Source organism: Anastrepha obliqua, chromosome 2 (assembly GCF_027943255.1).
Source record: "Anastrepha obliqua isolate idAnaObli1 chromosome 2, idAnaObli1_1.0, whole genome shotgun sequence".
NCBI classification, from domain to species: domain Eukaryota; kingdom Metazoa; phylum Arthropoda; class Insecta; order Diptera; family Tephritidae; genus Anastrepha; species Anastrepha obliqua.
The window spans coordinates 106,278,279-106,404,203 of NC_072893.1; the positions used below are offsets into that span (position 1 = coordinate 106,278,279).

Consider the following 125,925-nt stretch of genomic DNA (forward strand, 5'->3'; position numbering starts at 1 on the left):
CATGAAAAATAGTTGTCAGGTGAGAAAGCCAAGATAGAATGAATTGAATAGTTCTGGGTTAAAAAATTTACCTACAAAATTATGTAATATATTCATGAATATTTAGATAATTTGTATCTATAAAAATATTACAACGTTTAGATATATTCATGAAAATGAAGATACATTTTACACTTATGTTGATTTAACTAAAGTCCACGAAATTATTATTATTTTTTTTTTAAGAAAAAAAAAACCAATTCAGAATATTTATAGCTAAAACTGCTAGCTAATTTCCACACGAGGGTTATTTCAAAAGTCCGTGCAACGTCAGAGAGATGGCACTACTGGCGCGTATTGAGGTTATATTTAGTTAGTTTCTTTTGGAAGAACACCCAAGTTTCAGACAGAAATGCCTTAGCAGTTGTGGTCGCAACTTTCAGCGGGTTTCAACTTGTTTCTAATCCCCCCTATTCTACAGGCGTCGCTGCCTCGCATCCCTCAGACTACTATTTCTTCCCCCATTTGAAGAAATGGCTGGCAGAAAAAAATGTCTTCAAACGAAGAGGTAATGCAGAAACGAATGGCTATTTTTCTGAACGTATCAACAAACTAGAACAGCGTTGGATGAAGTGTATAAGCCTAGAAGGAGATTATGTCGAAAAATTAAGAGGGTTTACCCCAAACAATTAACACGTTGGCTGCCACGTCGCACGTTTTCATGCGACATCTAAATGTTACCCTGAGGCCACGTCGCACATTTGCGTGCGACACCTAAATGTTACCCTGAGGCCACGTCACACATTTTTGTACATTTTAATATGGAATTTTACATAAAATTTGGATTCTCTGGCCTTTGGTGAACATTTTGGTGTATTTCCCATGGCCGTTGTGTATTCTTAATGGTATTTTTTTGGATAATAAAAAAGTTGTAAATTAAAATTTGTCTTTTTATTAATTCTTTTAAAAATTAATTCATTTATGTACAAAACAAATATAAAAATATATATGTATGTAAATTCAAATGGAAATCAGTAGAAAAACAATAAACTTAAAATTAAAAATTCAATTTTTTAATGGAGATCAGTGCAAAAATTAATTTTTCTGGTGGGAATATTTAGGAAAACATTCTACACATAGTTGCGGTTTATTGGGCAGTAGGTGGTGGTCCTTTTCAAGCTTTTTCTGGCTGTTATCAGCAGATTTTTTTGACATGGCATAACACAATACACAAGTACGCCTTATTGTTTTTCCGTTGTCGTCCTTTCTTTTTTTCTATAAAATGTTTTCCTTTTGTTATGGGTTCTGGAGACATGAAGTCCAACAAAGCATTTGAAGTCTCCTGCCGGAACTTGGTTATTGAAATTTGTTTGTTTGTAGCCTTTTTATATATTATAAAGGCATTTACGACAGACATTCCTAGTAACAGTTCAAAAGCCACTTTGCGGTACCACTTAACACCTCTTCTGAGAGTGGTGGCGTAGGCGATCATTTGATCGGATATATCAACACCTAATTTGGCTTTGTTGTAATCAATAACAGCCAGAGGTTTTTCAAAAGCTCGTTGCCTTCGCTTCCTGGTGGAAAACTAAGTAAAATAAACCAAAAATATCAAATACAAATCAAAAACTACAAAAAATTACTGTCGCACATTTTCGTGCGACGTGGCCCCACAACATGTTTTATGATCTCCCAGGCCATGTCGCACGAAAATGTGCGACACAAAAAAAACAAGTATAACTGCAAAACTAGCGGCCAAAATAAAGTCGCGAGTAGTCAAAACTTATTTTTAGGCACTAAGAAACAAAAAAGAACATAAATAAGTTGTTGGCCTCAGATGACCAAAATTGTTAAATGACACTGCTACTGAACGATCAAAATTCTAAAAAGGCTTTGGCAGCCAACGTGTTAAGTAGTTTTTATTTTATTTTTAATTTTAATTTAATATATAAATTAATATTAATTTAATAAAACTAGCTTTTTTAACTAATATTTTTATATAAGTATATCCACCAGAATAGCCGAAGAAAAATATGTATTACAATAGTATTTCACTAAATGGTCAAAAAAATAATTACACACCTCTTTTAAAGAATTTTTTTTTTTTTTTTGTTTTTAATATTTACCAAAAATTATAGTATAAAAAAATTATTACATAATAACTATATATTTTTTTATTATTTTTGGCATGACTTGCAGGGTAAATTATCATACATTCTGTGTGGAATACAAGAAGAAAAGTGAACTATTTTTAGAGGGACCCTGAGAACACCCAAAATCAAAAACAGTTATACCCTGTGTTATAGTAAAAGAAGTGAACTATGATATTTTTATAATGACCCCGAAAACCCCCAAGCTTAAAAAAGTTGTACAATGTGTTATAACAAAAAGAAAGTGAACCATTTTTATAGGGATACTTCCGAAATTAGAAAAAAAATTAAGAATTAAAGAAAAAAAATTATCTAATTTTTTTTTATTATTTTAGGCTAGTTTTTGGGCACTTGTGAAGAGCAATTAAAAGCGGAATATCGAACCTTAAATATTGTATACCAAATTTTCAGAAGATAAATTAAAAGCGGAGATAAAATAATATCGATATGTAAGCATTTTATACCAAATTTACAGAAAAAATTATTTTTCCCATGTGAATTCAATGGTAATTTTTAAAGTATGACGGTACGGGTATTATTACACTGTGTGACAAAAAAAAAAAAATTAAATATACTTTTATGGAGACCTAGCACAACTTATGGCTATAGAAAAACTAAACAAAATGGTATAGGAGAAATTTCCAATACAACCCCAAAATCTCATTTTATGGCCATAAAACCGTTTTTCAGTAGGTTGATGTGAATAATCACTCCTAACTTCGCCAATTTCTATCCGATTTCGAATTTGTTTTTTTTGTTGGAATGAACAAAAACAAGCCTTTTTGACAGTGTGTCGACAATTTTTCTGAAATGACAACTGACGAGACTGTAGACGGAAGTATTTGGATTTTTTTTATTTTTTCTCTATTTTTTCAACTTTGACATAATTTTTACGATATTATCCGTTATTGAGGATTTTTTTTAGTACACTACTGTTATAGTAAATTTAATTTTGCGTCGAATGAGCTATATTTGAGTGTAATTGAATTAAAATTAATAGAATTGTGTGAGTTTTAAGATTTTTTTGTTTTTACTAATCACATCAACCTACTGAAAAACGGTTTTATGGCCATAAAACGAGATTTTGGGGGTGTATTGGAAATTTCTCCTATACCATTTTTCTTAGTTTTACTATACCTACAAGTTGTACTAAGTCTCCATAAAAGTATAAAATCACTGTCGCACAGTGTTATTAATTAAATTAAATATAAAGAAACATAAAAAAATGCGTGTCTCATTTTTTGGTCATAGAACAAATGTTGGCAGTTGCATCAAGAAAACATATATTCGAGACAATACAAATAAGTTTAAGGTATTATAGAAAACTACCTTTTCATACGAATTTTCAGTTAAAAAAGTTTTTTTTTTTTGGTACATGCGGAAAGAAAATAATCCACTTGCTAATAAAACATACTTATGAGGCCTCAAAGAGTTCCTTATGCTGATTAGACGGTACAAAATTGGAAAGCTGCCATCGCTTACAAATGTTTTTCTATATCTCAGTTGAGATTTTACTCAATAATCGAATTGCATACCTTTGAAACGAAAACGCTTTAAATAATCGAAGGCTCAGATTCAGCAGCTTCGCTTGCTGGGTCATGTCATCGGAATATATTCGATACGATTACTATGCGTGTGAAAAAACCAAATAAATAAATGAAAATTAGTTTTCTTATTTCAAATGTACATATTTTGCCAACAGTTATTATATTTTAAATGGAATTATATCGTCTTTTCAAGCGCGGTTTTTCAGAAAGAATCGGAGTTTTCAGTTGTAGTTTTCACTTTCACGCAGAAAATTTCATTGTAATAAAATCAGTGTAAAAACTCTTAGAGTGGCTTATTTTATGTATTTTTTTGTATGACTTTCATCAACGAATGTGTTATTTTTTGCTATGTAAGCGATTCCATTTCAGGTGATCGAAGTATTTTGGGTATTCTCGTACATTTTTCTGAATGTTGGCTTATTTGGAGTTATAGGAAATAAGTAAATTGAATAGACTTAATAGTTTTGAGTTTTATTCTAAGTTGAAAATTTTCGTACAGAGCATTTTTATTTTCGGTTCTTCGTAATCTATATATATAAAAATGAGATGATGTTCGTTTGTACGCATTTTTTTGGGCCGATACGAGGCCAATTTTATTCGTTCTTTTTTCATATTATAGGGATCCACTAGGGGAAGGTTTTTAGCAAAAAAAAATTTCTTTCAAATATTTTCTTCATATAAAAAAAGAAAAAATCAAAATATTGTACAAAACAAAACTTGCTCGATTGTTAGATTAAAGTAAGTTTCGAATCGACATTCATTTTATGTGTACAACTTTTTTTGAATTTTTTGTATTTGTATTGTGATACAGAAATGTATTGTATACAGAAATTTCAAATGATTCGAATGAAATTTTTTTTTTTTTTGTATTTCTTCCATAAAATATTACACCTGTCGTTAGACAATAAGTAATTTGATTTACAAAAAGATGGAATGAGAGTGGTATTGAAGGGCCAATGCCACCAAGCTCATTTAGAAGAAATATATACATATTATTTAAAAACAAGTGGTTAACAAACAATGACATATACGATTAGTTGACAATTGATTACAAGGATTTTGCAAGATCTGTTGGTGTTTGACGGTTAAGTCGACTTTGGGTAGATTTTTCTTTATTTGGTAGTCTTCTCATCATAGGATTTGTATGCGTTAATAGTCTATTTATGTGTCTTCTGCTAGCGCTTTGTATTGTTTCATCAATAGTATCGATGTCAAGGTCGCGATGAATATCTGCGTTAGGTATGTACCAAGGTGCATTAGTTAAGGTCTTAAGTATTTATGAAAATAATGTTTCAATTCAATTGAGCAATGCTTTCTTTGACCAATTCTATATGGAAATGAATGCTTTTGCAAACGATGTTTTCGGCTATGAACAAATGTTGGAATCGAATGAAAAAGGAAAGAAACGCGAAATGATAAAAAAAATTCTTGGAAAATTTAAAATGAATGGTGCTTCATTGGAAAAATTCAAAGGTAATAAGAACATACACAAGATGAAGTTAGAATTCGAATTTTTAGATTTATTTTGTTTATTTCTCATTTTTTCAGAAGTACACCACACAACAACTCATTCCAACTCTGATTTTGAAATCCTGTTGGAATTGGTGATCGATAATTTTGTCACTATAATGGTCAATGGAAATTTGCGTGTATCAGACCCTGCATATTATTTACCATATCAACTTTTTATGGAACATATGGACCAAATGAACACAAAAAAATAATTTAGTTTTGTTTTGATTTTTTGCAACATTTTGGTTTTCAGTTAATACAATAGAAACAATACTGTTTTTTCGTGAACACAAAATTCTAAATTTATTACGTTGTTTGTTTAGAATTTTTTTAGAAAAAAAGTAAATTTTTTGGTTATGAGGAAATTTGTTTATTGTTGCTATTTGTGAAAGCGTAGATATTTGTAAGTATTTGACTATAATCCTAAAAGTTAATGGAATACCACTATGATACATAGAAAACATTTTTTCAAAGGGGTGTTTTTCGAAAATTATAAAAAAAATTGTTTTCAAAAATTTTGAAGGAATAAAGTAAAATAAAAAAATTTCGAAAGCATGAAATTTTTTCAAAACCAAATTTTCCTCAAAAAGATAAAAGAAATTTCTTCGAAGAGGTGTTTTTCTAAAATTACAAAAAAAAAAATTCAAAAATTTTAAACAAGTAAAATAAAATAAAACTTTTTCAAGGGTATGAAATTTTTTCAAAACAATATTTTCTGAAAACCAAACAAAATTTAAAAAAAAATGGTGTTTTCAAAGCATTTCATATTCCACTATTAATAGAGAATACATTTTTTCGAGGGGGTGTTTTTCAAAGCGGAAAAAAATCTTTTTTAACAAATCAATTTAAACTTTTACAAAAGTATGAAATTTTTTCGAGAACAAAATTTTCTCAGAAACGTTAAATTAAAAAAAATAGTTTTTTCAAAATATTTAATTTTCAGCAATTAACTGAGAAGAAATTTGTTAGAGCGAAGTGTTTTTCAAAACTTCAAAAAACACTTTTTAACCAAAAACAATAAACCTTTTTTCAAAAACAACAGGAATGATTACATTGCCTAACAATTTCTGCACTTTTGCACAGTCTAAAGAGGCATTGATACAGAGTGTATTTCCAAACATAGTTCAACATTACAAAAACCATGATTGGCTCAGCGAAAGAGCAATTTTAGCTGGGAAAAATAAGGACGTCAATGATATAAATGCAGCTATTTTGGATCAAATACCTGGTGACATAGTTGCGTATAAGTCAATGGACACTATTACTGATCAAGATGAGGTCGTAAATTATCCAACTGAATTCTTAAACTCACTCGATTTGCCAGGCTTACCACCTCATAATTTACGATTAAAAATTGGAGCACCGATTATTATGCTGCGCAATAGTAATGTGCCCCGACTTTGCAACGGTACCAGACTCGCTGTGAAGAAGCTAATGGGTAACGTTATCGAAGCAACAATTTTGAAAGGGAAGTACAAAGGAGAAGACGTTTTGATACCCTGAATTCCACTGATTCCGGCGGATTTACCATTCGATTTCAAACGTTTGCAGTTCCCTATTCGCCTTGCCTTCGCTATGAGAATTAATAAGGCGCAAGGACAGTCTCTACAAATGTGCGGTATTAATTTAGAATACCCAATTTTTTCTCATGGACAATTGTATGTAGCTTGCTCACGAGTAGGCAAACCATCGTCATTATTCATTTACGCGAAAGATGGAAAAACCAAAAACGTTGTCTACCAAAAAGTGTTACAATAAAGTTCGAATGAAATTCTATCAAAGAATTTGCTTTGTTTCGTATTAATTTTATTCTCTTTCAGCAAATCATTGAATTTATCGTCTAGCGAAGCGGGCGAGGGTACGCTAGTTTTTTATAAAACAGCCTTCACCGTTCATACCAGCCAAAAGAAAGATTTTCATTCAAATAAAACAAAATTTGACATTTTCATACAAACATTTTGTTTTAATATACAGGGTCCGGCACTCGAAATGTAACCAACTTCAGACCGCGCAGCTGTCTATTAGTTGGCTAAATGACAGTCCAGAGTATTGTTTACAAGCGCGCGGAAGCATTTTGCCGATAGTAAACGCGAAAAAAGAAAATCAGTAATGGATTTCAAACGTAATAGTGTGATTGCTTAGCTGGAAAACCGCAACCAGCGATTGTTCGTGAGCTCGAGCACCTTAAAATAAATGAAGTGTTTGTTTATCGCGTCACGTGAAATTGTTCAAAAAGTGAAGAAGCGACTTCAAGGAAAACCCCGGCGAATTGTCTATCAAATGGCGAAAGAACTAAAAATATCTAATCGTAGCATCCGCCGCATACTGAAAAATGATCTCGAAGTCAAGCCTTACAAGATCCAAGATCCAAAAGGCGCATGATCTCACACCAAAGCAGCAACAAGTCAAATTTGAGAGAGCGAAGGAGTTGCTTAGCTTGGCCGAAAGCGATCAATTTCCGAATATTGTGTTTTCTGACGAGAAAATTTTTCAAATTGAACAATTCGTAAACTCCCAAAACGATATGGTTTATTTGACCCCACCGTTCATACGAGAATTTGAGTCATCGATTGGCCACCAGGAAGCAGCACCCGCAGGTAATCGTTTGGGCCGCTGTAACCGCAGATGGGCGCTCTCCAATCGTTTTCAGCGAGCCTGGCGTCAAGGTAAAGTATTCTGGAAGTTGCTTTGAAGTCGTGGGTAGACGAACATTTTGGTGGCAGACCACGGACGTGTCAACAGGACTCCGCACCGTCTCACAAAGCGGGCCAAAATACCTGCAAGTCACATTCGGGCAGCTTGTGATTCGTTTCTGGACTGTCTCAAGGCCATAGTCAAGGCAAACGGTTGTCATATCGAGCAAAAGTAAATGGATTCTTAATTTCGAATTATTTTCACAAATTTTTTACTTTGAATTGAATAAAAATAATTTTTCACACTAAATCTATGGCCTTTTTTAATTGGTTACACTTCGAGTGGCGGACCCTGTACTTCCCCCTAGAAACTAAAAAACAAAACATATTTATAAAAATATTAAAAATAACCGAAGATATTTTACTTAAACAATGCATGCCAAAATTTTCAACATTGAAAAAATTTCAAAACTATAAAATTTTGTTCAGAAGTTTTTCAGTTTACTTCTTTCTTATAATATTTAAGTCTACAAATAAAACAATTTTCACAAATATGTACGACAATGACCAAAATATAATATAATACTGGGATCGCTGAAAATTTATCACAAAGGTGTATAAAAGCATTGCAAAACAATTATTGTTACTGACTCCTACTTTGAATCAATTTTGTTTGAGTTTAAGGTAGCAGTCTAGTAACTTATTTTGAAAATTTCGAATTTCGGTTTTTTACATATTTTGAAAGTGCGATATATTGGTAATATACTGTACAAATTTTAGACCGAAATTCGAAATATTGACGAAATTATAGCACATACATGAGGGCGGCTCGTACTTGCGCGCGCTAAGCTGCTAAAACTTTAAACGCGTTTTTCTCAAAACAACGTTTTTCCGGATGGCCGTCGTGAAAACAAATTTTCTATCTAACAGATTGAGCTGAAATTTAGATATGTTTTTCTACACATCAATAGTTCTGGCGTGTAGTAGATTTCATTTATTTCGTCCCTAACTTTCCATTTTTTAGTCCGATTTCCACTTAAAAAAAAGGCAATTTTCTTACGAAGTCCGCGATTTTGTTATTTTTTGTCACCCGCCAGAACGGCAAGCACACTGATTAATAAGCAATTTGTTTTTTCTGTTTCAGATGACCACAAGTGACGAAATCACGCCGGCCAGCCACTGTACCTCTTTTTTTGCCGCTTGCTGCAGTGTACAAAAATAGTATCAAAACATTAAAAAAAATAAAAAAAAATTTTTGTACACCTTCTGATATATTACCTTTAATAACATATGAGAAAAAATCAAACCGATTGAATTTTATTTTCCCTTCCAAAAAATGTCCCAAACATGGCGTCAAAAAACGTGTAAGTTACCAGACTACTACCTTAAAGAACTTCCAATTTAGTTTGGGATGCAGTTCGCTAATTAACTCCAACCAATCAGCCAAAAGAATTAAGCTCGTTTTCCAAGGAATTTCTGTCTGAATTTTCTTTTACGTGTAATTTCGATTTTCGCTAATTTCTATTCTGTGTCAAATTAATGTAACCTTAACTATAATCATTAGACTTTCTCTGTTTACTTTCAACACCTGCACTCTTTCACTTCTTTGGCACCAGTATACATTCTTTTAATTTTTCGCTTCTGTAGGCATTATTACAAATACAACTATAATATTCAATCTTTTAGTTTCAACAACGATTATCTTTGGTTTTAAATTGAGATCCAATAAAACGTTACATATGTATCTTTGTATATTCACCTAAGCCTGCTACAAACTGCTTTTATAGCTCCTTTAGTTAGTTTCCTACTTTGACGAGGCTTCTAAATACATAACCACTTATATAACCACATACTTATGCATGTATGTGTATAAGCACGCGCCTTTACATTGTACTAGTGAATGTAAACATATTCGCATGCATATCGCACATGTATGTGCGTAAGCTTGAGTTTCTTATGACTTGGGTTCCTGACTGCGCCAGCAGCAGAAAACATTATATCCTAATTATAGATTTGTTTGCGTACCCGTGCCACCGCCTCCACCAGTTGTGGCTGCTGTTCCGGCACCGACGCCGACGCCGACACCGACACCGCCGCTACCACCACTGACCCCACCACAGTCCCTGGTACTTAGCACGCCCACTGTATTGACTGACAGGCCCAACCCACCATGCTGTATTGGCAGTCCAGCGCCGCCAGTTAGTAGATCGTGCTCGGTTTTGGCCTGTCGCAGCCAATTGCGCAAATCTCTGGTACGCTCCACCAGACTGGTGGTATAGTTGACGGCACGTGGGCTTTGCGAAACAATGGTATTTGCTGCAAGTACAGCACCACCCATGGAATTCTGCATACGTCCAGTGGCTAGTTGGCGATACGTTTCCAAGCGATCGGCCAAAGTTGGTATGGATTGGGGCGCATGCATAACCGTGCCAACGGTCTGAGGGTGCGCATGTGGTGTTGTAGGTGTGCTGACACCAGCCGAGAGCATGTGCGACCAATTTAAATCAGAGGGCGAGATCATAGGAATACCTAGAAATAAATTCATTTAACATTGCATTGTAATAGCGCATATCAAAACGGTTCACTTGCATTACCTCCATGCTGCTGACTTTTTCCCAATATGTCAAGTATTTCCCGTATCTCCGCATTGAGAATTTCTAGATTTTGTATGCACTCGGTTGATTCCTGGTGATAGGTTTCTTTGCGCTTGTGCAAATTATGTGTGTCGCCGCCACTCGCAAAATCAGTGCTGCTAAAGCCGGAACTTGAATGCGATGAGAGATCACTTAGCGTCGCATCATCCTTCTGCTCTACACCCAACAAGTCCATAGTGGGCTTTTCCTTCTCGTAAATTCTCAAAAGGCTCTGCTCTAAGTGACGCAAACGTATTACCTTCTCGCCCAGTAGCGCGCGTGTGCGATGCAAATTTACTTCCATTTCAGTCAATTCTTTTTCCTCTTGTATGACCTGGTCTAGTGAGTGACGCGTTGTTGAAGCCTTATGGCGTTGCTTGATCTCACGTTGACGTGCGCGGAAGTTGGTGCGTTGTGTGCGTAACGATTCTTTGGCACGTCGCACACTATCACGCTCCAAGTGTATGCGATGTTTGAAGAACTCAAGCTCTGAACTATTACCAGCACCGGCACGATCGTTGGATATATCTGAGAATGGATAGCGCAAATGGTATGTGGTGTCGAGTGTATTGTCTGGAAATTGATCTTCTAAATCTTCTAACTTCTGCAGTTGGTGACGCAAATTCTCAACTGGTGTGCATGGTCGGTCGGTCTTGTAATTGTCCGAGTTCAAACGTGAAGTTGAGGCAGACTTCATGCGGGAGAATACCTTTTTGCGTTGCCCATTGCCACGTCCATTATTATTATTTTCTTGATTACATTGGAAAGCAGCCTCTGAGTCGGAGTTTCCGTTGTCGCTCAAAACTGGAGCGGGCAAATATCGTCCCTTACTGTAGTTATTAGATATGGTCGTGTCTGACTGGCTAATCGAAGTAGTTGTATCATCTTGCACCTGCAAGTGCTTTATATACTTAGAAGCAATGCCCGGCTTACGTACCATCGGCATATGTGTGCGGTCATTTGAGCGGTCGCGCCCAGTGAGGCCATGTTCCTTGTTGTTGGTCAAAGGTGTTAAATGAGTTTTAGGTGGCACTGGTGGCTTTGGGCCCTTACCTCCTAACACTGAATGAGGTATTGCACCAACACTGGTACCACCATGCTCTTGACAAGAAGTTGACAATGAAAGTGAACGATTCTCGCTGTTGCCGATCGATGGTTTATTCGATATGGACCTTTCAGTCTCTGAGCCCGTTGTAGTAGTATTCGTATGCAGGCTTTGTTGGTGCAACGCTTGCGCTTCTCGTCGCCGATTGCGTCGCTCCAAGGACAGTTTGACATCTGTTTTCAAACGTACATACTTCTCTTTCAAACAACGATACTTATCTTCCAGTAAGCGCTTCTCACAACGTACCTTCTCATACAATCTATCTTCGCCTGTTTCGCGCATGCGCTGCCGTTCCAACTCTAGTTCGTGCGCTAGTTTATCCCGCATCTCTGAATGTTTGCGCGCATGTTCTTTTTTGATGATTTCTTCTTCACTTTTCAGATCTCGTTCGAGATCCTGCAAGATTTCAGTATGATTCTTCTGCAGTGTGGCCATGTGCGCCTTGTGCTCATCTACTACTACTTTACGTTTCGTGTTCAATTCTTCCTCCAATTGAGTGCGATATTCACTCAAGCGCATATGAAATGTTGTCTCCATTTCTTGTCGATGTGCGCCCAATCGTGAATCGTACTCTTGGCGTATGCTCTTCAGTTTTTGCTCGTGGTCGAGTTTGATCGCATCTATTTCGCCTTGAAGTTCATACTCCAAACGCTCACGTTCTTCCTGCAGTAATACTTCTTTTTGCTTTTCCGCCTTTTGGCGAAGAATTTCGTACTCCTTGTCATTTTCCTGCTCGATTCGTGCGCGGCTGCAAGATTCTCGTTCAGTTTTGTCAGCATCTTTTTTCAGAAATCCAACAAGCTTCGAAGCCACCTTCAATGTACGCAAAGCAGATTTCTCTTGAATAGACTTGGTCTCAACTTTCTCAGTCTCAAGATTATTTTTCGGTGCATTTTCCTCCGATTCAAATGGATTAACTGCAGGTATGATCGAATTCACGGAATCCTGTTCGGATTTATTAATAATAAAGCTACGCACCGAACTGCCCTTTGACTCAGAGTCGGTGTCCTCGTACAGCGGTTTAATGGTTGTGGAACTGTCTTTTAGCTTTTCAAGGTAACTCACCACAGATGCGGGTTGAGGTATGCTACCAGATTCAGTGCTTTGTGAGCGTACCAACTCAGAGAGTTTAGCGCGATCTCGTTCTGGCAGGTCCATTGAAAGGCTTTGTGCCTTCAGCATTTGTATGGTTTGCGCCTTTGGTACCGCTATAACTTGTATATCCTTCACATGTTTCTCATCATTGATCAAGAATGGATTAAGACTACGCAATGGTACTCCACCTTCAGCGCCTAGTGCACCGTATCCCACACAGCCATCAACTTCGTCATCATCATCGTCATCCTCTTCATCCCACGGATCATCGTCTTCCGCTTCATCGTCGTCCGAACCTACTGATACTTCTGGACTTTGGGTAATCTTTCGCGAACTGCTCGGTTCTTCTTCTGGTGAACCGCGCATTTTTGTTTCTTCCAAATTGAAACGTACACTCTTTTTGTCTTCCAAACCACCATTTTCTGGATCCTCCTTCTCGAATCTTCGACGCATATCTGTTAAACTTGAATCGCGCAATATGCCCTTCACACCCGGTGGTGTACCGGCCATACCTTCAACAACGATATTACTCGAGTTCGTATTCATGAGCATTGCTGCCGTGGCTTGATTCAGACCTGCTTCCATCTGCTTCCGTGACTTTAGAAACATCGCACCAGTACCCGATAACACAAAAGCACGTTTATCTGCAGCACCAGCCGCTCCCACATCTGGTGTTTCACTCTTATTTGCAGCTGCCAACTTTGAGGAGAAACTCTCGCCACCGAATTTCATAGCTAGTGAGATTTGTGGATTTGTTTTGGATACTTCAAAGCGTGAACCTTTTACCGGCTGGAAAGTCAATCCGAAATTTTTACTTCTGGATTCCAAAAAACGACTAACACCACCACTAAATCCGCTAGTACTTGTGCTATTAGAAGTCGAACCTGAATTACTCGATAATCCTAGACCCATAATGTTAGAAACATTACTGGCAATACCACCACCACCAATCGTGCCACCGACAGCACTATTGGCAGACCGTACGGTGCAATTCGTATTGACATTGCTCACCGGCGAAGACATTTCATTTGTATTGTTTGTGTTGTCACATTCATCATTGCCTTGTAGGCTGCGTATACCTGAGTCCAGCTGCGACGCATCGTCGGAATTGTCTATCACGGGTGTGGCCGCTATCGCTGCGTGCTTTTGCCGCGCCTGTTCAACCATCTCACGGTACACCACATCAAGCGGATGGTCCCATTGCGATTGCTTTGTTTTTGTATTGTAGTAATAGTGCCCACATTTCTCCTCGGAATAGCTGAAAGAGAAATTGTCGTAATTGCAAATTGTGTTTTCATTATAAATATGGAAACATACATACATACATATATACGAGTATATATAATATAAGCGTGCGCTAGGTAATAAATGTAAGGGATTATCGGCAAGTAAGTGTGAAGGAAATGTTATGAAGAGAATTTATATTTTTATTTGAGGTTATAAATATTTGAAGCTGCCATTAAAATTTGTGATTGTGAATTCTTGTACGATCTTTGAGTTGAGTTTGATTGTACAGACAGGTGAGATATATGGGAGCCATACTAGATTCTGGGCTGAATCGTGAAAATGAATATCGAAAAAGATATAAAAAACTGTGTGAGCTTCACCTTTTACTACTGCAAGCCACTTTTTAGGAAGGCATGGGCTCCTGAAGTAAAAATAATCTTCAAATAGATTCCAATAGGGTGGAATAGAACAACTTGTGTATGAGGAATTAATTAAGTTCTTTCTTTTATACATATATATACTAGCGTACCCTCGCCCACTTCGCTAGGCGATAAATTCAATGATTTGCTGAAAGAGAATAAAATTAATACGTAACAAAGCCAATTCTTTGATACAATTTCATTCGAACTTTATTGTAACACTTTTTGGTAAACAACGTTTTTGGTTTTTCCGTCTTTCGCGTAAATGAATAATGACGATGGTTTGCCTACTCGTGAGCAAGCTGCATACAATTGTCCATGAGAAAAAATTGGGTTACCTAAATTAATGCCGCACATTTGTAGAGACTGCCCTAGCGCCTATTAATTGTCATAGCGAAGGCAAGGTGAATAGAAAACGTTTGAAATCGAATGGTAAATCCGTTGGAATCAGTGGAATTCTGGGTATCAAAACGTCTTCTCCTTCTTTGTACTTCCCTTTCAAAGTCTGGTACCGTTGCAAAGTCGTGGCACATTAATGTTGCGCAGCATAATAATCGGTGCTCCAATTTTTAATCGTAAATTATGAGGTGGTAGGCCTGGCAAATCAAGTGAGTTTAAGAATTCAGTTGCATAATTTACGACATCATCTTGATCAGTAATAGTGTCCATTGACTTACTTATATGCAACTATGTCACCAGGTATTTGATCCAAAATAGCTGCATTTATATCATTGACGTCCTTATTTTTCCCAGCAAAAATTGCTCTTTCGCTGAGCGAATCATGGTTTTTGTAATGTTGAACTATGTTTGGAAATACACTCTGTATCAATGCCTCTTTAGACTGTGCAAAAGTGCAGAAATTGTTAGGCAATGTAATCATTCCTGTTGGATCGACAGACATTTGGCCATTTCCGATTTTCAGTAATTGTTGTGAAAATTCAGCTGCTGACGGATCGTTCTGTAGTCGAACACGTACGTTTGTAGCAAGTGTAAGCGTGTTTACATGTCTCCATAAATACGATGATTTTAAGCATGCATTGATTTCATCTGCAGCCGTAGATTTTGGGATCACAGGTAATGTTTGCCTGAAATCTCCAGCCAATAAAATCATGGCACCTACAAAGACTGTTTGGCTTCCTCGTAGATCTTTCAAAGTTCTATCAAGTGCTTCCAATGGTTTCTTGTGTGCCACAGTACACTCGTCCCATACGATGAGCTTACATACTTTAAGAACTTTTGCCATTCCAGATGTTTTCGAAATATTACATGTTGGTGTTTCATTTACCTGCATATTCAAAGGCAACTTTAATGCAAAATGTGCTGTGCGACCGCATTCCAGTAATATAGCCGCAATTCCGGAAGAAGCGAGTGCCAATGCAACGTTATTATCTGATCGAATTGTTGCTAATATCAATGAAATCAAAAAGGTCTTTCCTGTTCACCCCGCAGCATCCAAGAAAAACAATCCACCAGTTCCATGGCTAACATTATTCATGATTGTATCATAAACATGTTGCTGTTGTTGTGTTTAGTTCATTACAATCATAATGGTATTCACGCTCCAGTTCTCAATTGAGAACTTCGGATTGTGTTTTCGTTTCGTGATGAACAATTTCCGTCTTTGACTCGTTGTTCGTTGAATTTTCGTCTGAAACAACAATCACACTGTCCTCATTGATCTGAATTCCCATGTCTTCAAACACGCTCATATCGTTGGAGTTATCTGAATTTTGTGTATTCATGTGTTCATCCTCTTCGGTAAATAAATCCACAACTTTATTTAAATCTGCCATTCCGAAAATGTAATGTTATTTTTTTCAATTCGTATCAATCCGAGAACAATGTATTCTATTGTAATCTTATCGATGTGAATACTCGAAGAAAACTGTCAACACAAAAGGCCTATAGATTTATCAGGTCTACTTGAAACTGCAAAAACAAAAAAAAATTTTCTGCCACATCACATGGGGAAAAGTATAAAGTGGTGTGCTCTGGTGTGCGGTATTCGTAAACAAACCGTTTGAACATTTCCTTTGTTCTTACAAAATGTATATCTCGTTTGACGTAAACCCAAAAACAACTTCTGTCAAATTCTCTGAGAGTCGAATAACTGTTTCTTGTCTGGCAAACTTTGGTAAATCTATTATCCTTGGTCAACACACTTGTTGCTCTTACAAATGAACTGCACACAAAACACAAATCAGTAGTTCGGCGTTGGTGTATGTGTACTGAAGCATTTCTCTTCACAAAGAGCGTACAAACCTCTGTGTTTATGTTTACTCTCCGCCGAAAAAAATTTGCAACTTAGCAACACGACACAAATCGTTTCACAATAACGAAAAATTCGTATATTTATTCAAACAAAGTTGTACACATAAAATGAATGTTAATTCGAAACTTAGTCTATGAATCGAGCAAGTGGATCCCTATAATATGAAAAAAGAACGAATAAAATTGGCCTCGTATCGGCCCAAAAAAATGCGTACAAACGAACATCATTTCATTTTTATATATATAGATATTGTATACACTTATATACAACGGCAGTCACTGATAATACGGCCTGAAACCAAATTCCTTTTTCCGGAACTTGATATATGAACCTGCAATAAGCTCTTATATAGCGGCAACTTCAAATTGGAGCGGCGAATCGGTTTCAAGAGTTGGATAAGATTTTTGTTCAGGCTCCCTGGCAGTTTGTATCTCCTTTCATCGGGCCGATTCTGCAATGCAGTACTTTATTGAATAATGAATGCAAACTGCTTTTGGTATACTTAATTTAGGTGTTCTTGGTAACCGAAATATCGTCAAAAACGACTTTGTCCAAGATGTTGCAGGAGAGGGGTTCTTGAAGCCTCAAGCAATGAAACAACAAATGCTTTTAATTCCTGATTCGTCATCAAATGGGTCAGAGCCAAACTCACTTGGCTAGGTACCGCCTACAGTGATTACAGCGGAATCTACAGGGATGAAAACAAAAAGGTGAAAGAAAGCAAAGAATGATTCTGGGGGCATTTCGAGAACGATTCTCGACAATACCTGCATACCTAATGTCTCCACAAAATTTTCAGTGATATCAAATACGTTAGTTGGGAGTGTACTAGGAACAAGTTTCCTTAAATTGCTCCTTCAGACTTTCAGACGGGTGTAGCGTCTTCCAAGCTGAGATCTACGCTATAGAAAAAGCAGCAAAAACGATAAGATTGTTGGACTTACCTCCAGCAAGCCTTACCATTTTTGTTGATTGTCAAACGGCGATGAAGACACTGGCCTCAACGAGCACCAATTCAAGACTTTGTTAAAGAACGCAGGAGGTCGCTCTCAGTTACCCAACAACACAACAACTCACTTTGTTGGGATCCCGACCACTCTGGAGTGAAGGGAAATGAAATAACGGATGAATGTGCAAGGAAAGGGTCTGAGCTAGACTTTCAGCGGGAGGTAGAGGACATAAACATTTCTCCAAGCGAATTATACACTGCAATTGACTTAAGTGTAATCGCAGAAATCAATAGAAGATGGTCTCGGACTACTAAGTGCCGGGTCTGCAAAGCGCTTCGACCAAAGCTGAATCTTACGAGGACCATACGTCTGTTTGGATTCAACAGATCAACTACCAACGTCTCACAGGTGTTATAACGGGTCACTGCGCTATTGGCACCCTAGCCAGTAGATAAGGTGTACCCCACAATGACTTCTGCATGAGTGTTGGAGATGAATAAGGAATTGAGTCGGTGCAACACCTCCTCTCTGAATGTCCTGCACTTCAAAGAAGCCGTGCCAAATATCTTGGCGATTATTTCTTTAAAGACCTGGGAAACTTACAAAATGTCGCACTAGTTACCAATGGACTAGTTACCTTCTTATAAAGATCGAAATGGTTTAAGCAACTTTGTTAGGGGATGGAAATCAAAAGCAAGTATCACAATAGGCCTTAAGGCCACCGAGTGTCTTGCCTTCAACAAACAACCTGGCTATCTTAACCTAACTACGTTAGTTGGTTTTAACACAGTCATCCGAAAACTATGACTGTAAATAGTAATTAGTTGTTACTTATGCTTACTTAGATTAAAAAATTTGCAAAAAATTATCGATGTGCAGTGTAAATCTATGCGCGTATCTTAAAAGGGCCGTACAAAGTCTTCTATGTCCCCTCTGCTACTTTGGGGTAGAAGGCGCGTAGGTGCCCGTCTGAAATGATTCCGAATCTAAAAGGAAACGTGGATTTTAGATGATATTAAAGACTTTCTTGAAATTAGCATTCCACAGTTAGACTAAACCTTTTTCCCGAAATTCTAACTAATTTTGAACGGAAACTCATTCATCTTTTTGAAATTAAAGCAACCATCAAGGATGATAGATTTACAAAAATGCTCTTTAGCTATGGTGAAAAAGAAGATTGTGAGGGAAACTTCGGCTGTCGCGGCACTTGGGAGACTCGCCAGCCGAAATCTGCACGATCATTTCACACATATTCTCACACTCACACACTCGTCCAATCAGTCGTCGTTCAGATGGCAATGAAGTGTCATTGGTTGATTTTCTTCGTATATCAGCAACACAATCTCAATTTTGTTGTAAATACATCCCAAGTGACGTCAGCCTATCAGCTGAGTCTGTCAAATTCGCTCAAAGCCTGTTAAAGAGCACACCTCTAAAATTGTTTACTATAAGCAACCATTGCCCGATTACCTATACACATTACTATAAAATATATCATCCAGATAGCGTAGTATGCACAGTGAAGCATGAAGAGGACGTTGAACTTTCTCGGATTATTGACTGGCCAAATTGACTCGATCTAATAAATAAATAATTAATGGCGCGTACACTTCTGTTAGGTGTTTGGCCGAGCTCCTCCTCCTATTTGTGGTGTGCGTCTTGATGTTGTTCCACAAATGGAGGGACCTACAGTTTCAAGCCGACTCCGAACGACAGATATTTTTATGAGGAGCTTTTTCATGGCAGAAATACACTCGGAGGTTTGCCATTGCCTGCCGAGGGGCGACCGCTATTAGAAAAATGTTTTTCTTAATTTTTTTTGTTTCACCAACGACCTCTCTGTGAATTCCGAATGGTAATCACGCACCAACCCATTCGGCTACGACGGCCGGCCCTGACTCAATCTAGAGATTGAAAAACCCGCTCGTGATTATAGAACAACCAGGGCTTTCACAGAGTGGAAAATATGGCGTGGATTCTAAAGTTGTGACATCAGTAGCTATTCTAATGGCTTGCTACAAACGCAATTTCGGTGAGCGTTAGATAAAGGGTGTTTTTTTAGAGGTTAGGTTTTCAAGTTGGCACTACTTTTTTCGTAGATGGTCCTTTTGACAGCTGTCACGTGATTTATGCTCAGTTTGGTTTGCCATTTCATAATGAATAGACTTACACCTGAACAACGTTTGCAAATCGTGCAAATTTATTACGAAAATAATGGTTCGGTTCGCGCGACGCATCACAAGAAAATTTTGTTCAGCGATGAAGCTCACTTTTGGTTGAATGGGTATGTCAATAAGCAAAATTGTCGCATTTGGAGTGAACATAATCCACAAGCCATTGCTGAGACGCCGTTACATCCTCAAAAAGTCACTGTTTGGTGTGCTCTATGGGCAGAGGGAATCATTGGTCCATATTTCTTTAAAAATGAAGCCGGCCATAATGTTACAGTCAATGGAGAGCGCTATAGAGCCATTATTAATGACTTTTTCGTGCCTGAATTGGACGATGTTGATGTGGACGACCTTTGGTTCCAACAAGACGGCGCTACATGCCATACAGCCAACGCAACAATCGATTTATTGAAGGAAACTTTTGGTGAGCGCATTATCTCGCGCCGTGGACCTGTGGCGTGGCCTCCAAGATCGTGCGATATAACACCGCTGGACTATTTCTTGTGGGGCTATGTGAAGTCGCTTGTCTACGCAGATAAGCCCGAGACGATTGACGTCTTGGAAGAGAATATTCGGCGCGTTATTGCTGACATACGGCCCCAATTGCTGCAAAAAGTGGTCGAAAATTGGGCCTCTCGACTGGAATTTATTCGAGCCAGCCGCGGCGGCCACTTGCCCGAAATCATTTTTGAAACTTAATTGCAAACCCTTATCTTTATAATAAAGCTAAATTCTTGGCCATAACATTAAATTATATATGTTTTATTTCATCTTGAAAACCTAACCTCTAAAAAAAACACCCTTTAGTTTTGATTACTGACTTGTGAGTCATTACTTCGATTCCGTTGATACAATTTTGTAAACATATTTATGCAAATCTTTTAAGCACAAACTCTTCTATCATCTGAACTGATTTTTTGAAAAGCATATTTTTAAAAACTAATTTTATTGATAAGAAACTCGATTTTAAGAGATATTTTCGCATCGGTCCTACTCACGTAAATCTTCATATTTTTCGGAAATATTTCGGCGTATTTTTATGATTCCCATGAAAAAACGGCTACTTTTTGTGAGGCATCCTAATACACATACAGGGTGGCTGATGAAAGCCGCTACCAAAAAAAAATTGAATAACTTTTTTTCTTTTTAAGTTATCTGTTCCATTTTTGTTTTAATTTGCAGATTGATCTTTAAAATTTATTAAAATGGATAACTGGGACACGCAAACAAGAATTTGGATAGTCCGCCGCTATCACGCACTGGAGTCCGTAGTTTTGGTACAGAGAGAGTACAGGCGGATGTTTGGCGGCGATCCCCCGAGCAGATGGACCATAATGAGACTGGTGAATAATTTTGCTGAGCAAGGAACAGACGCAAGAAGGCCTTATCATCGAAACCCACCAGTTCGGATGGAGGAAACGATCGCTGCTGTAGCTGCAGCTATACAAAGCAATCCAAGGGTTTCAACAAGAAGCTTATCTGCTCAACTTGGTGTCAGCCGACAGTCTTTGCAAACAATAATGCACAAAGATTTAGACTTATTTCCCTACAAAATTCAAATGGTTAACAAACTGAATGCAGCAGACTTGCCGATTCGCTTGGAATTTCGCCAGAAGATCCTGCAAATGGTGGAAGAAGACCAAAACATGTGAAACTGCCTTTTCATGTCTGATGAGGCCCATTTCGATTTAAACGGCAATGTGAACAAACAAAATTGTCGAATATGGAGTACTTCTAACCCACAGATACTCCACGAGACGGAATTGCATCCTCTTCGCGTGACAGTGTGGTGTGCGGTTTCTTCACGCTGTATTGTCGGGCCTTATTTTTTTTGAAGAAAATGGTCACACCGTTACGGTTACTGGAGACCGTTATTTGAAAATGCTGAAAGAATTTTTCTATCCAGAACTACGCCGAAAGAGAACTCCTTTCAACTCGGTGTGGTTTCAACAAGATGGGGCAACGTCTCACATAGCCCAGACTGTTATGACAGAGTTGCGACGAAAATTTCCCAATAAACTGATTTCAAGAAACTCCGAATTTCGTTGGCCCCCCAGGTCGCCTGACCTTACTGCACCTGACTTTTTCTTGTGGGGTTTATGTAAACAAGAAGTTTATAAAACAAAGCCAACAAATTTGGATGAACTAAAACAATCCATTCGGGCAACAATTGCGGCTATTCCTGTCGCAACTCTCAAAGCAGCAATGAACAACTTTTTACTAAGATGCCGCACTTGTGTCAACGAGCATGGGGGGCATTTAAATTCAATTATTTTTAAAACTAGTTAAGCTACATTTAATAAAATTTAATGACCTTCAACTTGAAAAAAAAAATAAATGAATTCCATACACTAAAAAAAAAGTTATTTGAGTTTCTTAATGTAGCAAAATTCATCAGCCAGCCTGTATTTAGAAATAAACTTCCACTTTTTACTTAGCAACGAAATATTCAATAAATATCAATGGCATTTTACTAACGCCTTGCGCGTAGATATTTTTTGACTCGTTGCTAGAAAACTGATATTTTGAAGCTGCCCATGCGTATACTCCGAAGTCTGCAAGTATATTTATTTTTGGTAAGCCATAGTAAATTTCAAAAAATATGTATATATGTATGTATATTTTACTCAGAGAGGGGTATTTAAATATCTACAATATTAGGCAATTTAAAAAGTTATAACTGGAAGCCAAACCCTATGGCAGCTTTGCTTATTAGAAGCTCATTTTCTATTACACTCGTTCCACATTTCCTTGTATTTATTTTGCTTATGTACTTATCAATATAAATGTGTATGTAAATATGTATGTACATATGTGTACTTAATTTCCATACTGTGTGCGCATACAAACGTACCATATTTTCCAATCCGTTGGCAATGCTTGCATCAACCCCTCTTTGGCTAAATAAAGCAAATGCGGCTCTTTAACTGGATCAATGCCAACCATCAAAGCATAATCTTGAATTTCTAGAATAAAAAAGAAAAACGTATTGTCATTTTGAAAGGTTTGTGAGTAATGCGACTAAGAGATAATTGCGATGAGAGATAATCTTAAAAAATAGGGCACTATAAATACGGTGTATAAGCTTAAATCCGCTGTTTTTTAGTAAAAAAAAAAACCCTTTTTTTTTATAGAAAGCAAAAAAATAATTTATTCAAAGTATTTGCCCTCGCTAGCTATACATTTTTCCCATCTCTCGGGCAATTTGTGTATACCACGCCAAAAGAATTCTTCATCTTTCGAGGCGAACCACTCGTCAGTCAAGCCATTTCCGGACGTCTTCGTACGAATCGAAGTGCTGTTCGGCGAGCGCGTGACCCATCGATGAAAACAGATGTTAGTCCGAAGGGGCCAGGTCTGGTGAATAAGCGGGATGAGGTAGCACCTCCCAATTGATTGTCTCCAAGTAGTTTTGGACCATTCTTGACGTGTGCGATGGGGCGTTGTCGTGGAGGAAAATCAGCTTCTCATGTCTTTGTTCATAACGAGGCCTTTTTTCACGCAAAGCACGGCGCAATTTGATGAGTTGTTGGTGGTAGCGATGAGAATTAACAGTTTCACCAGGTTTCAACAGCTCATAGTAAACGACACCCTGCTGATCCCACCAAACGCACAGCATCGTCTTGCGTCCAAAGCGATTAGGTCTTGATGAAGAAGTTGATGGTTGGCCGGGATCGACCCATGATTTTTTTCGTTTAGGATTCTCAAAGTATATCCACTTTTCATCGCTAGTCACCACAAGATGCAGGAACGACTTTCTTTTATGCCTAGCCAGCAAGATTTCGCATATGTTTTGGCGTCGCTCCATCTGTCTATCGTTCAATTCAATTTAATTCATCCATTTTCCGACTTTTTGGACCTTTCCCATGGCACGTAAACACATGGAAATGGCTGGTTGAGTGACACCTAACTGCTCGGCAAGCATTTTTGGCGATTGGGTATTGTCCTCATCCAAAAGAGCCTGCAATTCATGGTCCTCAACTTTTCTGGGCCGATTTTCACACTTCTTGTCACTCAAGTCTTTGAACCGACGAAACCAGTCTCTGCAAGTTGTTTCTGATAATGCACTGTCACCATAGGCCTCCATAAGCATTCGAAGCGATTCGGCAGCCGATTTCTTCAAATTAAAGCAAAAAAGTAGAGCTTCCCGCATATGCTCTTTTTTGGCACAAAATTAGACATGATTACGCAAGGAAAAAAGTATGTTGCTGTATGAAATCACTGATGATGTGCAGTGATTGATGTAAACAGGTGTCGAACCCATGCAAAAAAAAATATGGCATTTCTATGGTAACTTGATATGCTCACTAACGCCATCTACGAGCAATCAGCGGATTTAAGCTTATACACCTGTACAATCACAATATTCGCGATCCTCCTATCCACAAGCAAAGAGTGAAATAGGATATTGTAAGACGTGTACGAGGTGTTTTCGAAAAGTAAGGTAAATTTTCAAAATTCCCGGGCTACGTACATTCGACTTTCGATTATTATTTTTCGATATTTATTTTATGTTGGTACCCTCATCTCGAAGATATGTTCTCGATTTTAGCAATATTGCATGTTTAGTTTGTTTGTGAGAGGCATAAATAAGAAAGTGTTCGGCGATTTTCTGCTATCAATGACGACGCTCGCTCTGGACGCTCCAGCACATCCACAACCGATGAAAATGTTGAGAAAGTGAAGAAAATTAGAGCAGTTGCTGAGGATGTCGGCATATCGGTTGGCTCATGCCATGCAATCTTTTCGGAAATTTTAGGAATGAAGCGTGTGGCAGCGAAATTCGTTCCAAAATTGCTGAATTTTGACCAAAAACAACGTCGCATGAGCACCGCTCAGGAATTGTTGAATGACGTCAACGATGATCCAGATATGCTTAAAAGGGTCATAAGTGGTGACGAATCATGGGCATGTGGTTATGTATCGAAACCAAAGCCGCATCGTCCCATTGAAAGAGTCCAGGAAAGCCAAGACCAAAAAAAGCACTCCAAATTCGATAAAATGCCAAAGTTTTGCTCACTAATTTCTTCGATTACCGTGGCGTAGTACATCAGGAGTTCTTACTACAAAGTCGTTCGGTAAATAAGGAAGTTATGTTCCGCTTGCGCGAAGCACTACGAAAAAAACGCCCGAAATTGTGAAAAAAATGCATGGCTTTTGCAACACGATAATGCACTTGCTCACTTATCTTTGCTTGTGAGAGATTATTTGGCCAAAAACAACAACGTTATCATGCCTCAGCCACCGTATTGCCCAAGATTGAAGAGACCCATGAGAGGACGAGTTGGCGTTTTATGACGATTGAGCAGTATCATGCGATACTCGGAGATAATGTCTGCATTTTCACTGACAGCCATTGGACCATCACAAGGACGAACACAAAGCAGTCGAGAGCCTCTATGGCGACCATGAAATGCTACGCATTTCTTAACAAAATGGCAGAGCCATTTCGCCTAAATATTATAATGGTGTGTGTACATCACCTTTAAATTCAGCCTACAAAAAGTTGGTTAGCATGGCTCTGTAGTGTGCATTGTGGTACCGAATGTGCACCTAACCTTCACTCTCTACGGATGTTTTGCTTTCTCAATATCCCTATGCGGTAGATTTTCTTGTGGATCTCGCCAGAAAAGATGATTTTTATACCACTTTTTATTACCATTTTGTTCATGTGTTCCATTGTTAAATCATTTGGTCTTTAGAAACAAATAATCCGGCATTTCTGTGCAAAATTCTCATCAAATTTCGTTATAAAACTAATGCAAGAAAAGTGTTTCAGAACGATTCGAGCAGCTGGCAAGTTGCATATGATCTTACCGACTTTTTATTTGATGATAGTATTACCATCTAACCTAACCCTATCTTCCTCTGAGCGACCTCGGTAGCCTAGCGTAAGTGTACTGGCTTGCCATCCCAGAGGTTGTGGGTTCAAATCCCACGTAAAGCACGGTCCTCGCACTTTTCCAAATCTACATACTTTCCCTGTTTTTAAAAACAAAAAAAATATCATATCTCAAACCCAAAGCCTTATCCTTTCCATCCTTACTCTCGCACAATAGTCTGCGCATTATTTGCATTGTGGCTGCTAAAACAAGCAAAAAAAAAAACAAAGAAAACCACACAGGTACACATTGCATCAGTGGCGCTAGCAAGAGGAAGCGGGTGACCGCGGTAATAGCGCAAACACAAGAAATTTAGCGAAGTCCTCAACCATCTGTGCGATCCTTCTGCCAGAAAAATATGACACACAGATGGCGCTCCACGCAGTAAGAAGGCGTTGTTCCTAAGCAACAACAGGTGGGCATTCCCACTACTTAGGACTGGTAGCGGCATGCTAATCACCTACCCTGTCAGAAATCAAAAACAGTTTAACGAAACCAACGCAAGACTGAGTCTTGTCGAGGTCCTATGCTCCCGAGAGGAGTGAACAAGGAAAAAACTATATATCGCACTAGCACAGTTAATAATGGTACATGACTACCAAACGAACAATAAAGAGCTCGGTTGTTGAAAAGTTCTTTGAATAAAGAATAAACAATAAAGAATGAAGCAAGAAAGCATAGCCCCCTCTGGACAAGTTTTATCGGAAATATTCCGATTCGTATAAGTTGAACACAAACAAATCCAAGTAACAATAAGTAAACACAGTAAAAGATAATATCTCAGAGATAACGAACGCCTTTACGAACTTTTAAAAGCAATATCCCATAACGTAACATAACCTCCAAAAAAGGCCAAATGACGTATTTTTGCATTTTTAAGTAAGAATATCTCGTAAACGTGGTGTGGGTCATTCTGAGCCCAAATTCAGATTCGGTGTGCCATGAAGTGTCCGAAAATTATAATTTGGTTCTTGGTGCTGATAGTTTATAAAATTGCATCGGCCTGCGTAGTCCCCATAAACTACTCGTGCACCAAAAAAATTCGCTATTTGGTGTAGTTTGCATCTCAGAGACTTTTTTTTTTTTTTTGTCGGGACAACTAGCAAGTGCAGCACTCAGACATTAATTGAGTCCATTGTACTACACTTGGATTCCCTTTTAATTTTTTTTAAATCTACCCGATCTCCGAAGAAATCTGAGTAGATCTTGTGGTGCCAAGGAGCCAAGATGGTCGCTTCTTAACACTTCAGTGCCAAAGACCTCAAACCTGATTCGGGCGAAGGCGGGGCAGACACACAGGAAGTGGGGGCAGAGTACACTGTCTGAGATGCCCAACCTTTCCATGTGCTTTGCCCACAGAAAGTGGCCCGTCATCAGTCCAACCAGCCGTCTACACTCCCCTCTGCTTAATGACAGAAGGGTTTGCGACAGTCGTTCGGACATGACAGGTAACATCAGTTTTGTCCATCTGCAGCCTCTCTCAGCCTGCCAAGCTCGCTTGTGGGTAGTAGTTACCCATTTGCTAACCGTGGCCGTGATGGCCGCAGAGGGGAGTAGCAAAGCGGGCTCTGGGCCAAAGAAGTTGGCTTCAGAGCCCATCTTAGCTAAGGAGTCAGAGGTCTCGTTACCCGCGATACCCACGTGTCCCGGGACCCATGTTAGCATCAGGCTAATATGTCTGCCAACATAGTTCAGCCTGGATTTACAGGACTTCACTACCCCTGATGTGGTTTGAGGGCTGTCTAAGGCCATAAGCGCTGCTTGGCTGTCGCTGCAGACACATATGGATCTGCCTCTCCATCGTTTTTCCACAACAAAGTTCATCGCTTCTTGAACTGCATACACCTCTGCTTGAAACACAGATGCATGCATTCCAAGAGCAAAGTGCAGTTTTGTCCCGCTGGATTCCACGTAGACCCCAGAGCCGGAGCCATGCTCGGTCCTGGAGCCATCCGTAAAAATGCGAAAACAGTGTTTGCCGGGCTCATTTTCTGAGTCTCCCCACAACTGAGCCTCTGGTAGCACTACACTGTATCTCTTTTCAAGTACGACTCTTGATGGCATTGAGTCAAGGGGCATGGAGAGAATCGTTAGATCGATGTCCATGCCTTCTCTGTGTTCCAATGCCGGACAAGGGCCGTACCAGTTCCCACTGTGTTTCAGTCTGCAGATGGCCTTCAGCGCCTCTCCTCGGATGAAAGGCATCAAGTGGTGGTAAACCAATCAGAGCATCTAGTGCCGGGCCTGAAGTAGTCGGAAAAGCTCCGGTGCAACAGATGGCCACAGTGCGTTGTAGTCTCGATAAGGTCCTCCTGACTCCCACTAGGGATAGTCTACTCATCCAGACCACTGATGCATAGGTGATAATGGGTCTTATCATAGCCGTGTAGATCCATAGGACCTTGCTAGGAGAGAGACCCCACGTTTTCCCAAAGACACCTTTGCACTGCCAGAAAGCTGTCAGCGCTTTGGATGCCTTTGTCTCAACGTGTGATTTCCATAGGAGCTTACTATCGAGGATTACTCCTAGATATTTAATTTCCTTGGATAGCTGGATTGTGACTCCTTTTAGCCTTGGCAGAACGAGTCCGTCAAGCTTCCTCCTTCTGGTAAAGAGGACAATACCAGTCTTGGCGGGATTTGCCAACAGCCCGTTCGCACAGCACCAAGTGTCAACCCGATCCAGAGTTTTCTGCACTTTCCTGCAGATGTTCATAAGCGAAGAGCCTGTTTCCAAACAAGCAACATCGTCCGCATATGCTTGTGCGTAGACTCCCGAATCGTTTAAGGTGGTGAGCAGAGGATCGATTACCATGCACCAGAGTAATGGAGACAGCACACCGCCTTGGGGGCAGCCTCTGTTAACCCCAGATGACACCAGCAGATCTTCCTCTGCTCGCACCGAAACGATTCTTTGGGCCAGCATCGAACGAATCCAATTTACTAGCACCCGGTCTACGCCGTGCCTACTAGCAGAGTTACACATACTCTCAAAAGTGGCATTATCAAACGCCCCCTCTATGTCTAAAAAGATACCCATACCCATCTCTCTGAGACACTATTCATACACATTTTTTAAAACAGAAAAGGAAGCTAACGCTAGTGCCAGTAGTGAGCACTACAGATAAATTAGATATTAACGATTTTTTGTTTCTCCAGGTCAATGCCATGGTCTAAGTGCTAAAAGGTTCCAACACAATGGTGCCATAGAACCCGTGATGTCATCATTCTATTTTCACAAACTTCTCGTGGCCAAATGATCTCAAAAAGTGACCCGATCAGGTGATTTGACTCACTTGTGCTACTTTTTGTCGGGGTAAGTCAAATCACTGGTTAATGGTGATAAACCAACAGTGATGGACGACTTGAAAGCTAATATTCTACATGTTATTAACAAGATAATTTTGTTGCATTGGAAGGAGTGAAAACCGATATAAAGCTGGATCGAGCGACAGGTGTTGTAGGTATAAACAGAAATATTTATTTAGAAAAAGCGAAAAATGCGGCGTAGGTGGCATCAAACAAGATCACCTGTTGATAAAGCAGCTTTGAACAAAGCAGCGAAAGATCTCAGCCATAAAATTAAAGAATACAAAAATCAATCATTTACAAACTACGCACAGTAATTAAATAATAAAAGAGACACAAACTACTCACTATGGAAATGCACCAAAAAGCTTAAACAGCCAGCTAACCATAATCCACCAATCAAAGTAGGCAATAATGGATGGGCGAAAACCAACATAGAAAAAGCAAACATATTTTCAGATTATCTAGCAAAAATCTTTACACCCAATAGCGACACATCACCAATACTAAATAATGATGGCATAGCCAATGATAATTATGGCGATATAGTACCCATAACTGAAGATGAGATGTGCGCCGAGATACAAAAGTTGAAGTCGAAGAAATCTCCAGGGTTTGATTTAATAACTGCCGAAGTCCTCAAACAAGTTCCACGAAACATCATTACTAAGCTAACAAACATAATGACTGCTTGCTTTAAGCTGCAATACTTTCCAATCTATTGGAAAATAGCTGATGTCATCATGATTCTAAAACCAGGAAAGCCTCCAAATGATGTAGCGTCATATCGTCCAATTTCACTGTTGCCCATCTTGTCAAAACTGTTGGAAAAATGTTTGATAAAGCGCCTGAGCAATATCATAGAAAATAAACAAATAATACCAACACACCAATTTGGATTTCGCGCGCGCCACTCAACTATTGACCAAATTCACAGATTAACTCGTATCATCGAGAACACATTTGAAGAAAAAAATGTCTGTTCGGCTGTATTTCTCGATGTCTCTAAAGCTTTCGATAAAGTATGTCATGCTGGCCTGCTGTGGAAAATAAAGAATGTACTGCCAACAAAATGTTTTAATATCCTAAAAACCTACCTGTGTGAGCGCTATTTTCGCGTCAGGTACGAAGATGAGTTCTCTGAACTGAAAGAGATAAAAGCTGGTGTGCCGCAAGGAAGTGTGCTTGGACCTCTTGTCTATCTACTTTTTACTCACGACCTGCCAAACAGCAGAAATTGCTTTATAGCAACATTTGCAGATGATACTGCAATATTAACCGTCGGAAAGACAGAAATAGAGTCTACTACACAACTGCAGCTTGCTATCAATAAAATATACAATTGGACAGATAAATGGCACATTAAACTGAACGAAACAAAGTCTGTACACATCAACTTTACAAACAAAAAGATCAACTACCTGCCAATATGCATAAACAGCATTAGAGTACCATACTCTAATACAGCAAAGTATCTAGGTATGACGCTCGACACGAAACTTAGGTGGAGTGCGCACGTGAAAAAGAAAAGAGAAGAACTGGACCTAAAATTCCAAAATATGCATTGGCTAATGGGTAAGCAATCAGCGTTATCCGCACCCAACAAGATACTGCTTTACAAACAAATTCTCAAACCTATCTGAACCTATTCTGAACCTATGGGATTCAGCTATGGGGTTGCACCAGCTATAGTAACACAGCGCATATACAAAGATTTCAGACTAAGGCACTCAAGCATGCAGTTTGTGCTCCATGGTATATTAGGACGCAAGATCTAGAACGTGACCTCAATATTGATTCGGTTACGGCAACCATGAAGAAATTTGCAAAGTCGCACGCAGAGCGACTAAGCAAGCATGTGAACAATGAAACCTTGATTCTTAACGATAATACAAAATGGAAACGAAGGCTCAAACGTAAAAAACCTCTAGATTTAAACTAATTAATAAATAAAAATCAGTTAAAAGTATGAATTGTATTTTGCTGGGGATTAACTCAAATTATTTGTTGTAACAAAACTCCACAAAAATTGCTCGTTAGTGTATATATGTAATGTTATACTAGTTGCAATGAAAATACTAATAATAAAAAAAAAAAAAAAAAAAAAAAAAAAAAAAAAAAAAAAAAAAAAAAAACTTTAGAAAAATGGTTTAAACCCTTAAAGCAAGAATAACCACTACTTCTTCATACCTGTATAAACGCGTATACCTACTAAATTGGTAGTGTAATTTCTGCAATATTAAAAAGAAAGGTATGCAGCCCCCGAAAACGATAGCACATCAATTTTGCTTTGAGTTATCCATATTTTTAATTGAAGTGCACCTCTTATGAGTGAAGCGATTCCATTTGTAGAAAGATTTTTGGTATGCAGTTTTATAGCTTATTAAATTTTAGTATGATAAAGTGAAAATTTTAAGTTTTTAAAAAATCTTTGACTTTTTATAATTTTATTCCACACTTTTTCCATATTACGAATGCATGACATGTTTTTGTATGGACTATTTCTAATTTTTCCATAAAATTTGAAAGTTGGTTTTATATGGTTTTTGTTGGATAATCAACTATGCTTTCATACAAAAATTATGAACATTATAGCAAAAACAAAAATGTTGCTGTGCCATCGTTGTGTCGAGGGGTTTAAGTATGACTGTTCATATGCAAAGAACCATTAAATATTCTGTGTCATGCTAACTATTCATTATGAAAAATTCTTCATTATTATAAATAAAATCTAAACAAAAAACTGGGCCGTGCAAACTAGGTGTGTTAACAGTGATGACACAACAGCACAACACTTTCAATAGAGTGTCTAAGCTCACTTAAAACCGTAGGGAGAGCAGCACTCATCAAGATTAAAGCGGTTGAGTGAACTGTACATATAAAATGTACAGTAAGTTTAAAATATGTTAAGCCACTGCTTAGCGTAAGCTTTGGCACCGAAGGCAATGCTTGAAGGAAGTTGTTGTTAGAATGGCAAACAAGTACGTTGAGAGTAGACAAAAATAAAAAATATATTATATTATACATACACATACATATGTATATGGTAGGTATCAGCTCAAATTAAGAACTCAATCTTATATGAATTTGAAATTGCATTATTTCATAATTTACTCCATTCTTCGTGTTGTCTCATTTGATGTTAGGTATTGGAATCATTTCAATTGTGTTGCTTAAGAAAAAAGGAAAACGGGCAATCTAATAAAAAATACGCTCAAAGATATCCACGAAATTTAAGTCATGAAGCTTCGGAAAACTAAAACAGTTAACGTTGCCACCTAAAATTCAATATTTTGCATAGCCTAAATTGAAAAGTTGCAAATTTTACAGGAAATAATACAAATCTTTCAAAGTGATTTTCTTTAAGCACTTATTTTGACACATCTCGAATACAAAATATCTAAATATAGCGCATTTCGAACTAAAATAACTCCAAATGAATCAATTTCCACAAATTTTTGAAAAGTTTTTGTATTCTTTAGGACTTAATACATTTTCGGTGAGTATTTTGTACTTAGCGAAGTGGCGTATCACTGAATAGAAAGACACGATTAAGACACGATGCACAATCAAAGATAAATTAACTGTCAAGGAAGTTGTTTCTGATGATAAGTCAAAACCGAAGAAGGCCAGTGGGCCAAATACTTTCTGAATAAAAAGCCATATGTTCCGGTAACTTACGAGGTGCAGCAATTAAGGTTAATAAAACACGAGCAAATCAAGTTACGAGCAACATTTTATTACTAAACTTCGCAATACTATTTTTTGTTTTTTTTTTTTTTTTTTTGGTAACCGTCGCTACTACGTGTGTGGTGATTCCACTAAAAATATCCCTCCTCTTCTCTTGGATTTTTCCCTCCACCCCGGGACTGCTTCCGCATTGCTTCGAGGTAGAGGGCCAAGACGGCGTCCTAAGAAGGACACTTACTTACTCACCCTGCGTCCAGGGTCGCCTGTTTTGAGAAGCCTATGCTCAATGCTCTTCAGCATAGCTTTCCATTTCGCTCTTCTTTTTTCGGATAATATCCTCCACAAAATTTGCGACGGCATTCCATTTTTCTTCGTCTATCATCATTTTCTCGATAATTTCTTCAGGTGTAAATACACCAATAGCTCGTTGTAGACCTGTTCTCTCTACGTTCCACCTCTCGCATTCAAAGAAGGTGTGCTCCGCATCATCATACTCAGTATCTCCATATATGCAGTTTGGTTGGCTCACTTTTCCCATTCGCCACAGACACTTACGAAAGGACCCATGTCCGGACAAAAACTGTGTGAGGTAATAGTTAACCTCACCGTGCTTTCTTTCTACCCACTTTTTTAGATCGGGTATTAGTCTCGCTGTCCATCTACCATACCTTTCAGAGTTCCATCTTGCCTGCCAAAGTGTGAGTGTTTGAACTCTATTATCGGAGAAGTATGGTACTGGGATTCCTGTGTTTTTTGCCTCCCATCTCCGTTTACGCTCTTGTGCTAGAATATCTATAGGGATGGTTACGCTGATAACTAACACCGCTGCTTCAGATACTGTTCTGTATGACGAAGCCACTCTGAGAGCACAGGTGCGTTGCACAGATTGCAGAATTTTCCGCCGGCATTGCACCTTAAGTGAATGTGCCCATATTTCGCATCCGTATAAGAGAATCGAGTTCGTCGTATCCATTAAAAGTTTGCGCTTGTTCTGCGTTGGACCTCCAAGGTTTGCCATGAGCTTACTTAACATGCCGCTTACCTTGGCAGCTCTTGTGGCAGCATGGTTTATATGCGCCCAGTAGGTTAGCCTTGTGTCTAATTGCACTCCTAGGTACTTGACCACTCTTTTTGTGGATAAAGTGGCATCAAGTACTTGTATGTCTACTTTTAATGGGATACGTCTGTTTGTTAGAAGGATTAGCTCAGTTTTCTCTGTGGCCAGCTTTAATCCATGGTCTTCTAGCCATGTCTGGACTCGGATCATCACCTGATTTAACTTTCTTTTGGTCGGTGTTTCGGGCGATTATTACAGCTGCAATGTCATCTGCGTATCCCACTAAATGCACATCCTCAGGTCTCTCTATTCGAAGGATTTCATCGTAGCTTATATTCCAGAGTTCAGGTCCAAGTATTGATCCTTGAGCCGCACCTGCTGTTATTTGTTTAGTCTTACACCCTTCTCGCGTTTCGTATAAGAGCACGCGATTGCTGAGATAGCTACGAATAATCTTCAATAGATTATTCGGGATCTTGAATGTTACCTTTAAGGCTTCAATTACGTCGTTCCAGCTTAAACTGTTGAAAGCATTTCTAATATCCAGTGTGGCTAGTAATACTAAGCGTTTGGAGTATCGATTACCCGTCTGGGCATGTTCTACGCTAGCTATTACATCTTGGATGGCTCCTAAGGTGGATCTGCCACTTCTAAAACCATGCTGCCTGTCGGAGAGGCCGCCACTGTTCTCTACGGCTTCGCTAAGCCTATGCTTTATCAGTTTCTCAAAGAGTTTTCCTGCGCTATCCAGCATACATAACGGTCTATAAGAGGACGCTAATTTTGGGTCTCCCTTCCCCTTACTGATTAGTACCAGTTTTTGTTTTTTCCATATTTCTGGAAAAATTCCTTCTTTTAGACATGCTTTGTACATGTTTAGCAGCAAAAGAGGGCGTTCGATTGCCAATAGTTTCAATATTTCTGCAACTACGCCATCAGGTCCTGGCGCTTTATTGCGTTTCATTGCTTTTGCAGCATCCATTAGTTCTTCTTCTGTGAATGGGACAGGTTCCGTTGCTTCATGCTCGAGTTCTTCCCTCTCAGCACAGTGTGTTGGGAAGAGTGTGTCGACTATTTTGCTTACCACTTCGGTTTCCATATCGGCAGCAGGGGATTTGGCTCCTAGCTTTTTCATAACGATTTTGTAGCCCAGCCCCCATGGGTTATTGTTTAGATCGTTTCGTAGCTCTTCCCATTTGTCTTTGAAACTTCGCAATACTATAGGCTCACTCTAGCTATACCTAGTACATGGGCTGAAAAGTACCGGGCCTAACAAAGAAAACACGTTATTTTTTTTTTGTTCAAAATTAGCTTTATTCATCAACTTAATTTCAAGAACAACACAATCATTACAGCACCGCTCTAAGATTTTAATACCACTATTGTAAAACGATTTATCTTTTGCCTCAAAATAGACCTCAGTTTCAGCGATAACCTCTTCATTCGAGCGAAATTTCTTATCGCCGAGCATATTTTTTAGTGAAAGTGAGCAAACACGCGACCCACTTTGAACAGAGCTTTCTCATAATTAAATGCTCATGCAATATAAAACCGAAACGTTCTTTTAATATCTTTATGATGTCAGCTAACTCACGCAACTTCACTTTTCGATCATTCAAAACGAGTTTGAGAATTTTTTGATGTTACTCCCTCATTTGGGCGTCTACTGCGTTCGCACAAGAACGTGCAATACTTGAAAGAGTTTTGGGACACGCACCTAGTCCTATGAACCTCGCACAGAACATGTGCTCATCCAGTGCTAGGTGCGAGGCGGTTCGAGCGTTTCCTGGAAAAATAATGGTACGACTTCAATTTATTGAATGGTAGCGCAAGGCACAGCAGCAGGTATAATTGCAAGTACGTCATGGAGATGAACTGTTTCTGGGCAAGACGACAACAAACGCCGACGTTTGAGTCAACCACTCACAATAACATCAGACAGAAGACAAGACGTTAGTTCGTAAATACTGGGCTAAATTTTCCGCTGTGCCAACAGTGGGAGGAGTAGATACTATCGCTGGCGTAAGTCCACAAAAGAGGGACCTGGACGCAGTTACCTGGTTGTGTCAATAGACATAAACTCGGCTCTACCTTGATGAAATGCTTACAGCGGTCCGAGGTTGGAAATCAGCCGAGAGGAGGAATGTTATAGTGTGAGTGGGAACATGCCCCACATACCACTGATGCGACGGCGCTGTTGATGATATTTCAGACATTTTAATTTTAATCTCCTACCCCCCCAAAAAACGTCCTACCAATGGATGACCTTAGAGTTTTAGCCACCAGCTTTTTAAACTTCAAAACTTTTTACATTCTTTTTCCACTTCTTTGGCGCAGTAGTCAAGAACTAAGCGATTTTTGCCGAGTAGTTTTTTGTATTGGCCGATTTGGATGTTGATTAAGAAGCAAATATATGCACGATGCATATGAAGTGAGTTGAAAGACACGATTATAAGCACAAGAAATATAATATATCTTTCAACAATTTTTGATATCGTCGTTATTTTGTTACTGTACGAACGATGATAAATTTCTATAGTGGAATCAAGAAAACTTAAGAAATAATTCCCCTTCGAAAGATGTCTCACTCTAATATAACTATAGAACAAACTTATAAGATAGACCTGCCATCAAATATTCCCATTTAATATTCTATCTGCAGTGCAAACAGTGAACACTACTGCTAAACGTAAGAAAAACAACAGCAGTAAATAGGCGTTTAGTAACCACGGCCTAGCAAGCATAATAATAAAAACGAACACAACGACCGCAATGCTATTGACGCCGAGGACACAACAAACTAAAAAACAGACTGCATCTGTTATGAACTACCCAACAGTGTTGCTGTCCCCAACTGGCTGTCATAACTATGGTATGCACACAGGTACATGGATAGATACGAGTACATACTTGTGATCTCTATGTTATCACAGCTTCGCTTGCTGTAGTAGTTGCTCTTGCTGCCATAGTTGTTGTTCGGTACTCATTGGTTGGACTTTCACTTTTTAATTTTAATTTGAATGAAAAATGCAGCTGTCAGCTTATTACGAAGATTTTTCATTTTTTATCTGCTTACTAAAGTAGAATCTGCGAATTCATACTTTATTGAATGCTTCGTAGGAAGCCTCTTAAAATGTTTGTGTACATAAAGGCCTGAAGTTGACTGTAATAATAAATTCGGTCTAAAAACTGTGTTAATAAGCTTGAACAAAATGTAGACATTTATTTAATGAACTTTATAAATCATGAACTAAATGAACTAAATAAATAAAAAACCAAAATGACCAGAAAAGCATCTTCAAAGTTTTCAATGTGTTATGCCTCCCGAAGTAAAAGTAATGTGAAGCACCTCATCTAATGAGATACAGTTAATCAATATCGGCATGCATTTTTTACACATCATAAAAAAAGAAATTGGGATAATTTCTGCATATTTAATTTAAAAAAAAAATTGTATACTATTGTAGTAAAAGAGCGATATGTATATGGAATGCCTTTTTTCAATTTTTGGATTGAGTCATTATCCCATAACTTGGTGTAGAACTTATGTGATTTCAGAGTGAGAAACTGGTTGATGTGCATTCTGTAACTCTATTTTGAATTGCACTTTACTCCATTCAAGAAGTTTTGCAGAGGCGGAACCTAAAACAAGAGGCAGTGAATCAAAACTGCAACAAAAGCGTCTACCGTATCATCAAAGACGTGCCGTTTTCGGATATTATTGTTATACCTTCTGCTCAAATATGAACGAGACGTTATCAATAAAACGGTCCGCGGATGACATACGGCAAAAATAAATTTTTTGTTTTTTGGTAGGACTGTTATAAGCTTACATGGCAAATTTCAGCGTGATATGTCACATAGTTTGTTTTCTGTGCTACTGTAAACAAGTCAAGCTCGAGCTTGACCGACCGTTCATACGAGAATTAGTTATCGATTGGCCACCAGGAGGCAGCACCCGCCGATGGGCGCTTTTCAATCGTTTTCATCGAGCCTGGGGTAAAGGTAAATGCGAAATATTATCGGGAAAGTATTCTGGAGGTTGCTTTGAAGCCGTGGGCGGACAAACATTTCGGTGGCAGACCAGAAGTTCCATCAGGACCCGGCACTATCTCACAAAGCTCGAGTGAACCAAGAATGGCTAAAAAACATCATTACGAGCTTCATAACGTCCACACAATGGCTCTCAAATTCAGCAGACGCGAATTTGATGGATTATCCTTTTTGGGTCATTTTGGAGAGCAAAGTCCGAACTAAAAGATTCAGCAGTCTCGAGGCACTGAAAAAAGCCATTGTCCGCGAATGAGCCAAAATACCAAGTCACATTCGGGTCAGCTTACGATTCGTTTCTAGACCGTCTCAAGGCCATATCGAGCAAAAGTAAATCGATTCTTAATTTTGTATTGAAAAAAATTATTTCTAATTATTTATACATACAAGTTTTTTTTTGTTACTTATGTAGTATAAAATAGCATTTCTAATGAGCTTATATGTAGCTTTAGCGCTAGTTGCCTTTATTCGCAATAAAATTATGTATAATTTATTTATAAATATATTTTATAATACTTGTATTTGATGTAAATAAGTAGTTATTTTTTTCATTTAATTTAGTATATTTTAGTTATATTATATTGTCAGACGAATTTATGTGTATTATGTATCCCTATATGCGGCGGCCGCCGTAGCCGAATGGGTTGGTGCGCGACTACCATTCGGAATTCACAGAGAGAACGTCGGTTCGAATCTCTGTGAAAACACCAAAATTAAGATAAATACTCTTCTAAAGCGGTCGCCTCTCGGCAGGCAATGGCAAACCTCCGAGTGTATTTCTGCCATGAAAAAGCTCCTCATAAAAATATCTGCCGTTCGGAGTCGGCTTGAAACTGTAGGTCCCTCCATTTGTGGAACAACATCAAAGCGCACACCACAAATATGAGGAGGAGCTCGGTCAAACACCCAAAAAGGGTTACACGGGCAAAAAGTAAGGTGAATTTATTTGTCAAACTTCGTGGGATTAAAATTTCGCTCTAGTATTTTTTTCATGAGTTGGCAGCACTGTTAATAACATCTGGGCCAACTTTCATGTGAATGTCATTATCAGTAATATATTTACGCTTGTGTTTACCAAACTACCAAGAGTGCATTTTTCGATTTTTACAATGTCTGATTTGATTGAAATTTCGGCTGCGGAAACGTTTATCATGTTGCAGAAGGCATTTGGTGATTCGACCATGTCGCAGAAAAATGTTTATAAGTGGTACAAAGACTTCAAAGAGGGTCGAGAACGTGTTGATGACTTGTAGCGCTCCGGACGACCATCGACGTCAACAGATGACCAACACGTCAATAAAGTGAAGGAGTTAGTGCTCAAAAATCGTCGGTTGACTGTTAAAGACCTTACTGATATGATCGGAATATCAGAAAGATCTGTGAAAACCATTTTGAAAGACCATTTGGGCCTACGAAAAGTCAAATCTCGTTTGGTACCGAAAACTCTCAATTTCTTGGAAAAAAGTCGTCGCGTTGATGTGTGTGAAACAATGCTTTCAGACTATCAGGACAAGCTCAAATGCATCATTACGGGAGATGAGACTTGGATTTATGCTTACGACCCTGAAACAACCGACCAATCAAGCGAATATCGTGCTAAAGGCGAGGCCAGACCGAAAAGAGCACGTCAAAGTCGTTCAAAAATAAAGGTCATGAAGACAGTTTTTTTCGATTTTCGTGGTGTGGTGCACTATGAATTCCTTCCACCTGGCCAAACTGTTAATAATGAATATTATTTGAGCGTTATGCGTCATTTACGTGAAGCAATTCGTCTAAACAAACCAGAATTATGGGCCAACAACTCTTGGTTTTTGCATCACGATAATGCACCGTCTCACCTGCACTCGTTCTTCGTGACCATTTCGCCAAAAATTCCACGCATATCGTGCCGCAACCGCCGTATTTGCCTGATTTGGCTCCGTGTGACTTCTGGCTATTCCCAAAACTCAAGAGGCCACTCCGGGGAACGCGTTTCGAGTCGATTGAGGAGATAAAAGCTGAATCGAAGAAGGTGCTGATGGCTATACCGGAAATGGACTATTTGGCATGTTTCGGGGATAGGAAAACTCGTTGGCATAAGTGTATTTTATCGAGAGGGGATTATTTTAAAGGGGATGAAATTGATTTACAAGAATAAATAAAGATTTTTCATTTTACAACCAAATTCACCTTACTTTTTGCACACAGAGTATATACTATACTATATATGTATATGTATATGTATATATGTAAATAAAATCCGTGTATATATGTAAACAAAAGTCTTGCGCTTACACATACTTGTGAGCAACTGCCCTGCTGGGCGTTCATCCCTCAAGTTCGTTGTTTTACTTGTACATTCGATTTTGTTGGTTTGTTTAATTTTATTATAACAATTTGCTACCAATTTTGAACTTCTCGTTTTTAACCTTAGCTTCTGAAAAGATATCGTTCGACAAGTCGAGGCGATATGACATTGTGCAACATGCGTCCAGGCCTTCGCATCGACGTGTCTCAAGTGATTCGACAGACGTGTCGAGTGGATGGGCAGGTATTGCACGAACGAACGAACGAACAAATAGTAGTCATCTGAGCCTATTAAAGAGGTCGTAAAGCCAATTATTTTTCTATAGATACAGATGTACACACATACGTACATGCATAAGCATGTGGATATGTCTGTAGTATCTGCAAATAAATAAATTTTTAAAATTACTCAGCAACACAAAACTTTAATAGAAATACACTGGAGGCATATTTTAATTAAGATTTTAATATAACTTTTTCTTTATTTCGCTGTTTCACCGAAATTTGAACCTGCGTTCTCTCTGAATTCCGAATGGTAGTCATGCACCAACCTATTTGGCTACGGCGATCGAAGACTTTTACTTAAACAAAAAACAATAGTTACATCAATAAGTTAATGAATTATATATTCGCCTTTGCTGTTTACAACCTCTTTCCACCTCTCGTCCAATTTTCTGATGCTGTTCAGCCAAATATCGCCTGGTCTGGTGTTCAAGAAGTTGTTGAGCAAGTTTTTAAGGACCTCTTTGTTATCGAAGGTAACGCCCTTCATATGGTTTGACAGAGACCTGAAAAGATGGTAATCGGTAGGTGCAAGGTCCGGAGAATACGGCGGATGTTGAAGGATCTCTTATTCGAGCACTTGGAGTGCAGCTTTGACGACTTGTGCAACATGGGACTTGGCGTTGTCGTGAAGGAGTATGGTTTGACCATGTCAACTATTCATACGATGTAGCTAGGCAATGAAGAACTCCTTGTTGACCGGGGCATTCTTTTCGAGTATTTCTCAGTGCACAATACCCTCCAAACACATATCATGATCTTCTTTGGATAAAGATCCGGCTTGACTCTTGGTTTTGGCGTATCTCTTGGAGCCACCCACTCCTTTCTTCGCTTCATATTCTCATTTCCCGTGACGATTTGGTACAAAAAGCGCTGTTTATGACCGCGATTTGAAGGCGACTTTGTTTGTTTTTTTCATTGAGCTTTCATTGAGGCATCCAGGCTCTCAATTTTTCGTTAAATTCCATTGAATGAAGGTGATTGGGAATCGTTTTATGATCGCAGTTAATCTTTTTCGCCAATTCATGAGTGACCTGGCAACCGTTCTCCTTCAAAAGTGATTTTAGACATTCTTTATCGAATTCAGAAGCAGCTTTTTAACCTCAATGAAAAGCGAAGAAGATCAGGTGTCGGAAATGTTGATTTTTGCCTCATGGGTATTCCATTTCTAAGCCTGAAAACTAATAAAAAATTAAATAACTTAAAAATACAGTTAACATAGTTTTACGGAGCAGAAGGAATTCTATCGAATGAATACTTACCCTTTGCCACACAGCAAACAAATCGTTGTAAAATAAAAAACGCTATGAACTTATTCCTCAATCGAATATAACACGCACAAACTGCTCCGGAAGTGACAACTGGGTCTCAAGCCATGTTTTAGTTGGTAGCTGTTTCGCCTTATTTTTATGTGCATAGTATTATTATATTTTTCAAATATGTAATGGCTAACTAGTTCATCAGAAACGGAAGATAGCAAATTTCATTACTTTCAATTTGATATATTCTCTATTTTGATCGGCTAACGGATGCTCCAGTTACTAGGCTGGGAAACGTCATATTATACATGACACTACTAGAAAGGAGCAAGGGCAGAAATATAAATAGTCACCCTCGTATTACAATTTTTTGTGATCTATCTTTGCTTCGTTTACCCAAAACCGTTATTTGGCTGTGTCTCGAAAATTACGTGACAGCAAAAAATTTTATGAACTTTTGTACTTAGTGAACGAGCTCACACAGGAATTGGATTGTTGTTGTTGGAGCAGCAAAAACATTCCCCATACATGTACGGGGAGTGCTGCTGAAGTGACAGTCCTTGGCCGGATATATGTATATAACGAATCCAGGTCGTTCCGGTAACGTAGAACCGACTGTCGGGGGTATGTTGGATGGTCTGGTTATTCGGTGTTTTTTTTTTTACTGTAAACTAGTGTTAGTGTTCAAGAAATATGTATGTCATAGCTTCTGCTCAAATATGAACGAGACGGTATCAATAAAACGGTCCGCGGATGACATATGGCAAAAATAAATTTTTTGTTTTTTGGTAGGACTGTTATAAGCTTACATGGCAAATTTCAGTGTGATATGTCACATAGTTTGTTTTCTGTGCTACTGTAAACAAGTTAAGCTCGAGTGTGTTCTTCGAATTTAACGATGGAAATTCAAAGAATTTGTTTGAAATTTTGTTATTCCAACAAAATTTCGGCTTCAGACGCCTTAAAAATGTTGCAGACAACCTATGGGGACTCTGCTCTATCGCGTGCACGTGTTTTTCAGTGGTACAAATCGTTCAAAGAGGGACGTACATCGGTTGAAAACTTGCCTCATGAACGTCGTCCAGCAACATCAGTAAACGACGAAAACATCGGAAAAGTAAAGGAAATTGTGCTAGAAAATCGCACAAATCGCAAAATCGGTTAACGCTGAATATTATTTAGACGTTTTAAAGCGTTTGCGCGAGAACATTCGTCTTAAAAGGAAGGAATTGTGGGACAACAAATCATGGTTCTTGCATCACGATAATGCACCAGCTCACACATCACGTCTTGTTCGCGATTATTTGAACAAAAATAATGTTAATATCGTTCCGCAAGCACCGTATTCGCCTGATATGGCTCCATGTGACTTTTTCCTGTTTCCCAAGCTCAAGTTGCCGCTCCGTGGAAAACATTTTGAGACAATTGAAGTCATAAAAGAGAATTCGAAGAACACACTCGAGCTTGACTTGTTTACAGTAGCACAGAAAACGAACTATGTGACATATCACGCTGAAATTTGCCATGTAAGCTTATAACAGTCCTACCAAAAAAACAAAAAAATTATTTTTGCCATATGTCATCCGCGGACCGTTTTATTGATACCGTCTCGTTCATATTTGAGTAGAAGGTATATAGTGATAACTATATATCGTCAAACCTTGTAATATGTGGTCATTATTTTATCATACACAGCTGATAAATTTTATAAACACATGCATACATATGTACATACACGTTCCTCACTTACCTTCAGCAGATGGTTCGGTCTCATCAAAAATCTCTTCACATATAACCGAAGTCGAGGGGGAGGCAATGCCCATGTTTCCGGATGACGATGTAGTCGAGGTGGATGCCGATGCCGATCCCGACGCCGACACTGATGTTGACGCCGCCGATGTCGATGTTGCCATGCCGTGAAGTATCACTTCTAAAATACGACAACCCCGTATAAACTGCACCAACTAAATAAATTTTCACTTTTTTTGTTTGATTTCTCTATAGCAATTTCAATTATCCACTCTTCCGGACTATAATGACACTCTTCTTTGTTACCAATATTCAACGATCCGATGCTGCATGCCAAGTGCATGTGCACGCACAAGAATAAAACCGTTAAGATGGTGCTGAGAATTGATTTCGTGCAATTTTCACAATTCACGTTTATTTCTGCTTTGCATTCGCATTCGTCTTTGCCTTTGTTCCTATGTGTGTATTGGAATTCGGGAGACGAGCAACGAACAAGGAAGATAATGCACCGCTGACCTAATAAGGGGGGCACAATGGGCGGTTACGAAATATCGATGCGGATGCTATAAAATCATACACACACATACAATAGATATTTCTATACATAAGTATATGGAGGTGTGTGTGTGCGCATATGTAAGTATGCACGAAGGAGCTCAGTTTGATTTGTTTTGTTATTGTCTCCGTTGTTGCTCGGTCGGCTTTTCCAAAATTGTGTTGTGATCGAAAGAGCTGGGACAACTACATGCGTATTGCACACCCCAGCAACAACATCACACTTTTAATGCATATACAAGATACAGATTTTCACCTACGCTTGACAATAATTTTGGTGTTGAAGTAAATGTGGTTTTAGTTTTTGCAATTCCCCAAAATATTGCAACAAATATGTACATAAATATGTATTTAAAGGATTATTTTAGATTATTTAATGCTTTGAATACGCCTTTTCAGTGGCTATGTAGAAATATTAGCTAAAAGCGTTTATTGATTTTTCCGTAAAACTCAACAATTTATTATATATTCTAGCACCCCATACGAAACGACATATTATAATTAATTTTGTAGGTATTTTTGAATAGTTTTGAAATTCTGCTTTTTCTCAACTCTTTTTTAACTCATTATACACATTATTGCTTTATTGTACTGTTATAATCAATTTTCACTCTTACAAATATTTTATGCGGTTTCTGGAAATCTTGTATATAACTCTTTAACTTCTTGAACAGTACTGATTTTTCGAAAATGTGCAATCATCGTTTGAGCCGCTTTTGCTAATGTTTGTATGTATGCATGTATGCACTTTCGAAAATGTCCTTACGCCGAAAGCTTTGCGCATGGCCCGTGGGGGTTGTATTCGATTGCTGTCATATGGTTTTCCTTTCTTCTTCTCACTTGCCTTTGTTTTTGTTTTCATTCAGTTTTCATTCACGACGATTCAGTCTGATACTTTAGTTAAAAACCAAAGGCAGACCTACGTACATATATATATGTATGTATGTATGTACATATTTACTTATACAAACGTTCAAAATACACTTTCTTATTCAAATATACATAAGTGCAGGCATATACACATACATATGTATTTTCATAAATACATAAAAAATTGTTGAAGCTTTATGCGCCCTAACACTTCTGTGGCTTCGTAATATTTACTTAAAAGTATAATCACCGAACTTGAAGCAGAATGAAATTTATTAATAGTAGTATTACTTATACAGGGTCTTTCACGTTGGAGCTTCGTTTTTGTTTTAAGGGGTAACACCACTGTAGAAATTTCAAAAAAATGATTTTTTTTTATAAGCTTAAAAAATTCTTTGAACCTTTTAAAATACAGAACAAAAAGTTTTATACCTTACCGAAGTTTATTTCATAAATATTTTAAGCTTTTAACCAAGCGTTAGTGACTGCTACCTAACGACTTCTCCAAATTTCCAAACTTTAAACGCGTTTTTCTCAAAACACGTTTTCTGAAATTGGCACGCAGCATAACTCAAACAATTTTAAATATTTTTAATCAGGTTTTTCACTACGTCTGTATAATAACCTTCTTAAGAGAAGAGCGTAGGGGATTTTCGATAGATTAATTTAAACGATTGTTATAATTATTTAAGTGCCATTTTTTTAGTCCAAAATAGAGTTTTTTTCCTTCAAATGCTTGCTAATTCCACAAAAATAAATATTTTTTAAATCCCCTACGTGTTTCTCTAGCTATTCTTATCTAGATTAAGAAAAAAAATGTTGCTTTGTTCCAGATAAAATTTGCACCCTCTGTGCTGCGTGCCGCGGAGCTCCTTCAAGAGAAACCACATTACAAAAATGTCTCCAATGCCGCCATTTTGTAAAATTTTTCGATCAAACTTTGTAGTTTTGTATTTTAGTATATAAGTGAGTCAAACCACGTCAAGTGGGCCCCGAATTTTCCATCAAATTCCCGATTTTAAAATCAAATGCATTTTTGGATAGGGAATTTGTCACATAATAATTGCTGTGAATAGTTTTTTTTTATTTCAATTTTTGTTTATGTTATTAACAATTGAAATTTTTTGCATGATATTCTTGTAAAATCAATATCTCAGAAACTACAATTGATAATTTGATGAAATTTATTTCGGTTATCGAAAAATGTTTACTCTACCGATTTAACGTTCAAAGACTGTGTATTTGTTGAAACAATAAATTTTACCAATAATTTTTATGAAAATTCGCAATTATTTTTGCGTTCTTCACGCTCTAAATGGACAATATTACAGTCAGATTAAGCGCACAATACTCACCTTTAATAATCTGTAAAAAAAACTTTGTTCATCCAATCCGTTCTGAAGATATCGAGTTTTTTGTCAGTCGAGGCACTACGCACGAAAATGAGCTTGCATGAATTTTATCATTTGTATTTTTTTTCTCACGTAAAGCAGTCTTTATATTCTCCACAAATGCTGAATTGAATTTTTTTTTCCTTGTTGAATATTTACTCCCGTGGTATTTTTTTTTCGTTGATGATTTCTACTATTATCTCTTTGACATTCATATCACTTAATTTTAAAAAACGTCGTTTTTTTAGTGTCGGTTCACCAAGTTCCTTTAAAATATTGTTCACCTTTTCTAATTTTATGTTATTCTGAATTTCCTGGTTTTCAAAATTAGCTTCACTAACCGAACATTCTTCTGCATCAGAAGAAACTTCAGACTCATCGTTTTCTGCTCTTTGGTCAGCACTAGAAAAAATTAATCAAAATTTTCTGTCACAAATTTTGAGAACTTATTGACTTTATTTTCCTAAATAATAACTATTCAATGCCCAATATATGTATAATATATAAATATCAAGATTATACCCACTGTGGACTTGGACGTATATACGCTGCACTTTCAGTAACACTTCCATCTCTATGTATCTTCATACGACATGATTTGCAAATGTATTTACCGATATATTGTTTGAATTTTACATCCCTGTGAGCATACTAGGAATCACAGCACACTGACACTAGAAGTTGCGGCGACTGTAGGACTCTGCAAAGCCATGTTCATGCAAGTTCGTTTTCGTGCATAGTGCCTCGACTGACAAAAAATTCGATATCTTCAGAACGGATTGGATGAACAAAGTTTTTTTTACAGATTATTAAAGGTGAGCATTGTGCGCTTAATCTGACTGTAATATTGTCCATTTAGAGCGTGAAGAACGCAAAAATAATTGCGAATTTTCATAAAAATTATTGGTAAAATTTATTGTTTCAACAAATACACAGTCTTTGAACGTTAAATCGGTAGAGTAAACATTTTTCGATAACCGAAATAAATTTCATCAAATTATCAATTGTAGTTTCTGAGATATTGATTTTACAAGAATATCATGCAAAAAAATTCAATTGTTAATAACATAAACAAAAATTGAAATAAAAAAAAACTATTCACAGCAATTATTATGTGACAAATTCCCTATCCAAAAATGCATTTGATTTTAAAATCGGGAATTTGATGGAAAATTCGGGGCCCACTTGACGTGGTTTGACTCAAGTAATAACTTCCCAAATCAGAGTGATTGTTTTCCCTTTCCTTCTATACAAAAAAATTCTTTAAAAATCGTGTTTATTTTACGCGTGTAGAGTGGTGTTACCCCTTAAAGGCTGTAACAGTTCGATGGATTCTCTTTTGACAGATGTGAAAGATTTATCTCACATCTACGCCTTTTACTAAATGTGTCTTAATATCTGAAAAGTTTCTGTTTTGACTGTTTTGATATTGAAAAGATTCATTGCTTGTCTTATATGAGCAAACCTCCATACTAAGGGGTTAGTCGCCCGTTTCGTCATATGTGGGATAACTAGCTGCCGTCAATCAATGATAAATGAGCGCCTCTTATCACTCTGCTTTGCCGGATTCAGCTCGTCATAGATGATGAATGAGGCCAAACCGGCAATATCAAGCATATAATAAAACATTGCCAGTGGCCAACGGTTTGTCGAGCGTTTTCACGAATAGCCAGTCAACATTTGATCCATTGTATCTACCCCCGCTTTAAATTTATTGTAGTCCAAAATTTGATCTGGCTTGAATCCTTTCAATGGATCGGTGCTTTGACGGTAATGGGCAGTGGATAACATAATTACTGGCTTTTTCGGCTTTGCCATATACGAGCACAGAGCGATATTATTATTGTGATAACAAAATAAAGTGCTTATAACATCACGCTTCGGGTTAAGCAATTCATGCGGAATGAAGGTCTTATTTTTTCTTACGGTACCGACGAAAGCCACTCTACGATCCATCAACATTTCTGCCAAGTTGTATGTTGAAAAAAAAATTGTCAGCATAAACAGTCCTACCGCTGTCCATATAATTTTCCATGAATTTCATGACGACCCGTTCACCTTGATTCGTTTCTCGCTGGCCACCTGGTGGTTTTCCGGTGTAAATTATACCTTTCAAAGGGTAGTTTGAAACAGAGTCACAAATCCACCACACTTTCATGCCATATTTTGCTGGCTTACTCAGAATATATTGGGTGAATCGAGTGCGCCCACGATATGGAAATAACTGTTCATCGACGGTTACATGACAATCCGGAGTGTATGCTTTCTCTAAATTGGCCATCAGCATGAGCCATACATTGTCGAGGGCAGCAGATTTGCTTTGCTTCAACCTCTCAGCACAAGTACCACTGTTATCGAAACGGATGAAAGTAGTTAAGCTCTTGAACCGATTCAATGACATAGTGGCCTTATAAATTGGCATATTGTAACTGGCCCACAATTCTTTCGCTGGCTGAGAATTCATACATTTCGTTTTCGTTAGTCATTACCCAAGAACGCTGTTTATTACTGGGATGCTTTTCATTCCATAGACGAAACACTTCAACGGCTTTTCTGTTGGTTTCCCGCACAATGATACTTACGATTTCAGGAGACAGCAATAGCTTGAAAAGAGCTTTATGACTCGGTGACGCTCCTCGTAGTGGCCCTTTACGAGCAAAAGTTGTAACATTGTGACAACGAGGCCTTCCAGGGGGTGGAGGATTTGAATTCCACATCTTACCATCTTTCGACCTGTATATAAGGCCCTGGGTAATAGATGTGGTGCATGATTCCATTGTGGTTGAAGCCTAAAGGGCGATAGCTTCTCTATACAAATCCTCAATATCATCATGGTTTTCATCCAGAACAGCCTCTAACTCGATTTCCTGTTCTATATCTGATGCTTCACCGAAGTCATCTTCATCTGGAAAATATTCGTCATCTTCTACGTCGCCACTTGTTTCAAATGGATCGGACTCCTGTCCCATAATTTCTTCAATTTGTACCTGAAGTCGCTGACGTTCTTCCTGACTCACATTTGCTGCACTTAGCTTACGAAGCAAACGCGTCATCACATCAACTTCATCCATATTTAGTTGTTCCATTTTATTTAAAAAAACACTTCCCACTAATTAAAAAATACGTGTTCACTTTAATTTTCAAATGTCAACTAAAAAATTATCTCTGCCGCTGCCTCCGCTAACAGTTTAGTTGTTTACACCTAACGGTTAACCAATTTACATGAGAAGCTTATATGGGTCTGCACAGACCCATGTGAGCTTAATTAACGAAATTAGTTTAAAATTATTATTTTTACAACAAATATAGCAAAAATCTTAATTTTGCTACTTCATTGTGTTTAGCACACTACATTTTAGGAAGTCATGGACTAAGAAGTCTCAGATATTAAAAATAAAAGATCTACATACATTTAAAGATCGAATGGGTCTGGCCAGACCCATATGAACATCGGAGGGTTAAGAAGCAGTTGGAGCAGTGTAGCTTGTCAACTTCAAGAAACAAAGCAAGTTGCAAGCACGGCTGCGCGAGGCTATGGAAGTAGAATACATCAATGTATATTAGATGAATATATGTTTCAGCTGGAAGCTGAAGAATCATCCACTACAGTGGAAGAGAAGCCAGATAAACCAGGACGATCACCGGAAGTGGACACAAATGTGATTATGGCTGCAATATCACAAATTCCGTCACAAATATTATTGCAGTCGTCGTTAATTTCATTGCAGATGTAACAAATATCAGCGCAAATTACGTCACAAATCCCATCGCAAACGTCAGCGTAGTTGCCTTCGCATGCGTGAGAGCTGGCGAACGAAACTTCGCAGAAACTTTTCCAACTTCGTGGAAAATATGAAGTACCAGTCATTCACTCACATTCTCGACATAGAGGGGGCCTTCAACAATGTTACGACAAGATCTATAATTGAGGCTCTTAACATGTTAGGCATAGACATAGGTCTCAACGAATGGATAGAGAACATGCTCAAAACTAGAATAATCATCGGTGAGGTAGGCAGCAGCACGATAAAACGCTCTGTCAACAGGGGAACCCCTCAGGGAGGGGTCTTATCCCCTCTGCTGTGGTTACTAGTCGCCAACAACATCCTCACCAAATTTAACCGAAAGGGAATTAAAGTGGTGGCGTACGCGGACGACATAGTGCTTATGGTTTCAGGAATGTTTCCAACCACAATCAGTGAGATTATGGAAGGAGCTCTGGTATTACTCAGCAATTGTGCCACGGACTGTGGCTTAAGTGTAAACCCGAGAAAAACTGAACTGATGCTATTCACCAAGAAAACCAAGGTGCCAAACTTTAATCTCACAAAACTAAACGGCGTCAGCCTCACGCTAACCAAACAGGCAAAATACCTAGGGGTTATCCTGGACCCCAAACTCAGCTGGAAGTCCAACGTAGAGTACAGGGTAAAGAAAGCAAAGTGTAAGAGAATGTTGGGAAAAAATGGGGTCTCCAACCAAAATTATCCAACTGGTCCTACACAGCCATTGTAAGGCCAATACTAACATATGCGGCACTGGTTTGGTGGCCTGCAACAGAAAGGAAATACAACAAAACTAAGCTGAACAAGATACAAAGAACAGCGTGTATGTTAACTACAGGAGCGCTTAGCACCAGTCCTACTGAAGCGCTCAATGTACTAACACATCTATTGCCATTAGATTTACACATTAAAACAATAGTTACTTGCAGCGCGGTGAGACTCAGAGACATAGGAGGCTGGACAACAAGGTCGTACGGTCACAGTAAGATCCTCCTACAGGGACCCCCGCTGCTCAAAAACGGATCAGACTACACAATCCCCGACCTAAACTTCAAGAAAGGCTTTACGGTACGTTTTCCACCGAGAGCCGAGTGGAGCAAAGGAGAGGTGATTGGAAGACACGATATCGAAATTTATACCACATGGTTCTAAGATGAACTGTGGTGTGGGAGCTGGCTTCCATTCGGAGCCACTCAACCTATCTCAATCAATTCGTCTTCCTGATTATGCCACCGTGTTCCAGGCAGAACTTTTAGCGATCAGAGAAGCATGCAAATCCCTAGAACTCTACAAGGAAGTTGGTGCAAGAGTAGCTATCTTCTCAGACAGTCAAGCAGCTATTAAGGCCTTAGACTCCAACTACATTTCATCCAAACTGGTTCTAGAGTGTAGAGAGGAGCTGAAACTGCTCAGCCATTGGCTTGAAATTACCCTGATATGGGTTCCCGGTCATAGGAACATACGGGGCAATGAGATAGCGGATGAGCTAGCAAGAAAGGGCTCGACACTAGACATAGCAGAGGCGGTGGCTGTCTCCAGCCCACTGAACACACTAAAAGCATCCATTGCTTCACACTATCATGCTTTAGCCGAAAGAAGATGGAAGCAAATACCTACATGTATTACAACAAAAAACACATGGCCGTCACACAAAATCCAAAGGACGAATGACCTGCTAGGATGTTCTCGGCCAAACATTTCACGCATCACTGCAACCCTTACAGGGCATTGGAAAGTAGGGGATCATGCAGCTAGACTCAATCTACCCTTCAATCCTATCTGTAGAAGCTGTCAAGCGGAAGGGGCGAAGGAAAGTCTTTTCCATTATTTATGTGAATGTCCGGGACTAGCCAGGGCACGACTCCGATCCTTCGGTAAGCCTTTCCTACAGCAAATTAAGGTGATCTCAGACATCGAGATAAAGGATTTGCTGCTATACTTGGACCTCACTAAATGGATCTGACTTGAAAAAAAAAAAAAAAAAAGACATCATCATCACACGAGATAATGGTAGTAAAACGGTGCTGGTCACTAATTAGGAGCATATTTAGCTCTGAAATGCTCAACCACCTCAAAAACAACAACAACAATCAGTCATTCATAAGAGGTATACGAGATTCGCATATGAAATGGGGAGCATACTCGACACCGAAAGGGATTTTTGTTAAAACAATGTCTTTGCGCTGACAGGAAACAACAGCTGTCTTGAGCAAGCCAGTGCACAAAGTCTATCACGTTTCTCGCTGGAAGAGACAATGAGGAGGTTAATGCGTGAGTTCTTTCCTCAATTTGCACGACCCAGAAACTCGGATATAAAGTGTTACAACTGCGGTAAGACTGGTTATATTGCACGCCATTGTAGAATGTCAACCGAAGACGAGCTTAGGACGTCCCGCAAATGATAGGGGACCTCGGTGACCTGGTGGTATAGAGTTTAAGAATTTTCCCAAGGTCGAGAGATCCGAATAGCGAATAGTTGACATCAGATGAATGCACTTCCACCCGATGAGAAGTAGGAACCCGGTACAATAAGAAGTCAATTGAATGATACTGACCTAAAAAAGATCATGGAAGCGAAAGACGCCAAAGAGAGGTCATCTAAAACTGAAATGGTGAAAGAAAGTAAGTGGTCCAAAGTGAACTCGCTCTACCAAACCAAGAGGCCAAAACCACTCTGAATTTTTTTGTGCAGAACTCGGTGACTAGCTTTTGAGGACATAATCAGTTATATAAAGGCAAAGGAAGTCTATTAGTACCTATACAATATTTTTATGTATTACTTGAAGGGGTTTCAGAAAACACATACACAACCCTTGCAATCAGATGGAATGGTTGAAATATTCAGCAAGATGTATGTAGGTAACTTGGTATATCTTTATAATCCGAAAAAATAGCTCCTCCAAAACTGCAAACATCCTGGAAAGGTCCATGCAAGGTGAATAAAAGGTTGAATGATGTGGTATATGATATACTCGTACAGCAATGCAAAACTGGGCAGGGGAAAGTCAGAATAGTTCACCAGGTAGTTGGATCGAAGAATTTGGTGTCTATTCGAGACGATCAGACTTAAGCGGAGGGCAGTGTGACAAATAACTATAGGTAATACCCAAGAATGATAGAAAGAAGATTGCGCCCATCAGAGCGTACGTGACGTCACGTTTGCTGAGTTGTGCAGTATTGCCAACCATTTGCTCTTCGCAATAAATTTAGTGCTTTTTTATACCAAAAATGCGACAATTTTTAAGTTTGGTGTTTGTTTCTTTTTGTTTTTAATTTAAGGCTAGCGAAACTTTAGGTTAAAAAAAACTGTATTATTATACAAAAGAAGTTTAAAAAAGGCCACTCTGAGAAGATTTTATTGCTAATGAAAATTTTTTTACTCCTATAAAATTTGATAATTTGAAAGTGCAAATTTAATTTTTGGCTCCATTTAAGGCTATGCAAAAATATTAAATGCCCCTCTCTCAACTCTTCTTAAGATTGAAAACCTTTTTACACATTTTAAAAAGCCTTTGAATTTATTGAATGCGAATTAAAACCATAGAGGTGTAATCGTTTCTTCCGGTCATCAATCCTTAGTGAGACATAGAACATTAAGAGTTATATTCATTGTAAAAATAAACAACAAAATACCAGAAAATACTAAAGAAACCATACTGACATTTTTACAAAAAGAGTACCTTATCTAGTTACATAACTTCAAGTATAGCAAAAAAGTCGTTCCCTTAACAAAAGAGTCTCGCTTAAAAAAAAAACTCATAAATTAAATTATACATAAGCATAACACATTTATTTAAGAAAACGCACATTTTAAAGACAATTTGTCACGCATAAAAATTTGTTGGGTTATTTTTTTTGAATGGGCATTTTAGTGGGTTTTTATATCCAAAGCTAGGCAACACTGCAGTAGCGAGAGAGAGATTTGACTGCCGAAAGCAGAAGAACACCAACAACACCTGCAATCGCGGGCAATGCCACCAGATGTTAAAAAAAAAGTAAAGCTAAATAAAACTGAGTGAATTATTAAAATAATTATTAAAAAATGTATATTTTACAAAATTATAAACATGACATTTTAATTAGAACAGCTAGAAAAATGTCATGAAGAAAGAACTAAAACTCCGAGACAAAAAATAATAAAAATAACAAAAAAAAAATGATAAATCAAGTTACGAAAATGGTAATCTGGCCATACTGGAGCTAAAATCCCGTAACTAGTTGTCAAATTCGCTGAGCGCAAAGTAACGGGACCACGATAGGCGCCACCTCATTATTCTTTCCATCATATGGCCTTTGGTGACGGTCAACATTGTTTGACAAGAACTTTATATGTGTGCGTGTCGGCTGATTGACGCTAATATCAAAAATTTTTGATTTTCATCATTCAAAAGCCGACAACAAGTATGTGTGACACGACGACACCCGACTGCACTAACACACACAAAGCTCAGTCAAGCATGCTGGAACGTCTCGCGAGGCCAATAGGTAATACCGAGTGAATGAGATACTAAAAAAAAACACGAATGCCAAATGACAACACAGAAGTTGCCAGAAGTTTTTGCGAGTTGTCTAGAAATACGTAAAGTGTTTAAGAATTGAAATTAAATAAGGCAAGAGAGTTGTGCTGTCATAAGTTTGTAACTTTTGTTTAGCAACTTAGTAAGCGAACTCCGAGAAATTATAGAGAGACGTTTTATGGGAGAAAAACGTGTAAATACGTTTCTTCCAAATCCAAAAACTGATACTACTGCTGGTATGATTGTGTTTAAACTGACTGTAATTCGTTTGCGTATACTTATATATGGGTATATATACATATATCTAAATTTTAGCCATCGGCAGCCATTCAAATTGTTTCCATATTAACAAACCAGGAAAAACTTTCCTTTACTACCACGATATATTTGAATGGGGGGCGGAGGGGGAGGGGGCGTGGCACCCCCCACCACGCCCATTAGAAAGAGCAAGGTCACACCATTATAACTGTGAAAGTCCCAACCTCCTAGGGTCCCTATAGAACCCCCGGGAGAAGTTTAAAAATTAGGTTTTTTCCGCCCACATTTGCAGTTTGTACTGAAATACAGTTGAAGAGAAGAGAATACAGCAGTCGACAACCCAGCAAGCATTTAACTTAGGTTTTATAATTCATAGCACTTATGAAAATGTTGTTTTATCTTAAAAGTTATGAGTGCCGATGGCGAAAATTTAGGCGATTTTTATTTCAAATTTTCAGCTTTTGTAAAAATATTTGTTTTTGTAATATATATGTATATTTGAAAGCAAAAATGCGCCGCAGGCGAAAATTTGAAATAAAAATCGCCTAAATTTTCGCCATGTATGCATGTATATTTGAAAGCAAAAAAGCGCCGCAGGCGAAAATTTGGACTAAAAATCGCGCGATAATAATATAAGAGTTATTCCCTTTATGTTGACTGGGTTTTTCTCATTTCGCTTTGTTCTTCTCTCTCTCATCGTTCGTTTGACAGTTCGCTCCTCACATTTATTCTGCACGGCATTACAAACGTTTAGAAGAACATTTGTAATAATAAAATTCTAATAGAATTTGTAGTATTATTTAGTGAAAATAGCTTTAAATCAATTCTTCAATTAATAAAGAGTGTTTATAAGTGAATTCGTTACTTTTCTGTGTTTGTATTTAAGTGAAATAAGCGTCTGTAATAGGGCATTTTTTCAAGCTTATACAAAAAAGGTGCATTTTTAACGTTAAATATTGCTATTAATTCTTAATTTTAATTTATAAAAAGTAATATAAATCAAAAGGCTGATATAGTGACTACATTTGCGTGTTATAATTTTTAAATTCGGTCCACGCACTTAGACATTATAAGCAAATATATCGTGGTAGAAAAGGAAAGCTCAGCCACAAACCATGTTAAGATAAGAAAATAGACGCTATTACCAGACACAAACGCGTTGAAAGACGGGGTTGAGTAATTTGACAATTTGACAACACCAGCCAAAGTGTTGGCACATAAACACGCTAGCGGCAACAAACGCAAAAGTAAGTTGCGGTGGAGTTTTATATAGCGGATTGAAAGAAAATTGCTGTATACATTACTTGATTGAAATTATCGATATACTCATTTCGATATACTTGTATGTGTATTCGATTTCACGGTTTATGAGATTAAACAGCTGACACACTGCATTGATATATGTAAATACGCCTTAACACATTAATGTACCTTGATAAATTGGACAAGATATCTGTATATGCAGATGTATGTAGTTTAAACATCTGTTTCTTCACAAGCACAGTCGCGATTATTTGAGACGTAGCGCGCCAAACGCATTGGATTTTGGCAATTTATTAATAAATTACAAATTTACATCAATTTTGTACACTTGCACTCATATATATCCGCCGCGAAAAATGAACAAACAAAGTTATTTTCCAAATTACTATGCTGTCGAAGACATCTTCGTAACTCAAGAAAAGGTCGAATCCAAAGTTAACACGAAACTATTGAAAATGGGTACAAATTTAGAACAGCCGTGAATATCGAAAAAATATCGTGACATTTGATTTGCATTTTATCGCACAGGCTTCCTTGATCCGGGTGCGGAGTCGGATGATTTAAATGCTGGGCGCACAGTGAATCTGCCTTTGTGGTACATAAAGGAGCTGAAAGTTAATAACCCATATTTCACAGTACATGTGCCGGATATCTACAAAAATGTACATAAAGCGGTGTGTGAGGCAGAAACAACCCACATTGAGTTGGGCAAGTTACATCCTTACTTTTATGAATATGGACGATACTTGACTCCTTATGATCGCAATCACATTGTGGGCCGGATTGTGTTTGAAACAATGCGCCAACGTGTGCGACATTTGCTTGACATTTCAAAGAACACTACAGAAGATGGAAAACCAGAACACCGCTTAGACGATATAGAGCAGAAACTGTATGAATCCGGCGTCAAAACAAATACACAGGTAAAGTTATAAGAAATAACTTCAATATCATTTCCTTCTATATATAATCCTTTCACATAGTTTACGAACTGGCTGCAAATGAAATCCAACAAAATAAGTGTCAGCGAGTTGGTCCATGAGCACAGCAAAAAACGGAAACGAGATCAACTAGAGCTTGACGGAGAAAGTACTTCACCAGATCAACCACGCAAAAGACCAACGTTTTAATTGACCCACGACAGTCGGTTCTATTTACGTTACCGGAACGACGCAAATTTTTAGCCGGCCAAAGACTGTCACTCCAGCAGCATTCTCTGCACGTGTATGGGGAATGTTTATGCTGCTATAACAACAACAACAACCAACGTGTTAATCAAAAACGTCAATATTTTAACATAGAATTTAAGAATATTTTTTATTTGTATGTATTAACAGCGAGAACCAATTAAACAAATCTGCTTGCTATAGCTAGAACTTTAGTGTAATCTGCTCCCTTGGCCTGAGTTTTTTCTTTTAGTATTGTTCGTAGTATTGTTGGAACTGGAACGTGTATACGTGTTCCCAGTGGGCTACCATTATCATCAATTAGCACTATATTGTTGCTATCAAACTTAGGAATTTTCGGTTTCTGATTTTGTTTCAATCCAACTAATATTCCCTTTTTCATTTGCCCTTTGATGGCAACTAACACCTTATCTCCAATATAACCTACAGAGCGTTTATTGTAGACGTGAATGCAGCGTGGTGGTTTACCCTCTGCCATAGCACGTTTTCCTATTTCGCTGTTGTCCACAACACGCAGCCTTGCCAATTTTCGTATTTCACTACAGGATGGCGTAAGATGAAACTGTTGCCGCTGCTCCATATGCGTTTGAACTGAGACATTGGTAACGGCTGGAGTTGTGTTTAATCGAAGAAAAATGCGTGCAGGTGAACAAGCTTTTACGCCCATAGACATTATTTTCGACATTTTGAGCAAATTGTTAATTTATTTTTCTTAAAGTATTGTATAAACAGTTATACAGAAAAATTATAAAACTAATTCAACCGCACGGTTCAGCTGATCAGCTGTTCCACGTTGTACAAAACATATGTGGACTTGATACAGAGTGAACTGCATGTTATGAAAATAAGTTGTACAAAGGGTTTTAATAAAGACCACCAACCAAAACTGAAGAACTATAGCAAGGCGAATTTATTACAGGTGACAGCAAACACATATAAGTAAAACCCTACATGTATTTGTTGTTGCGTTTGGTCCAAGCATCACGTCAAAATCAGTAATCAAATGTAAACATACGAATGTGAACATACCAATACATACAAACAAAGCATATCATTTGACGTAAGCCATGGTTGGTTGGTTGGTTAGAGTGGTGATTCATCCAGAATCCAACTAGCGCTTCCGCACCATTTTGTTGCCACATCCTCGTTACCAAATTGTTTGACAGTTATTTGCAGCAGGACTATATCCAGTCTGTGCGGTTTAGGAACCTTATTAGGTTGTTGACGTCTACGCCAGACAGTTGCTCGAGACTCTCGCCATACCTACGGCGAAAAATTCAGCTGGGTGAATGCTGTCACCTTAATAAATCCACCTTGAACTATAACGTGTTTTCTTTAGTTATCCAGCTTAGTATCCGTATCATTACCCACAGGAACGAACCGAAACATTTTTATGGTTGTTAACAGCACTGATATAAAACTGCTGTTGTTCGCAACAGTAGAAAACAACATTAATTGAGGATGAAGGACCTGCAAATAATATACATTTTCGGACGAACGCCGCATTTATTAATTCACTCAAATGTTATAAATTTGTCGTTTATGTTACGTCGCGTTTACATTTACTGGAATATCAAATCAAAAATCAATTTATTTCTGAATGATTTAAGATATGTTTTGTTTAACTTTTCAATTCACATAAGGAAGTTAGGGAGAACAAAAAGAAGGTTGAAATTGGTTAAATATATAAGTACATAAATAATCCATGGGAAGCAATAAAATTATCCTATTAAGTAATAAATTTAATTATTAAACTATAACTACATATATACACAAAATAGCACAAGAAAAAACAAAATATTTTAAAAATTACCAAATATCTACGTATGTATAAATTCACTAGACAGTGCTACCAATTACAAAATCCGCAAAACAAACGCCAAAAAACAAAACGGATCTCACATTGAACCAGATCTCTATAAGGATAACATCGTTGCATCCAAAATGTCTATCCGGATCCCATTCATTGACCATTAGAATACAGCTGTAAATGCGCTACTTAGGCACAATTACATTCCGAGTACTGTAGCAGGTTTAACTCCTACCTATTTAGAAGCGGTCGGGCACACGTTAATAAAACTTTCTGTAATAACGTGATCTTTCTGAAATATTTTCATTTATAATAATATTAATAAAACTCCTTTCATCCGGTTATGTCATAATATACTTTTACTTACTTAAAAAAATGATAGAAATTGGAATAAACTTTTCCTTTTGCATTCATAATCGATTAATTAGTTTTTTATATGATACACGTACATAAGCTTTTATCGTTTGATAAACAAAATAGTTACTCATCACTTGGATGTAAAGTTATCGTAATATTCACGCAAGAGTGAATTTGTGGTTTGAAAAAGTTATGGCTTTGAGCCTATTAGAATAAAATATTTGGCGTCAATTTTGCAAATTGTCTCAAGTAGCAAGAAAGGGAGAATATTTGAATATTTCTCTGATTAAAAGAGTGTTCAAACAATGGAAACCATTAGTTTAGGAGCCGATGTCCCGAACTCTGACCGCATTTGCCGAGTTTGCTTGCAAGGAAATGTTGAATTGTTTTCTATCTTCCAAGAAACTCATATCAGTGGGGTAACTGCAGCACATATCTTATCAGAATGCACGAGATATCCTGTAATAGCGGCCGATCTTAAATTACCGCAACAAATCTGCACTTGTTGTATTGGAAACGCCCGTGTTGCCTATGAATTCAAACATCGTGTAGAACAGTCTTACAATTCATTAATGGGGTGGGCAGAAGAGAAATTTCGGTGTAATACAAAAGTTGAGTCGCCAGTCGTCACTCCCAGTGAGCGAAGAGAATATGGTACACAGACTGATATACTCAGTTTACATCCATGTGAAATGTGCGAAATGAAGTTTTTTGATTTATTGGAGCTCCGGCAGCACCGCAAGCAAATTCATCATAATAGTAATTTGCAGTGTCGCATCTGTGGTATACGCTTCGAACGCATGAGGCAATTGCGAAGCCATTTGGTCCACAAACACCCAAGTGTTGGTATTGCATTGGATATTCAGTGCACAATATGCCGCAGACGCTTTTCACGCAGGGAACATTTAAATCGACACATGCGTAACGTACACCATCAACCCGAGGCGACAAGGTAACATTAGGTTTTCCAGTATTTAACATTGTAACTAACTATGTTTTTACAATTCTAACCTAGCACTAGGGTCTCTCTCAAGGAACCAGAAATCGAGCTTACAAGCCATTTAGTCAAAAAAGGGCAACAATCTACAAAAAAAGAAAATGAGGCGAAAATGTAAGTTAAACCTTTTTGAGTTTTTTTGTTTGTGGGTTGTTCGAACTTCAAAAAACATTTCCCAAAACTTCTTATCAAAATATTAATAATCACAATGTGACGGCCAAAAAGTAATCAAACAAAATGTTTAATACCTGGTTCGCACTGTTGTTGTAACATCCCTTTGATATAATTCAACTAGGGACGTGCCAGGAATTGACTTGAAGTCGGAGAAGAAATTGAGTGCTGTAGACAACGACAGCTTTCTGGGACCTTCTCATTTTCTTGAATGTGGGCAGGATATGGCTGGGGAGGTTGAAAGCGACGTTAACATGGATACTAATCCTATTTCGAGCGATGATGAAGCCTACGATGGAATGGAAATTCCGGATGACATATTACCTAAGTTAAAATTAGAGCACGAGCCTGATATTAAGGGTAAATATTTTTTTATATACACAAATAAACGTTTTTAACGTAATTTTATTTATACAGTTAAGTGCGAAGTCGACGTTTCTGTGGATGGTTTCGATATAACAATCATGTCGCCCGATTGGGAACAAAGTAAATCGCCAGCTTCTAATAATGTCATTAAAGAAGAACGTGAATTGTTGGTTCCTTTGAGCATACAAAAGTCATCTGCCTTTAAGGGGAAATCGTTCACAAATGGCAGGGAGGAGGAGGAAGACGCCGCAGAACGTCGGCGTATTACCGAAGTTGTTGATGAGTTTCTCGCCCAGAATTCTGCAGTTGATGAAACAGCTAATGCAGAAAACCGTTGCACAAAGTGTCAACGAACTTTTTCAAGACATTGTCATCTACGACGTCACATGTTGACACATGTTGAGGAAAAGGGACATGCATGCACGTACTGCCCGAAACGTTTCGCACGAAGTGATCATTTAAAAAAACACATTATGAACTTGCATCAAACGAAGGAATTCAAATGTGATCAATGTAGTAGTGCATTTGCGCGTTTAGTAGAATTAACAAAACACAAAGACTCTCGACATGGAAGCGATCCCCAAGCGCATAAGGTGCACGATTGCGAGTATTGTTGCAAAAAGTTTACAAGTCGAACATATCTTCGCAAACATGTTTTAATGCATACTGATCGTATTTTCGCCTGCAAGTTTTGCGATGATACATTTAAAGAACGGAAAGCTCTCCGTGAACATGAGAAGGGTCATCACAGTGACCGAAGGAATTTCCTATGTTCAGTTTGTGGAGAAAGTTTCGTAAGAAACGATTATCTACGTGTCCATATGCGTCGTCATAATGGCGAAAAGCCATACAAATGCCAATATTGTGGAAAAGGCTTTCCACGCGCAACTGATGTTAAAATACATGAAAGGTTGATTTTGCTCTTATTTGCTACCTTACTTAAATTAAGTTATGTTTATAAGTATTGTGTTATGCTTTATTTCAGGTATCACACAGGCACTAAACCTAACTTGTGCAATCTATGTGGCAAGGGTTTCCATCGCGCCTATAATCTCACCATTCATATGCGCACTCATACCGGCGAGCGACCTTTTAAATGTGAAGAGTGCGGTCGAGGATTTGCCCAAAGCAACGATTTGAAAGCTCATATACGGCGGCACACTGGTGAACGTTTCAAATGTTCTGAATGTGATGCCGGTTTTTTGCAAATGTATGCACTGCGACAACATGCACAGGCGATACATGGCATACATATGGAACCGGCAACAGGGCGTTTACAAAGATTTGCCCCTTCTGAAACTGCTGTAGCGGTTGGAGAAACACTTCAACCAACAAACAATATACATCAGCCTTTGGCAGAACATATGCAATTGATGCAGCAGCAACATCAACCACAGAATTTTTCAGAACCACAAATTTCAAATAGTACACTAATGCCGCCGCCATCTTCGTCAGTGTAAAACTAATTATTAGACTATGCTTTGTCGCAATTCATGGTTCATTGGCATATATGTACATAGTATTTACTTGTGTGTTTTACGTATTTCCCCTTACGCATGTAGTATTTTTAGTGCAATAGATAAGAGGATTTTGATTTGTTCAACAGACAATTTCTTGTTAGAAATTCAAAAGTTCAGTTCAAGATCTTTGGAAAAATCTTTGCTGTGGGAAAGCTACTTCTCTTTCGGGATGAGTCTGACATTAATCCGATGAGCCCTCTATACATGGAAAACATAAAAAAGCCAATGGCGTTTAAAGTAAGGAATTTTCCACCTTTATTTTTTTATTTCTTAAGTCAAACACACAACCATAACTTATTTTTATAATGTTTGATCTTAAACCTAGTGCTGATAAATGTTTAAATTTATATCTTGTCTAGTGACTGTATTTTAATTTGCATTATTTTGTATTGTACCTAAATATTTATATATATGTATATTGCATGTAGCTTAATGTTTGCTATTATAAAATTGGGTTAATGATTATGGGTAATTTTTTAGGCTAATTGTAAGAAAGGTTAGCCTTTAAAACAACGATATAATTTGTTTCTAAACCACTAGAATGTAATATATTCAATATGTGTAAGTGAAGTACATACGAAAATACTTTAATTTTACACATCTTACCTTACCCTGTAAAATGGACACAAAAATATACAATTTTAAAATAAATAAATATGTAGTATTTTACTCATTCGCATATATAAAGTGTTTTCCAATAACAGGTGTTATTTTGAATAGGATTGCGCTATTGAGAGGTGATTAACGATTTTTTATGGCCGGAATTGGATGGTATTAATCTCGACAACGTTTATTTTGAACAAGACGGCGCCACGTGCCACACAAGCAACGAAACCATTGAGCTTTTACGGCAAAAGTTTCCGGACCGTTTCTTGTGATTTAACACCTTGTGACTTTTCTTTTGGCCACGTGAAAGAGAAGGTCTACGCCAACAGCCCAGGGTCGATTCAAGATTTCAAAAATGGAATTCGTGAGACTACTGAGGATATAGGGCAGCCACTTTGCAATTCGGTTATGGAAAATTTCATGAAAAGGATATTGTCCTAGTCGTCGTGGTCGTGGTGGTCATTTGCCTGATGTTATTTTCCACTATTAACGGCATACCTTCCTCTTTATAATGAAATAAACTTCCGACCATTTATATTAAAAATGGCATTTTTCTTTGAATATCAAAATAACACCTCTTATTGGAAAACCCTATATATTGTAATATATAACAAAAACGAGCGTTGCCTATGAATGAAATAAGAACTTCCTTGAATTTGGTATATTTATTAAAAATAACTTTTAAAAGTTAGTAAATGCGAACTTAGTGTCCGCAGGTTCGAAAATTTTGACGTGATAACGTCTTATAATTCGATTTAACAGGCTGCACGCACGAAAAAATGTGTCGTTACCTTGCTCATGCGTCGTTACCTTGCTTCAACAACATGTTATGTTATGTTATCTTATGTTATGTTATGTTATCTTATGTTATGTTATGTTATGTTATGTTATCTTATGTTATGTTATGTTATGTTATGTTATGTTATGTTATGTTATGTTATGTTATGTTATGTTATGTTATGTTATGTTATGTTATGTTATGTTATGTTTTGTTATGTTATGTTATGTTATGTTAATGTTAACTCATTCTCTATATCCATACAAAATATCTATCAAACAAATAAAATTAAAATTTTCTTTTGAAAAATGCAACCATTCAATCAGTATTTTCTTATGACGTTATCACGTTAAACTATCGTCAGTAAACCGACTTTACAGACATCCTCTTTTTTAAGAGAAACTTGATCCGTAAATACTTCTGTCATAAATTAGATTTCCATTCAGAATATGCTAAATCGGACAGTAAGTCAGTAACCAATAAAAAAGTATAGCTCCATATCTATTGAGATTTTTAGAAAACGGGCACAGAACAGTGTACACGATAGAAATACACGAGTATAATTCGAAAACTATTTGCTCGGATTAAATCAAAATTCACACAAAAATTAAACTAGCCCTGTCTAGTGTACCGTACCCCAAGTGCGGACACAAATCCTAAGTAATTGAAAATGTTCATTTACTTGGGATTTGTTGCTAGTATGAGGCGCAGTTTGGGGATTTTCTCAATTTTTTACTGACCATCGTCGAGATAAGAGTAAGCGGAAAAATGGCACGTGTTAATAAAAAAAATGTATACTCTGGAGTACTGATTTCTATATTTCCCAACAACTTAATATGAGAGCGATTGCTCCTATTTTGCAATCATTCTTTCATCTAAACCTATTTTTTCTTTTTCTCGATTTTTTTTTCTTAATGTGCATGTAAATAATTGCAAGGGCAATCGCGCCATCGGCTTTTTTCTGATGTTAACAGTAGACGATCGCAATGAAATGGTTTATGGATTTGTGTACAGTGTATATGCCACGGACTAAGAAGAAATCGCTGGGAATTGTACTCTGTTTGTGGCCAGCTTTAGCTAGGCCAGCCTTATATAAAACAGAAATATTTTTTATATTAAATACTTTACACGAGTGAGACAACTAGTAGCTATGCGTCGGTCGAAATTAGTAAAAATGTGATGTGTCTAACATTGTATTTAGTTCATTTAATACATCATTTTAACAAAACATCCCAAAAGCATAATTTGGTTTGCCGATTCAGATATTTAACCCAATTAATGGATGCGGTATAAATTTATTATAAGTGTAATAAAACTATCAGCCTTATATACATAAATATTTAAATATATTTAATTAAAAATTAAGCTTTGGTTGCTTAAATTCGATTTCGGCCGCACTTAATAACTTTCTTTTAATTGCCACAATGTTTCCCCTATAAGGAGTTATTTTATTTTCAATCAAGAATTGTAGGAAAAACGTCTTCTAATATAAACTAAGTAGAAAAACGTCTATCAATATAAAAGTATTTATTTGATAAGAAAATATATGCACTCAGATATGAAATTAGAACTATTTTTGGATTTAGTTTGAATATAAAAATGTACATTTGCTGTTATACATGAGCAAAACATTCAACTCATTCTATATTATCCGTGCTATTGAACAAGCCGGCACCACTTTGCTAATTGAACGCAGGCAACTCTGCAATTATCGAAAACCTTGTCGATAATTTTAGTGACATCACCATTTTCAAATTAAATTTACAACTGAAAAATATAAACGCGTCGCTGTGCTTAATTTGGAGTTTTACTTTCAGTAACTTATTAGAAACAAGTGCACTTATTTGTCTCAAATCGATTGTTCACTAATTTCAGCGTTTGTGTAAGCCAATTGTATAAAAGTTAGCTTATTAATAGTTTACCACAAATTTTCTTTTATATACTTTAGATGTAACGGGAGCGAAGGATATAAAATGGCTGATTTTGAAGAAGAAAATTTGGAGCTGCAAAGAATTACAGCTGAAAATGTTAGAGAGCTCACCTCCATATGGACAGAAATGTTCGATGAAACAATGTGTTTGCAGAACATTAACAAACTGAAAGAGCACGTTGAAAACTTTTTTGCCGAATTGAAAGAAGAGTCTGTTAAAAAACGAGAGCAAATAGAGAATGAAATACAAGTGTTGCATGGGGAAGCGGACTTGTTGTGCCGCTTACTAAAAACTGATATACAGTTGCCAAGAATGGAGGATAGAAAAATACCGTTGTTGATCATACAATCAAACATAGACAAAAGTTTAACCGAATTGCGTGAACAATTGCGGCGGCGCCGCGAAGAAATTTGTGAACTATTACTTGAGCAGGAAGGTTTATGCGATGAGTTGGGAGAAATTCCACGTCCTCTTTTAGCCGATCCTTTACCGTCGGAAGAAGAAATTCTGGAATTCCGTAACCATTTAGATCAACTAAAAGTGGAGCGTATGGAACGTCTGAATGAGATGTCAGTATTACGTCGCGAAATAAAGAATTACTTAACTACATTAGAGACACAAGTTAACACAGATACAGAAGATCGACTCTTGAATCACAGACAAATTAAATTGGACGAAGAAACTTTCAAAGCGCTTAGGCGCATGCAGGATGTGTACGGTGCACGTGTGCAAGCATTGTCGGAGCGTATCGATGGCATACGTAAAAAATTGGAATCGCTTTGGGGGCGTTTAAAGACATCACCGAATACACGAAATAAATTTAAACGACACGCAGAATATAATCAGACCACATATAATGCACTAAAAGAAGAGTTGCACCGTTGTGAATCCTTGCAAAGTCAAAATATAAAAGAATGCCTTCAGCAAATACGTGCAGAGATTGTAGAGTGGTGGGATAAAACTCTTAAATCTGAAACAGAAAGAAATCGTTTTTCTAAGTTCCACAGCAACTGTTACACGGAAGATCTCTTGCTATTGCATGAAATTGAATTGGAAGATCTAAAACGTTTTTATGAAAGTAATCGGCAGATATTTGAACTTTACGACAATCGAAAATTGTTATGGGACCGCATGGTAGCTTTGGAAGCTAAGGCCTCCGACCCGGGACGATATAACAACAGAGGAGGGCAGTTATTAAAGGAGGAGAGAGAACGCAAAACTATCGCTACGAAATTGCCCAAAATTGAACAGCAGATAAGAGATTTAGTTACAGTATACGAAGAAACTGAGCATCAGGAATTTCGTGTTTGTGGCGAAAACATTATAGAATTAATGAAAAAGGAATGGGAGAACAAACGCAAGGAAAAAGAAAAACTCAGCAGTGCACGTAAAAATGTCCAAACATCACGCTCTACTACACCCATGTCTGCAAAAACCGGTTCCATGATTTCGATGCGTAAAGCTCCATCAAATACCAACTTATCAGTTATACCGTCTACGTCTGCAAATTCCGCAAAAAAACGTAAATTAGACCGAAATGAGGAAAATACTCCAATGGCTAAACGAAACCTAATTTACTCAATAAACAGTCCCAGCGTATTCACAGGCCGAGTGATGACTCCACGTAATGCCGCAACACCTGCAAGTGGACATAAATTACCTTTAAAATCTCCTTTCAAGTCATCACTGAAGAAAAGTCGTGTTATTGCAACAACTATTCGTCGTAGATCTGGTCGTCACAGTTCAGGCAGCAAAAAACGTTCCTCCTTGGGTAAGAACTTCAAGAAGAAATCAACAGTTCCACCGACAATTCTCATTAATGATGACCCGGATTGGAATACAGATCAAGATACGGAAGATGCTTATGAATCATTTCAGAAAAGCATCGAACCTGATTCGCGTTCTTCCGTAATACATACATTTACACGTCCGGCATCGGCGTCAAATATGTCGACACGTTCAAAACGTATTTATCCAAATGAAAGCAGAATTGTGAATTTGCCCAATCCGCGCTCTGGATTCCACAACATACAAACCACGCCCAAAAAATCACCCGCCAGTTGCAGCCGAAAACTTACCACAAAGAATCTACCTATCATAATCTGATTAAAATCGTATTAATGTTAAATTTCGTTTAAAGTTACTAGTTTTAGTTTTGTCAGTAAATATATATATATGTTTTAGTTTGTCTTATATACTGTCCACTCTAAAAATTTCCAGTTTATATTTTATATAAGACGTGTGATCTGACAAATTTACTCTTTTTCGTAATTAATTGTTATTGTAATGAAGTTTTTATCAATCTCACAGATTCGAAATGCAAGGTATTCGGTGGTTGGACAATAAGAAGGGGAAATCAAAATAAAATTTTATTTCTTATGATTAAATGATTACAAAAAATATATAAAATAATAATAATTTTTCTGAGTGTTGTTGGTGTTGTAGCTGCAAAAACATTCCCAATACATGGGAGAGTACTGCTGGCGTGACAGTCCTTGGCCGGATATATAGTAAATCCGGGTCGTTCCGCTGACGTAGAACAGACTCTCGGGGGGGGAAACGTTAGGGTCTACTGCAACCGAACGCCATCTATATTCTACCAAGCCCCCAATAGCCTAGTGTTGTATTACTGCTACAATAATCACAACAACGAACTTGTTGAGGTTTCGGACATTAGTGGCAATCGCGGTTGCGTGCGCCGAGAAAGAGAGGAAACTATTGAAGGCTACACCCAGCAATTTTGGGTTTTTAACTGTCGGTATTGGTGTATTAACGCTTTTTATTTGCAGTGATAGTTTGACTTCGTTCGTGCAAGTTGTAAATAAGTCGTAGTGGAATTAGTGGGAATAGTTGGAAATTCCTATGAATACAAGCCTTCGATGTCATTGGCGGACCTCAATAACGAGCAATCGTCGGTGTATAAGATCAGATAAACTAGCTCTGGTGGTTAAAGAAGTTTCGGGGCATAGAAATTGAAAAGCAAGGGGAAAGGATACCATGCTATGGCAACCCTTCCGTTATCTTCCTTTGTTTTGAAATTTGATTTCGAAATGTTACCATACAGTTAGATTGTGGATTACCTGTTCAGTCACTGTGCGAGAGTAGATTGGTATGTATCAAGGCGAATTTATTACAGGTGACAGCAAACACATATAGTAAAACCCTACATGCATTGTTGTTGCGTTTGGTGCAAGCATCACGTCAAAATCAGCAAGCAAATGTAAACATACGAATGTAAACATACCAATACATTCAAACAAAGCATATCATTTTGACGTAAGCCATGCCTACGGCGAAAAATTCAGCTGGGTGAATGCTGTCACCTTATTAAATCCACCTTGGTATGTATCAACTAGTAGTTCTCTGCTAGTAGCTTTGAAGGAATAGTTAAATCGAAAACCTTAGACAGGTCCAACGGTACCAGACTGACAGATTTGACAGATTTTAATTTGTAAACATATAATAATAGAAAGTGGAGATGTAAGGTAAACAAAAGAAAACTACATTTTGTATTTGAATATGCTTAGAAAAAGTTATATCAATAAAAATTTGTCAGAGCTAGTGAATATATTTACATATTTAAATTTGTATAATCCAAAGTACATTGAACAGTAAGCAGAAGTAGAGAAGAATCAAGGAACATATATTGTTTTCGCTTCTGGCTACTACAATGTCTATATACCATGATTGACAGTTCAGAGTAATTTAAACAAAAATTGACAATTTAGAGTCCAAATAAATGAAAAACTTCAAAATTTGCAACCCTGCTGCTGCTAGCCATTTAATGTGCCTGGGTTCGAGTTTCTTCTTCGCGCAAATTAGCGATATGTTAAAAAAAACGGGCTTTGATGCGGATTGTTGCGAGACGCTCGTCCACCGGAGTGAACGACAGTACTTGGCGACGAAGTCTTTCTCCCACAACAAATCCGACACCGAATTTGCGCTCCTTTACATGGCAGCTGTAGTAGACGTCGCAAGGTCCTATGGTTTTCTTTCCTTGCCCCGTCCATCGCATCTCTTGGATGGCAGTGATGTCAGCCTTTACTCTCACGAGGACATCAACCAGCCGGGCAGAGGCACCTTCCCCATTAAGGGACCGCACATTCCAGGTGCATGCCCTCAAATCATAGTCCTTAGTTCGTTTGCAGGGGTCGTCATCAGTATAGGGAGGTCTCATCCGAGGCTTTTTTTAAGATTTCATTGGGGGGGATTTTTAAGTGGCGGGTCCCAAACCCAACGCACAACCAGCTATCCTGGAATGTTTCGCCTTCTCACGTTAGCTCACTCCCGAACGGGTGTTCGGAAGCTACCCAGAGGATACGTGGGCTAATCCCGGCCGTTGTGAGCTGCTTGAACCATATGCAGAAGAATCGTCCTGGCCATTCCCAAGTGAATGGCGATCAGTAACTTCCAACACACAAATTTGTCTTAAGCCATTACAAATTCTGAGGAATCTGACGACACGTAACTATTAGCTGAAATTGTAACCAACCATGTGTATAAGTCGGAATAGGTGGATAGATAAATAGATTTCAGGTTTGGACGTCGACCTCATGGTTTGCAGTGTACTCTACCCACTACAGAACCTCATCCAAACCCAGTCCTCTTTATTAAATGAAGATAGAGTTGGGTTAGACTGAGCGTATAAGCCTTTCTTCTGACTGCAATGGGTCGAGATGTCTCAACCCACTTCGCTATATGGCGTCGCATTTAAAAATAAGGTGTATTGTTATCTCCGGAGACTGGTCGCAGAAACGGCAAGAGTCCGTGAATTATATCCCATGTGCATTCTGCAATGACGTGAGAGAATGTCCGTAAGCATTCTCAGTTCATCCTGACGGAGGGTTATGAGTTTTCAAAACCACTTTCGATTGAACCTCCAATCCTCACAGCTCCTGTCCAACTAAAATTCGCCTCGTTTACAGTATAACCAACTTTTCCACGTACAACAAATCGCCAGTGAAAGTTGAAATGTATAAACAGCTTTAAAATAAAAAGAAGAGTAAATTGTATTTTATAACATTTGAACTAGCCTGTACATGTTCTTATTCCATTAACTTAACATAACACTTCCTTGATTTCTCTGATTTGATAAGTTTTCGTTATACGTTTAAAGAAAAAATACCTAGTGCTTTAAAAGTCATTTAAATCAGTATTTTTAAATAGAAGAAAACATTGCAATTTTTTTGAAGTATATTTGTTTGATATAGTGAGCGAAAAACAATTAAATTTATTTGTTAAATAACTTTTTACAGCATTCTGAAGAAGTAGGTTTGTTCGAAGAGTGGTCTGAGGAAAAAGAATGGCGAAAAATTTTCAAAATGGCAGACCCATGCACCGAGCTGCCGCTATGCCTTACAAAAAACCTTTCAAAAATGTAGGCAACGGCGGTGGTGGCCCTAGACATGTAGGAAATTTTAATCAGATGATGTTCAATGGAAGTCAGATTCCAGATAATCCTGGTTACCTGGATTTTAATAACCCATCACCACCAGTAGGAGGCGGAGGAGGAAATGGAATGGGTCAAATGCAACAAAAAAAGAAAAATAACAAAAATAGACAAAAGGGAAAACCACAAACACAATTCCAACCACCACCTGGCAGTCCACAAGTCCAGCACAATGGGGTCGGAAATTGGAATAAAAATAAAGGGATGCAATTTCAGGGTCCACATGGGCCAAATAGCAATAGATTTAATAGCGGTAATCAGGGTGGACCGCGCAATTTTAATAATTCTGGCCCAATTCCGAATGTCCCGAATCGTGTACGGCGTATGGGCCCACCACCTGGTCCAGTACCACGCGGAAACGTTGCAATGCCTCCAATGCCACCTCCACATGGATTTCAGCCACCGATGATCCCACCGATGCCACCAATGGGACGAGGCCCCATGCCTCCACCAATGGGCATACAACCACCACCACCGTTTCTGCGCCGTAGTGGACGCGTCGGTCCCATGCCACCAATTCCTCCACCAATACCGCCAATGATCCCACCGCGCATGCCACGTGCTATGCCGCCAGCACCATTTAATAATGCCGGAAAAATTAAGAAACCCAATACGAAGTTAGTGAAAAAGGTGGTAAAAGGGAAAAGTACCATAAAGACACTGAAAAACCTCGTTAATCAATATCCAATTGAAAAGCCTTGGGTTACAGATGAAATACGTGCCGAGCATGATAAGAAAGTAGATATTGAGAATAGGCTAAAAGGCAATAAAAATGATGATTTGTTCGCACAGTTTAAAGTGCAACGCGACAAGTTTGTATCGATGTATGAAACGGCGCGGGAGGAATATTTAAAAAAGGAGGCAGAAGCCGTTAAGGCAAAGGTAAAATCTTGAAAAGACTAAAGGGACAAAAATTGTTTCAATTGCGAATTGCATACATTTTATTATGTTTTAACAGTAATAGATATTTGTTGTTTGACGTTCATAATATGAACTCTCCCCAAACACAATATCCATTTTATTGTTATATTTTTGAACGATAAAAGTAGAGTAAGATGAGTAAGTCTGGCTCAGAAAAAGTGGCGCCAAACCAACACAATACGAAAGCATAACAAAACTGGAGTTTTTCAATCTTTGAAACAATTTTCGTTTACTCACCCCATCTTAATCCACGAAAAGTTTTTTTTATTATATAACATTTTTGTTATTTTACTTTGACATGTGTAAGCATATTGAAAGGTTTTTAATAGTAGCGATTTATTGATCCATTCTAAATGGAGATAATTTTTTTAAAAACGTTGAACGTTGAAATACAAATATTTATTTCTGATACCAATTGAATAAAAAATATGAAAGTGGTGAAATTCGTTAGCTCGTGATTTTGAAAACCTTTCATTACTGGTTACAGTTTTCACTTTGTATGTTTTCTTTTATATAAAGTACGCTTTCGTGCGCATAAAAGAATTCATGCCCGTCTGTCACACGTACGTTAAAAGATTCCTGAAAATAAATTGCCAACATTTTGCGAAAAATACGTACATACATATATTTCGCACAAATATTGTTGCATTATATCACTGCCATGGCTGCATAAGTGTTCGTATTACTGCTAATAATAAAGGGAATGTTGCCTCTTTAAATGCTGTTTTCGTTTTCGTTGCGTAATACTAATAATTTTATATAGTGTATTTCTATACAAACACTTCACATGGCTGATATGACGCTCCACTATAAGTTCTATCTACAAAATGACAAATGGAGAATGTTTAATATGGAAATTTCTATTGTTTTCTTAAACCATGCTTTGGGCGCATTTATTTGCAGGATGCTAAAGACAAACAAACAATTAACAAGACCGCCACAAAGGAAGAAAACAAGAAAGAAGCAAAAGCAAAGTAAAAAATTACATTACCCGTCAAAAAGTTAGTTTATTAAATCTTAGTCAAATAAATCAAAGTGAGTGTATTCTAACTCACTGAAATATAGATTTGTAAATCAGCATTAAAAGTTAAATAGCAAACAGTTTGAGTATTTGACACTGGAATGCAGTAAAAATAGTTCCAATTTTTAAATAAACTCAAAAAATCATAAACCAAAAATATATAAAATAAAAAAAGGTTTATGATAACTGTCCAGAAGTAGTGTATAACTTACTTAACATAAATTAGAACTCGTTAAGAAAAAACATAAAAGTAATAAAAAGTTGTAAGCACATTTCTGCTATTTATATTTAAAATTAGAACCACATAAAATGTTTAAATGATTTCTATATTAAGCACTTTGCTACACCTTGTATTGATATGGAATTTGTTACAAAAAATGGCAATTACATATGACAGAAATATAATATATTAAATTATATCGCATATATTGGATAAATACATCCTAACAAGTCTACATAATTTCGACACATTTTGGCATATGATCGATTACTGGCAGTTGTGTATTTAATATTTTGCGCTAAATTAATAGAAAATAGAAATAATAAAGCAAAAATGAATGTGAAGAAAAAAACGCAATATTATTGCTGCAATAAATATTTTGCCTTTTGTTAACAATATATTTTTCTCAAAGTCAAAAGTAAATTCATATAGTATATTATATACTTAAGTTCATTGCGTTTATGGAATAACCGTGCAAAATTAATGGACAGCAAATCTGTATTTTGTCAAACATTTTTTCAGTGTATGAGTTTGAAAAATAAAGTATGCAAACTATTTTGTAGTAAATTAAATTCTTTACACATATGAAATTCTTTAATTAAAAGCAATATCAATAAAAACATAGTACATATAAGAAAGCTCTAAAAACATAAAAAATACTACCGACATTACGTTCAAATATGCTTAATAGTCCGTAATTTATCAGTACTAAAAAATTCTTCTTGGGAAGAATTTGCGATGAGCTTATCCCGTGCGGATGGTGCAAAGGAATAATGCGATACGTGTGTAACGGCGATATTTGTTTGTCTTGAATCAATTGGCGGGCTTGTAGTATATGGTGTTTGAGCGGCCAACCGATTGCTTTTGTTGCACATAAATGCAACAATAAAGTACCGGTTGTCTGCTATGTGTCGTTCACATACCATATTACAGGCAATTCGTTTAGGGGAGGGGTCTAGGGTTTGAGCATTTTTTTTAATGAATTTTTAAGACTTTGCTTTAGAGATATGAATAGTGAAAATGTATTTAAACTTTTTGTACATTATAAAGCATCATTTCAACAATATTGTACTAAATTTTTGTAACTTTTCCGAAAACGCCTTTTCCAAAAGGTGATTTGCGGTGACTATCGTATCTAGTTGTAGAATCACCTGAAATAAAAAAAACAGAATTATTTGGTTAAATTATCACCAAAACCTCCCCCCCACTGGCTCGGATTTTTTTTTTTCATTTTTACGTTGCCAGCGCGTTTTTGAAGCAAAAAGTGCGATTTTCACTGATTTTTTCGCTGTATAAGTGGAAACCGCCCTTAATGTAAAACAAAAAAGTGAAAAATCTCTCATTGGGGGTGGGGAGGTATTTTATATATAGAAGTTGTATACCAAATTTGAAAAGGATCGGTTAAATATTGTTGAAGTTCTAATAGTCACGGACTTTGAAAAAGTGGTTTCGAGAAAAACGCGTTTGAAAAAAAGGGGGGCAAAAACGTCTATAACTCCAAAAGATTTGCTCCGATTGAGCTGAAATTTTGGGACAATATTTTTGAGATGATTTACTATAAGAAAAAGCTATTTCCAAAAAATCGATTTTTTGAAAGTCAAACCCTAGACCCCTCCCTTAAGGCATTTCAACCATGATTGATGTTTCATCAGGAAATGGAATGAACACATAATACATAATCTATCTTTATATACATATACACATATTTATAATTGTAATAAATGTCTATTTCAGCGTGAAACTTTGAATAAAGTACATATTAGTAAATCATACATTTTTACAAGCATCTTGTATTTGATTTAAGGTCGATTCGCGCTCCGGATAGTTTTTTGATAATTTATGATAAATATTACGAATTATCAGATTTTGGCGTTCGCAAAAATTTGCAAGAGCAACCAAAAATCGCTGGTGTGACGACCTGAGTTAGCAGCACATTTCTGCAATAAAAACTTGTGACCAGCAGTAATTTGGCTTGGTCCAAAGATAAAAGCGTCATATTCTAATTTGGAACGTAAAAACTCAGTATATGGCATCTAACGGGTATATGTTATATGGATCAGTGAAATCAGAAGAATAACGCCAGACAATCAAATGCAGGCATGACAAAAGAGATTTAATTTTGTGCCAAAATAGACGCGCAGATCCTTAATCTCACTGATCGAGCCGAAACAGGTATCAATGATATTTGTATGTGATGAAATGATATCTTCAACTTTACGGCTTTTCTTAATATTAAAGCCGATGTTCAACACACCAAATATAATATAAAATATATAAAATTCAGATTGAAGTTTAATTAAGAGTATCTAATTTCTAAATAAATTTTCATATCTGCAAACAGAAAAAGCTTAGCATTTTGAGAGCAAAAGCGAATAACGTAATAAATATTAGAATATACAATTTCGGATCAAAGATGCTTCCATGTGGAACCAATAAATGGTTTGGAAGTATAGCACGTCAGGAAACATCTCTTTAACTACACTGACGAGATGCAGCACAAAATACATTTACAACTACTGCACCGGACAGTATACAGACAAATACTAAACGACATTCATCGGGATACCCTTACCACTTTTCTAATCTCCCGACCCCCGAATGTAGTTATCGGAGTCCAATAACCACCTATTGAAGATGAAAAGCTTCTGCTTCCTCGTAAGACCCGCGTAACTTTAACGCGATTGCTTTCTTTATACGAGTATTGTAGCAGATTAAACTCCTACCTATGCCGAATCGACGACGTACCCAATATATGTTCTGCATGTGAAGGCATACCGCACGATGCTAACCATCTCTTCACATACCATATGAAACCTACTCACCTAACACCCCTCTCCCTCTGAACCCAACCTGTCGAAACAGTACACTTTCTGGTACTACCGTTAGATGAGTTAGGCGAAATCGACCGGTGACTACGTCGCACAGAGATGGCTTAGTAAGCTCATACAACAACAACAACCACTATAGGACTACTTCACGGATGTAAGTATGTAAGTAAGTCTTTATTAAAGGGCGAAAAACAGTCGTCAGTGAAAACTGCCAGATTGGTCAAGGTGAATCAATCTACCAGTTTCAAGACCATGCGGCGAGAGCAACATCTACCGAGTCTTGGAGACTTTTCCTGAGACTAATTTAAGCGCTTCGTACAAGCGTCGAAAAATCTCACAGTATTTTCTCTATTTGAAAAAAAAAAAAATATTTTTTCTTTTTAACTCGTAGTCTAAGATCCGGCTGCAGATTTGGTGTAGTCATCGAGTACATGCTGAAATCCACATTTTTACCCACAATACACTACGGTGCCAGTAGAAAAGTGGCCGAAAGTATTTTTAATTAAATTATTGTTAATTGATTTTGCGGGAAAAATTTAATTAACCAAGTTTTGAGATAAAATATCGTTCGGTTTACTGCAATAGGTGTAAAGACTTAAAAAAACCGTAGTTGCCGTTGCGCGCTTGGCCGCACCTCTCCGCAGCCAGGTATAAACAGGTATGATTTCGATATATTTATGCATCCATAACGTATATTGATCTGTTATAGATCAAAATATAGCTAATTTTTTTCTCATTATTATGATATACGGCAACCTAATTAAATCTGGCCGCAAGTTAGGGTTGCTAGCAGTTAAAGATGGGAAAAATTGAAGGTTGAGTGAGAGGAAGCTAGCGCGTAACATCACTAGTCTAACAAGGATAGCGATTGCCAGCTGTACGACATTTTAAGGCTAAGAATAAGAAAATAAGAATAATAGTTTTTAACGAAAAATACTTCGAAATTAGCACTGTATAATTTATATTATAACTATAACCTGTATTTTTGAAGTGAAAACTTCTTTAGAATCGTTGGGAGTGATTTGAGACTCGATGAAACGAAAAAGAGACATACATATAGATCTTATAGTATATAGCCTGCGAGAGAATGAGATAGAACACAGTTATACAGCGTTCCCTATTCTCCGTCTCCGACAGATTTGGGCTTTTCAAAACACTCTGCTTGACAGTTTCAACAATTTCATTGGAGCGTCTTTTACGAACTGAAACACGTTGATGATTTGCTACAGACCCGATTCTTCAAAATTTTTAGTCAGATTGCGTATGGTGTTATCAGAAGGCACTTTACGACCGCGGTATTTTCGACGGTATGCACGTTGAGCAAGCACAATTGAACGACCATTTTCCAAATACATGATCACAATTTCCGCGCGTTCTTTAGGTGTAAAGTTATTCATCGTTAAAATTGTACTGAATTGACGTTTCCAAATTATTTTTTCTCAAGTCCTGACAATGGATAGCAAAGTTATTCAATATTTCCATACCGAAGCTCGAGATGGCGCACCCTGTATTTAAATCGTAACTACTGCGATTAAAAAAAGAGGTTGTCTGTAAAGTCGGTTTATTGACGATAGTTTAACGTGATAACGTCATAAGAAAATACTAATTGATTGGTTGCATTTTTCAAAAGAAAATTTTAATTTTATTGGTTTGATAGATATTTTGTATGGATATAGATAATGAGTTAACATTAACATAACATAATATACTTTAACATAACATAACATAACATCACATAACATAACATAACATAACATAGCATAACATAACATAATCACGTCAAAAAATAATAATAACATTAAAACAACAGGTATTATTAACAAACTTGGTTTTATTTTAAATTCTTCAAGTAAATCAAATTAATAATAATCAATAAGAAGGCATATGCAAATACAAATACGTGAATTTATATATGTACATATGCGCATATACATACATATATACGCTCACTTAAGTAGGAGAGAGCAAGATGTCGAACGTTGCCGTTCGTTTGCTTTGTTTGCTTTGTTGTTCGTTCCGCGCTTTCGCTTGCAGTTCATTCAAGGTAACGGCAATGAGCAAGGTAACGACAATGAGCAAGGTAACGGCAATGAGCAAGGTAACGGCAATGAGCAAGGTAACGACAATGAGCAAGGTAACGGCAATGAGCAAGGTAACGGCAATGAGCAAGGTAACACTAATGAGCAAGGTAACGACACATTTTTTCGTGCGTGCAGCCTGCTAAATCGAATTATAAGACGTTATCACGTCAAAAATATTTTAAATCATAAATATATAAATAAATAAAAAAATAAAATAATAATAAAATTCTTCTACAGCAGAGCAAAATCGACAAAAGCATCACCCTCGTCAAGGGAAATGCGAAGTACTACCAACCAGCCTTTAAAAAGTCGACCCACGAACTCAAGAGGTATTTATAGCCTAAAAGGGCAATGAAACGCTCCGGCTCTGTAAGTATTTGATGTGATACTAGCTGGCGCTAGCAGAGGAAGAGGAAGGTCCCCTCTGCGTTAAGAAACTCAGGTGGAGAAGGACTTGGCTTCACTTGGTGTGTTTTGCTGGTGCCGGTTAGCACGAATAAAAGAAACGAGCGCGCTTTGTTAAACTCGGCCAAAATCGCTTAAGCGATTATCACGCCAAAAAAAAAAAAAAGAAAAGGGCGATGACTGCTCAAGGATATACCCGAATTTATATTTGTTCACCACATCTGCATTCCTATGTGCCAAAATAATATTTTTATATATTTTACCCCCGACTGATAACTTTTGTTTATAGTCGTATGTTCTGTTATTTATTATTATGTGAATTTAGTATGAAATAAAGAGCATGAAACAACAACTTTCCTCAAAAAATTTTAGGGTTTTACGGAGACTTATCAAACTTGTTTACTTTTCGTAATTTCTAAACCACAATCGCCAAATAAAAGGCGAATAAAAGCTCGAACTGAACAATTAATTCGGTCCGCTGAACTACTAATTGTTAACTACTCAAATATACTGGATACATACGGCATCGATAATATATTAAAAGAACTTCGAATAAGTAAGAAAGTAAGTTGCTCGAAATACTAAATGGCCCTGCTAACCTTCAAGCTTATGGCTAGTGGGTAGTTAATTGTACTACGAATATCATCGGCCAGTAATTCGTTCTGGGAGAAAAAAAATTTCCATATCTAGGCGCCACCTTTCAAGTGCGTACATACGCATGTGCTGGTTTATATGACAAAAATGTTTGTGTCAATCTAAACCCCTTATATTTTGAAAAACCGAATTAAATACCCAATATTTATATTAAAAATAATGCAAAAGCACTCAAACAAATTTTATTTTGTATTCTGAAAGAAGTAAAAACTACATTTAATGTTAATCTATTGTTTTTTTCAAAGTCGGACTGCTAGCCTTAGTATTTTCTTCATTTACGACGTCACCCAGTTCACCTGCCAGTGGTTCTGTATTTACCGCTTCTTTTTGTTTCTTCCACATTTTGGCTGCGGCAAGTAGCTTCAAATTAGGACGTGCCATTTCATCTTCAGGGAAAATGTAGTCAAACACTTCCTCCCATCCTTCTTCCACACCACTCTCTGATACAATCTTCTGCCTCTTTTTAACGCGACGCGGCATTTTCTCCATTACCTTCTTGAGCGTGTGAGCATCGCCCGATTCTCGTTCAAAGTCGCGCCATGCCTCTAACAGCAAAACTCGCGACTCTTTATCGCCAGCGCTTCGCAAGGTATCATTGGCGCGTTCATAAACACGTCTCGAAAGCCTTATATTCATTTCGGGATCATCGTCGGCCATTTCATCATCATGTTGTGTTAATTCGAACTTTGCGTACGACATCCACACTTTTACATGATGTGTACGTTCCAAAAGACGCTCGTAAAGTTGGCGCGCTAACTCTGTCTCACCTTGTGATACCTCGAAGTCAATGTAAGCTTTCCATAATAGCTCTGGCATGTCTAGTCGCAGCTGTTGCACAGCCAATTCGAAGATCGCACGCGCTCGATCCGTGTCGCCAAGTAGATTTTCTAATTCAGCAAATTTCATCCACGTAACGCAATTCTCCGGGCCAAACTCGAGGAACTTTTCATAGAGTAATCGGCAGCGATCGAATTCACGCAACTGTATTTCTAGCTCAATGTATCCCCGAAACAGTTTGTCGCGCGGGCACATACCAATCGCCATTCCTAAACTTTTACGCGCTTTTTGTAATTCTTTACACCGAATTTCAAACTGTGCATACATAAGCCAAATTTTACTAAATGTGAACTTTTTGTGCGGAATTAGCTCAAGACAAGTTTTATATATTTGGCGAGTACGTTCCAAATCTTCGGCTTCGAGTTCTTCATAGAGAGCATAATTTATCCATAAGTAAATATAACGTCGCCAATAATTTTTCTCGTTAGCCGGTGGTACGTTAGAGATGGCTCGCTCATAAGTTTCACGAATAACATCGACAACACCTTCACCTACGTAAAATGAGAGTATAATAATGCATTAGTAACATAAAACAATTTCGATAATCTCTTCCATAGATTTATGCAATTACTCACCTTCGATTAAGCGCAAGTAATCAAACCAGGCATCGTAATTTTGGGGGTTGGCAGCCACCTCTTGCTCATATTGGAATTTTCGCTTTGAGACAATAACATCTTCAATGCCCGCTCTGTCACCATATTTTTTCTCATGTATTGTATAAGCTTTATAAAGTTCCTGCGTCCGATCTTTGGATAGATGATCCAATGCGTATTTGTAAATTACGCGCGCTCTTTCATGCTCTTTTTGGCCTTCTTCAAAACGTGCGAATGCAATGAACAACCGTTCATCGATGTAATCATCCCCAAAGAATTCAACTGCGCGCTCATAAACACGACGCGCGCCATGTACAAATCCATGGGATTCCTCGAATCTCGCAAACTTAATCCAATTTTTAACATCAGGATGTACGTACACAAAACGTTCGTATATCGCTCGCGCACGATCGATTTCTTTATAACGAAGCTCAAAATTAACATAAGTTTGCCAGGCTTGTTCTTCGGGCTGCCATTCCATCCAACGTTCAAATACTTGACGAGCTCCTGCTACATTGTCCAACATTTCCTCCATATATGTGTATTTGTACCAAAACTGGTTAACACGCGGCATGATGGTAACGGCTCGATCCCACAAGTTGCGCGCATGATTAACTTGTTTATTCTTCATTTCCATTTCAGCATATTTTAACCATATGGTAATGTTTCGGTGATCATTATCCAGTGCACGTTCCCATATTGAACGGGCTCGTTGTATTTCCTTTTGTGATTCTTCCCATTGTGCATACTTTATCCAATGGCTTACAACCATGCGATTTTTGCGAAGGTTATCTTCAAACACTTTGCGTTTGCGTTGTTGATAATCAGCTAGTTCAGCTGGATCTGATATCTTTTGTTTGGGAGGTGGGGGAAGAATCTCTAGGTCACGTTCTTTGGCTTCGCGTAGCAATTGTTCCGCGGTAATTTGCACCTCGGCGGGTGCCTTGTTTTTCACCTGTAAAAAGAACATAGATGTACTTCGAAAGCTTTGCTAAAGCAAAATTTAGCTTACCTTTGCCACTTTGGGCATCTTTTGCGGTCTTTCCATTTTGATAGATATATTTATTTTATTTTATGAAATATAATTGAGGAAGCGGAATAACAATAAACAAACTATGAAACTTATGACTAAACTGACAAATGCTGGATGGATAGTCAACAGCTGATTAATAAAGGGTTGCAATCAATACATTTATGCATTATCCTTAACCCTCCTTACAACATGGCGACTTTTTTGTCAATTTATCGATTATTAAAAATTTGTAAATCGGGAATTTTATATGTTCACATAGAAGTAGATTAGGCTACTTTTTCGCGCTTTATTCCCAATCCGTAATTAAAAAGCGAGACATAAAGCGACAAAATTTCTCTCCCGAAGTCTGAGATAATAAAATAATCCTAGATTGTTACCATACTTTTTCACATACAACTCTCTGTTTTCTGTGCTATAAATAATTATTTTCACGAATGTAAGGAAAAATGTCAAAGTGAAAACTATATAAAATGGATTTCGGCAAGGAAAACAGGTTTTTAGACATAATTATAATAAAATTTGTTTTAGGTATTATTATTTATGCATTCATATAACAGAAAAAAGCGTGTGTCCATAAACGCTTTGTCCTGTTGTTGTTGTTGTAGCAGCATAAAAATTCGCCATATTTACATACGGGGATTGCTACTGGAGTGACAGTCCTTGGCCGGATATAAATCCGGGTCGTTTCGGTAACGTAGAACCGACTGTCGTGGAAACGCTTTGTCCTCTTATTACTTACTATAAAATGTAATAACGAATTTCGCATGGGTATTACTACCATAATTTTTGAATTCTCATTAAACGTCGTTTACGAATTTCCTCCAACTGTTTATTACACAGCAGTAGTGACACTGATTGCCATTTGATTAATTTTAGTTAATCTGCCATATGTGAACGGGTTGATTAATTTTGTGGATTTATTGCTAATTACGGCATATGTGAAGGTACTTTTTTCCACTTTTGCTATGGCACATTCGTGATTGATTTTGGCAGCTCTCCTTTTGTTATTGTTCGATTGGGTTTGACATCCCCTTTTGATAAATTTCTGATAAAATATAAAACGATGTGTTCATAATTCGCAATTCAAACTATATCCCTTATAAATAAGGTAATTCGTTTTCAAAATTTTAAATGGCGTTATTCGCAGGGTAATTGGGAAGTGAGTTACGAATGAGAGAGCGAATTAGAATATTGGAGTGAACTACGTGTCCTAGGCGCTATGGTGTGGGACCTATAATTGTTAACAGTGATGCCCATAAGTTTGATCACAAAAGCTGATTGCTATGGTATTCTAATTTCCTGGTCACTGCTCATGTTTTCTTTAATTTCTTCGCTTTTGACATTAACAAATTAATGCCATTGTAATATATGTATATCAGCTGTTAATATAGATGACAGTAAAGCCTCCTTGACTTCCATTTGGAAGTCCGTAGGTTCGAATCTCCGTGCATGAGACACCAAAATTATATTTAGAACAAGTTTTCTAATAGCGGTCGCCCCTCGGCAGCCTATGGCAAACTCCGAGTGTATTTCTGCCATGAAAAATCTCCTCATAAAAAGTATCCGCCGTTCGGAGTCGGCTTAAAATTATAGGTCCCTCCATTTGTGGAACAACATCAATACGTACACAACAAGTAAGAGGAGGAGCTCGGCCAAACACCTAACAGAAGTGTACGTGCCAATTATTTATTTCATTATTTATTTATTACTTTGTGGATTTTTTCCCCGTTCCAAGAGTTGGCAATACTGCTGTTTCCGTGGCGCCGCAATTTAATGGCGGATTCTTATAGAACTCGACAAAAGAAAACGAAATGAATAAGTAAAATTTTTTGATATCTCGCTTAATTTTCAAGTAATTTAATGTTAAAGTTCTCTAATTTAGCGCAAAGTTGGTGTTGCCATACACCTGAAATAAAAACAAAGTTCGTATGCAGAGATGTTCAGTAGAAGGTTCATTGTAAAACTGCAGTATTTTTTGCTCTAATTTTAAGTTGAGAAATAATTTTGAAAATAAAAACATACAACTCATTCAAACTTAAAAACAATGATATTAAGCCTATCTCAAAAAATAATAAAGTAATTAAAATTAAATTAATTAACACAGTATTTTTGCGTAGAATTCCTTTTCGCGTGGGCGGCCTTCGGCCGCGCTTCAAAAAAATAACCCTCATCAGTCCAACTCCGGCTACGCAATCCACAGTATTTTTGCGTAGAACTTCTTTCCGTGTTAAAACCATTGAACCCAAAATTAAAACATCATATGCGTGTATGTAGTAAGGAGGCACAATAACCCCCATCCCCAACATTAACACTAAACTTAAATACTTAATTTTTGTTTCATTTGCAGGCATCCGGCAACACCATACTGTTGTCATTCCAATCTTCTTCTTATTCGCGTTTAAAATTGGGGCTCCAACTCCATGCAGTATCCCCTCACTTGTTTTGAGAGAAATATTACGAATTTTCCAATGAAATTCACAGGAGATGTTCATTTCGTGCTTATTTTGCTAAAACTAGCACCAACACTATTCTGTTAATAATAGTTTTTAAGTTATTTGTTGATAAAATTTGCCTTTTACCTTCACCAAATTTGGATAGAATAAGTGCATTTATCACATTTATTTTAGAAAATATTGAAACTATATTAACATACACACACGTTTTTAACTCTTTTTATTTATTTATACCACAAATTAACCATTCATATTGCATTTTTAAGTTGCTAACTCCAAATATGCCAGCTAAATTTACAATAACTGAAAAGCATGGCTGAATGGAGTGCTGCCAGAAGCAAAAAATAAAAAAAATAATAGAATGCGATTGAAAACGAAGCAACATAGGAACATAATCCACACACTCTTTTCTGTTAGAATATGAGGGAATGGGGGTTTACAACCTCTAAGGTGTATATATTCTTTTTAAAATTTTTTAACTATTCTTTTTTATATATAGATATTTAATATATAAAAAAGAATATATATAATATATTCACAATATAGTGAAAATTTTTTTTTAAAAGAGGCGGGGGACCAAATGGGTATTTTCCCATGTGGCAAATTATAGTGAAGTTCCAAAGGGTATTTTTAGAACTTTTTTATTCAATATCTCGAAAACTAAGCGAGATATCAAAAAATTTTACTCCTTCATTTCGTTTTCTTTTGTCGAGTTCTATAAGAATCCTATTTCATTATATATTTATTACTTTGTGGATTTTTTTCCCGTTCCGAAAGTTATTAACAAAAAGCACTTTTATAATATTGCTCTTCCCTACACTAAATAAACTTTTTTGTTCAATTTCTCATTCTACTCCGCAAAGTACAAAATTATCGTCATTTAGTTTGAAAAATATGTTTGTCGATCATGGGACACTATATCAAAATAAAATATAATCGACAAAAGTCTATTCTACTGCCAGTCAACATTCGAAAATTGCGTTTTTCTTATGTTTCAAAAGATTTCTGAGAAGCGGTGTAGAAGTTTTTTAATATCATCAAGCTTCTTGCAACGTTAACCGCAGTACCATTTTAATTTTGTGATTTAATTTGGTTACTTCCTTTTCGTTTTGCGGCTTATCAAAACCTTTGGTCAGCTGTTGGTTCGATAACACAACAAATACTTACCCATCTGCAGGCAATTAGTGGATTGCTGCAGCTGCTGATTTGAAACTAATTACAAAAACTTGTGCATTTTTTGTTCTGGAAAAATGGTGTTTCAAATTGTGCGATGTTCACCTACATTGGCCCGCAATGTGCAGCAACTAAGCCGCCGTCATTGGGCGGTAAAATCACTTATCACGAGAAGCTTGGTAAGTAGTATTTCCATTGCCTGCAACAGTGCGTTTAGTTAAAGTCCTAATATTTTAGTGGCAAGGTGATTATGTAATGATAATTATTCCAAAAACTTGCATCATTTATTGTGAAAAATACTGTGCATGAGCCGACTCATATAATCCTTTCAACGCACTCAAACCGATTCAAATAAAATTTAAACTTAATAATTCATTAGGATTATAACGAGTTGACTACATACTTACATATGTATGTATAACAAATCTTCCTGTGTGGTTAAATTTAGCAAGAAATTATCCATTGACGAATTACGTATACATTTAATATATTTTCCAGGCTTCTCTTGTCACATATGTATGTATATACATTCTTATTACAAGTACTATTTACGTATTTTATAAGTAGATTTACCGGTTTACTCATGAGTCTTGTTTCCTTTGTGCCGACATTGCTAATTGCGGTTGTATTGGAAGAAATGTCATGTTACTGACACATTCCACTACATATTTTTGCACGTACATGTGCGGTGCTCGGTTCAATGCTATGCATTTTCAATTTACTGTGTCCTAATAACAAGTTGTGAATCAGTTGTAAAAAGTGAGGAAAACAGCAAGGAACTCTTTAGTGAAACTTTGTTAAACCTTATACTTAAAAAATGGTAAGCAAATTAAGCTAAGTTATTTTAAAATTTAATATAACAAGTGAAAAAATAGATGTTAACATAAGGGAGCGTGTCATTATTCTGTATTACAAAATTCTGGGTGACAAAATTCTGTAAATTGCAAAAAAATTCTGCTTTTTAAAATTCTGCTTTTTTTTAATTCTGCTTTTTAAAATTCTGCTTTCTAAAATTCTGCTTTTTCAAAATTCTGCATGTTTAATGCGAAAAATTCTGCTTTATTCAAGTTTTGTGATTTTTGTCATACAAGAAGAGAGTCAAAGTTCTCATCTCCAGGTAATATGTATTTGATTGCAAACATATGTACATACCAATGTATAACTGTTATCAACTATAATTAATGTAGGTATGTAACGGGTGATCAATCATGAGGTGCTTTTTTCAATAGTTAAAAAAAAAAAACAAAAATGTAAATTATGTTCAAAACCTTTATTTATCATTTGAAAGGACATTCTTTGACATTTACTTTTTGAATATGACTTCATTCAAATGTTGGTCGCAACTACGCTTAAGGTGGTCCATTCTGAAGGTCCAATTTTCAATCACTCGTTCGAGCATTTCGACTGGTATGTCGTGAATAACACGCGTAATGTTGGCTTCCAGAGCTTCAATCGTAGCTGGTTTATCAGCATAGACCTTGGACTTCACGAATCCCCAAAGAAAAAAGTCCAAAGGTGTGATATCACAAGATCTTGGTGGCCAACTCACAGGTCCTAAACGTGAAATCAGCTGCTCTCCGAAATGACTTCTCAATAAAGTCATTGTTTCACGAGCTGTATGGCAAGTGGCTCCGTCTTGTTGAAACCAAATGTCGTAGAGATCATTAGATTCAATTTCAGGTGGCAAAAAGTCCGATATCATGGTACGGTAGCGAGCACCATTCACAGTTACGTTGCGGCCATCATCATTTTTGAAAAAATATGGACCGATGATTCCACCAGCCCATAAACCACACCAGACCGTTGTTTTCTCTGGGTGTAAAGGTAGCTCTTGAACTTGTTCTGGTTGCTCTTCATCCCAAATACGGCAATTTTGCTATTGACGTAACCATTGAGCCAGAAATGCGCCTCATCGCTGAACAAAATTTTGCTCGAAAACAGTGGATCTTCTTCAATCTTTTCAAGAGCCCAATCAGCAAAGTTCTTGTACGAGCTGTATTTTGTATGCTTTTAAATGAAGATCCTTCCGTAAAATTGACCAAGTTGTTCCATACGACAGTCCAAGTTGCTGAGAACGATGCCGAATCAATTCATCGCGGTTTTCTCGTACACTCTCTGCTACTGCCGCTATATTCTCAATGCTTCTTGCTGGACGTGGTCTATTCGGTTGATAATTATCCACCAATGAATATTCGGATTCAAATTTGTTGATGGTATGTCGAATAGTGTTTAAGGCAGGCCGATTATGTTGACCATAATGCGGTCTAAGCGCACGAAAAACATTTGTCACAGAACGCTGATTTTCATAATACAGTTGAACAATTTGTAGACGTTGTTGCGGTGTGAGTCTTTCCATGATGAAATGCCAAACGCTGTTCAACAAATCCACGATGAAAGTTTGCCACAACTCGCGCGCGATCTGTAAAAAAAACGCAAATGAAAAAAACTCCTCTTAATTGATCACCCGTTACATATGTACGAGGGGATTCTGCTGTTTCCGTGGCGCCGCAATCTTATGGCGGATTCTTATAGAACTCGACAAAAGAAAACGAAATGAAAGAGTAAAATTTTTTGATATCTCGTTTAGTTTTCGAGATATTGAATAAAAAAAAACTGGAAGGCCTCAATGGTTTTAACACGGAAAGGAGTTCTACGCAAAAATACGGTGGATTGCGTAGCCGGAGTCGGACTGATGAGGGTTATTTTTTTGAAGCGCGGCCGAAGACCGCCCTGTTAACAACAACAACAACAACCGCCCACGCGAAAAGGAGTTCTACGCAAAAATACGGTGGATTGCGTAGCCGGAGTCGGACTGATGAGGGTTATTTTTTTGAAGCGTGGATTCTATCGAAACTGAAGAAAAAATTATTATTATTATTATTATTTTTTTTTATTTAATATCTCGAATAATAATAAAAAATAATAATAATATATTAATAAATTAAATAATTACATTACCTCTTTAACATTGTTAACATTATATTTTAATACAGAATTTTGTAATACAGAATTTTGAAAGCAGAATTTTAGAAAGCAGAATTTTAAAAAAGCAGAATTTTAAAAAGCAGACTTTTAAAAAGCAGACTTTTAAAAAGCAGAAATTTGTTTTTGAATTTTGTACATACAGAATTTCGACACCAACCCGTAACATAATGTAGAGAATGTTCTCCCATTCTTGGGCAGTATATGGATTTGTATATAGTATATGGATGTATATATTTATTCTGCCATATATTTACGTACATACAGGTTATGTATGTATGTATAATAGTAATGAAACAAGTAAATTAAAAATTACAAACCTTACAATTCTGCCAACCTTTGGTATCTTCCAGGGTAGCATAGTATATTAGATCCGCTATGTTTTTATTTTATTCGTTAATGATATACGTTTTTGCTTCTCATCAGTTAACTTTCTAATGTATGCCGGTGATTTAAAAATTTACTCGATGATTAGAAATGTAAACGACGGACTTTATGGCGCACATAAAGAAATGCCACCAAATAACTCGTTTCGGACTTCATATTGTATTTCGTCTACATTTTTAGATGCTGTCAGTGAGTTTAAAGCTCTAAGAGTACGAGTATATATTAAAAATTTAGTTCTGCAAAGCACATTAAGGGGTTGCATACGTCCAGCAGCGTCAAAAAAAGAAAAACTGTTTTTAGAAGGGATAACAATAGAAATAAATATAAAACAATTTTATACATTGTTTATTAATACTTAAACTTTATAAAAAACTGCACTTTAATTTTTCTTTACAAAAATTAAAAAAAAAAAAAATAAATAATTGGCGCGTACATTTCTGTTAGGTGTTTGGCCGAGCTCCTCCTCCTATTTGTGGTGTGCGCCTTCCACAAATGGAGGGACCTACAGTTTCAAGCCGACTCCGAACGGCAGATATTTTTATGAGGAGCTTTTTCATGGCATAAATACACTCGGAGGTTTGCCATTGCCTGCCGAGGGGCGACCGCTATTAGAAAAATGTTTTTATTCATTTTGCTTTCACCGAGATTCGAACCAACGACCTCTCTGTGAATTCCGAATGGTAATCACGCACCAACCCATTCGGCTACGGCGGCCGCCCTTTACAAAAATTAGTATACAAAAAATTACGTGACCCAAAGTACAATGAAAAAAGTGGCTCCACGGTCTGCATAATTTTTCCTTGAAATGTTGATGGATCTGTAAAAAGTACAAAAATCTCTTGTAAAATAAAGTTGTAGTTATAGTCTGTCGATCCGGATTTTTGAATTTCGAAAAATTTTGCAATTTACGGCATTTTAAAACTAAGTATGCGTTTTACGTCATAAAAGTCACACTTTAATTATGTTTATAAAAGTTTTCGATAAAAATATCAAAAATCAAATCTATAGAGAAAACACTTTCGACTATTTACAAAAAAAAAACCGCATCAAAAATATAAAAAAATATGAGTTATTATGCAGACCGTGCCGGAAAAAGTAGTTTCGAGAAAAACGAGTTTAAAGTTTGAGGTACAGGAGCGCGCGGTCCGCTCTCTACCTAGTTAATGGGCTGTAGAAGCTATAATATTGGGAATTCCCACATGAAAATTTCACAGTATGTTTTTAAGATACTATACTTTCGAAATATCGATAAAAAATCGATTTTTGAAAATTTTGGACGTATGCCACCACTTAACTATGATATTTCTAAGTCTTTTGCAATGTTCGCTTTCATACGACGAAATAACTCTTCCTTCTCAGATCTACTCTGAAGTTATTGTATTCGAATTATGTTTCAATTAAAAGCATTTCTATGTAACAGTTTTGTCTAGTCTACCATTCGGAATTCAGAGAACGTAGGTTCAAATCTTGGTGAAATGCCAAAATTAAGAAAGAGTTTTTTCTAATAACGGTCGCCCCTCGGTAGACAATGGCAAACCTCCGAGTGTATTTTTGCCATGAAAAAGTTCCTCATTAAAATATGTATAAAAAAATATCTGCCGTTCGGAGTCGACTTGAAACTGTAGGTCCCTCCATTTGTGGAACAAATATATATGTATATATGTAATAGTATTGCTATTCTTCTACCGTCGTGCCTTAATCTCGGGCCTATTTTTGGGAATTAATTACAAAGCAACCACTTGAGATAATGAAATCAGATTTTTTTTATTTAATTTGCACAAGTTTGCACTATTTAAAAATATATTTTTCAAATCGAATTCTTTGGCCCTGTGTCCTTGAACCGTCCTCGAGGTTGCCCTTGTAAAAATGTCCTAGGCGACTTTGTGGCACGCGATCGACCATTTTACTTATCTGAAATCAAAAAATTTTTTTTTTATCATAAAGTGTAGCGTTGGCTATGTTTTCCCAGTGGCGATTTTAAATATTTTGAAATTTGTAAAAAATGCGTGATTTAAAAAAAAAAGTTTGAAAATTTCCTCTTTTTTTTACACTTTAGAGGCCCGCAAAATTAAACTAATCAAAAATTGAAAAAAGTGGTCTGGGAAAACATAGCGAGATGTTCACTGAATAACTGGAAAAAAGATGGAATGAATTCGACAAATATTTATAGTAGATGTGTGACCAGAAAGTTGAAAAAAGTCAACTTTCGGGAAAAGGCGTTTAAAGATAAAGAAACGCTCGAAAATGCCACGCGCATGCATGTATTCTCCCCGAAATGCTCATGAAGGAACATGTTTTTCATAAAACCCTCTTTATAGCATACTCTTAACATTAGTAGCTTTTAAAAAATCTAAAAAAAAAAAAATCGATTTTTTCAAACCGTGACGGTAGAAGACCCCCTTAACTTCTCTTTTTCAATTTTTACTTAAATGCAATTGAAATACTATATTACTTAATTTTACTTGTAACTAGTCGCTAAGAACTCTAACTTGTCTTTTAGAATTCGTAAATTCATAGACAAATTTGAAATAAATATTTACCATAAATGTATACATTTGCACTCAATATATTTACTATTTGTTTATAAGGAATGAACATACTCTTATTTGAATTAAATAATTTACTCAAAACTCAATGTGTAATTAGTAAATATTTACATATGTTTTTTATGTATATACCTTCTACTCAAATATGAACGAGACGTTATCAATAAAACGGTCCGCGGATGACATATGGCAAAAATAAATTTTTCGTTTTTTGGTAGGACTGTTATAAGCTTTCATGGCAAATTTCAGCGTGATATGTCACATAGTTTGTTTTCTGTGCTACTGTAAACAAGTCAAGCTCGAGTGTGTTCTTCGAATTCTCTTTTATGACTTCAATTGTCTCAAAATGTTTTCCACGGAGCGGCAACTTGAGCTTGGGAAACAGGAAAAAGTCACATGGAGCCATATCAGGCGAATACGGTGCTTGAGGAACGATATTAACATTATTTTTGTTCAAATAATCGCGAACAAGACGTGATGTGTAAGCTGGTGCATTATCGTGATGCAAGAACCATGACTTGTTGTTCCACAATTCCTTCCTTTTAGGACGAATGTTCTCGCGCAAACGCTTTAAAACGTCTAAATAATATTCAGCGTTAACCGATCGGCCTTGCGGAAGGAACTCCGAGTGCACCACACCTTCGTAATCGAAAAAAACAGTCAGCATAACCTTAATTTTTGAGCGACTTTGGCGTGGTTTTTTGGGTTGATGTGCGGCCCTCTTTGAACGATTTGTACCACTGGAAAGTACGTGCACGCGATAGAGCAGAGCCCCCATAGGTTGTCTGCAACATTTTTAAGGCGTCTGAAGCCGAAATTTTGTTGGAATAACAAAATTTCAAACAAATTCTTTGTTCAACTTGAATTTCCATCGTTAAATTCGAAGAACACACTCGAGCTTGACTTGTTTACAGTAGCACAGAAAACAAACTATGTGACATATCACGCTGAAATTTGCCATGTAAGCTTATAACAGTCCTACCAAAAAACAAAAAATTTATTTTTGCCATATGTCATCCGCGGACCGTTTTATTGATAACGTCTCGTTCATATTTGAGTAGAAGGTATACATTTACTAAAATCAATAACCAAGAGCAAGAATGAAATAAACGGAAAATAGGGCAGCGGGTTGTGGACTTAACACTTTACTACTAATTTACATGTGATAGTAATTTATAGTACACTAGTAGGCCCGTTAAGTCTTTTATCTGATTAACTGTTGTCGGATATTTGATGCATTTGAAATACATAGAGTACATAAGCACCGCAAATGCATTGTAGTTATGTTTTTGAAGTTTCGTTTTTGATATCGAACAAAAGACTGCGGTTGCGAAGGTTCCTGGAAACGAACAAAGTGTTACGAAATCCATTCCCATGGCAGCCGGTTCTACGTACCGGAATGACTTTGACTGCAGCTCCAGTAAACTAGCCCTGTCTAGTGCCCTGAACCTCGCATATTGTCACTAGAAAGCGCTGATCTTAACACTTCTTCTCAGGGCTGGCATTGAGCCTAACTCTAGACCCGAAGCTTATTTCTACTGCGTTTGAAACAGACAGCTCCACCCAAACTCTACTTCGGTTAGATATAATCAGTGCAATGGGAGGTGCCATCTTAAGGCCTGCCTTAAGACACATAGGGAGTGGTTGTTGTTGTTTTTCTTGTAGCAGTTTACTAAACCCTCTCAGTGCAACGTAGCTAGCTCGTCTAGCTCAGCTAACGGTAGGCCCAGGAGGGGTGCTAGGTGAGTAGGTTTGATAGGGCATATGAAAAGGTGGTTGGTGTTGTTGCAGCAGTATACTTAACTCTGTCATCTAATGGTAGGCCCAGGAAACTTGCTGTTTCGACAGGTTGGGTCCAGAGCGAGAGGGGTATTAAATTAGTGGAAAGGTGGTTAGTATTGTGCGGAGTGCCTTCATATGCTGGACATATTGTATGTTGTGCATGTCGGGGTCGATTCTGGATAGGTAGCTGTTTAATCTGCTACTGTATCCAGAACGTAATTGTGCCAAAGTTACGCGGACCCCTTGGGGTAGCTGAAGCTCTGCAGCTGCAAAAGACTGCGGTTTCAGAGGAAATGAATATAGTGACACGGAATCCATTCATTTTATTCCAGTCATCAGACGCACTTAGCCTGCACGGCCTCTACTTTGCGTAACGCGGCAAGGCAATCACCTAGCACCATAAACGGAACCTCTACGGCTTTTCGGAGGTCGCCTGAGCAATATCACGCCCTCCTCTCTGCATCTCTTCAATAGTGAATAATTCCTAGATACCGATCTAGGAACAACCCGGATTTACTACATATATTCATTACTACATTCATGAATCGACTGTTACAGGAAATATTTATTCAATTTTATGTACGTTAGGCCGGGTCGATTTGTGGGGAGGCAAAAAAATCGCCCATTGCTCTGTGAAAATCATATTCTAGGGATCAAAATAAGAAACTTTGCCGAAGGAACCTAGAGGTATGGTTCCTCACGAATTCTGATGTCCCCCAATTTGGGTCGAACGTTTTAGTTTCTTTTCTATAACTCACTTAAATTAATTTTTTCTAATGTTCTAATTTCTAAATGTTCTAACTAAATAAATTTCTTAAGAGAAAAAATAGATATTATTAATATATAAATAAATAAAAATAAAGAAAAAACATAGCCATTTAACTGATTTTTTCATGTAAAGGCCAAAAATGGTGATATTTTGAAATTGGGGGACATCAGAATTCGTTTTAGAGGTATGGTTCCTTCGGCAAAGTTTCTTATTTTGATCCCTAGAATACGATTTTAACAGAGCAATGAGAGATTTTTAAATCGACCCGCCCTAATGTACATACATGTGTGCAAAGAAAGCTCAAAGAAACTCTAAACAACAATTACTAGCAATAATTTACAAGTGAAAACAAGTTCACATTGAGTAGATTGTCTCACTTTTAATCGACGCTTACGGATAAAAAATTGTGTGTCTATTTATAATTTTTTTTTCATAAGTTCTCAACGTGACAAATAGCAGCGATCAACAAAATTCATAACATTCATTCTTAAATAACAATACTATGGAGGATACTGAAGACTGCGACTGCCCTGATGAAGTGAGTTTTTACATACATACATATCTGTATAGCCATTATAAACATAAGGCATTTTCCATATCTATTGAAGGATGTGCATACATAGATAGAAGTACACTGTGCAATCTGTAACATAGTCACTGGTTCACGTTGTCAATTTCTTGAAATGGTGATGGTCATGATTCAATTATTAAAGGTTTGCTCACTAGTGACATTCGATTTTTGACACTCCCTTACAAAAGGTTGTATTTAAGAAGGTGCATAAAAAGGAAAAAATTAAATCCTTTTTGGGAAAAATGGTAGCAAAATAGTATTTTGTTACTTAAATGGAAACAAACTGCGAACGGTTTAAAAAATAAATTTTAATTAATATTTGAATGTAAATAATGGTATAGATAGAAGTGGGTAGCGGAAATTGTCAAGTCTAATATTAAAACAAGAATTTATTTCACATAATCCAAGATTTTATTTTGTGAATTAATTTTTAAATTTAAAACCAATCGCGAAGTTTCGCCAATATGAAACTATTTTGTTAAAAATAAATAAATAATAGCGCGCGTTCCACAATTGGAAGGCCCTAGAGTTTTAAGCCGATTCCGGTAGATGGTTTTTTATGAGAAGCTCTTTCATACTGGTACTGTGCTTTTCTAAGCCTCCTCTGGACACTTCATCCATCCATAGAGGGTGGGCTCATTGGAAACAAGTTCTGCCAACTTTTTTATAATGAGGTCTGCAATGTAATCGATTGCGTCGGGACTATTCAATAATTCTCCCTGCTGTAACTCTTTAGCAAACGCTAGCTGCAAAACATGAGTTCCGTTTAAATCACCACATCATAAGAAATAAAGCTTTGTAAATTCTCCATCTCCATCTCGGATTGCGTCAAATACTCTATCATGTCTTGACTTAAGCGGTATGTATTCCATGTCATACTGCCATAGTCCTGAACATACCGATGAAAACTCTTGAGCGAGTTGTTGCTCGTAAGCAGTCCATTTTGAAAATGAAATGTTTTTTCTACAAATTTTACTTTTCTTCCGCTTTTAGTCAAAATTTCTAGAGCTAGCAACCCAGTGTCTTGCTAAGGGAGCCGATTTGCTGCAGCACAAAACGTCCAGCATTAAAGTAGGGGTCGTCCAAAGCAGTCCGCTGACTACAATTTCTATCGACTCCACCACAGTGGAGGGAATTTCACCAGACAAATGCCTTCAAATCAGGCTCTTTAAAAAAAAAAAAAAGCAAGACGACTAGTGCTTGTTCAATCTTTCGTTGACATTTAGCTTTCAGAATAATTTTCAAAGATAGCTTTTTATTTAAATATTTAATTAAGTATTGTATGAACTTACATTGTAGTACTGGCCTAATGCCCGAATACTAAGAAAATATATAAAATATGCAATTATTTGCGAGATCGATCTTGTACGCTATTCGTTGTTTGTCGCGGGCCAATCGAATTAGAAAAAACTATTTATTCTCGGAAGTCACGGTAGTCACACTTAGCATGATGCAAAGAATAATGAGATGGCGCCCATCGTGGTCCCGTTACTTTGCGCTCAGCGAATTTGACAACTAGTTACGTGATTTTAGCTCCAGTATGGCCAGATTACCATTTTCGTAACTTGATTTAGCATTTTTTTTTTTGTTATTTTTATTATTTTTTGTCTCGGAGTTTTAGTTCATTCCACATGACATTTTTCTAGCCTATTCTAATTAAAAGTAATGTTTATAATTTTGTAAAATATACATTTTTTAATAATGATTTAAATAATTCACTCAGTTTTATTTAGCTTTACTTTTTTTAACATCTGGTGGCATTGCCCGCCATTGCAGGTGTTGTTGGTGTTCTTCTGCTTTCGGCAGTCAAATCTCTCTCTCGCTACTCCAGAGTTGCCTAGCTTTGGATATAAAAACGCACTAAATGCCCATTTAAAGAAAATAAAACACCAATTTTTTATTGAACTACTTAAAGAACTTTGTATGCGTGACAAATTTTCTGTAGAATGTGCGTTTTTTTTAAATAAATGTGTTATGCTTATGTGCAATTTAATTTATGAGTTTTTTTTGTTAAGCGAGACTCTTTTATTAAGGGAACGACTTTTTTGGTATATTTGAAGTTATGTAACTAGATAAGGTACTCTTTTTGTAAAAATGTCAGTATGGTTTCTTTAGTATTTTCTGGTATTTTGTTGCTTATTTTTACTATGAATACACCTCTTGATGCTCTATGTCTCACTAAGGATTGATGACCGGAAGAAACGATTACACCTCTATGGTTTTAATTCGCATTCAATAAATTCAAAGGCTTTTTAAAATGTGTAAAAAGGTTTTCAATCTTAAGAAGAGTTGAGAGAGGGGCATTTAATATTTTTGCATAGTCTTAAATGGAGCCAAAAATTAAATTTGCACTTTCAAATTATCAAATTTTATAGGAGTAAAAAAATTTTCATTAGCACTAAAATCTTCTCAGAGTGGCCTTTTTTAAACTTCTTTTGTATAATAATACAGTTTTTTTTAACCTAAAGTTTCGGTAGCCTTAAATTAAAAACAAAAAGAAACAAACACCAAACTTAAAAATTGTCGCATTTTCGGTATAAAAAAGCATTAAATTTACTGCGAAGAGCAAATGGTTGGCAATACTGCACAACTCAGCAAACGTGACGTCACGTACGCTCTGATGGGCGCAATCTTGTTTCTATCATTCTTGACACTTAGTTCATTCATCTATGAGATCTTATATTTACTCATAAAAGTTGTAGCTCTGTCTTGATTTCTTGCACGTTGAGTAGTAGAATTAGTGGTACGTAGTAGTGGCAGAGTTTAACACATGGGCTTAAAAGTCGCGGGCCTAACAAAGAAAGCAAGTTTTTTTTTGTTCAAAATTAGCTTTACTCATCAACGTAATTTCCATCAACAATAACGCAATCCATACAGCACCGCTCTATACCACTTTTGTAGAATGATTTATCTTTTGCCTCAAAATAGGCCTCAGTTTCAGCGATAACTCTTCATTCAAGCGAAATTACTTATAGCCGAGCATATTTTTTAGGTCTGCCAGTAGTCGCTGGGAGCCAAATCTGGCAAATATGGTGAATGTAGAATTGACTTGTGACCCCGTGCTTTGTCTTGAAAGTAAGCAAACGCGGCACCCACTTTGAACAGAGCTTTCTCATAGTCAAACGCTCATGCAGTATAAAGCCAAAACGTTCTTTTGATATTTTTACGATGTCATATAACTTACGCAACTTCACTTTTTGATCGTTCAAAACGATTTTGTAGATTTTTTTTTGATGTTTTCTGATGTTAGCCCCTCATTTGGACGTCCACTGCGTTGTGCATCATTGGTGTCTCTACGACAACGTTTGACGTCAACAAACATTGTTTTATTGTTGTTTGTGATGGAACGGAGTCCCCATAACACTGTTGAAGCTATTGCTTCACTTGAACGGTATTTTTTCGCATCAAGAAGCAATGTAAAATTAAAACACAATTTTTTTTTTTGGTCCATTGTTTTGAAAGTAACAAAAGTAGCGTCGCTCTTAGCACAATAACTCACGAACTAATGATTAGTATATTATAGAATTCTAACAACTATCGTTTTAAGGTTAGTACTAACTGAAAAACAGGTGAATGCTAGTACCATGAAATTAACCAATAAAACTAGTACCATCTATGTGTTAATTCCGGGACTTTTCAGCTCATGTGCTAAGTAGCCCTACTTGAGATCACACTGATTCCGCAAAAACCAACCTTTAATTATGAGGGTCATATTAGCAGCATAAAAATATTAGACAGTATACAAAAATCCATGTAAATTTGTTTAAAGATGTTGCAGGAATGGTAGAGTTTTGCCGATTCGGTCTGCTAACAAAGTATGCCTCGACTGGCGTGAGTACCTTTTTCTCAAATTTTCCTAATTGGGCAGAAACTCTTAGAAGTTACATGAGAGTTTTAGGTCGTCTTTGACATAGAGACTACACTATCATTTTTGAATGCAGTCGCGGCTCACATAGCAGAAAAAAATTAGAAATGCATATCTGTGGTCTTTTGTCCAAACAATTTATTACACCTTAGTAGTTTTTTTTTTTTTGTTTTTTTTTAGATCAATAAATTTAGATCTTATATTTCATATATTTTTATTTCAAGTTTTATAAGTATAGAGGGATTAATAATTTTCAACTGTGACTAAATATGTAAATGTTTGCATATTGGATTAAATTGCAGCAATTTCGTTTTAGTTCAATAAATGTAAATATCTGATAGCTTCTTTATTTCAGTTCCATCGAGATGGATTATAAAATTCATCTGTGACTAAATAAAAGTTTGAATATTGCATTAATCCTACGTTGGGCACCTCTTTAAAAACCTTCGGTTTGGCACCTGGGACTGGCCTTTATTCGACCTGTTTGAGGATCCTTTTTAAAAGGTTACATCCATAAACTGGTAGAAAATTGAATTTTGGAAAGCTACCTGTAAGTTGAAACCGTTAGCTATAATAGAAATATGTTAAATTCACGTCTTAAGTCTATGAAAAAGTTTGGCCAGACCCGGGTGCCCAATGGAGGGTTAAATACCAACAATTTACTGATTCTCAGGTAAAACGTGCTATGCCGATTTAAGTTGTTTTGTTAAAAGTCGTTTTAAGTTGTTTGTATAGAGATATGTATATGTACATACATACATGAATTTTGTTTCGCTTTATTTTACTACACACATATAAAGGCTCCTTCAAAAGTGACTCCCAGTAGTGAATAATTCCTAGACGGTATCTTTTTTTATGACAGCTTTGACATTTGTTAAGTAGATAGATAGAATAATGCGTTAAAGCTATTTATTTAACATTTCTATGAAAGTGATCGATATTTAAGGGCTTGCATATATTTATATATAATTTGCGGTTACACCCTTTATTGAGTGATTGGCGGAGCCTCTCCTCATATTTGTGGTGTACTCTTGATGCTGTTTGTGACCGCTATTTGAACAAACTTTTTCTATCATTTGCTGTTTCATGTCCATAGTTTCGAACCCGGGCCCTTTTGAAGCCATTTGGTTATGGCTTCCTTAAGAACAACATATGGCAAAATTCATGATTTTTTGGTGGAAATAATCGCCCGAATGTGCCGGCAGTTCAAAGGTTGGTGCAAAAATTTCAGGAAACTGGTTCTGTAGAGGATAGAAAAAAGAGTGGCATACCAAAAAACTGGAGAATATTGCTGCTGTAGCGCAAAGTGTTGCTCAACAACATTCAACATCGGTATCTCGACGTTCTCAACATATAGGCAGGCATTCATGAATCGACTGTTTGACGGATTTTACCTGTAACGCGCTCATGGTGGACATTTAAATTATGCCATCTTTCACACATAATTGTTGAGTGTCGTATTTTCAATAAAAATAATGAGAACTGAAAGAATCTAAATTTTCCCATGCATTGTTTTAAAACAACATCGAGGCGCGTCTTTTGAAAGATCCTTTATGCATATGTATATATTTCCGCTGTCCCATGATAAGATCTTATTACCGGCGTATATGTATTTATTTTTTCCACTTGCTAATTAGCCTATATACCATATATAAAGTAAATACGCGTTAGTTCATTAGAACAGGTTCTTTTTAATATAAATTGAATTTATTATAAGAGCGACCTGCTACTTTTTAGTGTTTAGTATTCAATTCTATTTACTTGCCTTTATACTTACATACATACGTACATAAATATACGCGGCATAAAGAATCATTCCCCATCATTCTTGATACATAAATATTGTAGATACAGTATGCAAAATTCGTATTAGTACACCCCCTTATAAATAAAAAAAACCACGTATATTTTCAAATTAATTTTAAAACAAATGTTTGAAACCGTTTTATTTTATAGATAATTAACTCAAATAAGGCCAAATAACAAAACCGCTCACAAAGTGTATTGAATTGCAAAAAAAAAATAAGAAAGAAAAAATTAACACTTTTCACAGAAGCGAAATTCGTATTAGTACACATGTATTTTTAATGATTTAAAGAGTAAATAAAAGATAGTTCAGAAAATTAATATTTTGTAGGATACCCTCGTTGCCTTAGAACAGCAGACAATCTCTTCGGCATAGATTCCACCAATTTTTTTGTGAGATTTGGAGAAATATTCTTCCACTCTGATTTGAGGACTTTTTTTTAAATGTTCTCGGTTCCTTATTTGATGATGTTTCAGTTGCTTTTTGAAAATCGACCATAAATTTTCTATGCGATTAATATCCGGGATTTGTGGTGGTGTTTTGAGATAATTTGGACAGTTTTAAAGGATCCATAACCTTGTATCCAACGCCGTGTGCTTAGGATCGTTATCTTGTTGGAATATAAATTTTTTTTTGCAACCCAATTTCTTGGCACTTTTGCGTAGATTCTTTTTTAAAATATCAATATATTGCCTCGCAGTCATAGTTCCATCAATAAAATGCAACTTTCCTACTCCGTTTGCCCCGAAACATCCCCATACCATCAGAGAACCACCACCGTGCTTGAAAGAAGGCTGCAGATTTCGTTTTTGAAGGCTAGTATTACACTCTCTCCAAATTTTTATGCGTCCATCGGAAATTTTTATATTAAATTTACACTCGTACGAAAAAATTACCCTTTTCCAAAACCGCATATTTTTGTTTAAATATTGCCTGGCGAATATAACACGTTTTCTTCTATTGAATGAGCTTACATACGGTTTTCTAACCGCAGTTCTGCTTCTAAATCCCAATTGTTTAACATAATTGCGCACTGTTTGAGGTGTAACTTTGATAGAAAAGTATTTTTCTAGTTCTGCAGCTAGTGAAACTCCACTGACGGTGGGATCTTTCCTGATAAGGCGCTTCAAATAAGTCTTGTGCCTCTGTCCAAGCTTTGCCCTGTTCACATTTCGAAGCTTTTTGTCAATCCTTCCACTTTCTCTATAAATTTTGACTACGTTTTGTATTGTAGACACACTTTTCTGCAATGTTCTCGTAATTTCGCGTAAAGACTTTCCGTTTTTGTTCATATTTATTATTAATCTCCTAGTTTCGTTTGATAATTCACTTACTTTAGGCGACATTGCAAACTAACTCCGCGAACTTCAAAAAATGGCTACTAAAACGCAACTGCCCAAGGTTAAACATTGAATGTTTAACACAATCGTTTCGAAAATAACGGTAAATACCAACAAACTGTTTACAAATTTTACGCATACTAAGTGTACTAATACGAATTTTGCCTGCAGTAGAAATAGCTACACTGCTACTAAAGCTATTTTTTTCAATTCTATGCAAATGTTTCGGAGTTTTTGTTATTATTCTATTTTTTTATGAATTATACAATACCGCACTACGATTGAAATCAATTGCTTTAAAGTAAATTTTGAAAATATACGTGGTATTTTTATTTGTAAGAGGGTGTACTAATACGAACTTTGCATACTGTATGTCATTGGGGTAACTATTATTTGCTGGCTATTGTAGCCGAGTCTAATAGGGCATGATATACGAGTATTGTCGAGTTGCCTGAGGGTCTTGTGCTTGAGTTATACTTTGGGTATGCAGCAACAAAATTACAATTTTTATTAAATGCTGAATACTGCTCTGCAGCCAATGGCAAAGCTCTGAATGCATTTCTGTTTAGGAAAATCACTATCGTTTTTAGGTGCCTTTAAGTAGAAATCAATTAAGATTCACCAACAAATTGGAGGAGAGATTCGGCATACATCTATGAATTTTTCATTCTCCGCGTTATAATTAATCATAATTGAAAAATTGAGAAAACTTGCCTGAAAATGGAACAATATTAGTTTGTGAGAATTTCATTGTTACTATGCCTGGGAGTCATGAATACTTTTCCTTGCTTCAACTTTTTTATACGACTTTGCTACAAACATATATAAATTGACTAATTCTCTTTTAAGATTACAAATACAGTAAAACCTGTTAAGTTGGGTACCCTTATTATTTGCACACTCACACAAATTGGATTTTTTTAAGATTACAAGTACAGTAAAACCTGCTAAGTTGGGTACCCTTATAATTTGGACACTCACACAAATTGGATTGAATGTTCTGTATCGAAACAAATTAGTACTAAATGCCCATTTTCTTATTGCGAAAGCTGTAAACATCTATCTTGGAAGTTGGGCACACTTTTTACGAGTGCGCCGACTGTTTGTTTGATGACAGGAGGTACTTCGCTCAAATTTTAATTAATAGGTATTAAATGCAATGCTTTTTATGTTGGAAAATTTATTTAACTGCTATCGGCTGTGGTCAAATATTCGACCAATAATGATTATCACTGTAAGTATTTAATAGGTTATATCCAATTTCCATTGAACTTTACAATGTTTGTATGGAAGGTGCCACGTCCCCTTTCCATGCGTACCAATTTGCACCAAACGATAGGTATTGGCAATTTGAGTAACTGTATCAAATTGAATCATCTTAGCTTTTGTGGTTCCGGAGAAAACCGATTTGGAAATTTCAATTTATATGGGAGGCACCAAGCCGGTTTTTTCAGTACCTACTATTTTTCACCGTATGTTCGGCATATATAATTTATGTAATCGTGCCAAGTTCAAATTTTCTAACTTAATTGGTTTTAGAGATATATTGATTTTCACATTTTGGTCTATAGGTCTGATGCCCTATATAGGAAGTTATTTCCTTAAAATTGGTGCACGTTTCATTGAAATCGGGCGAACGGTACACTCAAAAAAGGGGTTAAAGGGGTTTTTTTAGTGTGACGTATTTATGTATATCGGTTTGTTTTTTGAAAACTTAAAAAGATAAAAACAGAAATATTGCTAGAATGAATATTTTTTATTATAGTCTGGTAGATAATTTCATGGTATTTATTTTTTCAATATGACATCCGGCATATGACCACCGCGGCTACGAGTTACATGGTCCATTCTACGATCAATTGTGGCCATATGGCGTCAAGAGTGGCTTGAATATTTATTACATTAACTCGATTGCTAAGCGCCTTGTATGGCAAGTTGCGTCGTCTTGTTAGAACCAGAGGTCGTCGATGTTTAGCTGATTAATTTTTGGTCAGCATGGCACGTTAGCACTTGCCATTTATCGTAACGACAGCTCCTTCCGCATTTCGAAGGAAATAAGGATGCCATTAGTGCTCCATGAACTTCGCGAACAGATTTTTTTTTTCAAAGCAAATTTTCGCAGTTTGGAAGAGTTTTTCTGACGTTAAAAGTTTCATGATGCCTTGTCAAATCTTACTGAATAGAAATGTGAACACAGCCATTCTCAGCTGTCAAACTAAGGTTATCGATATCGATAGTTCGCATGTAGCTTAAAAAACACCCTATGCATGTAATGATAATAATACGTTCACATATGCATTGACAATTGACAATCAGCTGTCAATACTGCTTTGAGAGGCTTTTCTTCATAGAAATTATTTTGGTAGAATATTCGGTGTTTTTGGTTTCTTTAATTATTATTAACGATATGAAGAAAATACAAGGAGAAGGAATAGCTAATTTAATTGCGCAATTGGCTGCTAATAATAATAAACAGTTGGAGGAAATCCGTATGCGATGTTTACTGAGGTTGCAAGAAAGTATGGCAGCAATGCGCATGGCATATTCTTTATTACAATTTATAATAAGTAATTTTTCTGTAAAATGAATCCATAATTAATAATATTTAACAAACATTTTATCAGAATTATGTTTACAGACCTATTTTCTTTGCCGGCATCCATTTCATTTAGTTTTTATTTTGATGTTTCTCCTCACATTCGTAATAATAATTATCGATAACACAGAAAATACAGGGTTGTATGTCAAAAAGTATAAGTCGTGTGCACTTCTTTTACAATAACAAAAAACTTTGAAAATGAGGAGAATTCATGCCAAAAAAGAACTCGGACATGGAAATTAATTTTACTTTAAAAGCCAATAAAAATAAAAATTAATATTTTGTGAGAAACCCTTTGGATTTAAGAACAGCTTTTAGTCGTTTCGGCCTTGACTCCACCAAATTTCTGCAAACGGCGGTATCAATTTTAGCCCATTCGTCCTTAAGAGCAGCTTCGAGGTCCTTTTTGTTTGAAATTTTGTGATTTTTGAGTTTATTCTCCAAATGCGCCCATAAATGCTCAATGACGTTTATATCAGGGGACTGTGGTGAAGTTTCGAGCACTTTCGGGCAGTTATATATCAACCACAAGCGAATATCAAACGCCTTATGCTTGGGGTCATTGTCTTGGTAAAAATAAAATTGTTCCTTTATAACCAATTTTTCAGCACTTTGAATTACATTTCTTTTTAAAATTGAAAGATATTGCTTGTGATCCATTATGCCATCAACAAAACAAAGATTTCCGGGTCCGGAGGCGGACATACATCCCCAAACCATCTCTGAACGGCCACCATGTTTAACAGTGGCACGCAGGTTTTTCTCTTTCAGCCCCTCATTTGGCTTCCTCCATACATACGACTGCCCATCTGATCTGAATATGTTGTATTTGCTTTCGTCGCAAAATATCACATATCAATATGGATTGCAGTCAATTTCAAGATGTTCTTTAACTTGTGTTGTAAGTTTTGGAGCACTTAAATGAGGATTTGCTCTGACTTGGTTTACTATCCACCGCTCGTTAGTGTCCGTAAAAAGCTTTGGCCGTCCTGTTTTCACTTTGTTTTCTACAGATTTTGTTTCTTTAAAGCGTTTTATGGTGTCACATACAGTTAATCGCGGTCGATTTACAAGTTTGACGATTTCACGCATGGTTTTTCCATTTTTATGTTGCTCAATAATTATTTTTCGCACTTCCACCGAAGTTTGGCCACGTTGTCAATTTTCTTGACACAATTTACTTCCAAAACTGTCGATCGTTCCTCAATTAATTATATATAATTTAAAAAATGGGATTCCCCCATTTAAACTGTCAGAAATTACGAAGTGATGCCAGATGTCCGAGTTCTTTTTTGGCGTGAATTCTCCTCATTTTGAAAGTTTTTTGTTATTGTAAAAGAAGTGCACACGACTTATCTTATGTTTTTGTTATTTCTTAAATTATATAAATAAAGCATTTAGAAATCGAAAAATATTGTTTCAAATTGCCTTTATTTTAGCAGTGTTTTTTATACAAAGTTTTAACTAAGGTTTGTCCGAGTTCTTTATTGAGCCGCTGTATGTATTTAAAATTAGACACACGTAGATCTGAAAGTTGTGCAACTCAAATTGTTCGGAATTATTAAAGTGATGAAAAAATCACAGTGAAAGAATTATACAACTCAGGTGATAGTGAAGACAAGTACATTAAACTAGTAATCTGCATACTGCCAACGAAGCTTCGTCAATTTTGTATTAAATTCAGTCACCTTTTTGACACCTTGGACTCTCGCATGAGTTGGACTGAATACTCTATACCGCCAGTGTACCACTTAGTCGCGTTTTACTGTAATATTTTGCGTGTTTATGCACACAATATTTGCTTCAGTCAAGCCTCTAAAGCTATCAGACAATAAATAAAAATTGCAATAAAAGCTTTTGATAAGAAGATAGTTGCGTTCACAATTTCTACGCTCTCGTACCCACAGTATGATAACACATTTTGCTCAAGCCGCGGAACCAAATCTTTTTTTAGCTTATCTACACTTCTCAGTCTGCTACATAAAAAGACCACCAAACTGAATCGACGTGTTAATCAACTTCAGTATATGAACGACTGAGTTGTAAAGCAGTACATTTTTATAATGGTACGGACAAAGGCTGTGAATTCACATAAGCCTGCTTTTTTAGTATTCATATGCATACTCGTATATAAATATTTACATATGTACATACATAGGTGGTAAATAACTTAAGTTTGCATTTTTGATTTATACATTTTCTGTTTTTTGTTTTTATTTGCAGGCATCCGAATCTTATCGCACAGAGTCAGACACATTTGGCGAACTGAAAGTTCCCGCTGACAAGTATTATGGCGCCCAGACTATGCGCTCCAAGATAAATTTTCCCATAGGTGGATCGACCGAGCGCATGCCGGTAAGCTCCTACAGTTTTGATTACTGTTAAAAGTTTTTTAGCTTTAAATATTTTCATTTGGATTCTTTCAGCAACCGGTTATTCAAGCCATGGGAATTTTGAAAAAAGCCGCCGCTGAGGTGAATAAGGAGTTTGGCTTAGACGCCAAACTAAGTGATGCCATTTCGAAAGCTGCTGACGACGTTATATCTGGCAAATTGTATGAGGATCATTTTCCCTTGGTGATTTGGCAGACCGGTTCAGGCACACAAAGCAACATGAACGTGAATGAGGTGAGCGATGATATCGATTAAGCTCCGAAGCTACCGGTTGATTGATTGGCATTACTTACCTATGAGTACATTTCCGTTGCTGACATAACGAGTGTGATATTCGCATACATTTCTTACTTTTTCACTTTTTAGGTGATCAGCAACCGTGCCATTGAATTGTTGGGTGGTGAATTGGGCTCAAAGACTCCAGTTCATCCGAATGATCACGTGAACAAGTCGCAGAGTTCGAACGATACCTTCCCCACAGCTATTCACATTTCGGTCGCTCTAGAACTGAACAATAATCTGAAGCCGGCAATACAATTCTTGCACGATGCTCTTAAAGCTAAATCGGATGAATTCAAGGATATCATTAAAATTGGACGCACCCACACTATGGACGCAGTACCGCTGACTTTGGGTCAAGAGTTCAGTGCCTATGCTCAACAAATGGCATATGCGCTCGATCGCATCGATGCTGTTTTGCCGCGTGTTTATGAGTTGGCATTGGGCGGTACTGCTGTTGGTACTGGCCTGAACACGCGTATTGGTTTTGCGGAGAAATGTGCAGCGCGTATTGCTGAACTTACCAAACTCCCCTTCGTATCAGCTCCCAATAAGTTTGAAGCGTTAGCAGCGCGCGATTCTATGGTGGAGGTGCATGGTGTTTTGAATACGATCGCCGTTAGTCTTATGAAGATTGGCAATGATATTCGTTTTCTTGGCTCGGGTCCACGTTGCGGGTTGGGTGAGTTGATGCTGCCAGAGAACGAGCCGGGCAGTTCGATTATGCCTGGCAAGGTAAATCCAACGCAGTGCGAATCGCTCACCATGTTGTCGGCACAAGTGATGGGCAATCATGTAGCGGTCACAATAGGCGGTTCCAATGGACATTTCGAGTTGAACGTTTTCATGCCGCTGATTGTCTCGAATGTTTTGCGTTCCATACGCTTGCTATGTTAGTTCAACAAAGTATTTATTTGTAAGTAGATACTAATTTTCTTTTTTTCTTGTATTTATCTCAAAAGCTGATGGTTCCCGAACATTTACCTGCAATTGCGTTAATGGTATACAGGCAAACCGTGAACGTATTGGAAAAATCATGGCTGAATCATTGATGTTGGTCACCGCATTAAATCCACACATCGGCTACGACAAAGCTGCCAAAATTGCCAAGACTGCACATAAGAATGGCACCACATTAAAAGAGGAGGCCATCAAATTAGGCTACCTCACTGCCGAACAATTTGAGCAATGGGTTAAACCAGCAGAAATGTTGGGTCCAAAGTAAATCCATTGATATTAAATTGATAATTGTTTGTCTACTTAAATTAAAATCGATCAACGCTGTGAAAAGAAAAAACTCATGAACACATTGCAAAACCAGTTGGGAAATAATAAACATCTTCTCGAGTTTACTGGCGATTTTTACAATGGCGGAGTATAGTACATATTTTTTTTATTTTAGGGTGCTACCGTAGGAATCATCACTGCAGAGGTTTGTGAGCCTAAGCCACCTCTCAGACGAGTCAAGAGTCAAAGGAAACTCTTCGACCGTTCCCACGACAGTCGGTTCTACATAATCGGAAGGACCCGGATTTACCAAGGACCCGACCAAGGCGGCCGCCGTAGCCGAATGGGTTGGTGCGTGACTACCATTCGGAATTCACAGAGAGAACGTAGATTCGAATCTCGGTGAAACACCAAAATTAAGAAAAACATTTTTCTAATCGCTGTCGCTGTTGTAGGCAATGGCAAACCTCCGAGTGTATTTCTGCCATGAAAAAGCTCCTCATAAAAAAAAAATTTTTTGCCGTTCGGAATCGGGTTAAAACTGTAGGTCTCTCCATTTGTGGAACAACATCAAGACGCACATCACAAATAGGAGAAGGGGCTCGGCCAAACACCCAAAAAGGGTGTACGCGCCAATTATATATATATAAGGTCTGTAATATGTATGGGAAATATTTATACTAATACAATAACAATATCTCTTCGACTACACCGACAAGATCCAGTACCAAATCCAACTGCAAGTACTGGACCGGACAGTATATATCTCTTTCGCGGACAAACCACAAACGCCATTAAATTTGTGTATAAACATAGGGATAGGACGGCATTCCCCGTCATTAATTATTGCATCAAAATTTAGCACAAACATGGGACAAAACGTTAAAAGTCACAAAGACGGGTATTCCCGGTCTGCCCTATGTCATCAAGTTTTCATTATGAATGGGACAAGCACGGCTATATCCGCAAAACGCATCCCGTGGCTGTACTGATTGCAGTTGTTGTTGTTGTTGTTGTTGTAGCAGTACCTTTGCCCTGTCCGTGTAGCGTAATCACCGGTCGTCTTCGTCTAGCTCATCTAACGGTAGGCCCAGGAAACTAGTTGTTTCGACGGGTTGGGTCCAGAGGAAGAGGGGTGTTAGACAAGTGGGTTTAATGGGGCATGTCAAAAGGTGGTTAGTGTCGTGCGGGGTGCCTTCACATGCTGGACATATGTTTAGTATGTCGGGGTCGATTCTGGATAAGTATGAGTTTAACCTGCTACAATATGCAGAACGTAATTGTGCCAAGGTTACGCCGGACTTTCGGGGAAGCCGGAGCCCTTCGTCTGCGATTGGTGGTGATTGGACTCCGATAACGGCATTCGGGGGGTCGGGAGCCTAAGAAGGTGGTGAGAGTCTCCCGATGAATGTCGTTTATGGCCTGCCTGTGCACTGTTCAATCCAGTAGCTGTCTGTTGGTTTTGTCTGAGATCTCGTCCGCGTAGTTGAAGAGACGTCTCCTGATGTGCCTGGGAGGTGGCTCAGGCTCGAGCAGGTCTCTGCATGGGTGAGGCCTGCGGTAACACCCTAGCAGAAACTGTTTACTGAGTAATTTATTATGCTCCTTAATAGGCAGCATTAGGGCCTCATCATGTAAATGTTGTATAGGTGACATCAGAAGACATCCTGTCGCGGTCCTTAATGCAGTGTTTTGGCGGGCCTGAAGCTTCGTCCATTGCGAATCACTGGTTCCAGGCGACCAGACAGGCGCAGCATAGTTTAGAACCGGTCGGCTTATTGCTTTAAAAGTCGACAGCAACATTTCCTTGTCTTTGCCCCAAGTGCTGCCGGCGAGCGACTTGAGAACCTTGTTGTATGCGTTGTATGCGCTGAGAAGGAGAGCAAGCTGTCAAAGGTGACTCCCAATATTTTGGGGTTGTTAACCGTCGGAATTTGTTGTAACTTGACCTCCTTTGTCCAGGTGGTGAAAAGGGTCGCCGTGGATTTAGTGAGGGATAGTTGTAAATTCCTCGCAGTGAAGAAGCGAGAAAGGCTGGCGAGGTAGTCGTTTACCTTAGAGCATAGGCCATCAATGTCATTGCCCGACGTCATTATCGTGCAGTCGTCTGCGTATGAGACCAGGGAGACTCCATCTGGTGGCTGGGGGAGTTTCGAGATATAGAAGTTGAAAAGCAAGGGGGAAAAGACACCACACTGCGGTACGCCTTGCTTTATTTTCCTCTGTTTACATGTTTGGTCTCGAAATATCACCGACGAATGACGACCACTCAGGTAGTTCGCGGTCCACCTCTTCAGCCCTGGCGATAGTGTCGACTGTAAAATGTCATCTAGTAACGTGGCGTGGCTGACTGTCGAAAGCCTTTTTTAGATCCAATGCTACTAGGACAGTTCTCTCGCAGGGGCGGTTTTGGTTGAGGCCGCGGTTTATCTGGGTGTTAATGACGGTGAGTGCTGTGGTGGTGCTATGCACTCTTCGGAAGCCATACTGGGATGAGGCTGGGGTCAAGTGTTTCGTAAAGAGTGGAAAGAGGAGGTCCTCAAGAGTCTTCACTACTGGGGAAAGGAGAGTTATTGGGCGATAAGACGCCTCTTGGTTGGCGGGTTTCCCGCGCTTCAGTAGTGGGACCACTCCCCTAATTTCCACTTATCAGGAATTGTGAGAGTGGCCATGGACAAGTTGAAGACCTTGGTGAGATATTCTACTCCCAATGGACCCAGCTTTTTCAACATCAGCATCTATATTAAGCTTATCTGATTGCAGTATTTTGACATGTCTGAAGCTTGATCCGTTGCGAACCACTAGTTCTAGGCAACTAGGTAGACGCAGCATAATTCAGAGCCGACCGGCCAATTGCTGTAAATGTCGCCAGCAACATTTCTTTGTCGTGTGGTGTGTCATCGACTTTGATGTTTTCAAATGTTTGCTATTTATGATTCATCACATCTACAATAAATATCGGATATGAATCGTTGTATGACCTATGAAACACTTGAATGATTTTAAAGGGAATTTCATATTAGTTTTCCTTGAATACAATCACTTTATTTTTCATTAATATATTACTGTATTTTACTAAAACTAAGGTTCATATTCGTAATTTTTTATATATAATATTATATAATATATATAGCGTTATATCGTTTTAATTCAATTCGTGAGTTTTTGATTTTCTTTGCTTGGCTTCTAGTGATGTTTCGTGTGTAAAATGAAAAACCCAATCGACTCTTATTCCAAATACAAATAGTGTTATAAAGCAAAAAAAACTAAAAATAAGACTATAACGAAAATAAGAACTCTTCTGCATACTTTTAAGCTTTTCTTGACGCGTCGACCAATGAAATTTCATTATAAAAACTTGTACAACTTGATAATAGGTATGTTTTAGGAGTAATTCAACAAAACTTAATATTGAGCAAAACTTAAGTCAATGTAACTTTGTAAATGTAATTTAAAAACTTAACAATGGAAGACCCTTTCATATTGCAGCTTCATGTTGTGGAATTCGCCTGACGTTGATCATTTTGATTCCTACACACTTTACTGTGTCCGTCCTTCCAGTGACGTGACTGGCAAACTTGCGAGCAATAGGCGGCACGGAAGCAACACAAATATATTGCTTCATTGAGACACCAATAGCACTACAAAGATTTTAAGCAATAACATAATTTATATTGTGGATGAATTTTATTACTCATTCATTTACCCATTGCTTTCGCTTAAGGATTTTCTTTTCATGTTCGTGTTTTTTAATTGATTCCTTAAGCTTATCTATATTTGCAAGCAACTTTGCATTTTTCCTCTGTGTGTCTGCCACCAATTTTAAGGCATCATCAAGCTGACTCTGCACCTGAAATGAGTAAATATTTGAATTATGTCAGAAAACAATTTACTGACATGTCATTTCATCTACTTGTTTAAGATCAGCCGCATTTACTAAGGTATTGGTGGAACGCGTTGCTCGTTTTGCTGTCTTTCTTAGATTGAATGGATCCCTTTAAAAATATTTATCAAATAGTATTATTCTCGGAAAATGTAAAAAGCAAGTAAAAACCTTTTTCTCCTTAATCTGGTTTCTGTATCATTGGGAAACCCGTGTTCATAAAGCATCGGCGGTTCGAGGTTGGACAATAATGAAACATCGTTCGAGTTATCGAAAAAAGCATTCATTCTTAGAGTTGGCACTGTGTTACAAATCGTTTGTCGACGCATTGGCGGCATTCTTCCTTTGTTTGTATTAATCATGAATTGATCTGCTGTTCTTTGTAAAGCATTTCTTATAATTTGCTCCATTTCGGTTTTGTCTGCATGGAACGAAAATATGCTAGGAGGATATGCTGACAGCACCTGATGAATACGCAGCTCCTCTAGAGCTTTTTTAATAGCTGGCTTATTACCAATCTTTAGCGACTTGATATCTGTGTCGATCGGGCGTATTAAACGTGACTCTATAAGAGCGCGCGAATGATTGCCGCCGAAGAAACGGACGTCGTATTTATTGTTTGGCAGAAGACGTATAACTTTAGCCGGCCAATAAGGAAAACCGCTATGTTTGGCAAAAACTAATTCGTGACGTTGGATGCATGGTTTAGCAAACCAGACACTTGAATGTTTTTCATGCGAATGCCGAAAACAGTCTGGACAGCGGCGGATCTCTGCCAAATCGTATGCAATATCACGCACCATCCACTTTGTAGCCTCCATTTCCGTGCCATTAGCTATGGAGTACATTTTAAATAAGAATTTTGTATGATATTGAATTAGAAGACTCACGTCCAAAAAATAACCCAATGTTATGCTGCAGGTCCAGTATGTCCACAAGAAACTCGGTCAATAGATTGTACCTCAACGATTTAAGTTTAGCTGCAATTTCGTCAAGATTTTTTTCGGGGAACTTAAAGAGTAATTTTGAAACAATCGTTGCACATTGACTAGGCAATTTTATTGACTCGAAATAGCTCAACACATCATGTGAGACCTGTTGTGGAATTAATGCGAGTTAAATACTTTCTAATTAATTATAAAATAACTTCAATTAAGGGGGTCTTCTGGTCTCCAGCGAAAAAAAAATCGATTTTTTTTTTTTTGCATAATTTTGTTGTATGTGTATGCGAGAATACGCCACAGAAAGGATTTTTTGAAAATCGCATTTTTTCACATTTTTCTGGGCACCGAAGTGTACCCTCCTCCGGCCGTTTTTATCATAAACTTTATCTTTAAACGCGTTTCCCCGAAAATCGTGTTTTTTAAGCATTTTGGTCACACTTTTCATAGTAGTTATACTCCGATTTCAATGGTTTTGGTCTTAAAAGGTTCGGAAAACTTACCGCTAAGTTTCCCCGTGTACGATTTTTGAAATTTTTTTTCATTCCATTTTTATAACCTTTTAAAGTTCAAAAAATGAGCAAAAAAAAATTTTTTTTGCAAATTGTTGCATAACTTTTGAAAAAAATTAAAAAAAAAAAAATCTGTCACGGGAAAACTTAACCAGGGCAACTCTGAAGACAACGCATATCTAACTTTTGCTTTCTGATTACCCAGGTGGAAAAACCGTGACCAAAATGGAGACCTGTTTCGTTTGGAGGTGGACGTCTTCAGCGCCATTTCAAGGTCGCGGGTGTTAATTTTTTTCAAAGTCAAAACCATTTTTTAAAAGCCAAGACATGTACCTTTAAAATAAAAAAAATTTTTTTTAAATATTCACAGGATTTGTCACAATCAATCCCCAAAAAAACCCTTCATTTCAGGGCCTCGAGACCAGAAGACCCCCTTAAGATTAAAAATAAAAAGCTGAAAAATCTGTTACTCACCCAGGAGCGGTTACGTTCGAATGTAAAACCGATTAGAAAACATAGTTCGTCCGGTTGCATATTCGGCGGATGGCGCAGCTCTGCTGTTTTCAACAATCGGCAACAAGTACATAAATCTAAATCAGACTCCATTTCTTCACTTTGACAAATCTCACTTTTATACGAAATATTTGACGTGATGGTGCGTCGCCGCTTGCGTGTGGGTGGGCGGACTTCGCCCAAACAAACCACTTCTACTTTGGTTTTTGACTCCGTATCAAACTCTTCCGCATACATTTTGTTGTTGCTATTTAACTTGTTGCAAAACGTTGAAGCATTCGTGCTATTTCTTGGTTCATTTTCAACCCTGTGAAACACTGCTTGTACAGGTGATGAGGTGCTGTCAACAGTAATTTCCTCTGTTAATCGTTGTTGTCTCCAACTATTTGTTGAACTGGGGTCTAGTTGCAACAAAGAAGATGAGGTACGCACATCACTCTCATAATCAAAAGATGTAGAGCCTTGAGCTGTACCTTCAGCATCCGAGTCAGTGTCGGTGTCTGAACTGAAGGCGGGTGGTCGATTTTTTTGGGTTTTACCTGAAGGTACCGGATAGTTTGGTCTTTCTGGATCTTTGCGATAGCATAACCGATGAAATGAGCGTGGACATTGTCGACAGTGCGTCAAGGAACCAGGCAAATGACACTCGAAGCAGTAGAAGTCATGTGAGAAATCATTCTATGAAAAAAAAAAATTTTAAAACATTTATTAACTTTGGTTTAAAGTAAAATTTCTTTATTTAAAATACCTTAGCTTCATCAATTTTTGGTAATCGTAATAATCGCGGAACACGCGATGATCCTGCGTTATTTTGAAATGCCGGTCTGAGTATTCCATCTTGTAAAGCATTTTGAACAGTTTCTGAGGCTAACGCTATATTTTTCAGAAAAAGATCGATTTAAGGAAAGAGTTTCCAACAATCAAAATGTATTTACATTTTTCATAGCTTCCCAATTCCACAAGCACACGGACAAGCTCTTCAACTTGCGAAGAGTCCGAGCCATCTGATCGCAGCGATGACAGAAAGTATCGTATGCAATCTGGTTGTGCTTTCCGAGACATTTGCAGACAATTTTCTGTCCGGTGCATCTATTATTATTTCTTAATTGCGCATTACACTTAAAATAACTTAATGAACGCATCAACTGCCTTAAAAAAAGGAAAGTGAGTATCACAGCTAAATGTGATGTTTATAGGATTTACAAATTTGCAAAACATGTAAAGATTCCTATGATATATCGATATATCTAAATTATCGATATATTAGTGAAAACATTGATTTTGTTAACACATAAATATCGATGATGTTATTTTTTCGTATCATCGAAATTTAAAGAATTAAATCAAAGGTAATCTGTACAAGGTGATCATTAGGTCAACAAAACATTTCATGCATTTTTGTGCAATTTAGTGGTTTAGGCTGTGCTTTCCTTTTCTACCACGATATATTTGCTTATAATGTCCAAGTGCGTGGACCGAATTTAAAAATTATAACACGCAAATGTAGTCACTATATCAGCCTTTTGATTTATATTACTTTTTATAAATTAAAGTTAAGAATTAATAGCAATATTTAGCGTTAAAAATGCATCTTTTTTGCATAAGCTTGAAAAAATGTCCTATTACAGACGCTTATTTCACTTAAATACAAACACAGAAAAGTAACAAAATCACTTATAAACATTCTTTATTACATTTAGATTCGATTTAATGCTATTTTTACTAAATAATAGTCCAAATTCTATTAAAATTCTTTTATTACAAATGTTCTTCTAACCGTTTGTAATACCGTGCAGAATAAATTTGAGGAGCGAACTGTCAAACGAACGATGAGAGAGAGAAGAACAAAGCGAAATAAGAAAAACCCAGTCAACCAAAAGGGAACAATTCTTTTATCATTATTTTTATTATTTATAGGGGCGCTTTTTTGATTTCAAATATACATATATATTACAAAAACAAATATTTTCACAAATACTGAAAATTTGGAATAAAAATCGCGCGATTTTTAGTCCAAATTTTCGCCTGCGGCGCTTTTTTGATTTCAAATATACATATATATTACAAAAACAAATATTTTTACAAATACTGAAAATTTGGAATAAAAATCGCGCGATTTTTAGTCCAAATATTCGCCTGCGGCGCGTTTTTGATTTCAAATATACATATATATTACAAAAACAAATATTTTTACAAATACTGAAAATTTGGAATAAAAATCGCGCGATTTTTAGTCCAAATTTTCGACTGCGGCGCTTTTTTGATTTCAAATATACATATATATTACAAAAACAAATATTTTTACAAATACTGAAAATTTGGAATAAAAATCGCGCGATTTTTAGTCCAAATTTTCGACTGCGGCGCTTTTTTAATTTCAAATATACATATATATTACAAAAACAAATATTTTTACAAATACTGAAAATTTGGAATGAAAATTGCGCGATTTTTAGTCCAAATATTCGCCTGCGGCGCTTTTTTGATTTCAAATATACATGTATATTACAAAAACAAATATTTTTACAAAAAAAAAAAAATTTTATAGTGAAATAATGCAAAATCGGACAATTTTTGACCTAAATTTTCGCCATCGGCACTCATAACTTTTACGATAAAACAACGTTTTCATAAGTGCTATGAAATATAAAACCTAAGTTAAATGCTTGCTGGGTTGACGACTGCTGTATACTCTTCTCTTCAACTGTATTTCAGTACAAACTGCAAATGCGGTCGGAAAAAACCTAATTGTTAAACTTCCCCTGGGGGTTCTATAGGGACACTAGGAGGTTGGGACTTTCACAGTTATAATGGTGTGACCTTGCTCTTTCTAATGGGCGTGGTGGGTGGTGCCACGCCCCCTCCCCCTCCGCCCCCCATTCAAATATAACGTGGTAGTAAAGGAAAGTTTTGCCGCGGTTTAGTGTAACAATTTCATACAGAATGTAAACAACAAAATATGACAAATGGTGACATATGGAGCGGCCGCTTGGGCACCGAGAGTCACTCTCTCGACGGTGCGGGCAGCACTAACTAAGCTTCAGCGCTTAGCATGCGTGTGCATCACGGGGGCGATGCGGACCTGCCCTGCAGCCGCGATGGAGGTGATGTTTGAGCTGACACCGCTTCATTTAGTTATTCAGCAATAAGCCAAGCGTACCATGCTGAAAATTACTAGGCAAGGCTTCGGGAGAGGAAAAATGATGTTATCTAAAAACATGGAAGTGCTCACTAAAGTAATTAAATTCGAAAAGAAGTTCAGTATTGAACTGAACAATAAGCTAAACGGAGTAGACCTGCATTTGAAAATAAACTCGTGGAGTGTGCACTGCTGCACAGATGGCTGGAAGACCCCAGAAGGCATAGGAGCTGGAGCGGCCCCAGAATTAAGCGCTCTGTGCCGATGGGTAGTTTTTCAAGCATCTTCCAAGCGGAGATGTATGCCATCTGTCTATGTGCAGAGATAAACTTAGACAGAAGTTTCCAGAATGAGCGAATTGCCATTCTGAGTGACCGTCAGGCGATATTCATGGCTGTATCGTCCTGTGAGATAAAATCTTCACTGGTCCTTGATTGTATCGAGAAGCCTAATCTACTAGGAACGCACAATTGCATCCGGCTAATTTGGGTTCCAGGACATAGGGGTTTAACTGGGAACGAAATAGCGGACGCATTGACGAGAGAGGCTAGGCCTCGCCCTTAATAAAACCCGAGCCCTTTCTTGCTATCGGACAACACATCATAAAAGAGAAGCTTAGGGATGAAGAGCCAGGGCTAGGGGAGGATTGCTGGCACCCAACTATGAGGTTAGGGAAGGCGAAATCCCTAATGGGAGGGTACAACCCAAACAGGTTTAACAAACTCACTTCTTTTCTGCCATTTCTTTCAAGTTAACCATTGAGAATTCCCCCCGCATTCTATGTCGTAGAGCACCGAGACTTGAGCATTCACACATTCGATTGCAGTTTCTGCATCTATCGTTGTACGACCACCCCACCGGTTATTGTTGACGTAATGTTGAATATGGCTTTCTTAACAACTCGTCAGTTCTAGCCACGTTCGTTTAGTTATTTTGCAGGTATTCGTGTTAGTCCATCTGTCAACGGCCTGCTTCCGGAATAGCGAGAAGATCTGCCTTTTGCGCACTCCTTGGGGACAGCCTATTTCTACTGCTTCGGATTCGTTATAGGATGCGCCCTGTCTTACCAGTTCATCAGCTTTCTCATTTCCTTCCTCAGTACCCATGGGTACCCAGATGAGAGTGATGTCTGTCGTGCGCGCTAATGCATTAAATTCTTCTTGGCATTGTCTGATGATTTTTGAATTGGTTATAGGTGACTTTAAAGTTAAGATGCAAGCAGCCATTTGAACTATCTGAAAAAAAAACATACTTCCGATAGTTGGTGTGGATGATTTCTAATTATCCTGCAAGCTTCCCTTATTCCAAGAACTTCTGCTTTAAAGATACTATTTCAGTATCTGGATGAGGTACTGTGGCACAAAAGACCTTGAGGTCAAAGTGCAAAGCTCATAAAGAATCTAATCGAATTTAAAAAATCGAATAACGCAATAATAGAAAAACAGATTACTTTGATTAAATTACCGAAACGCAAGAAAAAAATTAACTGTTCTAACAACCCCTTCTAACTCTATTATAAACACGAAGTTTACTATGCAAATAATTTTGTTTTTATTTAATGTTTATGGACATGCAGCCCTATTTTTCAAAAAATGCATGACATTTTTATTTAAATCGATAGTACAGTCCATATAATTTAATGTTTGAAGATTATTTCAAGCAAATGTTGACCGCGACTGCGCTTCAAATGGTCCATCCGCTTAGTCCAATTTTGGCATACTCTTTCCAATGCTTCGGCCGGTATCTCACATATAAGTGCTTTAATGTTGTTTTCCAATACTTTAATTGAAGCAGGCTTGTCTGAATAGGCATGAACTTTAACATAGCCCCACAAAAATAGTCTAAAGGCGTTATATCGCACGATCTGGGTGGCCAATTGACAGGTCCCGAACGTGAAATAAAATGTTCACTGAACTCGCCTCTCAACAAGTCCATTGTTACGCGTGCTGTGTGGCATGTGGCACCTTCTTGCTGAAACCACATGTCATGCAAGTCAAGCTCTTGCATTTTGGGCAAAACAAAGTTGGATATCATTTCACGGTACGCTCACCATTCACAGTTACGTTACAATTCGCAGCATCTTTGAAGAAGTACGGTCCAATGATACCTCCAGCCCATAAATCGCACCAAACTGTGACCTTTTCTGCATACATGGGTAACTCTTGCAATTCTTCTGGCTGATCTTCACTCCAAAATCGACAATTCTGCTTATTTACGTGCCCATTGATCCAAAAATGAGCTTCGTCGCTGAACACAATTTTTCGATAAAAAAGTGGATCTTAAACTTTCTTAACAGAACACGCATTTTTATAATAAAATTCAATGATTCGCAAGCGTCGTTCGTTTGTAAGACGATTCATGGTTAAATTATAGACCAAACTGAAGATGTTTGACAGTGAAACAAAACACGAAACGTGCGTCAGCTGTTTAAACCAACTGTTTAAAAAGATAATAGCTAAAAAATCACCCGTTATAAGCAGAATGAGAAAAAGAGAAAGCAGAAAAGCAAATGACCAATTAAGCTCTGAGTTTCTTAAACACTTCAATCTGAATGCTTGGTTGTTTTTTATAAACAGAAAATCTTCAGCTTGAGCTTGTGGTGAAATTTTAGCCTTAAAAGATGTTAACATGGTTCAACTTTCACAGATGATTTGCCGAATGAGAAGTCGATTTGATAGGTTCGATACGGAATACTTGTATGGTGGCCATCTGCTCAAAAGGCGACTTACGCTAAAATCATGAGTAAACTCCAAAGAACAGCTTTCTTATGCATCTCTGGCGCTTTAAGGACTACTCCAAACAAAGCGCTGGAAGTGCTAATCAACTTACCTGCCCTAAATCTGGTAGGAAAACACGTGGCCGTCGCTTCGGCGCTCAGACTAAAAAGTATGGCGCTATGGAAAGACCGGTGCTTTGGCCACGCTTCCATTTTACACTCTCTGAATAGTCAAAAACAAGAAATAGACTACTCTATCCCTAGACTCATCTTTGAAAGGCTCTTCAAGACGAGTATACCGTCAAGAAGGGAGTGGCATACAACAAGGCCATGGAGAAGGGGGAAATTAAACTTTTATACAGATGGCTCCAAGCTAAACGATAAGGTTGGCTACGGAGTTTTCTCGAAGGAATTAGGACTGGAACTATCCGTTCGACTACCAGACTACTGCAGCGTCTATCAGGCAGAGGTACTAGCTATAAAAGAAGCGGCTACATACCTAAATACGCACGCCGTAACAAAAACGATTATAAATACAATATATTCTCGGATAGCCAGGCGGCCATCAAATCAATGAATGCGGCTTTACTAAGATCGAAGGTTGCACAGGAATGCCGGGCAGCTCTAAATGATATTAGTGATGTATTCAAGGTCAGCCTTATTTGGGTTCCGGGACATAGAGATATTGAGGGAAACTGTAAAGCAGATGAGCTAGCCAGAAAGGGTACCGCTCTCCAACTGCTGAGTGATAAAAGTACCATTGGAATACCCATGGCCACGAGTAAACTAATAATAAAAAACCACTTTATCCAAGAGGCCAATAGGTCATGGAGAAATGAAGATACGTGTCTAACAGCTAGGCTACTATGGCCGCAAATAAACAAGAAAAGAACAAAGGAATTGCTTAGTCTCTCAAGAGACAATATCTCGAAGGTCGTGGCTTATTTAACCGGTCACTGGCTATTTGGCAGGCATTCCTCGAGACTAGGAGTTTTCTCCCATGAATTTTGCAGAAGTTGCAGAGATGAGGAAGAGGAAGAAACAGTTGAGCACTTCCTTTGCAATTGTCCAGCCCTAGCTAAAATCAGAGCAGGTTGTCTAGGTAAATACTTTTTTAATTCTCTTACAGAACTGTCTGGCGTGGGGTTGGCATCAATACTACGCTTCATAAGAGCCACGAAATGGTTCCACGAAGGAAGATAAATGAGGTTCCCGTGTAGCACAGTGGTATCACAACGGACCTGTAAGGTCTAAGTGAGTTGGTCGTGCAGACCGACTACCACCATAACCTAACCTAACCTAGGTTCGATTTATAGGAGGTAGTCTTCTATACCCGCTATAGGCTAGACAAAGCCACTAAACAACAATATTGTAGTCTTATAATAAAACTAAAAGTTATAGGTATACTCGTACATAACATATAGGTGTATAAGCTTAAATCCGCTGATTGCTCGTAGATGGCGTTAGTGAGCATATCAAGTTACCATTGGTGGGATCAGCAGGGTGTCGTTTATTTTGAGCTGTTGAAACCTGGTGAAACTGTTAATTCTCATCGCTACCACCAACAACTCATCAAATTGCGCCGTGCTTTGCGTGAAAAAAGGCCTCGTTATGAACAAAGACATGAGAAGCTGATTTTCCTCCACGACAACGCCCCATCGCACACGTCAAGAATGGTCCACAACTACTTGGAGACAATCAATTGGGAGGTGCTACCTCATCCCGCTTATTCACCAGACCTGGTCCCTTCGGACTATCATCTGTTTTCATAATGGGATTCGTACGAAGACGTCCGGAAATGGCTTGACGAGTGGTTCGCCTCGAAAGATGAAGAGTTCTTTTGGCGTGGTATACACAAATTGCCCGAGAGATGGGAAAAATGTATAGCTAGCGAGGGCAAATACTTTGAATAAATTATTTTTTTGCTTTCTATAAAAAAAAGGTTTTTTTTTTTACTAAAAAACAGCGGATTTAAGCTTATACACCATACATGTTAACAGAGTTATACCATTTTGGCTTAATTATTTTTTGAACTTGCAACAAAAAAAATTTCAATTTGAATTAATGACCACTGAATTATATTTACTCAATACATTTTATTATTTCAAATCACTTATTTAGTATTTTTTTTATTTTTCCTCAACCTTTAACAGAACATAAGAAGAAGCAAAAATTTATTACACAAATTTCGTCACATCCGTCGGATGCATACCAATGGCGCCCGCCAAAGAATTATAAGAGATCAACGCACTTTTTGAACAATAAGCTGCGCTTGGTAGTTTCAGGTAACAGAGCAGAAGTTCGGTGGCCAATACGAGTATGTCCAATAACAGTTTCTTATTAGATATTACTTATCTGCAGCGATGCTTCTCCAACGAGAAATGTGAGTACCACACTTACAGGTTTGAGTCATAGTCAAGAAGTTGATCAGTTTTGACTAAAAAGTACATTGGCCACAATATCATTAATGTTCAACGGCAAACCTGCTTTCAAACGAAATCTGTGAAATTGATAAGACGGAAGGCTAACTCTTGACGTAGGCAAAGATGTGGAAGTGACGGGAAAGAGCCACCAGACTGCACTGGTACATGGTATCGTGGATGGAGACTGACTCCTCAGTTTTCTTTAGACTCTTTGAATTACTTTAAGTCATTAGGCCCGGTTAGTGTTAGGTTAGCCAGGTTGCTTGCCTAAGACAATACATTCGGTAGCCCTAAGGCCTTTTGTGATACGGGCGTTTGATTTCCATCCCCTAACTAAGTTGCTTAAACCACTTAGATCTTTTGAAGAAGGGCGCTAGTCCCTCTAGAGAAACATTGCGCACATTTCCCAGGTTTTCAAAGAAATAATCGTCAAGTTATTTGGGATGGCTTCTTTGAAGTGCAGGACATTCACAGAGGAGGTGTTGTATCGACTAAATTCCTTTTTCATCTCCAACACTCCTGCAAAAGCCATTGTGAGTACACCCACTCTACTGGCTAGGCTGCCAATAGTGCATTTACCCGTTATAATATCTTTGAGGGCGCTGGTAGTTGATCTGTTGCATCCAAGCAAGACGTTTTGTCCTTTTTTAAGATTCAGTTTTGACCAAAGCGCTTTGGATATATAGCAGTTAGTAGTCAGGGACCACCTTCTGTTAGTTTCCGCGATTATGCTCAAGTAAACCGCAACGCTAGTTCATTTAGAGGAATGCTCATGTCCTCTCCCACTCGCTGAAAGTCAAGCTCAACGTCTTTCCTTGCACATTCATCGGCTCTTTCATTTCCCTCCACCCCAGAGTGGTCGTCAGCATATTAATCAACCTCTCGCATTGACTGTGGTGTGCGGATAGCCGAGACTTATTGAAAAAAAAATTTATTCACAATCATTTTCCTTACATTTTTGTACATTTTGAATCAATAATTGGGTGGGCTTAGCATTTAATCCCCATTGCAGAAGCCGTAGCGATCTTTTAGAGGGGGAGATACTTGAGCATTTTCTCCGTAAATTTCCGGGTTCGGCAGCTAGATGATTAAGAGAGGGAGTGTTCCGACCTAAATCCCATCAATCTTCTCCATTACATCAACAGCTCTGATTGAGTGCAGATATCTGCCCGTTGGAGGTTTCATAATTAGAGTAGAATGGGGTAAGATAGGTATGGGGGCACAATAGGTAGGTGGGGTTTTCGTCGCACTGTTTTTGCAGAGGTCACTCGTCTTATGTGAATTGAATACGTGGTGGGGAACAACGTTCGCGACTGTCATTTCGGCCGTCACCATTGATTAGTTATCCTCGTTCTGCCGTCGTTTAGTTTTTTGTGAGCTTTTCTCCGACATAGCATTTTTTTTATTCTACGGTGCAGTGCATTTAATATATGTAAATATTTGTCAGGTGAGTTTTATTTTACGTAGAAAATAATGCTGAACACGAATAATGTGTTAGTTTTTTGATATTTTTGTTTTTAAAAAAATATCGACACTAACATAAAACATGTGTTTGGGGGCACTATAGGTCAGCCGTCTGGGGGCATTATAGGTCACTAATTTTAATTGAATAAAATAAATTTTAATTGTTTTTGCAACAAAATGGTGCGTAATTATGTGCGAAAAACGCCGAAACGAAGTGAAGAGGACGTAAAAAACGCAATCGCGGCAGTCCGAGATGGCGCTAGTGTTCGATCAGCCTCTAAACAATTTAAAATTCCGTTCGAAACATTACGTGCTCGCGTGATAGGAAAGTGCTCGTCATCAATAGAAGCGTGTCAGAAATTACGCGTAAGTAAAAAATCGAACGATTTAAATTCCTGGTGCAAGAGGAGTAGCAAACGGCTCGGGATGACAGACCAACCACACATTTTTGGAATGGCTGAAGCACTTCAAAAATTATGCGATTCGATCCAGTACTGAAAAAACTTTGCTCATCATGGATAACCACGAATCTCACATGACAATTGCTGGATTAGACTTTTGTAAGAATAATAATATTGAAGTATTAACTCTACCTCCGCACACCAGCCATCGTTTGCAGCCTCTCAAGAGAGGAGTATTTGGGCCGCTCAAAACTTATTTTGACCATTCCTGCAAGACGTGGATGTTAAATCATTCCGGCATTCCTATTACCATCGACCGAATAGCTGAACTGGTAGCTGAACCCTTGTTGAAAGGTGCTTCCAGCATGAATATCATCACTGGATTCAGATCAACTGGCATTTGGCCATTTAATCGCGACATTTTTTCGGAAGATGATTTCACGCCAGCATTCGTAACTGATCGTTCGTACGAGGACGAACCAGATCAAGAGGCTGGCCCATCGATTGCTCATCAAGAGACTGGTCCATCGAATGCCCATGAAGAGCCTGTTTTATCGAATGCCGATCAAGAGCCAGAGCGATCGAATCTCGACCTATTAATTCCAATTGAGGACATTCGGCCATTTCCTAAAGCTCCACTGCGCAAACCATCAAATCGAGGCCGGAAGCGACGTAAAGCTGCACTTCTCACAGAGTCATTACGCGCTGAGCAAGCAGCTGCAGCTCAGAAGAAATCGGACGCGGAAGCAAGAAAACAATTTGCCGCCGAAAGAAAAAAAGAAAGAGAGGCTGCAAAGAGGCAGAAGCTCATACAAAAACGCCAAAAATTGACCAAAGAAGAGAAGAAAAATGAATTAAAGAAAAATTCCTAACTTTTATAACATGTGCAGTGTTCATCTATAAATAAAAGTTAAAACGTTAATTTCCAAGTCATGTACATTGTTCTTTTCCCCTCACATATAGTGACCTACCGTGCCCACCGATTTTGAAAATATCAAAAAAAAGTACCTTTGTCTTATTGAATGCAGCTTCCAAAATATTTAGCCAAACATAAGTCAGTATAACCAAAATGTTAGCAGATAAATAACCTTTCAAAATCTTGCTTATTTTTCAAAATTAATGCAAAAACACCGTAGCAAGAGCTCTCCAAAAAAAAAGACCTATCTTACCCCATTCTACACTACATAAAAATGGCGCTCTAGTGCTACTTGAGGAGTGCCAGTCTGATACTTCAACTATTCACCTACCTATCTTCAATTATTTTTATTTAATTTATGTCGTCCCTCGACGAAGTAAAACATTTGTATAAAATCGCTGCGAAAAATTGCCAAAGCAGAAGCATTGATTCGATTTCACGAATTTCGAAATAAGGCAGATTTTTGTGGCCACTTCGGAATTGATAATAGCATTTTTTCGATGTTATTCCGTTGGGATCGCCGCAGGAATTAATAATAATAAAATAAATTAGGCCTATGGATTTTGCTATTTTGGGATCGCCGAAGGAATTTTTAGTATTGGGTTATCGTATTGGATCCATTTTTCGTCGCCAGTCACCACCCGATGCAAAAAACCCTTCCGATTTTGTCGCTCGATCAGCAATTCGCACGTAAAAAATCGCCGTTCGACGTCGCGCAGCTTCAACTCGTACGGGACCCAATGCCCTTGCTTTTGGATCATTCCCATCGCTTTTAGACGCTTGCAAACGGTTGATTTATCAACGCCCAATGATTCAGCAAGCTCTTCTTGGGTTTGGCACGAGTCCTCGTTTACCAATTCCCCCAATTCCGCGTCCTCGAACTTTTTGGGCTGGCCAAGACGCTCCTTGTCTTCGGTGTGAAAATCACCACTTTTGAATCGTCGAAACCAGTACTCACATGTTGAAATCGACGGAGTATGGTCTGGGTAGGCCTCCTGCAGCAATTCACGGGCTTGGGCTGTATTTTTTTTTTCAAATTGAAGCAGAAAAGCAAAGCTTCCCGCAAATTGCGCTTCGACGGCACGAAAGTTGACATACTCGGAGCACGAAAACACTGCGTTGTTTATACTTCAGCGAAATGACAGACACTGATAAACAAAGCCTAGGGATGAGGCTTTGTCAT

At 37.4% G+C, this 125,925-nt stretch overlaps 9 protein-coding genes across 16 annotated transcripts; 5 read left to right on the top strand and 4 right to left on the bottom strand.

Moving 5' to 3' along the window:
* Positions 1 to 9,132: 9,132 nt before the first annotated feature.
* On the bottom strand, positions 9,133 to 56,068 carry LOC129236758 (centrosomal protein of 164 kDa). Of its 3 annotated transcripts, XM_054870953.1 has the most exons (5): positions 55,938 to 56,068; positions 43,259 to 43,773; positions 22,548 to 22,659; positions 10,416 to 13,912; positions 9,133 to 10,350 (listed from the first exon to the last, which is right to left on the bottom strand). In XM_054870953.1, the coding sequence occupies exons 2-5, from the start codon at positions 43,419 to 43,421 to the stop codon at positions 9,827 to 9,829; spliced, it is 4,296 nt and encodes a 1,431-aa protein (XP_054726928.1). In that variant the 5' UTR covers positions 43,422 to 43,773; positions 55,938 to 56,068; the 3' UTR covers positions 9,133 to 9,826. The 3 variants fall into 3 exon arrangements, with proteins under 3 accessions (XP_054726928.1, XP_054726930.1, XP_054726929.1); XM_054870955.1 differs by lacking the exon at positions 43,259 to 43,773 and having other exon boundaries at positions 55,974 to 56,068; XM_054870954.1 differs by lacking the exon at positions 43,259 to 43,773.
* A 57-nt stretch (positions 56,069 to 56,125) lies between these two features.
* Positions 56,126 to 57,283, top strand: LOC129236760 (DNA replication complex GINS protein PSF3). The gene is made up of 3 exons (XM_054870958.1): positions 56,126 to 56,355; positions 56,425 to 56,819; positions 56,880 to 57,283. The coding sequence occupies exons 1-3, from the start codon at positions 56,253 to 56,255 to the stop codon at positions 57,024 to 57,026; spliced, it is 645 nt and encodes a 214-aa protein (XP_054726933.1). The 5' UTR covers positions 56,126 to 56,252; the 3' UTR covers positions 57,027 to 57,283.
* LOC129236761 (39S ribosomal protein L14, mitochondrial) lies at positions 57,187 to 57,884 on the bottom strand. Its single transcript, XM_054870959.1, has one exon. The coding sequence runs from the start codon at positions 57,766 to 57,768 to the stop codon at positions 57,244 to 57,246; it is 525 nt and encodes a 174-aa protein (XP_054726934.1). The 5' UTR covers positions 57,769 to 57,884; the 3' UTR covers positions 57,187 to 57,243.
* Positions 57,885 to 59,389: 1,505 nt separating this feature from the next.
* Positions 59,390 to 62,959, top strand: LOC129236759 (zinc finger protein 239-like). Its single transcript, XM_054870957.1, has 5 exons — positions 59,390 to 60,202; positions 60,266 to 60,361; positions 60,543 to 60,778; positions 60,836 to 61,694; positions 61,770 to 62,959. The coding sequence occupies exons 1-5, from the start codon at positions 59,556 to 59,558 to the stop codon at positions 62,242 to 62,244; spliced, it is 2,313 nt and encodes a 770-aa protein (XP_054726932.1). The 5' UTR covers positions 59,390 to 59,555; the 3' UTR covers positions 62,245 to 62,959.
* Positions 62,960 to 65,430: 2,471 nt separating this feature from the next.
* On the top strand, positions 65,431 to 68,037 carry LOC129238693 (protein regulator of cytokinesis 1-like). The gene is made up of 2 exons (XM_054873809.1): positions 65,431 to 65,570; positions 65,637 to 68,037. Exon 2 carries the CDS (start codon positions 65,662 to 65,664, stop codon positions 67,723 to 67,725), a length of 2,064 nt encoding a protein of 687 aa, XP_054729784.1. The 5' UTR covers positions 65,431 to 65,570; positions 65,637 to 65,661; the 3' UTR covers positions 67,726 to 68,037.
* A 2,663-nt stretch (positions 68,038 to 70,700) lies between these two features.
* On the top strand, positions 70,701 to 73,809 carry LOC129239509 (DNA-binding protein K10). Its single transcript, XM_054875029.1, has 3 exons — positions 70,701 to 70,810; positions 70,875 to 71,950; positions 72,893 to 73,809. The coding sequence occupies exons 2-3, from the start codon at positions 70,922 to 70,924 to the stop codon at positions 72,965 to 72,967; spliced, it is 1,104 nt and encodes a 367-aa protein (XP_054731004.1). The 5' UTR covers positions 70,701 to 70,810; positions 70,875 to 70,921; the 3' UTR covers positions 72,968 to 73,809.
* A 5,533-nt stretch (positions 73,810 to 79,342) lies between these two features.
* Positions 79,343 to 81,774, bottom strand: LOC129239510 (protein crooked neck). Its single transcript, XM_054875030.1, has 3 exons — positions 81,641 to 81,774; positions 80,611 to 81,583; positions 79,343 to 80,526 (listed from the first exon to the last, which is right to left on the bottom strand). The coding sequence occupies exons 1-3, from the start codon at positions 81,674 to 81,676 to the stop codon at positions 79,421 to 79,423; spliced, it is 2,115 nt and encodes a 704-aa protein (XP_054731005.1). The 5' UTR covers positions 81,677 to 81,774; the 3' UTR covers positions 79,343 to 79,420.
* Positions 81,775 to 85,097: 3,323 nt separating this feature from the next.
* On the top strand, positions 85,098 to 107,959 carry LOC129239511 (fumarate hydratase, mitochondrial-like). Of its 4 annotated transcripts, none has more exons than XM_054875031.1 (5): positions 85,098 to 85,466; positions 106,159 to 106,290; positions 106,362 to 106,562; positions 106,695 to 107,499; positions 107,570 to 107,959. In XM_054875031.1, the coding sequence occupies exons 1-5, from the start codon at positions 85,365 to 85,367 to the stop codon at positions 107,830 to 107,832; spliced, it is 1,503 nt and encodes a 500-aa protein (XP_054731006.1). In that variant the 5' UTR covers positions 85,098 to 85,364; the 3' UTR covers positions 107,833 to 107,959. The 4 variants fall into 4 exon arrangements, with proteins under 4 accessions (XP_054731006.1, XP_054731008.1, XP_054731007.1 ...); XM_054875033.1 differs by lacking the exon at positions 85,098 to 85,466 and adding an exon at positions 85,985 to 86,107; XM_054875032.1 differs by lacking the exon at positions 85,098 to 85,466 and adding an exon at positions 94,142 to 94,291.
* Positions 107,960 to 110,908: 2,949 nt separating this feature from the next.
* On the bottom strand, positions 110,909 to 114,893 carry LOC129238612 (zinc finger MYND domain-containing protein 11). 3 transcript variants are annotated; one of them, XM_054873687.1, is made up of 9 exons: positions 114,619 to 114,893; positions 114,432 to 114,556; positions 114,223 to 114,361; positions 113,645 to 114,084; positions 112,608 to 112,812; positions 111,889 to 112,552; positions 111,748 to 111,829; positions 111,541 to 111,684; positions 110,909 to 111,475 (listed from the first exon to the last, which is right to left on the bottom strand). In XM_054873687.1, the coding sequence occupies exons 1-9, from the start codon at positions 114,770 to 114,772 to the stop codon at positions 111,326 to 111,328; spliced, it is 2,103 nt and encodes a 700-aa protein (XP_054729662.1). In that variant the 5' UTR covers positions 114,773 to 114,893; the 3' UTR covers positions 110,909 to 111,325. The 3 variants fall into 3 exon arrangements, with proteins under 3 accessions (XP_054729662.1, XP_054729661.1, XP_054729660.1); XM_054873686.1 differs by having other exon boundaries at positions 114,157 to 114,361; XM_054873685.1 differs by having other exon boundaries at positions 113,645 to 114,361.
* Between the last annotated feature and the right edge of the window lie 11,032 nt (positions 114,894 to 125,925).

What these genes read in the sequence shown, in the direction of transcription:
- LOC129236759 (XM_054870957.1), top strand. Translation starts at nt 59,556, where the DNA reads ATGGAAACCATTAGTTTAGGAGCCGATGTCCCGAACTCTGACCGCATT. An exon ending in AAAGAAAATGAGGCGAAAAT is followed by an intron (nt 60,362 to 60,542) that starts GTAAGTTAAACC and finishes TAATTCAACTAG; the next exon opens with GGACGTGCCAGGAATTGACT. An exon ending in GCACGAGCCTGATATTAAGG is followed by an intron (nt 60,779 to 60,835) that starts GTAAATATTTTT and finishes TTATTTATACAG; the next exon opens with TTAAGTGCGAAGTCGACGTT.
- LOC129239510 (XM_054875030.1), bottom strand. Translation starts at nt 81,676, where the DNA reads ATGGAAAGACCGCAAAAGATGCCCAAAGTGGCAAAG. An exon ending in AGATGCCCAAAGTGGCAAAG is followed by an intron (nt 81,584 to 81,640) that starts GTAAGCTAAATT and finishes TTCTTTTTACAG; the next exon opens with GTGAAAAACAAGGCACCCGC. An exon ending in TTACTTGCGCTTAATCGAAG is followed by an intron (nt 80,527 to 80,610) that starts GTGAGTAATTGC and finishes CATTTTACGTAG; the next exon opens with GTGAAGGTGTTGTCGATGTT.
- LOC129236758 (XM_054870953.1), bottom strand. Translation starts at nt 43,421, where the DNA reads ATGGCAACATCGACATCGGCGGCGTCAACATCAGTGTCGGCGTCGGGA. An exon ending in CCAACGGATTGGAAAATATG is followed by an intron (nt 13,913 to 22,547) that starts GTACGTTTGTAT and finishes TTTCTCTTTCAG; the next exon opens with CTATTCCGAGGAGAAATGTG. An exon ending in AAAAAGTCAGCAGCATGGAG is followed by an intron (nt 10,351 to 10,415) that starts GTAATGCAAGTG and finishes ATTTATTTCTAG; the next exon opens with GTATTCCTATGATCTCGCCC.
- LOC129238693 (XM_054873809.1), top strand. Translation starts at nt 65,662, where the DNA reads ATGGCTGATTTTGAAGAAGAAAATTTGGAGCTGCAAAGAATTACAGCT.
- LOC129239509 (XM_054875029.1), top strand. Translation starts at nt 70,922, where the DNA reads ATGGCGAAAAATTTTCAAAATGGCAGACCCATGCACCGAGCTGCCGCT. An exon ending in CAGAAGCCGTTAAGGCAAAG is followed by an intron (nt 71,951 to 72,892) that starts GTAAAATCTTGA and finishes ATTTATTTGCAG; the next exon opens with GATGCTAAAGACAAACAAAC.
- LOC129236760 (XM_054870958.1), top strand. Translation starts at nt 56,253, where the DNA reads ATGAACAAACAAAGTTATTTTCCAAATTACTATGCTGTCGAAGACATC. An exon ending in CACGAAACTATTGAAAATGG is followed by an intron (nt 56,356 to 56,424) that starts GTACAAATTTAG and finishes TTTATCGCACAG; the next exon opens with GCTTCCTTGATCCGGGTGCG. An exon ending in GCGTCAAAACAAATACACAG is followed by an intron (nt 56,820 to 56,879) that starts GTAAAGTTATAA and finishes CCTTTCACATAG; the next exon opens with TTTACGAACTGGCTGCAAAT.
- LOC129239511 (XM_054875031.1), top strand. Translation starts at nt 85,365, where the DNA reads ATGGTGTTTCAAATTGTGCGATGTTCACCTACATTGGCCCGCAATGTG. An exon ending in GATCGACCGAGCGCATGCCG is followed by an intron (nt 106,291 to 106,361) that starts GTAAGCTCCTAC and finishes GGATTCTTTCAG; the next exon opens with CAACCGGTTATTCAAGCCAT. An exon ending in GCGTTCCATACGCTTGCTAT is followed by an intron (nt 107,500 to 107,569) that starts GTTAGTTCAACA and finishes TTATCTCAAAAG; the next exon opens with CTGATGGTTCCCGAACATTT.
- LOC129238612 (XM_054873685.1), bottom strand. Translation starts at nt 114,772, where the DNA reads ATGCACCGGACAGAAAATTGTCTGCAAATGTCTCGGAAAGCACAACCA. An exon ending in CAAAAATTGATGAAGCTAAG is followed by an intron (nt 114,362 to 114,431) that starts GTATTTTAAATA and finishes TTTTTTTCATAG; the next exon opens with AATGATTTCTCACATGACTT. An exon ending in TCGAACGTAACCGCTCCTGG is followed by an intron (nt 112,813 to 113,644) that starts GTGAGTAACAGA and finishes ATTCCACAACAG; the next exon opens with GTCTCACATGATGTGTTGAG.
- LOC129236761 (XM_054870959.1), bottom strand. Translation starts at nt 57,768, where the DNA reads ATGTCGAAAATAATGTCTATGGGCGTAAAAGCTTGTTCACCTGCACGC.